This window comes from Sceloporus occidentalis, unplaced genomic scaffold (assembly GCF_023333645.1).
Source record: "Sceloporus occidentalis isolate IW3139 unplaced genomic scaffold, rSceOcc1.0.p SCAF_5, whole genome shotgun sequence".
In the NCBI taxonomy this organism is placed as follows: Eukaryota; Metazoa; Chordata; class Lepidosauria; order Squamata; family Phrynosomatidae; genus Sceloporus; species Sceloporus occidentalis.
In genome coordinates this window covers 39,912,230-40,034,125 of record NW_028316985.1, presented here as the reverse complement: position 1 = coordinate 40,034,125, position 121,896 = coordinate 39,912,230, and the positions used below count along the sequence as shown (strand labels likewise).

General features: G+C 41.3%; 1 protein-coding gene and 1 long non-coding RNA gene across 5 annotated transcripts; one reads left to right on the top strand and one right to left on the bottom strand.

Annotated features, from left to right (window-relative positions):
• The first annotated feature begins 11,853 nt into the window (after nucleotides 1–11,853).
• Nucleotides 11,854–56,678, top strand: EMP1 (epithelial membrane protein 1). 4 transcript variants are annotated; one of them, XM_089523789.1, is made up of 5 exons: nucleotides 11,854–12,070; nucleotides 40,869–40,987; nucleotides 50,929–51,037; nucleotides 51,165–51,305; nucleotides 54,184–56,678. In XM_089523789.1, exons 2-5 carry the CDS (start codon nucleotides 40,910–40,912, stop codon nucleotides 54,342–54,344), a joined length of 489 nt encoding a protein of 162 aa, XP_089379915.1. In that variant the 5' UTR covers nucleotides 11,854–12,070; nucleotides 40,869–40,909; the 3' UTR covers nucleotides 54,345–56,678. The 4 variants fall into 4 exon arrangements, with proteins under 4 accessions (XP_089379915.1, XP_089379918.1, XP_089379919.1 ...); XM_089523792.1 differs by lacking the exon at nucleotides 11,854–12,070 and adding an exon at nucleotides 12,592–12,688; XM_089523793.1 differs by lacking the exon at nucleotides 11,854–12,070 and adding an exon at nucleotides 12,702–12,790.
• On the bottom strand, nucleotides 18,160–105,482 carry LOC149312019 (uncharacterized). The gene is made up of 4 exons (XR_016281222.1): nucleotides 105,338–105,482; nucleotides 105,110–105,225; nucleotides 50,331–51,251; nucleotides 18,160–18,889 (listed from the first exon to the last, which is right to left on the bottom strand). It is a non-coding gene; the product is annotated as an uncharacterized LOC149312019 (long non-coding RNA).
• Between the last annotated feature and the right edge of the window lie 16,414 nt (nucleotides 105,483–121,896).

The window sequence follows — 121,896 nt, the reverse complement described above, 5'->3', positions numbered from 1 at the left end:
GTTCTTATGAACAACTCTATATGTACTTGTAAAGATAGTGAGATAGAAATGTGAAGCATACATTCTGTGACAGCAGCTTTGAGTACATGTCTACAGAACACTACTGTCACCCCTACCCCAAGCCTCACTTATTTGATAACAACAACAATGATGATGACGACTACGACATTTATTTGCTATCCACTTCTCCCCATGGATCGGGAACAACAACTGATCAAGAAATACACAACATCAGTTAAAATCACAACATCAGTTACAAGAACACACTAGATGCATACATATTAAAACAATCTTCATTAAAAATTCATCATTTAAAACCTACATTTAAAATTAGTAGAATCAGCAGACATTCTTTTCAATAGTTACACTTGACATCTCAGTGGTAGAGGCAAGAGGTACAGTAGTATAATGGCTGAACTCTGCACTGTTACTGTCATGGACCTCAGCTCCCAGACTTTGATTTACCATACTGGCTAAGAGATTCTGGAAATTGTGGTTGTAGAGTTGCGGGGGGGGGGGGGGGGTTCCATGACTGGATTTGAACCTGGTCTCCCAGAGTGAGAGCCAATATGATACACTGGTTTGGGTATTGACCTAGGACTCTATGTGAAGACCAGGGTTCAAACCTGCTTGGCTGTTGAAACCCACTGGGTGACCTTGGGCAAGTTACACTCTCTCAGCCTCAGAGAAAGTCAATGGCAAACCTGAATAAATCTTGCCAAGAAACCCCTGTGATAGGCTTGCCTTAGGGTTGCCATGTCAGAAATGACTCAAAGGCAAACAACAACTCCCAATCTAACATTCAGACTGCTATGTACTTCTGCTGCATTGACACTTTTTGCACACAGACACACTTTTGGGAAATTTAAGACCTCATTCTGCCAAAAGTGTGTTGTCATATATGTTTTGTATTGATACTAAGACATATCTGACAGCAGCACATAAAACATTCCACCAATTTATTTTGGCCATTTCTTCAAATTCTCTACTGAGATTTCAATTGTTATATTTCTCATAGCATATGGAAATCTAGGATGAATACTCATTTTAAAAAAATTGCCACTCTTCCTAGCTAATATGTTGGTAAGCATATCCATGCTTTAAAATATTTTTCTTTTCTTTTCTTTTCCTTTCCCCCTCTCCCTCCCCCATGTTATCATGGATAGGTTGTTATACAGAATAAAATTTATACTGTATTACTTTCATGGAAATCATCTGTGGTCTTAGTCAAAAAAATTCCCAAATATTCAATTGGTTGTTCAGCCCAGTTATAATGGTTCAGTGAATATATAAAAAATTATGTCAGGGAACAGCCAGTCTTGTCATGTACCAACCTGTAGATCAGTGATGAGGAACATGTGGCCCACAGGATGCATGGAGTTGCCACCTCATCTCCCACCATATACTCCATGATATTGCAGGGGTTTTCAGCTTCCTTTTTCTTTCCTGCTGCATCCAGAAGGGGAATAGACAGTCTTGCTGTCTTTGCAGGAGTCTGTGGTGCAGGGATGTTATGCTAGCACCTTTCTGTACCAAGAACTTGTTTTCCTCTAAGTCTTACCATCACCCTTCATCTGCTGTATAGGGGTAAAACTAACTCTTGCTGTACAATTTGATATTGTTGTGAGGATTGTTGTTGTTGTGTGCCTTCAAGTTGTTTCTCAGTTATAACAACTCTAAGGTGAACCTATATCTGGGTTTTCTGGAACTGAGAGTGTGTGACTTACCCAGGATCACTCAGTGGGTTGTCATGTCCAAGCAGGGAATTGATCCCTGGTCTCCACAATAATAGTACAGCGCTCAGATTACAACACACTGGCTCACATGTGAGGATTTCCACAACTAAATTATGTGTGAAGTTCTCTAGATATGCTCAAGCATTGTGTGTGTGTGTGTGTGTGTGTGTGTGTGTGTGGTTATGATAATTTATTTTTCCTCTTTGAAGTAAGGAAGATATTTTAAAAAAATGTTTTTAAGCACCCATTTGTGGCTGAATTATTTTCATTATAGTTAATATACTTCTTCTTGGCTTTACTTCGCAAACGAAGATTCAGGAAGGACTCATCCGTGCTTTCTACAAGCGCGTTGCTGACGTTGGATGTATCCTTCGAGCCTGTGCAATGGATTTTTCTGGTGGAGTGCAGTGTGCACAGAACTGGCCTCACCCTTTAAACCAGAAGTTCGACTGCTGAGGCCTTGACAAGCATGGACAGTGGCAGCGAGGTCCTCGGGTCGTAGGTTTGATTAGAGTTTCCTTCTCTTAGATGGTTGACCTTACAGGGTTAGACAAGCACCATCTGCCCAGGTTTGGGATTAGAGTTTTCCTTCTCCTAGGATGGTTGCCATAAGGCTAGAGAGCCCATCTGCCCTTTGGCACTCTTGGTCAGACCCTTCGGTTGTGACCTGTCTGGCATGGGAGGCCCTACTGGTGGCTATTATACCAACGCCAACATAACTCACAACTTCATTGGGGTATGCAAGCCTCTCCCCCAAATAGTCAGAGCATAGCTGGAGGGGAATAGGAGGCCGGAGGATGACAGTTAAGGAGGGAGGAGCCTCTTTCTTCAGGCTATCCCTGATGGAGCTGGGTCTGCCTGATCACTCCCTCTCAGGCTGGACGATGACAGTTAAGTTAATATACTAGTATATAGTTAAGGCTGATTACTTCCCATATCATATGACATCACATTTTCATTTTCTTTAAAAGATGGCATTTGTTTCTTTCAAAAGTATCTACCTATAGGAAATATTATAGATACTGAAATGTTTTTTTAGTTTGTCATAAGAGCTGGACTTAGTGACAATCTCAGCATCCTTATCAAGTGCTGGTTCTGGACTACAGTTGGCAGATGTCTGCCCAGTCAATATGACTACTGATCATGCTGGCTAGATGATTCTGAGTGCTAGAGCAAAAAGAAAAAAGAAAAAGAAAACAACTTTACAAGTTATGCATTTCTGGTAAAATGCTGAGATCTTGCATTCTTTTTACAGTGTCACAGAGATGTTGTGGGTATAAAATAAGAGGGGTGTCCACATCCTGCATACTCCTGTTATAATTCACCCAGTTTCATTGACTTACAGCTATCTGTAGCTAACTAGTGTCCATTCCAGGGTTTGTGCTTGGTATATTTCTCTGGTTTGTTAGATGGGGACACCCAGATAAAGGAAGCTGCCTTTTGCCAGAAGATATGATAAGCCAGCCATAGAGAGAAGCTCTATGGTTTGTTTAGCCACTCCTGCTTCAAATAGAGACATCAAGGAGAGTGTGCTGTCATGCTGTTTGTTCACAACAAACTAGGGTTCAAGTGGATTCCTGGCTTGTTGTGTTGTGAGAACACACCCACTGAGTCATCTTCCTCTGGAGAAGAGGCTTCATGAAGCTATGAAGGGCTGTGTAGATCAGCCCAGAAACTGCCCCATCCAACATTCTGCTTCCCACAATGAACATACTGTGGACTGTTTTAGAAAAAGAAAGTGTAAAGAACCTTCCGACTCATTCACTTGCAGGCACATCTCATGACTTGAAATGAACTGAGTCTTGTGGTCTATTGCTCTAAAGTCTTTTTGATGCAGATACACAGACTAACAGTGGCTCTTTCAAGTTTCACATAAGTGGTCCCCTTCCACCCACCAGTACTGCCTGAAGATGCCAGGGAATGAACCGGTGTCCTTTTGGATACAAATCATATGCTCTACGCTTTCTTTTAGAGCCAGCATGGTGTACTGGTATGATTGTTGGACTATGACTTTGGCGACCAGAGTTTGAATCCCAGCTCAGCCACTGGGTGACCCTGGGCAAATCATACTCTCTCAGCCTCAGAAGATGGCAATGGCAAACTCCTTCTGGAGACTTGGCAGGAAAACCCCATGATAACTTCACCTTAGGTTCACCATAAGTCAGAAACAACGTGAAAGCACACAACAACATCAACATTTTATTTAAGGTTAAATACAAACTTCTGCTGTTCTCTCTTGATTGCTATTATCCCATTCCCTGCTGTCTGTGTAAAAGACTGAAAGATTACCCAGTCTTACCAGCAATGAAACACATCAATTCCCATGTCATGTGCTTGTTTTGCTGAATGAAACCTCACACAGACTCATGAACTACAGATGAATATGCTAAAATTCAGAACTTAAAACACTGAAGTATTATAATGTGAAGTCGAAGGCTTTCATGGCCGGCATCCATAGTTTTTTTTTGTGGGTTTTTCGGGTTATGTGACCATGTTCTAGAAGAGTTTCTTCCTAACGTTTCGCCAGCATCTGAAGATGCCAGCCACAGATGCTGGTGAAACGTCAGGAAGAAACTCTTATAGAACATGGCCACATAGCCCAAAAAACCCACAAAAAACTAAAGTATTATAGCTTTGCATTCCATATTACTAAAGTAATTTTAATTATCTGTCCAAAAAAGACATGTGATGATTGACATCCCATTTTTTTCAAAACACATGAGTTAGATTCCTAAGATCATGAGATGAAAGGATCACATCTGAGGTTCTTCTTAGCTGTGTCCTAGATTCTCAATGTTATTATTTTCACACCACATTCTAGCCATGAGGACTAGAATCTTTTCTTCAGGAAAATGGAAGAACCTTCAAACAGAGAGATCACAACCTTAAAACTGCCTCAGCCTCCAAGCATCAAGATTCCTGAATTATTGCCTGAGGCTGCTAATTGAACTGCTTGGTTTTCCCAGCTATTAAATCACAGGGCATGATGATGCAGCCAGAGTTAAGCAATTATGGGTTTCATTGGGTTAGTGAAAGAGGGAAGTATGCGGAATAGACCTGTGTATCAGTTACTTTTAATTAAGTGTTTAGACATCTCTTTATAAGGGATTAACACTGCAGTACTCTTAAGACATAGTGCTGGGAAAAGATGATGTGTTACCCTGTATCTGTTTTTCCTGCATAGGTGGGAGAGTACCTTTGAAAAACTGCCAAAAAACATGGGAGGTTCTGAGTACAACTGGAACTGTCCAGTTGTGCACCTGCAGGAAGGCGTTTGGCATGTGTTTCTAAAACAGAACATTGAATATAAGTGCAGCAGCAGCAACAGAAGTAACATGTCATAGGAAACAAGACAGGGAGGCTGATTTCAAGGCAGGTCTCATCTTGCAGGATCACCCTGCTCAAGTGGCATCCTAATCCTTTAAAAAGCATTTAAAAAAAACCCAGGTGCCACCTGTCCAGATGCCTTCAAGAGTTTAAGGAAAGACTTAGCAAGGTCTTCCTTTACCATTTCTATTCTTACTTCTTTCCATTGTTCAAGGTGGTGGCAGGCCACACACCAAGATGGATTACAAACAGAAACTGTGTCCAGGCCAGAACTTGGAGAAGATTTTTCTTTGCACTACAACAGCCAGTATGGTGGAACCCATTCTAGGATGTGTAGCCCCAAAAGGTAACTTCCCCAATCTTTGCTGCAGGGCAAACCTCTGGAAATAGAAATCAGATCAGAATAAATTGACCATGTATATGCACTGCACATGGTGTGTGTCTGTGTATTGTATTTTTATCTTTATTGTAGTATTTTAAAAATATATTTTACATTTTTAAAATTGATTGAGTTTTAATATGAGGGCCAGTATGATGTGATAATTTGAGCATTGGACTATGACTCTAGAGAACAGGGTTCGAATCCTCCTTCAGCCATGGAAACCCACAGGGTGACCTTGGGCAAATCACAGTATCTCAGCCTCAAAATAATGTAAAGTCAAGTGTTCTTTGAACAGATCTTGCCAAGAAAGCCCTGTGATACATTTGCCTTGTGTACAAACTACTTCTGCACTTTGAACTCAATTTGCAGCAACTAAAGTAAGCTGAGGACAATGGGAGAAAGCGGGAGGAGGACAGGGAAATGGGAACATTTAAAAAGCATCTGAAAGGTATGACGACAGAGGATTAATCAGGACTATTCTTGCCAGATCATATGTGATGCTAAACCTCTTTAAAACCAGGGAGCACTGTAATCCAACCTACACTGTAGTTATTATTTACCATCAGGTTGGCACTGGTCTATGTTGATCCTATACATGAGAGATCTCCAACTACCCAGCCAGGTCTTTCAAACTTGAGGCTTCCATTACCAAGTCAATCCCAACACCATTGGGCCTATCCTTAAGAAGAAGAGTCCTCCCTTCATGGCATCTGACTCCATCCGGCCTGGGAGGGAGTGGAAAGACAGGTCCAACGCCATCAGGCCTATCCTTAAGAAGAAGAGCCCTCCCTCCAGTCCATCTGCTTTGGTCCAGGCCTCAGAGGGAGAGAAGAACTGTTGGACCTGATCCCCTTCCCCACCACCTTTCCCTTCTCCTTTTGTGTCATGTCTTTTTGTATTGTAAGCCTGAGGTCAGGGAACTGTCTAATTAAAAATAATAATTGTAAGCCACTCTGATAGCCTTTAGGGCTGAAGAGCAGGGTATAAATACCATACTCAATCAATCAATCAATCAATACATGGCCTCCTTTACTGATTCAATCCACCTTTAGTGCATGCTCTTTTTTTCTTATTGCCTATACTTTAATAAGCATTATGTCCTTTCCAGTGAGCCATGTTGTCAAGCATTCTGTAACTGAGTTATGATTGCATAAGTAATAATGCCCTCAGAAACCTTTTAAGGACCCTGAAGATGTCTGTCACTGTGCATCCAGCTAAAGGAAAATTGCTTTATGATCCTATGCTGCTGCTCCTCCTCTCCACTGACACGGAATGGCCATGGTGGGCGATGACAGCTCACTGAAAATGTGGATGGGATCTGCATTGGGAGATGTCTCATTATGCCTCATGATGCAGGATGTCAGCCATCATCTGTCCAAGCTACAATAACTTCAGTTTAGCCACTTTTGCATCTAGTGAGAATTCAGATTTTCACTACTATTTCATTACTTTTGTGTTGTGGAGGGACTGTGTGCGTTCCCAGGAGACAAGAGGCTATGCTGACTGTAGCATTGTTACTAATAGGTTCTCCCAGACTACTGTTGAGGAGCCAGATTAAATGTGCTAAATACCTTAATGTGCCGAGGGTAAGCTACTGGTCAGCAGCAATAGGGAGATGAGAGACTGGCAGAGGATATCTCAGAGGCAATGGCAATGGCATTCCAGGTAACTGTTGTTAATACTGCACAGAAATAGGTAATGATAAACCACTTCTAAATGTTTTTTACCTTGAAGACACTATGATGGGACTATCCAAAATGAAGAGAGATTGTGCCAGATGAGACCTGCAAATATGAAGGGACTCAACCAATAACTGGGAAAGAGCAAAGGATATTTTTTACCTTGAAATCACTAGGATGAGACAATCCAAAATGAAGCATCTCACATTACAAAATGAAAATTCTGTCTTTTTCATCCTGTGACATCAATGGAAGCTCCTATATCTAGCCCTGAAGGGTCATGCATGACAAATTCAATTCATCACAATGTTCCAAAGGACATCACATGTTTGTACAAAATATCAGATCACATGGATATCTTCAGACATTGCACACACTTTGTGCACAGTAATGCACATTCTTCCATAAAATATTTGCATCTCATGCTTCCTTCTGGGTTCTTGGTAAACTATGTCAGACTGTTTTCAACAGTTCAGAAGAATTACTATGCTTAGGTAGATTAAGGCTTTCTGTCATTTCCTTTCCCCTTCAGCTGCCACTTCTCTGCAAAGAAGAGGCAGGTGAAGTGGGGAGTAGGGAGGCATGATTTCCATCAAAGAAAAATGGAAGGATGGAAGGAAATTTGACCTTTCCTTTGACCCTTGTTTTTCCCCTAAATCCCCCATCCCAAGCTTACTTTTCTCCAGACTAAGTTCACAAGCTTTTGTTAAGGACAGAGCTGCTGGTCTGCAACTCCTTGCTGAAGGAAAAGTTGCTGAAGGAACAGAATTGTGGGGTGGAGGTGGTTTGTGGGAACAAATAAAGATCCCCCAACTACCAATTCGCAGGAAACATTGACCTTCACAACCTGTTTTAAGGTGGGGGGGGGGGAATGCTGTGGCCAGGCCTTTGAAGACATGCTGAAGTAGAATATGTAGTTTTGTTTTGAGAGGAAACTCAAGCTCTTCTCCCACCAACCATCCCCATTTACCTAGCCATGAGAAGCGGAGGTGTAATGCATCAAATGGATGTATATTGTTAGAACAACAAACTGTTGTTGATGTAGCTAGTTCACTACTTGTCTTGAGAGCACACAGTTTTGTACTTTCAACTAATTTACTGACCTTCCTATGCTTTTCATGCCAAAAAATTTGCATTCTTCTATTCTTGCTGCTATTCATTGCATCCTGTGTCTCAGAGTCAAATGAGGGCAGACTGCATTAATCAAGCATTCTCATGATCTGAGTGTATTTACACTGTATCTGAGGGGAGAATTGTAAAACTAACCTCAAATTGTGGTATTGCTGTTCCTTCTAAAGAAAGAAACCAACATAATTGCATTTGTATACATATTTAAAGCTTAGATGAGTTTCAGAGACAATGGTTGTCATTTACACAGCCACTTCTGATATCTTTGCATTAACACATTGTCACAAATCAGATTTGCCAATACTTTTCTTTAAAGGAAGAAATGCTGTACTTTAAGGCTCATCTCCTGACTTTGCCATTGTCCTACTAAATGTCATCTTCCCCTTTCCAAGTGTGGATTGCATCTGAACAGATTGTCTCACATACAGTTTATCCATCCATTCATTCTCAATGACCTCCTTACCCTCCCATTGACAAGTGAACTGCATCCCAAGGCAGCTGCAATAATTCTCCATGATCTGAAAAGAAAACTCAGAAAGAATTTATGGATCTGTTCTGAGAGGATAAACTTACATCAGTCAATAAATTATCTCTTTTTTTTTTACCAGTCAATAAATTCTTACCGCTTCCAATCCTTCTCTTGTATTCACATGATAAAGGGATTTCTAGTAGTTTGAACACTTAACTCATCCCACATGTAAGTAGCTATTACCTAGCATTGGAAAGGGAACAAGAGAGGCTGCACTTCCATATATGTCTTTATCTGGGGTGGAGACTAGGACTAGGTAATTTATGGTTCCTTGGCCACCAGTGGCTTCAACCTTCAGAGGTCCTCATCAGTAGAAAAAAGTGACATAAAAATGAAATGCCAGTGCATTAGCAGAGATGGATTCTTGGCAGGCTAAATATATTAATGCAAGACAAGGTTTTGACTCCAAGGATTATGACTTTTGGTAAGTAAATTGATTACTTTCATTTGCCAATGCTAATAGATTTGCTACTTGGAAGACACATATCATATTAGGTTACTCTTTGAAGATTTTATGTCCAGTGTTCAATTCGTACCTTTCTATATCCTGGTACTCACCATGTGGTGATAAGATTGTGTGCTACTTGCTGAAAGTATCAGTGCTGCTTGTAGGGTCCTCTATGTCAGACAGACCTTTGCTGAGGAACCAGACTAAATGTGCCAAATAGCTTTGTTGTTGTTGCTAACCACCCTCAAGTTGATTTCAACCCATGGAGACCCTGTGGATGAGACATCTCCAAGAATCCCTGTCCTCCACTGCTCTGCTTAGTTTCTGTAAACTTTTACCTGTGACCTTCTTAATAGAGTCCATCCATCTAGAAAGCGGCCTTCCTCTCATTCTACCTCCCTCCACCTTTCCTAGCATTTTTGTTTTTTCCAGTAAGTCATGCCTTCTCATTCCAAACTACAAGAGCCTCAGTTTAGTCTTCTTGGCTTCCATGGATATTTCTGGCTTGATCTGCTCTAGAATCCAAGAGACTTCTTCCATAAGAGACGTCTTTCACAAGATCTAAGAAATCAAAGGGAAATTTAAACCTAGAGCGGGGATACTCTATGGACAGCAGGGGAACACATTACACGACCAAGTAGAAATTAAAAAAAGCCAAAAGAAACAATCAGTGGCATAACTACTGGTATGTGTGTGTCTGTGGGGGGTGGGGGGTACAGACTGCACTGGGTAATGCCCCAGAACAGGCGTGACAGATGGTCAAACACCCACCCCACCTTTCTGCTGTATGCTGTGCTGAGGAAGTGGGCCAGCACTGTTTCACACATGAGTAAAAAGGCACCAGGCAGAGAGAAAAGGGCCCAGTGCACTCCCACCTCCCTGCCATTTTACTTATGAGTGTAGGCACTGGGCAGGGAGGAAGAGGGTATAGCCTTTTGGCCCTGCCTTCTGGAGCCCCACTGAAAAAGCTTTGCCATCCCTGCACCATGTGTCACCCCCACCTGGAATTCCACTGGAAACAATAGAACTATATAAAAAGGCTGAAAGGATGACAGATTCATTCAAGGAAGAACCATTTGAAGATGAACCTGCAACCTTTTACAACGTGAAATGGAAGCTGCTCTTGGAAGAAATAAATCACCAGGAGCAAATGGCAAACTAATAGAGCTGGTTCAGGCTACAGAGACAGAATCTACTCTAGTTCTAACTAAAAATCTATTGACAAATATGGAAAACAAAAGAGTGGGCTACAGACTGGAAAAACTGAATATACATTCCACTCCCAAGAAAGGAGACAAGAGGGATTGCAGTAACCACCAGACCATTGTATTAATTTCCCATGCAACCAAAATGATGTTCAAACGTCTACAACATAGACTTTTACCAAAATGGAGCAAGAAATGTCAGATGTCCTGGGTTCAGAAAACCTAGGTAACTAGGGATCATATTGCAAAGATCTGTTGCAAAAAGCGTCTCCTTTCTGCACTGTAGAAAGGGAGGCATAGCTGCCAGCGCTGCAGCTTTTTTGTGCTCCTTTGGCGCTGCGTCATCTGGATGCAGTGCCAGAGGAGCGCCATGACACTGCCCGCCATGTGGTGAGGCATGCAGCATCACACGAGCATGGGGCGGAGTCAGGGTGTGTGTTGTGCAGATGCCATGCCCCCAGTCCACCCCCATGCCAGTCTTTCTCGCCGGTCTATCAGCCCCAAAGTTGTTCATAGATTTTCTTCTCCACCAATAATTTCAAGGAAGCTATTTTGCTGAGATCTTATCTGTAAGAAGCTCCACACTCACAGAAGACCATCCACTAGAGTCTCTTGCTGATCCTCCACCTTCCTGTTTGTTTTCTGTTCACCTGCTCTGTTTGAAAATATAAGCAGTGACAAGAGTGGAAAGATGAAGCATCATCATCTTCCACTTGCTTTGTACTTCCCTCCAAGCAGTTCTATGGATTGTGTCCAGAGGAACTTGGCAAATAAACAGGGAGCTGGTGACAATGATGAGCAAGCAGTAGAGTTATTAAGGGGCTAAGTGAGGAATCATGTTGCGAGTTGTGTGGATATAACACACGAGCCAACAGTATGTATGCCTTGTGTGCCCATGCATCTTCAGAAGATGGACATGTGAGATGGTCTCCCAGTGTGTCATGCAGAGTTCCCTGATGGACACACCCTGCCATTGGGCAACTTGACATTCCAATGAGCCAAAGTTCATTGTTCCCCCAAGGTTCCTCCCCCCGTGAGGAGCCCACATTCTCTCTGCATTGTGGCTAAGGAGGGTAGTGTGGATGAATGACTCATGGCAGAGATTCATCACCACCTTCTGTACCCAAGCAGTTGTTTGTCTGTTTGTGTGCACTGTATCACTTTTGCATTGTTACCACATTTGTAACTATGCATTTTTTTTCTTTTATGGTTGGCAACCAGAACTCCAGTTTGTCTAAACAGATCCAGCCTGGGTGTCTTCCCTCTTGTCTTCTTACTCATCAGCCTGGAGGTCACCGATTCTTAAACAGGCTCCTCTGGCGGCTACACTCCTTGCACTGAGTCACAGAGAAAAGGAGACTGTGCAATTGCTGGTTCCCACCCAGCCACTTCTGGCTTGCAGCCAAGAAAGCTGGGCGTAACGTATTATTCCTCTCCCCCTCTTTAAAGCCAGACTGATTCATAGAAACTCTTTTAAAACATAGTCAAAAGACACCACCCCATTGGACATCCCAATACACCAGCAGGGGAAAACTTATAACCCTGCCAGCCTGGGTGTTGCCTTCACTGAATTTCTGGGTTTGAAGGCAGCAGGAGTACAAGAAAGCTCCTTCCACAAAAGACCTCTTTCTCAAAGGTAAGAATGCTTTTCTGGCATACCTGACTGCACACGTCTATGAACTTGTGATTCTTTACTTTTAAACCAGGGGTAGCTGTCTTTTCCTTTCCTCCACATTCATGCCAGGAAACTTTTTTGATCTCCATTTTAACACACTCAGGCTGCAGTCTTATCTACACCAGGAGTAAGCCACACCAAATTCAATAGGCTTAACTACTGAGTAAGCATGCCTGAGTTTGTGCAATGTGATTTGTCTTAGGAAGTCCCTTCAGCCATGTTTCTTGCAGGAGCCCCAGAGAAAAGTGCCACCACTTAAGAGCTTCTTTACTGAGTGGCAACAAATAAAGGAGGAATGTTTACTTTGGAGATCAAAGGGGGTGGCACAGCCTCATCTGTGCATGCTGCAGAGCAAGAGAGGGGAATTGCCACATTCTTTTATGATGACACTCTTGCATTTTTGAACTTCACTAGTGGTTAAACCCCTTTTCTAAAAAAAACAACCCCAACACAACCAAAACTAATGAAACTTCAACTGAAGTTTCTGATGTCGTTTTGAACTGCCACAGCTAAGACCACAGCACACACCCTCTGGAACAGTCAGACTTCATTTCTTCAGAGAAATTCTGGATGAAGCAGGTTGTCAGTTTGCTGCACAAATTTGTACTGGGCACAGAATATTGTCCTCAACCTGATCTCTGTGACCTATTGGTCTAGCAGCGGAACATCATCCCAGCCCCTGTAAATAAGATGATTAAGCTTTGGGGTTTTTTTTTAAAGGAGGGGGGGGAGAAGATATTTTAAGTATGATAAAGTCACCCAGATTTGAGCGATTTATCTGGTTGCAAGCTGGCTTTGGGGAAGGTGGCGTAGCCCAAGGACTCTCACTTCAGAGACAGTCTTAAAAGAACGTAGCCAGTTGCACTTGCAGAAAAATTGGCCAACCATTTTACCATGGTGAGAAGAGAAATAAAGGAGGACAGCTTTGTTGCAGCTTGAGACTGGTTTTTAATGGTGTGTTCAAGAATAGTGAATATGTACACTCTTACCTCGGGTTACGAAATTAATCCGTTCCGCCGCCATTTTCGTAACCCGGAAGTCTTCGTAAGCCGAGAAAGCCATAGGCGCTAATGGAGAGAAGCCGCGATTTGGTGCGAAATAGCGCCGAAAAGCACCAAAAGGTTATTCGTAACCCGGAATAACCTTCGTAACCCGGAAATATTTTTTTTTTTTCGTAACCCGAAAATTTCGTATCCCGGCGCATTCGTATCCCGAGGTAAGAGTGTACTTCCAATCAATCAAATAGATTTTTGGTAGAACAGATATTAATATATTATAGAACCAGAGCAAGTAATAATAAATATAACATATGGGTGGAAGGATGCATACATCTATAGATATATTTTTGAGGTTATTGGATTTGATGAAAGACAATAGATTAATCTGTCTGACATATTGTTGAAATTATATTCTGAATCGGTTGGTACAAATTAAGTGCAGACAAAGTCATAGCTTGGCACACTCACTTCTCCCTCTAGCAGTTTCTCTTGATTCTTCAAAGAGTGACTAATATATGTATATTGTGTATATACTATTGGAGCTGCTAATTAGTTAATTGGTATATTAGTTCCTTATTTGAATATGGATTGTGCAAAGCAAATGGTGGTATTTCAGTGAAGCTGGTATTATTGGTGTTAATTAGTTAATGTCATTAATTGTATGGCATCCTGTGTCACTTCAGTTAACTCTGTTAGGCAGTTAAGTAACTAGATGGGGAGGGGTGGGGGAATGATGACTCCTTGGACTAGCCTGTGACTTTGACTATTGCTGTGCTTTCCAACTTGTAAATAGTCACATTCCAGTGGTAGGGGAAAAAGAAGAAAACATTTCTATAATTTTATTACTGCTGGATCTTCTCAGAAACAAGTCTCTCACTCCTGCATTCAATGGACATTCCCAGAGCTTGAAAAGATTACCTTTTGGGGCCAGAACTCCCAGGATCCTACAGCCAACATGTTCAGTAGTCATACTGGTGGAATCTCGAGTGTTGCAGTCTAAAAAAGTAACCTTTACAAGCTCTGAACATTTGTCCCAGAGAAGCATACATAGATTTGCAAGCTTAAATCTGGTTGCATGAAAGGTCCTCGGTTAGTAGCACATTATTGCTTCTTAAAAAGATATTGTTCAAACCACTTGTTATCAAAGTGGGAAGAGTTTGTTTGAATAGACATGATGTCTCAAGGAATACAGTTTCTCTTAGGTGTGGGTCATTTTGGTGGTTCCATTAAGCAGAGAGTTCTTTCAGTGCACCTACTATAAAGAGAATGAAAGATACTGAAGACAAAGCCCAGTTTTCTCTTAACTGGTGTAACCCAGTTGCTTCTCTAGAGTAGTCCCTTTGGTAATCCCATCAAAATAACCTGATTCTAAAGCATCTACATCTATATCAGTTATATTTGCATGAGTGCCTTTCAAATGTGCTGGACTACAACTTACATCACCTCCAGCTAGCTGTGTGGGGGTGATAGTAGGAAGACGGCAGATTGGCTGAACAAGGTTGATCTAGACTTTGCATTTGGATTCTAATCCTAGTGTGGGTAAAGATGTCTGGGAGAATGTGAAATTGATATGATCCAAAATTACTGACTTTGGCTTTCAATGCAGACTATTTCCAGCTGAGATGGCAGAGCAGAACTACTGTGCTATATGGGCAATGATTTAGACCTCTCTAATAGTAGTCCTTAATCTCCATCCTCTGCAATATCCTTATCACATGCTTATTGTTTAGAGCAATATTAATAATGTTGGAAGAACATTTGCTAAAGTTTGGGGTCCCACTGGGCTGGTTATGTTAAGAGGTGCAATCCAGATATTCATTATGGGAGTGGTGGTAGTCATATTTCAAATGTCTATATGAGAACAGTTTTGTGCCTAATTTTGCTACTTTCTAGTATATATTGTAACGTAAATTTGCTAATGAGCTATTAAAGTGAATGTGCATTATAGCCGATGAAAGTAATGTGTCTGTGTTACTGGTGTGAAGGACATATAATACCGTTTTAGGCAAACACTAGAAAAGTTTGGGGGGGTACTATCCTACGTTTTGAATAATGCAAAATCACTTACCCTAGTTACCCTAGCCCAAGGATAGAAATTACTTAGGGGCTGTACAAATGGCCTGTTCTGGGGTGGCTCTGTGTCACCCCTAGAAGCTCCAAAATGTGGCTCCTATTTGCGCCCTAGAAGGGGCACCATAAAGGCCATGGTATAGTCGTATGATGCCCCTTGTGCACAGCGCCATGGGGATGCTGCACATGATGGCATGCATCATCTGGACGGGCGTGTGCCAAGATGGCGCCCGGGGTGCGTGGTAGGGTTTGGGATCATGTGAATGCTCTTGCCCTACCGCAGTCCTAGTTTGCGGTCCGGCTGGTACAAAGTCCCCATTAGTCGGCCAGATGTTATTTGACTGCAAGTCGCAGTTCCCTAGCCCACATAGCCAAGGGAAATGAATACTGGGAGCTACAGTCCACGACATCTGGAGAACTTTACTCTTCTCATCTTTGCTCTAGTGTCTTGTTATTTCACATTGGTATTTCTTTCTGGTCTCTAATCTCATCTTCCCTTCCATGTTTTAAAACGGAAGCAAATCTGGATGACTTCTAGGTGGATTTAAAGGGCAATAGGAATAACTCTTTAGCACAAGGATGTTTTTATCCCAATCTGTAGATCACGTTGGAGCTCTTGTGTTAAATCCATCATGTGGAGTTCACTCATGATGACTGGGGTGGTGGTGTGTTACACGTGCAATGGCACATGATAAGAGGAATTCCTATATGAATGCAAAGAGTATGGCTGGAATGATGGTCGTGCCAGAATGTTTCAACTGACTCCGCCTTGGGTGTGTAGGAGCGGGGGGGAGAAGCTGAAACTTGCTCAAGGAACATCACATGGCAGCAAGTGGGGCCCACCTATTTGCTGTCTTTATCTGCTGCTTAATAACTGTCTTGCTGGATCAGGCAAAGCAACCATTTAATCCAGAGCTTTTGTCAGAACTACAGCTCCTAGAATCCCACATACAACATGATCATTGGCTTGGAAATCCTGGCAAGAATGTCTGGCTCAGGGATTGTGGGAGCTGTAGTATTAAGAAAGGAGATTTTTCAAGTTCTGATCTAGTTCAGTATGCTGTTTCCAACCATCACCAGTTATACTCCATTGGGAAGTTACAATGTTCTCTTTCTGTTTCATCCCAGCTTCTTATTTCCAGAGGTGCAATCCCTCTGAACACAGAAGCTCCATTTTGCTGCTATGGCTGAAAGCCATTGATTTGAACCAGTAGCCAGTAGCATCAGCTCCCACAAGCTTTCCAAAGATGCCATCAGTTAATTTGGCCTATGAAGGATGATATCTTTACACATTAACTTGTCCCACTCATCATCATCATCAGCAGCCTGTCTCATGATCTTCGCCTTGTCCGAAGGGAGCATCTTCTCTATGGTGGTCCTGCAGTTCCGAAACACTGTTCTCAGGGCTGTACATCTTGTACAATCATCTAATGAGTTTCAGACACTACATGGGACCAAGATCTGGTTCCCCCCCCCCCCCCACCACTAAGGCTAACATTTCCATCATCTTCCTATAAAAAAAACCCAAACAATAAAATAGTTGTATTTTGTCTTTGATATTTTTACTGTGAGCCTGCATTCTTCTCCTTTATACAGATGACATTTCTTTTATCTATATTTTAATTGATTCTTTATGTAAACCACCTCAACATTTATTCATGTAAAGGTGGGATATAACTATTTAAACACAGACATACAGAAATATACAACCACACTTTTTAAAACAGATTATCTATATTAGTTATCTACAGTTTATTTCTAGTAGAATTTGATTGTTCATGTTTCAACTCCTGACTTTTCAAAAATGTAAGGATGAGGCCTAGGCCTTCCACAACATTAACAGGCTTGAAACATTAACAAATCTAGACCTACGTCTCTGAGCATTGAGGTCTGTGTGATTCTGATGTATATAGAAGATGGAGATGTTTGTATGAAATGGGACATAGGTTGCATTTGAAACATAAACTCTCTAAAATTTATTTGGGTGCTTTGAGAAGAGATGCACTGAATACAAAACTTGATTAAACTGACAATGCAGAGCACAGCAGAACTATGACAGTCCCTAAGTGTGTAAATAAAAAAAAATCACAGAATCATAGAATCATCAAGTTGGAAGAGACCACAAGGGACATCCAGCCCATGCAGGAACTTACAATCAAAGCACCCCTGACAGATGGCCATCCAGCCTATTTAAAGACCTCCAAAGTAGGAGACTCCATCACTCTCTGAAGGAGTGTCTTCCACTGTTGAACAGTTTTTACTGGCAGGAAGTTCCTCCTAATGTTTAGGTGGAATCTCTTTTCCTGTAAGGAAGGGATACTTGTGTTCTGAATGAATTATCCAGTGACACTCAGCAAGCTCAAGCCTTTGGCAATTTTTGCCCTTGCGTCTTCCTAGAACAAGGGTAAGTTTGGTTACAGCTATTCTGTATGATAGCAATGCTTTCAAAGTCTTTTTGAAATATCTCCAGATTCCTGCACTGTGATTTGTTTTGTCATATTAGCCTGTACAAGTACATGAGAAATTAATGGGGGCTGATTATATATATACCTGTAGTTATACAACTGCAGCTCTCTTCCCAAATGGGCTACTATTTAGAAAAACTATCTGCCTTTTTGCAGTAAAACACAATCCAAAATCCACAAATGAGTGATGCTTTTATTGGCTAGTCAAAAAACACAAAACATATAATGCAAGCTTTTGAAGCTCCATTGGCATCTTCATCAGGCAAAATATGTTTAAAAATCATAGAAGAGGAAGAAAAAGTGATGGTCTTGGAGTCACAGGCCTACATTTTATATAGATATTATCTCTGCTGTAGTTCATCTGATCTGGAGGGATCTCAATTACAGTGAAGCTGATGACCATTCTGCACTTCTTTTCTTCTTTCTTATGTGCCAGGTGGAGCTACACTAGTGTGTGTGTGTGTGTGTGTGTGTGTGAGAGAGAGAGAGAGAGAGAGAGAGAGCGCAAGGGAGGGAGGCAGACAGACAGACTGACAGACCAGCCTTCTGGGCTAAACAACTCCTACGACTCATGTGCAGATGATGGGAATTGTAGTCTAGCACATCTGGAGGGCACTAGATTGCAGAAGACTCATGTAGAATGTGATAATAGAGAATCCAGATATAACTGTCTGAGATGGAGAAGTGCATTTCTCTGCTAAGCTTATGAGCCAGAGATCCTGGCAACATCTCATTTTCTTTTCTAGAGATAACTGCCAGACAAGGATAGGCAAACAATTGGAGAGAGTTATGCAGTGTTGTAGTGGGGTCAAGTTTCATCCAGTTGAATAGTGTGCAACCCCACTTCCACTTTCCTGTTCTTCCTCAGCTTAGCTCACAAGTAATTTGAGGAAAAATAATTTAAATAATTTTCTCGATATGAACATATTATTGTAATCTAACATAACAACAACAACAATTTCTTACCTGCTTCTCCCCATGGATCAAGGTGGGGAACAACAACAGACCAAAAATACATAAAATCATTTTAAAATATCAGTTAAAAACACAAATCACTTTAAAAGAACAGAGAAGAAACATACGTATTAAAAGAATCCAAATTTAAAATGTCATCATTTACAATTTACAATTTAAACATTATCTGGCTAGGCCTGCTGAAAGAGACTGATCTTTAATGCTATCAAATGCCGACAGTGCATTCAGCTGTCGAAGCTCTTCTGGCAGGTCATTCCACCGTCTAGGAGTGTCTGAAAGGGAAAAAAAAATATTTTGTAAGTAAATGCCAAATATTTTGGGGTGGCTTGGCTTTGAATGGAACATCATGATCCAAATGTACAAATGTTACAAAAGCTCCTAGTAGAAATAAAATAACTTTGAGAACTAGTTTGTTTATATGAATCAACATATTTTTGGATTCTCTTTGGAAATCTTCACAGTTCAAGATTTATTCTGTGTTGAAAAATTAATATTTTTGTGCAATGTTTTCCACAAAGAAAATAAAATTTCTATGCAGAAAATAATGCACACAAATGTTTTCTGTGCCACATATACAGTTTTCTGCATGAAAAGTACATTTTAGGCCCAAAATAACTTCTTGTTTTCAATGACTCACTACACTGAGAAGAAAAAAAAAAGGTAGAAAGTATTTGTTGTTGCTTGTGAGAACAAAAATTACAATTTTTTTTTGTGGTTAATGGCTGTGAAGTTCACTTTGACATATGGCATCCCTATGAATGATAGCCCTCCAAATCACCCAATGTCCAACAGCCCTGCTCAGGTCTTGTGGATTCAGGACTGTGGCTTCCTTGATTGAGTCTAGCCATCTGGAATGTGGTTTTCCTCTTTTCCTAGTGTCTTCCACCTTACTAAGCATTATTGTCTTTTCTATTGAGTCGTGTCTTTTCATGATATGTCCAGTGTACAACAGTCTCAGTTTAGTCACCTTGGCTTCTAGAGAGAGTTCAGACTTGACTTGCTCTAGGACATATTTATTTGTTTTTTTAGTAGTACATGATATCTTTAGAATTCCTCTCCAGCTTCACATTTCAAATGAATTGATTTTCTTCCTATCATCTTTTTTCATGGCCCAGCTTTCACAACCATCTTTTACAAAGGAGTTTATCAGACAAGAGGAATTGGAAGTATAATCCGATGGCAATCTGAATGCAATCATGGAATTTATTGTTATTGCGTGATAACCTACTACACGCAAATATGGGCAATGGGAAGTCAGTCCGAATGCAATCGTGTGGTTTCACAATATTGCGTGATAGATTGCCACATGCAAATTCGGGCAATGGGGAGCCAGTTCGAATGCAATGCGTATTCACATAATTGTGCAAAACTAGTGACTTTAAGTGAATGCCTTTTGGCCCCACTTTCTTTTCGTTTGAATTTAAGAGAAATTCCTTCTGTTTGATAAATGCCAAAGATTTACATCTGGATAATAAATGCTGAAACTTGCAGTGCTATCAACATAGCACTGATGGTGTGTCACTTGGTAAGATGATTTTTCAACACCCATTCTATGGCTGTGTTTGGCATGCAGTTTGTTTGTTTTAGTGATCATAGGTTATAAAGCATAGCATACCCACAAGAAAACAGATATCCCAGGGTAATTTTGTCCAGAGCCATGCAAATTTCTTGTCATAAAAAGCCAAATATCTCAGTCCTTTAACATTATTCCTAATATTTAGCATTATTCTTAATATAAATGGCTACATATTTCTTGACACAAAGGTTTATTAAGCCTTTTGTGTTCATATTCAAGCAGATGTTATCAGCATGTAGAAAAAGAAATTTAGGTTGGTCTGTGTTCCCTGCATGGACATAACTGTGTTGCTCCTAAATAAAACTTCTGTCTCTTCTTCTCAATTTTCTTTCAGTCATCAAAATTCTAGTATTGCATTAACTTAAAAGCTCAATTGAGCATTTAGAAATACAATTCAGACATCCAAGGAAAAGAGGCAGGCAAACCTATTAAGGAAATGCAAACACAGCAAATATAGGAATTCTAGATGTGAACAATTTTCAGTGTCTCACTCTCTGCCATGCTAGAAATTTGAGGAATGTCGGAAATTGTCATTAGTGGGGTGGAATTCTTCTTTGGTGGGGCAGTGTCTTCCTTTTGCTTCCTCTGATAGCTGAACCCTTGGGTTTTCCCTTCTGATATCCATACTTTGATCACTTACTTTTCATAGGGTTTATGCATGTACAGGGCATGGTCTATCTTTTCAATAGACTACCCTGCATCATACAACACATCATATTGTCCTTTGAAAGCTTACCTGAGTATAGGTTGTTTGCATGTAGGAGCTGATCACTGGGTGGAGAATGGATAAGGGTCTGTACATGTAATCCTGCTTCTTCCTCCATGTTCTGAGTACTTCCAGATAGTTCTACATCTTGGAATGCCTTTGGAACCACACACCATGAAGTGCTGTTGTGTCTCTCCTACACTTGTAGGAAGTTTAGCTAGTGAGATTGTATTTAACTCATTCCTTTCTTCCTTTGGAAAAAGCAGACTAAGAAAGTCTAATGTTCTAGGAAGAAGACTTGCAGTTATATGATGGTTGCTTGAAAGAAGCATGTACAGGTATAGCTCACCATGCCAGTGAGCTATAGATCTGCTTTTTTATGAAAGAGTATAGATCTGCTTGTTCAACTTTTTCAAAATGTGTTGTGCATTATAAGTTAGGAAAGAGGACTACAAAAAAAAATCTTCCCAGTTCTGTTTAGTTTTCATCATAGCTTCATGCTGGAAGGGAAAGGTTTCCAGCAAATCAAAAACATTTCCATCGTGGCCACATTTTGTTCTGATGAAAAAGAAATCATCTGACAGTTGACATTTGGGATAAAGCCTCTCCTCCTCCCCCCCCCTTTTTTTTTTTGCTCACCAAGGGCTTTTACATAGTGAAAATGAAAAATGGAAGGAACATTTTGTACCTTGGGGTAGAGCTACAAGTAGGTGTTTTGGGAATCCAACAATCTCATCTGATTGTTCTTAATTTCCCACCTCCTCTGTTAGTACACCTGGAAGTCCCTTTTGGTAGTCACATGGGCTTTGTTGACATATGTCTTGATAAAAGAGAGCAGAGGGCACGTACATTCCATCTTGCAGATTCAGGTCAGAGTCTGAGAATTGTTGGAGGAGTCCAATGTCCATGTGTATGATGTCAATGGGTGAGGGTATAGCCCTCCTAAAATGGGAGGAACCTAATCAAAGTTAGGCAGAATTACAACTGAAAATAAGACCAAAGAGCAAAGAAAGCACCCAGGGCAGGAAAAGGAAGAGAATTTCAGCAACTACAGAACCAGAGGTAGATTATTTGGAATTACATACAATATGGCATTAGGTCATTTTTCCTATTGCCAGGTACATATGGAAGATTATCTCATGTGCATTAACTAACACTGTACCAAAATCTAGATAGTTACTTTTAAACGTTAGTTATTCCGCAATGCATTACAACCCCAAGAGTTGCTGCTTATTTTTTAAAAGCCACTCATTATACTACTTGTACTCCATGTATCTGAGGAAGCAGACCAAGCTTTCAAAAGCTTATGCTACAACATATTTTACTCAAATAGTCACACAGGTACTACAAGATCTTTTTGCATACTGATATTGCAGGATAATAGAGCTATGTCCCTGAATACTTATGTTTAATTCATTTTAACAAGAAAAAATCAGTTTGAATAGAGTTCCTTAAAGTTCCTGCCAGGTGTATTTTAAACCTCCAAACAGTAGCAAAATATTAGCTAGTAGATATTACTTTGAGAGCCGGTGTGGTGTAGTGGTATGAGCATTGGACTACAACTCTGGAAACCAGGGTTCAAATATCCATTCAGCTATGGAAGTCCAATGAAGCCCTGAGCAGACAGGCCATGATAGCATGGCCCAAGCCCATGCTATCCTGGCCCAGGCCTCAGCTCCAATCAGTTCCCAGGCAGGCACAGGGATGGGCAGGTGTTTATACATCCACGCCACAGACCTGCTACCGCTGCATGCCCCTTACATTTCTCCAGCATTGCCTCTAGTGAGAAGACCCCCACTGCAACATCTGACATAGAAACAGGACACCTGAAAGTAACTACATGGCCAGGTGCCCCATTTCAACATCGGACATAGCGACATGGGTCTTCTCACTAAGGGGTTGTCTGATCGGCCAAGATTTGCTACAGAATTTGCAAAAAAGTACCTGGCAAATGGTGGTTTATTTTTAATGGTGTTAAGGCCCATTTGACATGGGATTGGGCCTGATCCACCAGATCCACATACAGTCTGCTGGATCCTGGCCTGATCCTGACCTGGGGCTAACAGTCTGCATGGTCCAAACAGGAGGATGTGAGTCTGGAGGGAACATGGCCCTTTTGGCCCATGTGGACAGCTCCTGAGTGACCCTGGACAAGTCACACTCTCACTGTCTCAGAAAAATGGAAAGGCAACTCCCCCCCTGAACAAACTTTACCAAGAAAACTCCATTATTGCCTTAGGATCACCATAAGTCAAACAAGACCTGAAGGCACACAACAACAACAAAATATTACTTGTTACACAAAATATCCCATAGTGTTGCTGGTCATTACATTTTTTGTGTGCAGAAAAGAACACTATTGCTTGTAAAATGTTACTTCCAAGCTCTACTTTAAACATTCTCATAACATTTCCTACTCAGAAACCAGTCTCTTTCATTCAGAGTTTGCCCCATATTATCACTAGAGATTTAGGGTAGAATCAGGATTATAAACATATTTTGGAAATGGCACCTAAAGGTGATAGCCATCCACAGTTAGCTCAGTATTATACTGACTGGCAGCTACTCCTCAGGGCTTTTGTCAGGAGTCTTCCCTGTTCATTCTAAAGAAGCCAAGGACTGAATCTTGAATCTTCTGCATGCAAATACATATGTTCTACTACTGAACTACAGCTCCTCTCTAAGGATGCAGTGTAAATGCTTGCTGAGTTCATTCTTGTCATTTTCTGTACACAAAGCTGACTGAAATGCCCAAGAGAAAAATGTTGGGCAACTCAAACTAGGACATCTCTCACTCCAGTTTGATCCTTGTAACAGTATGGTTTCTAAGTTTTCAACTGGCAACTTCAACATAGAAGCTTGTTAATGGCAAGGCTAGAAATACTGTCAACACCTGTTAATTGCTATAGATCAAATAACTTTTAAAATAGGCATGGGAGCAGGCAGTGAGGATGATATACTTCAAGGCAAGGTGGTTTTTGTGGAGGAGATTGGAAGAGAGCTAAGTCTTATTTTTCTGTATGGCTATAGGCCATATACAGGGAAAATTTCTGTCAGCTGGTAACTTTTGAAGACTTGTTTGCAAGGCTGTCTTAAAGACAGAATGGCAGGAGCTGGTTTAAAATTGGCAAATGTGAGTAGTAGCTCATTTTAAACTGGAGGGTAGTTACTTGTCCCCTTTCAAAAACTTTATAATTTATGGCATGCGATGTGTTTTTCCTGCATAAATATTTTTGGTAGTCTATTTTTTTTTTTTTTGGGGGGGGGGCAACAAGCCAGTCCCAGTTATAAAAACATACATGTTTTTATTGCTATAGCCAAGTCAGAGGTGGAGCATGTACATGTAACTACTTGTTTTGAAATTACAGCCAAAAGCCACATTGAATGATTTCAGTATGAACTTTGTTTTAACAGTGTTAGACTGGTTCCACTGCTCAGTTCTAATCTGAACAAATCATTTTTTTCTCCTCACCTTCTTACTATTGTAAAGATCATGTAAGAGGAATCTGAAGCAGGCAGAAATCCTTGCTCTGTGGAAGTACTCAAAAACTAAAGTGGACCCAAACGACAAAATTATGTGCTTTGCTTATGGTATTGCATTAAGCTTGACAGCAGTTCTGTATAGCAGGGCAAGCTCATAAATGTTGTATTACACATATGAGCAATGGGAGGTACCGGAAAGAGAATATAGCTTGCCAGAGACCACCCAGACGAGTTTGTGGATGAAGTAAAATTTGAAACCACAATTTCCAGTTCAAATAAATGTACTGTTCTACTTCTTGAATTCTTTGTATCCTTGCTTACTTTCTATATCTCAAAGAAAAATAGAATTTCCACTTTTTTTTTTAATGAAGAAGGTATACCAAGTGGCCGTTCTGAACATTTCCTTCAGTTACATACAGCCTTAAGGTTAGGTAGCAGCAGATACTGGCGGCAGCACTTCTTCTTGGAGGGAAGAGTGCTTGTGTGTCACACAGCCTACCGTGAGCTCCAGTGCTAGCCTGCTTCCCTTGACCATGGTGGAGGATGTTATCTTGTCACCTATATTAAAATAACGTTCAGTTGTCAGTCTAGTTGACTTATGTTCCTGAAGTGAGAGAAACCCCTTTTGCCCTTCATCTCAGGCAACAAAAGGTCTTGGAGTGGCCTAGCTATATACAACAAATGCATACAGATACTGTAATACAACAAATACAACATACTATGCAGATACTTCCCTTCTAGGAAACCTCTCATATTGTGTTCTTGTGTTCTCTCCCCATGAGAATGGAGAAAATCAACACATCTTGATAAGGTGAAATGAAAGGACCCAATCCACAACAGATTCCCTTGGACCAACAACAGTTACTGCTTAGTGATGAAACTTTGGACTTTATCACATGGGGAAAATTGAGGGTTTAACCAGTGATTAACCCGTGAAAATTGTGTGATTAAGATTTTCACACGATGTTGACATTAAAGTGCCATTATCTCAGGAATAAACTGGCAATAAACAGCAACAAATCATTCATGGGGAAATCCCATGAATGATTTGTTGCTGTTTCTTGCCTGGTTATTCCTTTGTTATTTCCAGGATAATGGCTCTTTAAGCACAATGTGTGCGAAAATCTTTAATTGCAATCGCGCAATTTTCACAGGTTACTCGCTGGTTAACCCCCCCCGATTTTCTCCATGTGATAAAGTCTTTTGGCAACCTTAGGCAAGGAATACTGAGGTGGTTTTGCCAGTTCTTTCCTCTGAAACATAGCAAACAGCACTTACTATTCATTGGCAGTCTACCATCTAAGTACTAACCAGGTTTGATCCTGCTTAGCTACCAAGATGAGACAATGCTTCATCCATAAAGGACACAAGGACTGAGTGAAAACATAGGCTCTATTCATGTGCTATAGAGGCGTTGTACTACCATCAAGAGCAGGGGAAGGAGGACCAGATTCTGAGGGCAGGTCTACCCCTGCTAGAATATGCTCGGCTGCTCCTGGACTATTCTGGCCCTGAATTCCCCTGGGTGGCTGCCTTCCAATGCAACCCTTGTTTATCATCCAGCACCCCTACTGAGGTCAGAACAAGGTGCCCAGCCATATTATTGATACTGAGTGCCTCATTCTGACCTCAGAGTGACTTGTGCTCACAGCATCAGCACCAGACAACTTGCAGGGACTATGAGGGAAGGCAGCCACTACCACCATTGCAAAGAAACCTGAAACCTGTAGCAAAAGATGAGTTATTTAAATGTGGATTGGGGGAGTTGAATGAATTGAATGCACGTGTCATGAAGAGAGTCCAGATCTAATTTGGGATTTTGGCCCTGCATCTTTTAAACAGGATGCTGTGAGCCCAGGAGGAATTTGGGGTAAACCACTCATGTAGGCAAGCCCTGAGACCCAGGGCCAGGTTCTGATATCTGGCAACCCTAAATGCAACCAGTGGGAGTGGCATACAAACCCAGGCCCTTCCAGAAGTGCAAGGGTGTTTGCAGGGAGACAAGTTGTATTCTTAAAGCAGGGCTCAGGCAAGGGGCTGTTTTGGATTACAAGTCCATGCTAGCTGAGGGAGTCTGGGTGTGTTGTGTCTAAAGCACGCTAGCTGGGTTGAGGCAAGAGCTCAGTGTGGCCTCTATCGATTCCAGCTCCCCGCTTCCTTTGTTCTTACTTTCTGCCCCCCTTCTTTGCACTTCTGGACAGAGAAGTGGAAGAGTGCAGAGGTACCATATTTTCCTCCAGTGATTGCTCTTGGCTGCCTTCCAAGCCCCAGGCAGCTGCCTGCCTCTGCCCCTCCCTTCTGCCAAGAGAGAGAACAAGAAAGAGAGCAACTGAGATTGTGTGTGTATGTGTGTGTGAGGGAGAGAACTCTGGAGTTTCTGTTGAACCTCTCACATGGCTCAGTGCTCCCGGGCTGCCTCTATCTTTTTTTGAATAAGTGCCAGCTGCTTGGCATGTCTTCCCTTTGCAGTCGAAACAAGAGTCACCCATTCTTTGGATGAATCATGGCAATCATTGGAACTGGGAACCCGAGACATAGCTCATGTTTTCCATTGCTCCCCTCAACCGCTAGCTAGAGCAAAGCTATTCCCTCCAGTCAGCTATTTAGAGAAATTGCTCATTCCACTCAGAAGTGAGGGCAGATGAGCCAGAGGGGGGTTTCCACTCTTTCCCTTGAGAGAATGTGCCATTTCTTCATGGGCTTCCCTTCTAGGAAACCTCTTACATTAACCAGGCAAAACATGTTCTGTCAGCTTAGTGGCCCATCCAGTTCCTGTTTGCCTTGGGCCCCTTCTAAATCGCCAATGTCTACATACTCCTGGGCAGTTTAGCTTTCTCCGCCCCAAGCCATTGTATGTACACAGAGAGTACATACTTGAATCCTCCTAATTACTCCTCATAAATCAAAAAAGTCCTAAAGCTCCCAGGGGTTCAGTCTTGCTCTTGGAAGAACTGACTTGCCAAGTCATGTTAAAGTATCAAGGGCAAAGTGTACAAGCTGTCTGTAGCAGGACATCTTTGCCATTGCTGAAGGTGGGCACAGAGCATTAAGAGGACAGGAGGGAAACTGCCACATGCAGATGAGCTTTGTTGTACTCTGTCTTTTGCACTAAATGGACATTATTGTATTCTCATAGAATCATAGAGTTGGAAGAGACCACAAGGGCCATCCAGTCCAACCCCCTGCCATGCAAGAACTCTCAGTTCTGTCTTTTGGATCAACCTCTTACTAAGGCTGACTCAGAGGGGAGGAAAGCATGCATGCTCAAAATCCTCATCATCTCTGCATCCTTCATGATAAATGAGTCAGTAGATGGTGAGATCCTTGTCTCAGATCAGCAGCTGTTTCAGAGTCATACATCCTAAATAGGACTTAAAATAAAACTCAGTTACTTCCTGCAGAAAGAAAGAAGCACAGAATGTGACTTTACTTTCCTATCATAGGAAGCTGCCTAGTATAAGGTCTTGCCCCCAAGATGGAGCCCTCTCTATGTGTTGGTCAGTAACTACCATCATCCCCAACCATCTAGACCAGCATGATCAATATGATGGAAGTTGTAGTTAATTTTGTGAAGAGCTCTTCTCAAGGTTGTTTATTCTAACCATTTGTGCCTCTTGGGAACTGCTAACTGAACTCTCTAACTGGACATGGTAGGATTGAATTTCGGATCTTGAGCCACCATTTCCTGCCTCTTCTGTCATACCCAGCAAATATATTAATGTGAATGTTTCCCCTAGGAACAAAAGAATAAATGCAGGCATGATTTCTGCAGCTCCAATGTTGATTTATTGGAACCTGGTGTGGCACCAAAGAAACACATGCTCAAATTTTTGCTTCCCTGGGAGATTGTGAAAATAAATAAATAAGGACATACATTTACCTTTTCTTCTTTCAGCAGATGGTTGGTGGCAGTGTGGGCTTAAATGATCCAAGAATCCCAAATGCAATTGTACTGATTTTGAGATGAATGGCATATTTTACTGGCGACACACCGAGTACTTGCCATCTCACAAATCTCACCATGTATTTGCTCTCACTTTTTGATTCATCACTTTAATTTCCAAATGTCTTTGTTTGATTTAAACTACTCTTTGCTCTATTACTCATTCTTTTAAATAGAAGATAGTGTTTTGTTGCTAGTTGTCAGTTTTGTGACACAGAATAAAGCTACTCCCTAGTGCTCTTCCTCCATGTGCAGGGCTGAGAAGGAAGGAAATAAGGTACAGTAATTATGTGCTTTTAAGTAATCTGTTGATTTAGGGCAATTCCATAAGGATTTCGCAGATGATTACTCAGAAGTGTATTGCTATTGCCTTCCTCTGAAATATAGCCTACAGCACTGGTATTCTTTGGTGCTAACTACTTTAGTTTTTATGGGTTTTTCAGGCTATGAGGCCGTGTTCTAGAAGAGTTTTTTCCTGATGTTTTGCCAGCAGCTGTGGCTGGCATCTTCAGAGAACATTCTCTGAAGATGCCAGCCATAGCTGTTGGCAAAACATCAAGAAAAAACTCTTCTAAATCATGGCCTTGTAGCCTGAAAAACCCGCAAAAAACTATGGATGCTGGCCATGAAAGCCTTCAACTTCACTAATTACTTTCTGTCAACCTTATTTAGCTTCTGAGATCTGGTGTTTTCAGGGTATTTAAGTGGGAAGACAGGAAGGAGATAGTGGGGTAAAATCCCTGGTGCCAGAATTTCTAGAGGTTTTGAGCTTCTAGGAGCCTGAAAAATGAAAAAGCAAACAATCACTTACAAAGTAAATGCTGGTATTTAAAAAGACCAGAGAGTGGCTTTTTTGTCTATGGCTAAATCTCAGCATATCAAAGTCGTCTATAAATGCCAAATGCATATTAAGCATCCCATACTGATAAATACCTTTTGTTTATTTACAGCCTTTCTCCCACTAAGCTGGAGCCCAAGTCACTTAAAAACATATTCAAAACAGCAGTAACATTTGGTTTGTAGAAAGATTTGGGGAGAGGGCGATCATGCATTTTGACCTGGGTTCCGCGCCAGCTGTCACTAGCTGGGCCAATATGTGTCCATTATCCATTAGCTCTAGCCTATATATGAGGGAAACGCAGGGGTGAGAAGCTGCTAACATGCTGCGACACACATACACACCTGTCCCCCCCTCCCTGCCTCTCTGTCCCTCTTTCTTCTCTCCCCATTGCCCACAAGTCTTTCTGTCACTCCACCTTCTCCTCCATCTGTCTTCCATGCTCTGTGACCCCTCTCTTCTCTCTGTCTGCCTCTCTCTTTTCTCCTATTTCTTTCTCTATAAGGGCAGTGTAGGAGAAGCATACACAGAAGCTGGCTGACAGATGGCTCTGGAGACCAGGTTGCAGATTAAGATGTTTCAAGGCCCAACGCCAGCCAAGAGAATGAGTTGCTTCTCCATAGGTTGTTGGACTGCAGATCCCAGCAGCCCTAGCCAACATAGCCAATGATGGAGACAGATAAGAGCTCAAGTTCAACAACATTGAGAATGCTCTATGATTTCCACCCCTGCCATATGTCATGTTTATGAGGTCCACTAGTATTACCCCCATCCCTCAATTGTTCTGTTTTTTTAAAAATGGAGTCCCCACTTAATCTGAGGCCTAAACTGCAGTTTACTTTGTTTTGTGTGGCTCTGGTTCTGAGGAACACTTCCAAAGCTGCAAGTGGCAGTTGAGTGGAGGGAATCATCTCAGTTGACCTGGACACCAGGATACATTTCTGTGCCACTAAAATATTTTGGTATCTCCTTCTCTCAGTGTAGTTTCATATTTTTCTCTGGCCTCACATGTGTCCTGCTCATGATGGAACATATCCAGAAAAGAATTACCAAGATGATCACATCACAACTTAAGGGGTGGGTATGTTTCACTAGAGAAGGCTGAGAGATGACATGATAGCCATTTCTAAATATATGAAGAGCTGCCATGTAGAACATGGAGCAATCTTGTTTTCTGCTGCTCCAGAGACTACGACATGAACCAAGGGATTCAAATTACAAGAAAAGAGATTCCATCTAACCCTTAGGAAGAACATTTCTACTGTAAGAGTTGTTTAACAAGGGAGTAAGTTATCTCAGAGTGTAGTGGATTCTCCTTGTTTGGAGGTCTTTAAGCAGAAGCTGGGTGGGCTTCTTTCAGGAGTGCTTTAGCTGCATATTCCTGCATGGCAGGGGTTGGATTAGATGGCCCTTGTGGTCCCTTCCAGCACTAAGATCCTATGATTCTATGTTGAGGATTTACTCTCACACTCACCAAAAAATGTTGATTGTAAATCAAGGTAGAAAACAATTTGGGGACAGAGCATTGGATTATTTCCCTGCATGAATCAGATGTCTAGGAAGGGGTAATCAGACCACACCTAAGGGCTTGGTGGAGAAGTGCTCAGCCAAACTGATAGGTTCACAGACCTGTTCACAGACCTGTTTTATGTGCTGGAAACCAGTGAGAGCTTCTTTGCATCTCTCTGTGTGTAGATATCTGTTTCCCCAGGACATAGTGTTATGGTTTTAGTGCCTATGGTCCTGTTCACACATACTTCACATTATAACTGGTTAGAAACAAGAATTAATAATTGCTTGTCTTTACAGCTGTTTCATCTGCTAGGCCAGCATTTGATAATTATATCTGATAATCCTGATCTATAAGGAGTTCATAATGATGAACTACCTCCAAATTGAAGGCTGCTTGAGAAGTTACATCCTGCTACAATTACTCCCTTCCCTTTCACAGCCACATGCCAGGTACAATTCCTTGCATATTCCATTATTTTCCCAATTTCAAACACACATATATCTATAGAACTTGCTCACTTTCTCTCACTCTAATCTTGGAAGGCTCAGTGATTACTAGCAAACTGTTATGCCAACTCTATCCTCTGTGATACATATTATTCACCTTGGTAGAGCCAGTATTGTGTGGTGGTTTGAGTGTTGGACTATGGAGATTATCAGATGGGGAAAGTTCAAGGAAGAAAAAGGCATACTCCTAGCAAAGTTGTGTGATCATGCTGAAGTTTTTCAAACAACATTGTGCTTATCCAGGAATTAACCAATGAAGATCCAAGAATGCTCTAGCAACAAACCATTCCTGGGACTTCCCCGTGAATGGTTGGTTGTTGAAGCATTCCTAGATCTTCATGGGTTAAGTCCTGGATAAGTGCAGTGAGTCTGAAAATCTTCAGCACAGTCATACAACTTTGCCAGGAGTATGCCTTTTACTCCCCTCCCCCCCACTGTCTGATAATCTCCTAGGTCTCTGGGAGACTAGTGTCTGAATCCCTGCTTAGACATGGAAACCCAGTGGATGAGCTTGGGCAAATCATACTCTCTCGGCCTTAGGGGAAAGCAAAGACAAACCTCTTATGAATGAAGCTTGTCCAGAAAATCCTATGATAGGGTCACTGTAAGTCAGAGTCAGACTGAAGGCACATAACAACACCAGAAATCCAAACAATCTCCTATATGAGCAGAGTAGCCACAACTTAGTCTTAGAGACTATGCTTTTTATGTACAGGATTTTAAGTTCATTCTTTGCTGCACTTAGTTACAGGTGCCAGTAGCAGATGGTAGAAAACACCTCTGCCACAAATGACGTGGAGCTACTTCCACAAGATCAAATGGAGAGTTAAGAACTTGGAAGGGACTACTTACAAAGTATTAGTTGTAATTCATTCCCCTTTCTAAAATGACGTGTATAACTAGGCTACACTAAGCCTGTAACTCACTGAGAAATAACTTTTCCCCTTTGATGGTGTAAATGTAAGTTTTTAGTTATTTTTTCTAGTTACAGGGATATGGTCTTATGCAATAATGAAATAGGAAAATCAAAAGGTTCAGTACAGCTTGTCATTGCTTTGTGCTCTATTGTAGGTGTTGATACAAGAAGGTAGATAGGAGGAAAGTCTCACAGATCAGTTTGTATAACATGCACAGTTTTAATGTAACTGAAATGAGGCAGTACAGCCCAATACTTTGTGCCTGCCTGACTGCGTACTGGGGTGAAGAAAGGCTGAGCATTCACATGCTCCAAGTCCTTCTTCCTCCGCCAGAGTGCCATCTTGTCACGCACCCATTTACACGGGGCATGCCATGATGATGTCCTTTGTGTGCAGTGCCCAAACAGCACTGTGCACAAGAGACATCATAGCTCTGCACCACGGCGGTTATGGTGCCCCTTCTATGGTGCAAAAAGAAGCTCCTTTTCAGGGCTTCTTTTTGCTCCATGTACAGACTGTGGCATGTGGTTGACATGGCCTGCTTCCGGGGCTGAAAGGGGCGATGTTGAGCCGCCTGTCTGTTGAGCACCTGAATGTTTATTTCCTTTTGAGAAATGGAAAAGCAGAGTTACATTTTTTTGCCAGTCATAACTATAACATTAACTATTATTTGGACTGTAGAACTATAATCATAATTAAAAGTAACTTTGCAAGTTCTGGGACAACTTGTGTGACCTGGTATCCAGCAGATTCCTAGCGTAGTTCTAGATGAATCAAATCATGTGAGTTAGGGTCTGCCCCCCCCCTCTTTTTGAGCCTTTGCATTTCTATTTTGTTGTCCTTCACCAGATAGCTAAAATTCCTTAATGCATGTGTTTCCCCGACCCACAAGATTGAGTGCAATCCTCTCTAGCTTGTCATTCTGCTTAACATGAAAGATTTCATTGTCTCCAGGTGAAACTGTGACAGCACCTCACCTCTTCTGCATGCCAGACCAGCAGTATAGACTCTGATCTTCTTCTCACTTGACACTACAGAATAAACAGGGTTTCTTTTTGTTCAAGGGTATGGAATTTATCTGTATCTTGCAGAGGGGTGAGACCACATGAAAACCCTCCAGGTATGGGTCAAGTGGAATGGGTGCATACTTTTCATACTCTTGTCTTGGTGCAGGTGGGGGTGTAAATTGCTTTATTTGATTGCAACACTCTTCTGACATTTCTAGGCTCCCTATCCTCACTACCTTTACAACATTACAGCACAAGTGAACCATCAGACATTTTCCTTTTAGTAAACACAACCATTTTTAACAGTTTTTGGCTTGGATGTTATACCAAGGAAATGTGAGGTATCTTTCATTCAGAAACATCTCACAGGGCCTTAGTGTAGTTGATAGAAAGAGTGTTAACAAAGTGCAGATGAACAGATATGGAAAATGTGTACAACTGCTATTGTCATGGTGGATTCTGGGAGCTGTAGTGTGAAAGTGTGAACACTTTCAAGTATTGGTTTTAGTGCCACCAAAAGTGTATATACTGTATACTAGAAGTGGATGAATTTGGAACCAGAATAGGCTCACCAGGAAGGAATATGGCATCATAGCATGTCCATATCCACAACGCACCTTACTGCAGAATGAGAATGAGATGCTATTGGGCAGCAGAACATACAACCAGCACAAGAAGCAAAGGGACTGCTTTAATGGCAGTGAGACCCTTGCTTATGGATGCCCAATTGAAAAATAGGTACACTTAGAATGCAGCTTCACAGGCAGGAAGATTTGTATTGCTGTCATTGCAAAACTCTTTTTCCTTTGAACAAAGTCATGTAGATTGGATAGAGGTTTCATTTGGAGCACTTTGCAACAGAAGTAAGAAAAGTCGTGTGAAATAAGGCCAAATCACACAGTAGCGAGCCAAATTGGACCATTTCTATGTAGTTGAGCCTCTCAGGAATTGTCAGTCAAAAAGATACTAAATGAACATTATTTTGCATTGCTTTCTTGGTACAGTACTTAGATTGTTACCTTCTTCAATTGGATGATAACAATGATTGTCTAAATGCAATCTTTACTGTGTATTCATTGTTTCATAAAAACATACCTTGAAGTAGTCAAAATTAATAACAACCTGCTGGTGAATGTTGAGCCCCCCTTTAAAACAGTTCTGGGGTCTCTGGGAGTGACTGGTACTCAGCCATGACTGGTGCATTCTGGGAAGTGCTTTATGGCTTTGAGGAAGAATTCAAAGTAGAAAAAGCACAGCCCTGCCTCGGTCATAGTCATTTTCAACTCCAATTTATGTAATTCTGAACACTCTTGCTAGTTATTGGCTGATCCTAGTAGAAGATATGTGGCAAGGGAATACTAATGGCTGACAAATCCAGTAAAAATGGGGAAAGTTGTATCATCCTGTTCCAAAAAAGACATAATAATTTTTAAAAGTGGCTCTCTCATGCTCACAGGGTGTAATTAAATGGAGTGGAGGGAGGGGGAAAGGTAGAATAAATGAGTAACATATGTGACTCCGCAAAGCCCTGTGGTTAAAGATTTCCATGACATGCATCATTAAAGGAAAGCTATTATATATTTCATCATTACCATGCCTCTATTTCTACTTTTCATTGTATTTTCTCCTGATCACTCCCATATGGATTTTTAGACAGTGTCTCTTTAATAAACTATTGTTGTGTTGTTGTTTTTGTTATTTTTCCTTATGTAATAAACAACTGTGCTTGGACTGTAAAGATGGGGAGAAAGCAGAATGTATATTAGCATCTACTTGTTGATATCTGGGTGAATTGCAGGAGGAAGATGCCATAGATATGTCCAGTCAAACTGTTGGTCCTTCTGATTTAGTATTGTCTGCAGCATCTGGCAATGGCTCTCAAAGATTTTGGACAGGAGTTCCAAGGACTGAATTAGAGACCTTTGAAGTGCAGAAGATGCATTTTGTCATTGAGTAGATCAGCAAGACCTTGTGATTTTCAATGGTTTAACAAAAGGTCTAACAAAAAGACTCTAGCCTTATTCATGCTTGCTTGCCTCGTTCACAAACAGTCTGGCTCTCATTGTTTCTGAGCTGTAAAATAGGACTTGATGCTTAAAAGTACTGACACAACTTACTAACATTTACTAACATTGCAAATTAAAACAAAAACAAAACAGCATAACTATGCCTGACTTCTTGATAATTGCTTATTTCCTACCTCAGCTTTTCTCTCCTGTAAAATATTTTAATTACAGACATACCTCACTTATAAGAGCCAGTGTGATGTAGAGTGGTTTGAGTGTTGGACTACAGCTCTGGAGACCAGGGTTCAATTTCCCTCTCAGCCATTAAATCCACTGGCTGACCTTCAGCAAGTCACATTGTCTGAGCCTCAGGGGAAAGCAATGACAAAATTTACATAGATAAGTCCAAGTCTATTTTAGGGAGATTTGCAAACTGCAAGTCTGCAGATTGCAAATTTCAGAAATAATGCAGTTTGACATCATTTTAATTGTCATGACTCAGTGCTATGGAATTCTGAGATTTGTAGTTTGTTGTGGTACCAGAGCTGTCTGACAGAGAAGGCTAAATATCTCACAAAACTATAAATCCCAGAATCCCATAGCATTTAGCTATGGCAGTTAAAGCAATATCAAAGTGCATTATTTCTGCAGTGTAGATTAGACCTAAGATAGACTTGGATTTATCTATATAAATTTTGTGGATAGGATGTAGTTAGTAACTGGCACCATCAAATGTGCTGCCATTTTGCCTTTCACTCTACCAACTCAGTGGAGGAATTCTGGAAGTTGTAGTTCAAAAAACTAAGTTTTCCAAGGTCTGGAATTGAAATGCCCACCACTTATGGTGATATTCTGTCAGGTGATGTGATGTAAACAGAAGAGCTCACATCATCTGGCTTGGGATCAACATGATATACTTTTTGGCACTCTCTTTCAAACTCTTCTTTCAATCCAGAGCAACACCATATCTCAGGAACAGGCAGCAAAGAGAGCTGAAGGACACCCTTAGTTTAAAAGGAATTCTGAGAATGGAGATAGGAGATTCCCTACAATACCACAAAGATCCCAGCAATGGCTTCTGTTTCATAGCAGCAGCAACAGTGACCAAATGTCAAGTTCTGTTTTCCAGGGCTAAATGGAAATAGGGAGTATGCTTGGGAAAGCCTAAAGTTAATCAGAACTTGTTACATAGATGGGAAAGAATGAGGAAGCAAATCAACTAATTGCAAATAAATGGTGGCTTTCTGTGGAAATGTACTGAGGCAAGATGATTGTAATAAAAATTATGGGGTGGGTTGCCTGTTTCAAAGCCTGGTTTGTTCTTGTGCAGGAACCGCTACATTTACATCACTGATCCATCTTGTCCAACAATGGGCTTTCCGAAATGTTTTTGTGGGGAGCCTGACAGTAAACTAGCACATAGTCCATGAGGATGCTAGCCGTGACTCTGGTAACTGAGGGCTAGTTTTGTACAAACGATGCAATCAAGTGGTATAGCTTATCTCAGAGTAGAGAATGGAATAGAATCACAGAACTGTTATTTTTTCACAGATATTCACTAGTCACAGTTTGGAACTGTGACTGGCTTGAAGACTAAACTGTGATTTTCAGTGACTGTGATTCATTCTGTTACTGAGCTCCAAACTGTGATATTCACAGAACTGCTACTTTTTCTGTGACTGTGATTCATTCTGCTACTGAGCCTCCAAACTGTGAACTGCTACTTTTTCTGTGACTGTGATTTCATTCTGCTACTGAGCTCCAAACTGTGAACTGCTACTTTTTCTGTGACTGTGATTCATTCTGCTACTGAGCCTCCAAACTGTGAACTGCTACTTTTTCTGTGACTGTGATTTCATTCTGTTACTGAGCTCCAAACTGTGATTTTCACAGAACTGCTACTTTTTCAGTGACTGTGGCTGCATCCACACTGCAGAAATAATCCAGTTTGGCACCACTTTAAATGCCATGGCTCAGTGCTATCTATGGAATTCTGGAAACTTTAGTTTTATGAGTGAGACATTTAGTCTTCCCTTTCAACAAGCTCTGGTGCCACAACAAACTACAAATCCCATGGCACTGAAAGTGATTGAAACTGGATTATTTCTGCAGTGTGGATGCAGCCACACATTCTGCTCTTGAGCTCCAAACTGTGATTTTCACAGAACTGCTACTTTTTCAGTGACTGTGATTCATTCTGCTACTGAGCCTCCAAACTGTGAACTGCTACTTTTTCTGTGACTGTGATTCATTCTGTTACTGAGCTCCAAACTGTGATTTTCACAGAACTGCTACTTTTTCAGTGACTGTGATTCATTCTGCTACTGAGCCTCCAAACTGTGAACTGCTACTTTTTCTGTGACTGTGATTCATTCTGTTACTGAGCTCCAAACTGATTTTCACAGAACTGGCTGCTACTTTTTCACAGATCACTCAGGAAGCACTGAAATAACAGAAAATCACTGATTCAGTCCTTTGTAGGTAAGGTGCTTCCACCTTCCAGTCACAAGACAGAGTAACTACTACAAACAATTCTGTGATTCTGGATCAGTAGCAGCAGTATCACTCTAGTGTACAGATCACAGAAATCACAGAAAATCACGGAAATCACAGAAAATCACAGTTTTGAATCACAGATATTTTAAAATCACAGTAACAGTTTTCACTGATATCTGTAAATCACAGTTATTCCATTCACTATCTCAGAGTGTATCTATTTAGGCGAGTGGGGAAAATGTATGTTTAGATGCCCTCAAACCAGCATTTTGACTTCTTTTTTTTTTTAAAAAAAATGGTAACTCCCAGTATCTCTAAACCACCCAGAGGGGATTCTGAAAATAACAATCCTAAAAGTATTTTTTCCAAAAGCGCTGGTGACTACCTTTAAGACTTTAATGCTTCTAGGTAAGGATATCCAAAGGGACTATCTTGTGCCACATTAACTTGCCTACTCACAATGGAAACACCCTTGTCCATATGCTTTGGATGATAGCAGGACATCAAATAGGGCCTTCCTCTGTGTGTGTCTGTATTCATATGACTTCTCCCTGTCTTTAAGTGTATGGCAAGCCACTCCAAGGGTGTGGCTACACTGTAGAAATAATGCGGTTTGACACCACTTTAACTGCCATGTCTCCATCCCACAGAATTATAGGATCTGTAGTTCTGTGAGGCACCAGCACTCTTTGGCAGAAAAAGCTAAAGACTTTGTTAAAGTGCAAATCTCAGGATTCCATAGGATGGCTAAAGCACGTAAAAGTGGTGTCATACTGCATTATTTCTACTGTGTGCTTACACCCTGAGTGAAAATAAGGAACAGGTCTACCACATTTGTTGGCCCAGAGGAACTGGTACAATCCACCCTCTGCTCGATTGGGTTGTACTCTTTTTGAAAACTCAAGTTCATGTTTTGGGTGTACTCCCAAGTTCAGCCCTGAAACTGAATAGCTAGATTTAAGATGTGGCCAGGAAGGTTTTCATTTCTATTTATTGTATTAATCACCTTGCTGGTCTTTTTCATTTAGAAATGCCTTTAGCCTCAAAAGATTACTTGTCATGGTAAATGTGCTGCAATTGCTTCAACCTGAATATTTACCGATGTATCACCATTCACCTTGTTTTTATACCATCGAATACTACTTCTGCTTTTAATTTGTGAATTATTTTTATTTAAATGTAGAAAGTTTAAATGATAAAACACTTGTATGTTTTTCCTTCCATGGAGACTAGCAAAAACATCCCCAAAACTTCTGGATGGGAGTGCTATGATACAAGGGTACCAGGGAAGAAAGGACTAGACATCTCCTATGCTGTAATCCTGATTCAAAGGGCTCCTTGCACATTCTTATGCTTTGATAATAAGAAAATTATATAATTTTATAATATAATTTTATATTTTATCCAGTTGGATCCCAAGCTAAAGAATGTTGCATGAGTAGAATAAGGGATAAGGAAAGCAAAGCATCACTTTTTACTCTGATATACTGTAGCTAGACTCGGATATTGCCAGTACTGGCCTGAGTGGTGGTGTGCATCTACACTGTAGAAATAATGCAGTTTGACACTACTTTAACTGCTATAGTTCTGTTCTGGGATCCTGGATTTGCAGCTTTGTGAGGCACCAGCACTCTTTAGCAGAGAAGGCTAAAGACTTTGTAAAACTACTAATCCTAGGATTCAATAGGCTGGAGCTACTACATTTAAAGTGGTGTCAAATTACATTGGAGTTTATCACACAGGAGGAATTTCTCTTAATTTTGAATGAAAAGAAAGTGGGGCCAGAACGCATTCACGTGAATTTGCTAGTTCAGAGAATTTACGTGAATTCGAATTGCATTCGAACTGACTTGTCATTGCCCGAAAATAGGTTGCCATTGCCCGAAATTGTGTGTGATCACCTCTCACGCAATAATGTGAAACTCCATGATTGCGTTCGGACTGACTTTCCATTGCCCGAAATTGTGTGTGGTAGTTTATCATGCAATAAAGTTAAACCCCATGATTGCATTCGGATTGCCATTGGATTATACTTTCAATTTCGCTTGTCTGATAACGTCCATTGTTTCCACAGTGTAGATACATCCTAGAACTCTAGGAGACCTTGGGTTGAATCCCTACTCATGACTGGGTAGGGATTCAACCCAAGGTCTCCTAGAGTCATGACTGAGTAGGGATTCAACCCAAGGTCTCCTAGAGTCATGACTGAGTAGGGATTCAACCCAAGGTCTCCTAGAGTCCTAGGATGTATCTACACGGTGGAAACAATGTAATGAACTTTGTCAACTCACACTTTCAGGTTGAGAGAAAAGCAATGGCAAACCTCCTCTGAACAAATCTTGTCTAGAAAACCCCAGGATAGGGTCGCCTTAAATTGGCATTAGCGTGAAAGCACATAACAACAGCAAATGCAGCCCAAAAGGAAATTTGTCCAGAATTGTCTGGACTGTTCCTGCAGATTTTTTTTTTTAATTTGAAAGATAAATGAGCTTTCAAACTCAGCCAAGGTCCTCATAAAATTAGGCTCCAGTGTGCATATAAACATCAGGCCATAGGTTTATTATGGTAGGACAGGATGAAATAAATATGTCTCACTTTTTTTTTAACCCATACTTAAAATTTAATTTATGGAATGGCCTGTCGGAAGAGATCTGTCATATTACCAGCTTGGACAACTCCAAAAGGGCTATCAAGATGGATTTCTTCTGGCAGGCCTTTCCTGAATTGCAAACTCGGCCACCCATTGTATTGACCATCACACTGAATACCCTGTAACCCCATTGCCCATCTCTCTTTATTTTAATTGATTGTTTTAATGTTTAATATGTTTAATTTATGTTTTAGGAAAGAGATGGAATAATTGGAATTATTGTTTAATGTATGGATTTTTATTGTAAATTGCCCTGATCCTGAATGGAGAGGTGAGGTAAAAATAAAGTTGTTGTTGTTGTTCTAGATTATAAATTTATTGCACTTGCTTTTCCAAAAGCACCCCTAATTTTTTCTGTAATCTTTTTTTAAAAAAAATTCCTGAAAAACTAGTCATGGGACTTAAGAGTACTTCCTTAACATCTCTGAATAATTAAGCTGAGGATTTACTAGGATTTGCAGACCCACCTTGTAGCATTGTAACTATTATGCCACAAGTACAAGTTTAAGTCAAGTGTCTCATTTCCTGCATGTAGTCAGTTATTCTTACATAACATCTGTAGATCCAACACCACATTTAATGTTCTCCTATGTTTGTTTTTCTCCAACAGACTTCTCTTCCTTTGAGGCACCCCTATAGTGAAGAACCAAGATGTTGGTACTACTAGCTGGTATTTTTGTGGTCCACATTGCCACTGTGATCATGCTGTTTGTCTCCACCATTGCTAATGTAAGTACCAAGGCCTTTCCTTGATATTTGTTGATTTGATTTTTCAGTCATCTCCAGTTTGGTATAGAACAGGTGTGTAGGAGACCATTTTGTTTTCATTAGAAAGCAGTAGTTTGTCAGGGAAAATAAAATGCTGGAGGCCACATGCTGGCAGGGCTGAAGCCAATGGTAGACAGAACCAAGGTCAACAGTAAGTAAAGTTTTTGAGTTTTTTTCTGCCATTTTCTTTGCTTTTTACCTTCACCATGCCTTCCATTTCCCATCCAGTGGACTGCTGAGAAAGAGATAGATCACCCTCATAAGTCCTGCACTGATTTGCTTACAAATGGCTTCTGAAATTCATTTGAGGGCCATTTGAGATTGCCTCAACCCCATTTTTAGCCTGAGAATCAAATACATTATTTGGACTCACATAAGCATGGTGTAATGGTTTGAGCATTGAACTACGACTCTGGAGAGCAGGATTTGAATCTCCTTTCAGCTGTAAAAACCCACTGGGTGACTATGGGCAAGTCACAGTCTCTCAGCCTCAGAGGATGGCACCTCTGACAAAATTTGCCAAGGTTTTAATAATAAAATATAATTGGGGAGAGGGGAATTTGCCAAGAAAACTCTGTATAGGGTCGCCATAAGTTGGTAACCACACACACACACACACACACACAAATCAATACCAGTGATGTTTTTACATTGGTCTTGTCCAGACAACAGCTCACCACCAGGGAGGAAAAAAGTAAGAAGACTTTTCAGGTTCATTTATATGGCTTAAGGTGCTGTTGGTTTGCATACCTGGTGGCTGTTGAAACCTATAAGAGCAGCCACACCCTGGGAACTGGAACACACCCTATTTATTAACTGAAACAAAGCAGCAATTCAAGGCAACCTAAAGGTTTGAAATGGTGGCATTGCCCTTCTCCTATCTTGGAAGAGAAAACACCCAGGCACGTCTCACTCTGGAACCAGTTGAGTGAGTGGAATTAGTACATAATCAGTTTGAGGTACTCTATCATTATACCTGCCAGGCAGTCTGCTACATAATTATAAGTCCTTTCTCTCCTTGTCTGTTCCTGGGATCATAAAATATTATCTGATTATATCCAAACAGAATAAGAAGATAGGGGCATTATTTAACCAGGAGGGCATCTAAGCTACACATATAGCAGGTTGATCCCACTTTAATGGTTGTGGCTTCATCCTATGCAATCCTAGGATTTGTAGTTTGGAGAGGGAACTGAAATCCTCTCTGAGACAGCCTGCGCACTATAGTCTAGGGAAGTGTAGTCCAACAAGCTACCAGGAAATTCTGAGTCCCTGACCAAACTACAAATTCCAGTATTTCATTGAATGGAACCATGGCAGTTCAAGTTCAAGAAGGATAGAATCAAACTGCTGTAACTGTGGATAACTTTTCCAGGCTCTGCTAACACTGGGGAGTATCAAAAGGGATGGGAGGCTCTCAATTTCGAAAGAGAAGATAGCGAGGTCAATTTGAAAAATCACGCAATTACATTATTACTTATCTTGGCTTAAATTCGTTGTAATGGCCTCTCCGAACACGACCCAGATTCTGTGCAAAGTAACCCATCACATCAGTGGGTTCTTAATTGCAAATTGGCACCTTTGCGCATGCTCAGTGAGGGCAGAATCGGATCGTGACCTTTTTACACTTCCGATGGGGCTTGCCTCTGGTTCCCGTGGTTTTGCGTTGTTTCATGTTATTTGTTCATTCATTACCCTTTATTTCACGTTATTATACAATTCACATTACTTGTTCATTCATTACCCCTTATTTCACGTTATTTAGGGAATTCACATTATTTGTTCATTCAATACCCTTTATTTGTGGTTATTTAGGCAATGCACTTTATTTTTGCATTTGTTACTCCTTAAAGGATGAAAGGAAAGAAGAAGAGAGGCCCAGGCAAGAGAGGAAGAGGAGGAGAGGAGGAACATGGGCGGGGGGAGAACCTTGGTGCCCTTCGTGTGGGGGACAGGAGGTGGAGGAGCCCCCCTTTGAATCCCAGTTGGGGGTCTGAGAGGGGTCTCAGTTCAAACCAGCCTACTTGGGATGAAGGGAGCCTGCCTCTGTCTCCTTCCCTCCCCAACTCCCCAGACTCTCCCTCTGACAGCAACCCCTCTCCTGAATTGTGGGAGGGAGGGTGAATTGAGCCACCGGCTGAAGTAGGGCAGAGGGAAGCCCTGCTTTTGGGGATTGGGGTGGGTAGAGGGAGAATGGGGAACAGCCCCCATTTGCCAAGGAGGGGGACCAAAATGGTGAAGGGTCTGTGCGGGAACCAGAGCTGGTGACTAAGGCTGCATCCACACTGGAGAAATAACCCAGTTTGGCACTGCTTTAACTCTTCGTGGTTCAAGGCTATGGAATTCTGGGAGTTGGAGTTTGTTGTGAGCACAGAGCAATGCCCCCATTCCCCAGGCTGCCCCACTCCATCCTCCCCCAAATAGGAGGAATGAGGTAAGAAGAAGAAGAATTCTTTCTCTCTTTTAGAAGCCCCCTGACCCTGGAGAGAGGGAGGAAGGAAGGAAGGAAGGAAGGAAGGAAGGAAGGAAGGAAGGAGGGAAGGAAGGAAGGCAAAAAAGGGGCACAAGGGAGCAAGGCAAGACCCAAGCCTATGGTTTTGGCCAGAGAGAGAGCTTGCAGGGCGCCTAAAGGAGAGCCACTCTTTCCTCTGTCAAAAACAGCTGTTTTTCCTCCCAGCTGCCGGGGAAGACCCAGGAGTCCCGGAAGCCAAAACAAAATGGAGGATCATAGGAATTGATGCGGGGGAACACCAGGGCCACACCAGACATGCATATCACACCAAACAACACCAAATTTAATGGGAAATTGCCTGGGGATAGGATTTCTGAATTTCCTAGTTCACCGTATTTGCTTATGTGTGAATTGATGCGTGATTGCATTTGGAGTGCATTCGGAATGCCAGCGTATGCGTGTGTGTGGTAACCTTTCGCACAATAATGTGAATACACATGAATGTGTTCAGGATGCCACTGGATTATACTTCCAATTTCAGTCATGTGATATCGTCCCTATACTCTCTTTCCAGACCAAGGTCACAGGGAATCCCTGGATCACTTTAATGATTCTACTAACTTTTTGGATCAGCCCCTTGACTGTCCTTTTATCTCCCTCTAAGAACTTCTTACCACTGCCCCTGGCTGCATCTACACTGCATATCACACCAAACAACACCAAATTTAATGGGAAACTGCCTGGGGATAGGATTTCTGAATTTCCTAGTTCACCGTATTTGCTTATGTGTGAATTGATGCGTGATTGCATTTGGAGTGCATTCGGAATGCCAGCGTATGCGTGTGGTAACCTTTCGCACAATAATGTGAATACACATGAATGTGTTCAGGATGCCACTGGATTATACTTCCAATTTCAGTCATGTGATATCGTCCCTATACTCTCTTTCCAGACCAAGGTCACAGGGAATCCCTGGATCACTTTAATGATTCTACTAACTTTTTGGATCAGCCCTTGACTGTCCTTTTATCTCCCTCTAAGAACTTCTTACCACTGCCCCTGGCTGCATCTACACTGCAGAATTAATACAGTCGACATCACTTTAACTGCCATGGCTCAATGCTGTGGAACTCTGGGATTTCTAGTTTGGTGAGATATTTAGCCTCGATGTCAGATAACTCTAGTGCCACAACCAACTACAAATCCCAAGATTCCATAGGGTGGAGCCATGATAGTTAAAGCAGTATCAAACTGCTTTGAATTTGCAGGGTGGCAGCAGTTCCCCTTTCTCTCCAAAATGCTGTCCTTAATTGTTTACAAACACTTCTTTTCCCCATTTAAAAAAATAAGGGTGCAAATCATTCCAGAGGGTCCTCCCCTCAAGTGCTCTTCCTTCTTAGCAGTTCAAGATTACACTGCTCCCTAGTGAGCACTGACCAACAGAGACATCAAGATTTTACTACCAATATCTGTGGGCAAAATAAGGCCAGTGGGCGGCAGGTGGCCTAAAGGTTATTTTTGGCTGTCTCACATCTCATCTAGCATTCTTCTTTTTAAGGCCTTCAAAGTGGAGTTTGGGAGAAAAGGAGGGCACCCCAATCCCTCCTAAAACCTTTCCTGGACCTTGAAGTGTAACTGGAGATAGACTTCTGTTCATATCTCGTTGTGAGTTTCTACACATAGCGTAGCCTCTGGCAGGTTCTTGGAAGTGAAAATTGGCTTTCACACCCTTCAAAATTATCTGCTTTGGGGAAATGCTTTTGGGCAAAGCATACCACATACTTTCCACCAGACTCTCAAAGAACAATAGCTTGAATCCTGTAGGGATGTTGTGTCTTCATGAGTAGACTTATGTCTGCAGGAATTGCAAAGTTGCAAAACATCTATATACAGTAGAAGGCTGCTGTTACATCAATACATTAGTATGTAGTGTAGCCAAGGGTCTGTTTAGGGGAATTTTATTAGCTGTTATTAGCTCAAATATTGCAAGAGGAGGGCCTGCTACGACGGCCCTTGCAGAATCGTCTCCCGATATGTATACGGAGTAGACCAGGGGATCCCAATAAATGGAGCTGAGACAGACTTCTAGAATTAATAACCAATTTACAGTGGACCCTTGTTATACGCTGGGGTTTGGTTCCAAGATCCCCCGTGTATAACAAAATCCGTGTATGCTCAAGTCCCATTACATATAATGACATAGCAAAATGGTGTCCCTTATAAAAAATGGAAAATCAAGGTAAATTTATACTTTTTTGGAACATTTTCAAACCATGTATACTTAAATCCGTGTATAAAAAATCTGTGTATAAGAAGGGCCGACTGTACTTATAAGGGGAAAAACACATACGATTCACTAGCATACACACACACATACAAGGCCCAGGAAAAGCATAGGTTAGCATGGAATAGGATTTTAGGCATCACTGGGGTGATACGTACCAGAATGTAGACTCCCTCCAGGAATCCAAATAGAATATGATGAGGATGGCATGAGGCTCAGCCATGGAATGACTGGCCAGGAGCCAGGTCAGGGCTCAAGGGGACAGAAATCCAGACTGGCCCAATGAACAAGCAAATCTGGGAGTATTTATAGGCAAAATCTTGATTCTGGCAAAGGTGCTTGATGGTGAGAACAAATGTGTTTAATTACTTTCTTTTCACCTGGATGTCCCTGTCTGATTGTCTTAGTGGTCTTAAGCTGCTCGGACAACAGACCCTGGGAGGGGGCAAGAGCCTCAGGCAAGGCAAACATTTGCTCTTCCTGGTCCTATGATAATCCTCTTATGCAACTCTCTAGATATGATGATGTGGGTGCCCCTCAGGGGTGTGTGTATATGTCCTCATGCCTTGCTGGCAATGGTGGACAGGCTATTAGAGTTCATCTAGGGGTCATTAAGGGTTATCATTTATACCAAAATTTATATGGAGCAGCATGGGTAACAGTAGCACAGCTGACAAAGTGCCAGATGTGCATTGGTGCCCGATGAACTACAGGATGATGGGGTCAATGTGCATCACATTGGTCCCAATAAGCATCAAGCATCAATGTACATTGGCACTCTTGCCAGTATCCCAATTCACATCTTTGCAATTAAATTACAAGCTTTCTTAGTCCCTCTGCTACTTAGCTAGGTATAGATTATGCTATGTTATGTAAAGGTTCATATAGGATTCTGGCGAACATACTGTAGCTGCATCCATGTCAGAAATTATTACAGAATGGGACATATCATTTTATTTCTTTGTTTTAAACAGAGGCATGGCCAGTTAATTGACTGGGCTGATTAACTGAACCACTTTAGATGCTTGTTCATGATTGATTAGCCCTTGCCTGCATCCAAGGCACACACACCGTAATATATAGTTGGTACTGTATAAGTCATATATCATCCATTTGATTCTGTTATGCTCCAGTTTCTGTTGGTCTGTGTGATGATTAAAACAAATAAGTGTAGGGAATAGCTGATGCCTATGTGTGTACCTGCTCACTCCATCCAGCCATTGATGTTTTAAGATTAAGACCTTGCTGTGTCACAGCTGGGAATTGCCTGCAAATCCAGTAGAACAGATTGTAAAATACATCCACAGGTCTATTACTTGCACACAGCCAGGCATCAAAAGCTTTAAAAGAAGTTTGCAAGCAAAGCTTTGCTTGATTCCGATTTCCATGGGCTTTTGGCTGCTCAAGATCCAGTAGCAAATGCAAGAGGAAAGGCTGAGTATTTCAGGGGAACCTCTTAGCAGAAACCCACAACAGCCTCAAGCAGACTTCTCTGACCTGGCACCCTCTGGATGTGCTGAATTACAACCCCCATCATTCACAACCATTATGGCAATTGGTGAGGGATAATGGAAGTCATAATGTAACATTTCCAGAGAGCTCAGGTTGGACAGGGGAATGTGAAGAATGGAGAATTTCATCTTCATAGAATCAGAAGGCCACATGTGCGCACACAGAGAAAGACCCATCAGACTGTGTAATATTAAGCCCAAAACAAGTTAAATTTGCATAGGATAATGACTAAACTTGAAATATATTGTCACATTCAATGCACAGGTCAGTGTTTGGTTTTTTTAATGCAAGCATCAGTTGTAAAGACTGATTATGACTGCAATGGGTGTGGGGGACAAAAATCTCCTGATGGCTGGAAAAGTCTAGTTTGGCCCTAAGGAGTCATATTCATTCAGGGACACAGTTGAGGAAGGAACCTCTGCTCCCTGCTGCAGTCTTGCCCAGATTTCCTCAATGCAACCTGGGGAAACAATCCAACTAATCCAGACTCTAGACCTGAGTGTAACCACCCATCAAGCTCCAAACCCCACTAAAAGGGACAGACCAAATGGATATCACTCAACACCCTGGTCCTCACTGTGGCAGTTCTTATAAAGAAACAACTTGGTGTCCTTTTCATGATTTTGCTTCATAGCCATTTACTCCTATTTTTAAACAGACAGATGAATAAGGGAAGTACCAGTAAGAGATAGCAAGAAAAATTATGATTACATCAAAAATGCTGTTTCCTGTGAAGACTTAATCACATAATTTTTAGTCACAAGATCCTCTTTCATAGGTGGAGCATGAATCTGCAATAGTGTGGTTAGCCTTGGGTCCAATGACAGTATATTTACATTTGGAGGAGAGTGACAGCAGCTAGCTGAAGAGCTGCATGAGAAAGGTTTCCTGACTTTTCCCACCACCAGTCACTGACAGTGCCATCTGGCTGCCATCTGCATAGCCAGGAGGGAGGGAGGAACTGTGCAACACCTCCTTGCTGCACATCTTCTGTGCAATGGCTGAAGAGACTTATGCTTGTCTAAGCCATGGTTTGTTGTTGTGTGCCTTCAAGTCATTTCTGACTTATGGATATCTACGGTGAATCTATAATGGAGTTTTCTTGGCAAGATTTGTTCAGAGGAGGCTTGCCATTGCCTTCCCCTGAGGCTGAGAGCATGTGACTTGCCCAAGGTCACCCAATGAGTTTCATGACTGAGCTGGGAATCTAACCCTGGTCTCCAGTGTCATAGTCCAAAATGCAGACCTCTACGCCACACTGGCTCCCATGATTAGCCATGATTACCCAAGTACAGTCGGCCCTTCTTATATAAGGATTTTTTTATACACAGATTCAAGCACCCACAGTTTGAAAATGTTAAAAAAAGTATAAATTTCAAATATCAAATCTTGATTTTCCAGTTTTTATAAGGGACACCATTTTGCTATGTCATTATATTTAATGGGACTTGAGCATCTATGGATTTTGTTATCCATGGGGGATCTTGGAACCAAACCCCAGCATATAGCAAGGGTCCACTGTATAAATCACCAAGAGAATTCCAACCATGGTGCCTGCAAACCAGGCTTCCCCAACCTGTTGTCTGACTGTATATGAGGCTGTTGGGAATAGAGATAAGGGAGCTGTAGCACCTCTGCAGGGCCATACTGTGGAGGCTGGCATGGGGAATAGAGCAGTAAAGCTAAGAGTTCTGCTCCTCCCCATGGAAAGGAAAAGTCCCATTGGATTTACTTGGACTCATTTTAGAGTCAGTTTGGTTAGGGTTGGGCTACATGGTACACCTGATCAGTAACAGCTGAAAAGGGGAAAAGGTACACCGATGTGTTTACATAATCCCAGAGAAGCTCCTTTACTTTAGTTTCTGATGACCCCTGCTGGATGCTCCTGTTTGAAAACAGCCAAGGGTTTACTTTTTCTTTTTAATCATCATCATCATCATCATAAACAACAACAACAACAAGCAAGCAAGCATAACAGTGAACAACAGGAAGGACAATCTGAAGCCAAAAAGCTCAGGAAGCAACAGCAAGATCTTTATTTTATCAGTGCTCTGTTGTTCCAGGGTTTGGCACAGGCCCTGCCTGAGCAAAGATCCAAGGGAGCAGCCATCTGTGGTCTGCAGTACCACCCAGGGAGAAGCTTGGGAAGAGCATAGCCATTCCTCCAATGTCCAGGAATTGCTTCCTGAATTTGGCATTGAATGCACAACACAGGAAGTGTGCTGGAATCTGGCCAACTGGGCTATCCTTTCCCCTGTGGTGTGTCGTCGTGTGTGTTTAAGTCATTTCTGACTTATGGCAACCCTATCATGGGGTATTTTTGACAGAATTTGTTCAGTGAAGGTTTGTCTTTGCCTTGCTCTAGGCTGAGAAAGTGGGACTTGCACAAGGTCACCCAGTGGGTTTTGATGGCTGAGTGAGGATTCAAACCTTGGTCTCTCAGTGTCCCAACACTACATCATGCTGTCTCTCCTTCCCCTGTGGATTTCCCCCTATATTTATTTATTTACTTAAGATCCTGACTTTCTCCACTATGGGACAAAAGCCAACTCACAACATGTATTAAAACATAAAAGGTGTAATCAAAATGAGTAATGAAATTAAAAAAAAAAACAATTAAATAAGCTATCATATCAAATCCTTTAAATACTTTAAATACTTTAAAACAATATAAAGTCATTTAAATCCATATACATCCCAAGTAACCAGTAGGGATGAAATAAAATATGCCCCCTAGAACTGTTAAAATTCAAGGTCCACCTGTTATTTTCTAAGAGAGGCTTTAAAAATTCTTATTTCTTAGTTGGTTTATTTTATTTAGGGGCTCCCCATAATCTGAGGGGTAGTTTACTTGGTTTGTTGTGTAATCCCAACCCTGGTAACTAGCTACACTGTGACAGTGCAAAGTGCATTGTGATAAAAGGTTGAAACACACTAATCTGTCAAAACTGTGTGTACACACAAACATGTACACACACCCTAAAGAGCAACACATTAGCACAATATCTATTTTATGAACAACTGCATGATTACAATCCTGTGCCTAGTTACATTACCTGGGAGTGATCCTTGTTGAACCCAGTGGTGGTGTGCTATTGTTTCTGACCATTCTGATTGCATAGGTTCATGGTGCAAAACACATTGAGCTTTAACAAAGGCCTTTCTTCATCCAGCTGAAATGGAGCATTTAATTACAGTACAAACTATCTCACAAAGAAGTGAGCAGAGGAACTTTCCCACATCTGCATATATTACAGTATATGTTTGTATGTGCATCTCTTTGTGGGATATAAATAATTTTGTGATAAACCTCACCACTTCAGTTGCCTCTGCACTCGAGTTTTTGCTGTCCCAAATTTGCAAATAAGAGTGAAGAAAAGGATCCCCTAATTACACACTGATGTTCTGTCTTTGACAGCATGATTTGGATGTCCTGGTGTAACAGTGTCAGCCTTTCCAAGACAGTTATCAGAAACCCAATAATGGGTGATCCCATGTCTCAAAGATCCCATCTCTCAAAGTAATGGGTAATCCCATGTCTCAAAATATGTCTGAAGCTAGGCTCTTCATGGCTATTACAACTTAAGCTTGGTTAATTCATTTTCTCCAACAATGGGCAACACATATATTCATGTCTCTTCTGTTTTGTTTTAGGTCTGGATGGCAGGCAAGATTAGCAGTGGAATAACAAACTCATCTGGGCTGTGGCTTCAGTGCGCAAATGGGCATTGCAGGGATCTTCAGTTTGTAGATGATGACCTTTGTAAGAGACCATTTACCACCATCTGTCTAATATATGCTATTTGAAACACCGTGGCATATTTTGGTATTGCTAGTATCTTCCTTCAAAATAACACCCTTTTTCTTCTCTGTCTTCCACATATCATTAGCTGCCCTCAAGGCTGTGCAGGCCTTTATGATCCTGGCCATTATCTTCTCCTTTGTTTCTCTGGTCATGTTTGTGGTCCAGCTCTTCACTATGGAGAAAGGAAAACGGTTTTACATTACTGGAGCCATAATGCTGGTTTGCTGTAAGTAATACACAAATGCAACACATGAACACTTTTATGTATGGTTATATTAAATATCACAAAACTGATAACCAGATTGGCTTGGAGGCCAACCTATGGCTGAGAACACAATGATAAGAAGCTAGGTTTCTACCCCATACTTGCATTTTTCTTGCATATTTATACAGTAGTCCCTTTTTATCTGTGGGGGATCCGTTCCAGAACCCATCCACCGCACATATAGCAAAAAATGTGGTACCTCAAGTCCCGTTCTTTCCTATGGCCACACAATGTGCACATGGTGGCTGGCACAGTTACGTGCACTCATGCCTATTTAAAACAACAAGGCTTGCCATTTGCAGAAGCGTAAATCTGCAGATGGAAAGCACACAGATAAGAAGATCCCACTGTAATTGGCCAAAAATATCAACTCTTGTTGCTCCTGAAAGGTGAAGGCTTAAGATGAGGAAGGAAATATGTGAGGAATTTTCTGTGTTGCCATCAGTTTCATATTGCCCAACATTTCAAAGATGAAAAATGGGACCAAATGATACTGATGCAGTATCTGCTCTCAAAGAGCTGCCAGCACTATCTTTGGGGTGGTCTGCAGCCACCTCTTTTACCTCTGGGTTGGGGGCAGGGCAGCCTCACTGGCAGTCCTGAGCCCCCAATCCAGAGTTTTTTGGGACCATGGAGAAGTGGCAAAATGCTGTGGTGTGGGAAAGCGGTGTCCTTAGGGCTTCATGCCCCTGGACACCTTGAGAGCCAGAGCCATGGGAGAAAGGGGCCGCCTGGCCCCTTTTCCCCTGGCATCGTTCCCCCAGCTGTTTGGTTGCTGTGGGAACGCTGTAGCTCCCAAAAGGAGCTCCATTTCGGAGCTCCATCCCACGCCATGCCCAGGCCATCATAAGCAGCTCAGAGGCAGCGCGCAGACATCATGCACATGCCACACCATTTGGATATGGCATGTGTGTGACATCATCATAGTGGCCCCGTGTAGATGGGAGGCCGCCATGATACCGCCGCCACATGCTAGGGTTGCAGGGTGTGTGGATGCTCCACCCCCGAGCAACCCTAGTACGTGGCCAGGCCTGGATCGGGCCATTCTTTCTGTCATGGGCCCAGATCTGCTGCTTCATTTCCTTCCCTCCAAGCTGTGCTAAAGCACTGGTTGTTCCTCCACCACTGAACTGGGGGAGCATCTTGGGGCTGGGTTGGGTGATTCCTTGGGTGATTCCTCCTAAGTTGATGGTAAGGTGTTGCCACTTAGCATATGGGTGAAGGCTCAACTAGGCTGGATAGGTGATGTGGTGGCAAAGGTGGTGAAGATAAGGAGGAGGGGGCAATTTGGCCCTTCACCCACTTTTGCTGAGCCTTCACTGACATGCCAAGTAGTCACACCATGACAAGTGATGGAGGCAGTACCTTGTCAGGTGGAGAACCAGTGGCCACAAAGATGAGGAGGAGGGTGATTATTTCACCTAAGTACTGAGTCTCTGCCCCCTCTGTATTTTTGCCACTGCTTCCTCACCCTGACCATGTTGTACAGCAGCACCTCACCAGCTGAAGTAATTGGTGGTGGCAGCTCCACCAGGTTTAGCCAGGTCTTCAGTGAGATACACCAAACATTTTAGAAGCAGCTTGAAAATTTGAATGATGCAAATTGGCTACTCTACCTAAAGTGGTACAGTTGTTGGGTATGCTGTTTTTTCATCCCTCTTGAAGCCAACCTTGAAAAGTCTATCTGACATCAAAAAAACTCTTTCTAGATATTTAGCCCAAAATTTGTTTTGAGTTAATCCTAGGATTTTAAAGTTTGAGTATTTTAAAAAATAGTTTAAGGGTTTTAGAAAATTAATTCATTCTTTGTTCTTTCCTTCCATTTTATAAACCACTCTATAACAAGTTCTCTGGGTGGCTTACAGAATAAAAATCAGAACCTGGAAAAACTACATGGTATCTAAGTAATTCTGGGAGTTGTAGAGCCCACAGCACTCAACCACCCTCCAAAATTAAAATAGTCCTAATTATAAGAACATCCCATAAAACTCAGTAGATGAAACAAAGGCAGCAAATAAAATACAAGTACTTAAGAACATCTGAGGGATGTGCAAATGTGCAGCACTTAATAAATAAAAAAAAGGATTATAATTCACAGCCAAAAGAGTAGAAACATACCAAATATGCTAAAAAAATCTTTGGAATTAATATTTTATAAGGCTTCACTTAGCACTAGACAGACAATAGGTACCACATTTTGACTAGGGAGAGGAGCCAGGGGACTCCACAAGTGAAAGCCACTGCTGTTCAGGTATGGTCACATGTCATACATCATTTGGTAAAAGCATGCCCATAATAGCCTTGGATGATAATTTCAGAGGAATAAGGTAGAGTTGGAAGAGACCACAAGGGCCATCCAGTCCAACCTCCTACCATGCAGGAACTCTCAATCAAAGCATCCCTGACAGCCTCCGCTTAAAGACCTCCAAAGAAGGAGACTCCACCACACTCCGAGGGAGTGTGCTCCACTGTCGAACATAGGTAACATAGGAAGAGCTGATCCTTCATCTCTAAGTAGTTCCTATGAACAGTGTTTGGAAAGGTTATTCTTTAGAGAAAAGGAATCCCCTGATCAGTGATATTAAAAGAGTGTTAGCCCTAGAAAGTAATGTTTCCAATCTTTACTTAGGACTCTGAAAACAACTGTTTTTATACTGTATTTATCTACATGTTTTAAATTGTTTTAAAATTTCTATTGTAATGACTTCTAAAATGTTTTGATCTTGTGAGCCACTTAGGGTCTATTTCTGGGAGAAAGACAGCATAGAAATGAAAATAACAATGACTGCATTAGGGAGCATTAATTACTTTTCCCCATTTTCTCTTTCTCCCTTTGCAGGGCTCTTCATTCTGATTGCGGCCTCAATTTATACTGCTCGATTTCCACAGTATTTCAAAGCAGAGGAAGACCACCATGGCTACTCCTTTATCCTTGCTTGGATCTGTTTTTGCTTCAGCTTCATCATTGGGGTTCTGTATCTTGTACTCAGAAAAAAATGAGGGTCACAGGGTGAGATTGGGAGGGAGGACTGGAAAATTGGGAGGGCTTGTGGGAGGGATATGAAGTCACTTTTTTTTAATGAGAACTGTTTGGCAAAAGAAATGAATCCACACACTGCTCACCTAACACTCCCAGCCACAGAGTGGAATCCACCAGAGAGAAAGAAAAGATGCTGAAAACACCATCACAGACCTCTGGGACCATGAAGATGCTTGAAGAACGTTCTAAGCAACCAGAGACCATCTCCTTTCTTATACCATGACAGAAGTATCCCCTCGTAAAAGACATTGAACCTCTGCCTCCTTGACTGCAGAAAAGCTAGAAATGACATCAGAGCTCCTGGCTTTCCTTTCCTAAACCTTCTGCATTTGTGATACATCTGCTGCCTGTGTGCTTTCTACTATTCGTTCCCACTCATTTATGAAAAGTGTTGTGAGAGGAGGCATGAGAGTGCCAGGTCCTCTAAATTAAATGACAGCACAGATCCTTAGTTATATGTTCTTGAAAAATGAAAGTCATGAAAATGTGAAACCAGCCTCACTGAAGTGAGGCCAAATTCCAGCATTCATTCAAAGCACAAATGAAAGCTTTTATAGTTCTGTCACTGCCTTAAGTTCCTTTTTTAGTTTTTTGGTTTAATACAAAAAGGGGACAAACCTCCTGCTGTGGAAGACTTCAGAAGGAAAACAGCCTTTTGGGTGTGAAAAGGGAAAGTGAACAGGGAAAGTGGCAAACGATGGAAGATAAGGGAGGCAGTCCAGCAATGAGCTAAACTATCAAGAACAGAGTCCTTAGTGGTTGGCAGAATGTCATCAAGGTGTGTGACATTCATTAGAGCTCATTGTACCCATTTGAAACAACTGCACTAAAAAGAGCTTATTGAGTTCCCCATGATGACACTGAATTATTAGAATTCAAAGGTATAGATGTGTTAGTCTGGAAAATCAATATACAAAGGGATCTTGTAGCACCTTTGAGACTAACTGAAAGACAGATGTTGGTAGCATCTGAATTGTTAGGTCAGTGATGTCTGCATTTTACAAACCATAGACTGAAAGGGCTATTTCTAAAATCACTGTGTCAGATCAGCCTTGGCTTATGGGATCTTCCTTCTCACCACCAAATTAAGGTTTTCCCAACTATCGCTGGAAAGATATCAAAGTCAGAATCATCCACGCTATACTATTTTTGATTTCTATGTATGTTTGTAAGCTGGACAATGAAAAATGGGAGACGGAAAAAATAACTAATTTGAAGGGTGGCGCTGGAAAAGAGTTCCTTGGACACTCTTCCAGAAACAGAAATGAATAGGCCTTGAGCAGAACAAGTCTGAACTCTCACCACAAGCCAAGATAACTAAAGTAAGATTGTCCATACTTTGGACATATTATGAGACAATATAGCTCATTGGAAAAAAGGATAATGGTTGCTAAAGTGGAAAGTTGCAGGAAAAAGGAAAAACTGAATTACAAGTGCATTGATTCAATCAGTGAAATCACGGTCCCAAGTTTGCAAGACCTGAGCAGGGCAGTTGGTGAATGAGGTTCTTGGAGGTGTCTCATTCATAGAATTGCTATAAGTCTAAGTTGACTTGAAGACAAATAACAAAAAATTGATGGGTAATAGACACCATCACATTGTTGCAAAGGATACATTTGGATGTTTAGATTTTTGTGGTGTATTTGTGTAAAATACCAGATCTCGCATTGACAATGTAGTATCTCCTTTATATCTTCCCCCCAAAATGCCTTAAAATCTAAGAAAATTTAAGAAACTATATTGGAAGAGCAGGGCTCCTGAGGCAGAATTATACTTGGCTAGGCAATCCCAAGCAGGAACCTTTAGCTTGTGATGCTTTTTCTTCATTTCCCCCCATTCCTTCAGTTCATATAGCACATCTCTCATGGGACTAGAAGCCGCGTTAACTCAATTTTACAGACAGAGGGCCAAGCAGGAAGTGACTGTATGGAGATGGAAAGAATTATTATGTCATGGGTATTGTCTGAACTGGGATTTTTCAGTCCATGTATTCCTGCCATTTAGATCAGTTACAATAATGAATGGAATCTATGAATGGTAAGAGACAAATGCTTTTTCTGCTTTGCTCAACTCATGCAAAAGGGGAGATAAATTCAGGGCTGTATGTTTAGTATAAACAGTATTCTCTTTCTTTCTTTCCTTGTTACATTCTTTTTTCCCTTGTACACTTTTGTAACTGGATGGATATGTTCTGCTATTATGCTTGCTGTTTCTCTATGTTTACTTCATGTGCAGTCATTGTAAATATTTTGATACAAGTGTTCTTATAAGTAGGGATATAAAAATAAAATCCAGTTCCCTTTATCATACACAAAGAGTCTTGCTTGAATTTATGGTTTTAAGCATTAGCCAGGGTTACTTCTTTCCTCTCTATTAAGTATGGTTGTTAACACCAGATAAAACCTACTATGTGATGGTTGGATAATCTAGAATGGAAAACTAGCCTGGGCAGAAAGTAGATCTCTGGCTGATAGCAGTAGGTCACCTGTGGTTTCATTTATTTGTTTATATGCCAACTATTGCCAGTTCAGCACTTAAGGTGAATTACAACAGTCAAAATATAGGCCCGGTACAGACTGCTGGAAAGTGGTGGTCTGGGGCTGATTTTAGGGCTCGGGAATGTGGAGCGTCCGCATGCTCCTGAGGCCTACCATGCACCTTTGGCACAATCATGGTGCGGCCCCATCCACATGGGGGCTGCCATGATGATGCAGGTGTGGTGCAGCATCCAAATGTTGCTGCACTGTGCGTGCATCATCAGTGTGCATGAGTGCGCCAATGGTGCACCAATGGCACCCGGTGCATGGACTAAAAAGAACCCACTTTCAGCAGGTTCTTTTTAGTCCTGACAGAGGCTGCACTATTTGGATGGTGTGGCCTCCTTGCACCATAAAAATGGGCGGCTATCAAAGCGATCCAAACTTTAAAGTCAGCTACAAACATAAACCATTTAAAAAACATAGGAAATAAAAATTCATCACATTATACAAGGTATGTGTTCCTAAAAAAAAAAAAAAAAATCTGTTCTCAAAGGCCAGCAGGAGGGTGTTTTCTTTAAAGGTCTTCATTTGTCTGTGGAAAGATGGCAAGGAGGGTGCCAGTCTAACCTCTCTGGGAAGGGAGTCTGAAAGCCTGGAGCAGCCACTGAGAAAGCCTTTTCCCTTGTGGCCACCAGGTGTACTGTGAGGTTGGTGAGACAGAGAAAAGTCCTCAGAGAGGAGACCCCAGAAGATCTCAAGACACAAACCGACCCATATAGGGAGAAAGGGTCTTCCAGACAATCTGGGCCTGAGATACACAGGGCTTTGTAGGTCATAACCAGCACTTTGAACTGTGCTTGGAAACAGTCTGGCAGCCAATGAAGCTGTTGCGAAGAGGGAATTTTGTGTTCCCTGTAGCCAGCCCCAGTTTACAGTCTTCATACAACTGTTTGGATCAGTTTGAGTTTCTGAATGCAACACCATACAGAGAACATTACAGTATTGCAAATGAAATGTAACTAAGGCATGTGTCATCATGGCCATCTCAAGGAATAGGTGCAGCTGGCACATAGGCCTTAACTGTGCAAATGCACTCTTGGCTAGTTATCTAATAACAGAATAATTAGCCTACCCCCACAATGAGGTTATTGAAAAATAATGTTGCAAGGTGTAGAAACCAGAAATGGATTGTTGTGTGAAAGGACTTGCCAAATAGCTTCTAAAATTGATCACAAATCCTTGAATCGAGCATGTTGCTCTGAAACACCTTGCTCCTTATATCTTAGTGCATGTCCACCTGCCTGATCCATTATTTTGCACTTTGCTACAGCAGGTGGTTTCCATGTCAGTGCATTTATGCCACTTGGTGCTTTCTGCTTTGTCACATTAAAGGAAGGTATCACATAGATTCATGGAGGATATTCAATTAACTGTGGTAAATATCCCAGGGTCTTGTCACTCTTGGAGATGGAGGGTTGAATAGAAAGAGCCCCTTGCATGAGCAGAAGAAACATTTATTTACACAAAAGCACTGATTCCTCATCTCATACAGCCATAGAAGCCAGTGCTGCATCATGCAGCATATCAGGGGACCATTTGATTCTCAGGTTGGAAAAGAAAGGATTACTGTGGAAAGGAGGTAAGGAAAGCTTTGTATTGAGACAGCACATTTTGGCACACTGCGCCCAATGTCTCTCCTGTGCTCCCCTTTTGCCAGCACATTTTGGCACATTGGAAGCATTAAGGCTGCCAATTTGGTCACGTTTCAGCTGGTTTTTGCAGGGGCTGGGGATGCAGCATTTGGTGGGAGTTAATTTTTTTTTGGGGGGGTGGGGTTGAAAAGAGTACATCACTGCATTGTTTTAATCTCATCTGGCCAATTTTCATTTGAAACATTACCTGAAAGTTATTTTTTATGGGTTGATGAACTTTGGGATGAGTCACCAGCAGGTTTCAGCAGTTAGAAATTGGGTCCTAGACCTAGGGGCTTCCTGTAGCCCATAAGTAGCATTCCCCCCCCCCCCCCCCTGTATATATTGTAATCCTGGCTGTTTGGATCCAAACCAGTAGCTGAGGTCCTGCATTATTAGCCATAACTACAGGGCTTAGTTGTAGTTATGTTTGATAATGTCACCACCCTTTCCAGCCTGACAGCACTCCATCTAAAGGGTTTCTGAGGTACTGCATTCCAGATTGGGGCTCTGGAAAATGATTCCTGTGGTAGTCATGGCGCATATGGAAAACAAACAGCTGAAGAGACCTCCTGGGATCTTGCTGCAACTGCTTGTCTCAATGCACCCTGTGATTGGGAGAGCACTGCAGATGTCATTCCACAGTGCCTTGATGTGCAGTGTCTTGGAAATCCATCAGTGGGGCACTGCTGGGCTAAAAGTGTAGTGTTTGTGGATCATTTTAAATAATAACTGTAAACATGAATACCCCAGCATTTACAAGATCATAAATCTAGCCACTTTGATAGCCTTGGCTGAAGAGCGGGGTATAAATAAGTATTTTATTATTATTATATTATGATCTCCTAACTATTAAACAGGATGCCAGCCTATATATTCAACAAGATGGTTGATCCAGGAAGGCAACATTTGCATTTATTTATCAGCTGAGCCACTTGAGATCAGGGCAGGCAACTATATTGCAAACCACAGATATATCACTGTGGACTACTATGTAGAAACGAGTCTGGTAGGTTTTTGCTTCTCATGGTTATGGAGAAGGACTAATATATTCTGCCTTGTTTGCTGCAACTGCTGAGACAAAAAGCAAATAAAATAAGTTGAGTTTTTAAATCATTTATTTCAAAGCCCACATTTTAATTGTAGAGACAATAGGCTGAGCCCTTCTTGAGGTAACCTGGATGAGTAATATTATACCTTTAGTCATTTTTGTTGTTGTTGTGTGCCTTCAAGTAATTTCTGAGTTATGGCAACCCTAAGGCAAATGAGGTTTTCTTGGCAAGATTGCCTTCCTCTGAGGCTGAGAAAGTATGACTTGCCAAAGTCATCTAATGGGTTTCCATAGCTGAGTGGGCATTCAAATACTGGTCTTCAGACCTCTAGTCTAATACTGAAACTACTATGCCATTCTGGGTCTCTCAGTCACTTCAGGGGGTGGAAAAATACATTCATCTTGTAGGGCAAAACATAATTCATGCCAGTCTGGGAACTAAGGACTGCAGCTCTGTAGTATACCAGATGTGGCTTAGTAGAGCATCAGCCTTTCATATATGCCAAGGTGCATCTAGCTTGCCAATTAGAGTGAACAATAAGCCATAATTTCACATTGGAATAAATACAATTGCATCACAGAAAGAGGATATGAAATGTCTCATCTGTGGCCTGGCATCTAACTGCACAATTTTCAGATGATGCTAAAGTTAATTATATATACGCAATTAAACTGCTATAATTATAATGCTAAATACTTTGACAAAACGGACTGCGGGTCTCCATGGTAATTCATTGTGGAAAGAAAGGTTGAAAAATGCATGTATATATTCTGAAGTATTTCAAAATCTCAGCAACAAGATTCAGGGGCAGTTGTTGACAGCAGCATGACAAAGATGCCTGTTTGAAGGTCAAAATATAAATAACAGAAAGGTAGGTTATATTCTGTGAAAGAAAAAACTTAGAAAGCTGTAGCAGGTAATGATGGCTTGTCTTCAGAATTCATTTTGATGCTGGAATGTTAAAAGGAGTACAACCCAGACATTTCAGAAGTCACAGGAAACAGCGTTCTGATGCTGAACTTTGAAGATGCTATTAGCAATAGATCCACATGCCTGCCTGCCTGCCTGATGGTGCTACAGATGGTAACAGCAGAGCTCCTCTCTCAGCAGTCCTGCTGCCACTATGTTTCTCCCAGAATGTCCTGAATCCAGCATCATTTCAGAGCATTCTGGGCCATAGATGGCATTCATCACAATCATTCCCCTCACTCCATTACATGACCTGGAATGAAGGTGCAGCCAGGTCATGGGGGGGGGGGGGTAAACTATGCTGTATAGAGAGAAGTTGTTGTCAGTGATCTTTAAAAAAGAAGGAAGGAAGGAAGGAAGGGAGGAAGGGAGGAAGGAAGGAAGACACTCTCATTGCTTAATCTGCAAGTGAATTTTGCTGTACCTCCCACTATCTCCAAAATAGCCTTCCTGTTTTGGGAGAGCCTTCATGCAACCTCTTCCTGCTCCTGCCCCTGCTCCCAATTTGATCCAATGAAGTTAAAGGAATTATGCAGTTGTTAAATAAGCAGTTTGGTAGTCACATACTTGAGGAAAGGCACCTTAGAGCTAACCTATTCCAATACATGGATCTTCACACTGTGGTAGTTTGCAGTGGTAACCAAAAGTAGTTAGTGCCTAGCCTTAGAGCCTTCAGCTTAGGTGCTCACCTGAGACATTTTGTTGTCTGAGGCACAGCAGCAAAAACATCCTCTAGAAGACATCAAACAATAACAGATTTTGAGTCAGGGGAACCATGTGCAACCCCACTGCTGCCCACTTATCCACTGCTACTGACAGTATTTTCAAAACAACAGTAGAGCTTATAGTTTCTTCCCGCCTTGGCAAGGAGCTTAGTGACATTCACAACTGATTAAGAAACAGAGGCAAAATAGCAGGATTATGGGACTATTCAGTGAGGAACAAGTTTTGACCGCTGTCTTTGCAAGGTGGAGAATAAATTCAGCTGGGGGGACCCTCTGAAAATTATCACCAAAAAAAAAAAAAAAATGCTGAATGAAGTGTGCAAGACTGATGGTACTAAAGAAACATTTCAAAGGAAGGAACTGACAAATCCACCCTTGAATATTCCTTGCCTAAATCTATGTGATTGCCATAGGCTGACAGGTTAGACTTGAAGACACATACATACACATTGACCATTACAGAAGTCTGAGTAACAGGTTGAAGGGTGGGACAATGTCTAAATAGGGGGTAAAAATATTTTTGTCAATATAAAACACTGTTGAGGCTTCTAGATTTTATATTTGAAAACTTATGTGTCACGGTTCTTATACTTTCACTAATGTAGCCAATGGCCATGGTAGGTGGGAACGTCAAGAGATGTAGTCCAATATATCTGGAGGATACCAAGTTGGGAAAAGCGCTTCTAAAATGCCACCAGAGTTTTGGTCTTTACACATCTTTGTACTAGTCTGTGATGGTTCATTCACTACAGCAATAGTATGGTGAGACAGGAATATTAGAGATCTAACATATTTCTGATTTCTCAAGTTGAATGTCAGCATACTCCTCTTATGCATAACCCAGCAGGATTTGTGCTCTGTTGTTTTTACACAATGCCACTAGAGGTCAGGGAAAGATTAACAATAGTTTTCCCACTGATCAGTAACATTTTGCATTGCAATTGGCTGATGGAAGCCAGTGAGATCTTGTCTTTGACTGCCAATTATGGCAGAAACCGGCAATCAGTATTCCCAGCTGTAGTCATGTCCAATATTACACAGGCTTTTCTAGTGACCGTGAAAATGAAGGAACCTGTGGCAGATGCACCTGAGACATACAATGTTACTGCTTTCTGGGAGGCAAAATACAGTGGGCAGCTGTCTTGAGTATTTCCAGCACAGCACCCAAAGCCCGCCAGAAGTCTTCAGAGCAACTTTCTAGATTTTGTGGACAAGCACGGCAGCATGACATCTTCAGATGAAAGACAAGCACATCAAATATCACAGAACCACACAAGAGTAAAGGAAGATGATCCAGTGAATGCTATTAACATTCCCTTGTATCTAACCAGATGAAATGTGGAGCGGCTGAGTCCCATAGTGCTCCTTTAGACATAATAATGAATTATGAATTAAGTTTACTTTGACTGGTGGTCAGATACCTTGTTTGATGTGGACAGAATTATTTCTCCTGCCATAATAGAGTCTTGTTTAAGTAGCATATCTTGTGTCTTTTATTCCAGAAATCAAAGGAGCCCTCATACATGTCTATCAACATAAAATTCCTTTTTTTTTACTATTACTGTAAAGGTGATATTCTAATTTTGTAAGAAAAAGGCAGCATGTACATCTTACCACGCCAAAAATCTTGTAGGTTATAATTCCTAAATGCAGATGGTGTCTATATAGAACCTCCAGTGACCAGATACTTAAGCTTAACTGTCCTCCTGTCATCAGGCTTTAGAATATGAAAAATATGCCTTTAGAATAGGGAGCCACAGAGGTGTAGTGGTTAAAACAACAGGCTACAATGAGAGAGAAGCAGGTTTAAATCTAGTTAGGTACAATGTTTACTGGGTGATAGTGACCTGATCAATTTATTTCAACAAAAACCTTTCAAGTTATTGGGAAACTAAAATAGGGTTGTGGGGAGGGTAAGAGTGAGGGAGAACCAGGTCCTTGTGGGTAAATAGGATATAAATTTATTTTATCATATTTTATTTTAGACAGCCCACCAGGTCCCTGAGTTGATGCCCAGGGCCAAAAGCATTTAAAACAATATATAAAATCTGTTACAGACAAAAAAAAAAAAATACTCCTTAACAATAATTTAAAACCAAACAGTTGAAACAGTCCAAGGACCAAAAGTGATGAGGAACAACAGTATATTAGCTACCCACCAGAGACACAAAAGATATGGAGCCAGCTCAATATCCCTAGGCAGGGAATTCCACAGATGGAAAAATCCCATCACAGGTACAGACCAGCTTAGTTTCGTGAGGTGTTGAGACATGCTATAGGACCATGACTGAGGATTTCAAAGAGTGCTAGCCCTCATACAAAGACCCACTACCCTATTCTTTCTGACTTCTTTATCCTTTCTAGGGAAAGTGGCTCCTTCTGCATTTGCCTCCTGCTTGAAGGGGGGAAGGGGTTAAAAATAGCAGCAACCTCCTGCCTCCTCTCATTCTAGGAAAAAATAGGGTGAATGTTATGAAGCATTCTTTGAATGCTGCTCCATCCTCTGGTGAAAGAAATATAATGACTCACCTAGCCCCTAACCAGTAACATTATTTTCTATGCATACACCCCACTGCTATCTCCTACTGTCATCACTTTTATTCTTTCACACAAACCCTTCAGCACATTCTACTGTTGACTATAAAAGCTTGCACCTATGATTAGACTATCTAAATAAGCTACTCTGTAGTCCATTCAGCTGACAATTACATGCCCTTAAATCCCACTCATTCCAATGGGAGTTGTTGGAATGTGAATAGCTGTGGGCTGGATTACAGGCCTCCTTTTCATAAACATGATGAGCAAGCCTTGAAGCCAATGGCAGCTTTGGGTACACGCTGTATCCAACCATCCAGACTGATGGTTGAAGTGCTACAACTCAAGTACCCACAGGTGACAAATAAAAGCATCCCAAAATGAAACCCTTTAAAGAATGCAGTGTTTTTCCCTGCCCCATACTTATGGTCATGAAAAAAAAAAAAAAAAGCATTTTTGGTAGTCATACATGTAGGATATTTACAGAGTGGTGACAGTCCTAAAGAAAAACAGCATTTGAAAATCTCTAATGGAAAACAGCATTTTGAAACATTCATTACTTCTTCGTGACCCATTTGCTACTGAAGGAAACAAAGCATCCAAAAAGTTGTTATTTTTAGTGTTCCTTAAGGGTCTCAATGAATGTTTCACAGACAGCCAATTCATGGGAGCTCCTGAACTGGCAGCACACTAGTTGCCAATGGAAACCTTTGGTATATCTACAGTACCTAGAACTTTTTTCTAAGGTTAGGAAAGTGGATTTTTTTTTTTTTTACTGAACTGTAAACTGCATTTCTGCAATTTTATTTTAAAAGCTTGTAAAACAGCAGCAGGGATTAAAATTGTATGCAAGATGCAATGGTCAAAAGGAGCAACAAAGTGCCCTTTCATGACCTTCTGACAGTGACACTGGCTTCTTCTGCCCCTCAGTGACCCTGGTGAGTAGCCCACTGCCAGACAAATAGGTTGGTGAGGGAAGCCCCCCTCTTTATTTCTTCTGAAATCTCCACTCTGTTATCTGCTGCTTCTGAAGTTATCTCAGTGGGTTGGTTTTATCCTCACATCTTCACATCAATTGGATTTATCTTCATCACTGGGAAGCTGAGATATCACTATTGCAGTTTGACAGATTAAGAGCTGAAGCTCAGAGAGACTAGAGATCTGTAAGAGTTTATACCTGATTCCGCCTCCATCAGCCATTGTGCAGGAGAAAAAAGAACAAGGTTAGTTAACTCTGGCCACGTGGTATGAAATACCAATTGGCCCCATGTCATCCAGAGTAACCTACTAGCGCAAAGACAGGACTTGAAAAGGTAACTTTTTGGACTGCTGTTCCTAGGATCTGTCAGTCAGTATGGCCATTGGGAGTTAAAACCTAAAAAAGTAATTTTTACAGGTTCTGGACACCCCCACCCCACTGATACTGAAAACAATGAAACACAAAAATACTTTGCTCAAAATTTTCCCATGTACCAAAATGCAAAGTTTCTCATCAGTTCAGGCTTTTCCTGACCCTTGTAAAACTTTTTTTAAAAACAGCACACCATATTTTTTTAATATGGCCCCAGTTTGGGGTTAGGTTAGCCAGTGAAGCTGTAAAGAAGATGCCCTTGTATAATGCCACTCATATAGCCACTACATGTGATAGAGCTTTCTGGGTTATATTGTATAATGATTTTTTCTGGAGATCCAATGTTTCTCATTTTTTTCCTTCAAGACTTCAGTTAAAAATATTCACAGATTTGATTCTTTGCAGCTTACTATATTTGCTGCCACAAAGTTAGATGTAACTTTAAAAAGTATGTCATCACTAGGCATTTCTTGTTTCTCCAGTACGTTCCCATAGTGAACTCAGAAGTTAATCATAGAATTATGCTGGGCAACCTAAAATGCCTAGAAAATGTTCTCTCTGATAAAAAATTATAGCCTATATTTGCCTTTTCCCCACTTTTGTGGGTATCCTGCACCCCTTCCCTGCAAAACCTGGCTGTATACTTTTGGTGACCTCAGAATGATAGTTTTGCTTTATAATATCATTCCATTTTAAATGTATTTTCTACTGCCATTCATTTTTTCAGCCTTTCAGCAGCTTCATATTACCTTGCTCCAGTTGCCAAGAAAAAAATACTGAGTCCTGTCACCCATTTTTAATTGGATGACATTTGACATGATCCTTGATGAGTTGGGCAATGAACAATCCAGTATGGGATTTGTTTTTGGTTTCTGCACTGTATTTAATGGGTTTTGGCACCTTAGTTTGGCCCTGCAGCAAAAGCCTGTCTGAACTGGGAAAGCCCCCTGTAACAGTCTACTATTTGCATACCATCAGGCAGAAACTAAAAACAAAACCCATACTAGATTGGTTCTTGCCAAAAACAAATCCCATACCAGTTCAGTTGTTACCGAGGTCAACAAGGGCCATGTAAGATGTTGTAGTTCCTGGACATCAAGTGCAAATAATCCCACCACAAAGGAAAGATAGTGTTAATGGATGGGCTTGATACCTCCCTGATTCCTAGATTCTTGGTTAGAACCCAGTCACAGATAGTCAAGAACTCCGGTCAGTAATACCTGGTAGACTGTGAAACCAATCATGAAATCAATCTAATAATAATAATATAACAACTCTACCAATGAAATCTAAATGCAAACAGTGAAACAAAACACAAGTTTGGTTGGAGGTGATTGGCTGTAAGAAAAGACTCCTTGATAGCAGAGACTTCTATTTGTGAGTGTAGAGAAATGTTACGTGAAGAACTGTCTGTTCATATTGTGTATTGTTATCACGTTGCAAGGCTGTGTGGTGATAGCTGCGTGGTGACAGATTATGAAAAGAGAGAGAGAGGAAGAAAGAGACAGATATGATCACTTTTAATATTTATAGACAGTGCATGGATTAGATAAATTCATTTGATTGGTCAAAGATGCATAAAAAAACTGCCTATCCGACGTGACAGTTGGAGAGTTCATTTGAGGAGTCAGAGTAGGGTGGGTTGTACATAGATGTGTGAGGCAAGGATAGATGAAGAGCTTTGGGGGAAGCACATGTGATAATTAAAATCTACTGAGTTGCAAGGAAATCTGAATTTGACTGGAGTGAATTTAGGGAATTTGACTGAAATAAAACAGCTTTCAGGAGCTGGTGACACAACAGCTATCATCAAGCCTTCTTTTAAAAATTCCCAAAGAGTAAACAATATTTCCTTCAGTAAAATATAATCCATTTAATGAATGCTTGTAGTTCAGACTGTCTCATGAGATTGTGTTTTATCACATGGCTAAGTTTAGAGTGCCAGACTACCAAGAAACTTTAAAAATTAATGGCAGCAGGAATGAGTCACGAGAGAAATTTCCAAAGACTCGGTGGGGTGGTAATGACAACGATGATGAGGATGACGTATCTAAAAAGGGTGGAACTGAGGGAAGCAATTAAATGAGGGAATATACATATGAACAGACATTTTCCTCGGCATTACTTCTTTGGCAGAAAAATTTAGAAATAGCATGGAAAGAATAGGGATAGGTTTCTATACCACAAAAAAGAAAAGCAATTCAATGTGTCTCTGCAACCTTTTAATTCAAAACTAACAACTATGTCAGGTAAGGCTTGCATAAATTTAAAAAAGCATACACCATTTTGAATGACATAGAGACCGCTTGAAGGCTCCTTCCAAAATGCATTCAAGAATTACCTTTTCTTTCACTAGCCTCAACTTATGATTTCTGTTTGATGACCAAACTTAAAATGATGCTTCTATAACATGCTGAGGATAGCTGATGAAGCAGACTTATCTGATCTCTCATTTTTCCTCTGATTTGCTGCTCATACATGCATCATACAGGATTCAGTAAACTCAGTACAGTGGAGCCTTTCCTTACATGGGGATCCATTCCGGACCCCCCGTGTAAGGCAAATACCGCGGAAGCTCAAGCCCCGTTCAATAGAATGGGGCTCATGCTCACAGTGGTGTGTGTGTGCCATGGGCGCACGTGCCATTCAATTGATTGCAGTGCAGCTTCCGCATAAACTGGAAGCTGTCTATGGCGCACCTGCATATGCAGCGGGCGCACTGTATACTGCTGTTTCCCTTGCCTGTTTTAGCTAGGCACACACAATTGAATCCCATTCTTTCCCAGGTCAAGCTGTATTGCATTGTTTACTGAAGACATGATACTGCAATCCCAACACCAAACTTTTGTGTTTCTCTAGCTCTCAGCATCATATGTTTCACCATCCTTCCAATGCTGATATTGTTAGAAATAGGCCTAAAAAGAGCTTTACTGTGAGGGGCGTTTGTTAACTGAGACATGTCTGTATTTTACACAAGCAGACGTGTGCATAAATGGGATGCTGTACTTCACTAGCATTTTAAAACTGTTGGACTATTCTCTGTATGGCTGTTATGTAAGGAGATAAAGGAAGGAAGGAAGGAAGGAAGGAAGGAAGGAAGGAAGGAAGGAAGGAAGGATTTTATAGGCAGCTATGATTCTACATAGCTATATAACCAGCAATTTAAATGCGCGTGCGTGCGTGCACACACACACTTGCCCTTTAAAAGCATAAATTAATTATTTCTAACCCCAAGTGTCTTAAATTATCATTTGTTCCACAAATGATAGAGTAATTCCTAATTAAGATATGCTAATGAGACTGACCATATACCATTCCATACCGCAAAGTCTGATAAGAAGCTTATTTGCTGTTTCCTAGTTATCTTATTCTCCATTCCTAAGGTTGGTATTGCAATCTTTCTTTCCCTCCCCCCAGTATTCAATAACATTGCTGTGGGTTCACTAATAATGAATTTATCATAATGATTTCTCATCTCTGTTGATATCAGAGTGAACCTTTCTTCTTACTGACGAGTACAATATAAAGTCCTCTTTCCCTCTAGTAGAGTTTGCAGAAGATGGAAACTATACCATTTCCCAAAGCTTATCCTCACCATACTTAATTTTACAGATCTTGGGTGTTTTTTTGTACCCCTATTGCCATGGAAAGCAAACACTCTGAAATTTGAACTCTATGAACACTGGTGATTTGGAGAAGAGAATGGAAAGTATAAGCACAGATAGTACTTTTTTTGAAATTCTAGAATAAAGAAATTTGAGTTTGAGCACTTAATAGAGAAAGATTTTTATGCTGTTGCCACCATCATGAGATGCTCTTTTTAAAAATCACTGACTGACTCTGTCTTTTGTCTATGTCAAGTTCTCATTATTCTGAGCAACTTGGGCTGAGACGATGTATCAGAAAAAGAAGGTCAGTTTTGTCTATGGTTGAAGCCTATAATCTCTAGAGCCATCAAAGTATGCCTGAAAAAATATTTAAAGGTCTAGAATCTAATTGGTTTTATAAATCTCTAGGGTCAAGCTCTAAAAGAAGAGTGGGTGGGCACAGGACAGCTGAGAAGTTTGTCATCTGAAGAACATGACCCTCCAATGAGCACAGTGTCATTTTCACATTGTCAACACCTGGAACAAGCCTTTAAAGGAAGATGAGTTCTGCCTAGTGTTTAATTCTTAAATGAAGACATAACTGTACTTTTTTCTATTAAAATATAGCAATCCTTTCAAAAACAATTACAATTATTTTTTTTTAAAAAATAAAAGTAGTTTCTATGCTACTTTTCTCTGCCACTACTTCTGATATTTGAGAACAGAACAGAATTTTCCACTAAAACATCTTGCTTTGGCAAGCACTACATTCACGTTGATAAGAAAGTTCAACATTTGTGTCCACAGATTGGATGTGCTGTGGCAAATTATATGGAGTGAACAATTTAATCAATTTTCTCTCAGCTGTCAGACATCTTTGAAAACTAGGTGGGATCCCTCTAGCGCAGTTGCATGTTCCATGGAGGGGCGAGGACTGAGAGACTATAACTTTCAAGAATCCTTGCCTAGTTCCACCCCACCTGCTGCTGCTCAAGATTGGGAGTATGAGGGAGAAATCAGATAAGAATCAGGAGGTTGTAGCTTTACATGATCCTCTCTTGACTTCTTCCTGATCCAACTGCACACAACATTGGAGCAGTGGTGGTAGGGAATCTGTAACCTTGCCACCTGTGTTCTGTTATCTGGTTCATGATGATGCAGATGTCAGTACAGTATGCCAGCCTTTGTGCTGGACCAACATCCTCCTCCCCGGCAACCGCACCATTGGTGGAGACAGGAAATAAGTGAGTCTGGGTTGGGAAAGGGCCTATTTGAGGATGGGACAAAAATGAGAAAGGGGCTTTAAGAGGATTCTCTTCATTAGGATTTTTGAACACTCGAAAAGCCCCTTTCTCATTTTTTATTTTGATTTTTTTTAATGTAAGCATTTGACTATTCTTTTCATCCCTAGTCCAGAGCCAGGAGATAAAGGTGAAAATAAGTCTGGAAACCAAGCCTATGAGAAACAGCTGAAGGAATGTATTTAGCCTGACGAAAGGCTGAATGAGAGTTGATGCGACAGCCATCTTTAAACATATGAAAGGCTGTCATGTTGAAGATGGAGCAAGCTTGTTTTCTGCTGCTCCAGAGACTGAGAAAAAAAGCACACTAATGCACATCTATCGAGCCAGGAAAAATGAAGAGAGACTGCCTTCCCAGCTGCAAAAGTGCAGCCAGATGGTGCCCAGGAGCCTCCCCCACCTCCTGGCCTCTGGCTCACTGGGAATTGGTAGGCCTCAATACCTTAAACTGAGGTTGGTCAGTGGAAGGAGATTTATTATCAAGCAGATACTAGATAACTCCTTCCAACACAATAAAAAAAATTTGTATGCTGGTGTGACTTGAAGTACTTTGTTTCTGCTTATCCATCCACATCAGTCTCAGTCCTGCTCTCCAGATTCAACTCTGGTGTCTTCAGTTAAAATGAGGATGGGCAACTGCTGCAGAGCTGGGTTGTTTGTTTGTTTAAAGTTTACCTCCCCTTCCTCTCAACAAGGGGCCCAAAAACAGGCTGCAACAAAGAAAAAGACAGAACTAAAATGTGATGATACAAAAGTTCAAAAAAATTAAATTAGCCATCACAAAAGAACACTAGTAATTTAAAACAGTATAAACTCATTTAAAAGACAGAAGAAGAAAGATAAAAATGCCTCAGTGCCTCCTCCTATTAAAACCCTTTTTCACAACCTGTTTATTTTGGCCCTTTGTAAATTTCAGAGAAACAGAGACAATTGCTTTCTGATTTGCATAGCACAGTAGGATAGGAAGTATTGGGTTCATATTAAAAGGCAGACCAAACAAACCTCATTCTCAAGTCAAAAGCCCAGTGGATTAGACGGACCAATACTCTTCACATCAGATAAGATAATTTCATGCTGTTCTTATGTGGCAGGAAGCAGCCAAAAGGAACTCCTGCCATAGCTACATTTCAGGGATGGGGCACTCACAGGTTGCATGTGCCCCCAACCCCTCTTTTCAGGCTTCCCAAGACACCTAGAAGACTGTTTGAACCCACAACAGGGCACATTCATCTCAAAATGGCCCCAAACAGTGAAAACTAACTTCAAAATACAGTGTTGTATATACAGTGGGCCTTGGTATTTGCTTGCTTTTGGTTCCAGAAGACCCCGTGGATACCAAAATCTGTGGATGCTCAAGTCCCATTAAATACAATGGCAAGGAAAATGGTGTCCCTTGTATAAAATGGCAAAATCAAGAATTTTTAGAATTTATATATTTTTTGAATATTTTTAAATCGTGGATGCTTGAATCCATGGATAAAAAGAATCTGTGGATAAGGAAGGCCGACTGAACTTGACTATAAATTGAAAAATTTCTGGCCTAAAATCCTGGGTCAAAACAATAATACTGCTTAGAAAGGTCCTGAAACAAGCACCGCTTGATGCCCCACTCTTCATGCCTTGAGGCAGGTGTTTGTGTGTCAAAGAGGTTCCCAGTCTGAGTTGAAAGCCTTCTCTTCCCATCAAAGAAACACCCCCTTTAACTCCACTTCCTTTCCTCCCCAACCAGATGTTAAACCCTCTCCTCCAGTATCAGGGAAGTGGTGTTAGGTGGTCAGGAAAGGGCCAGTGAAGGAGAAGGTGGGAAGGAAGTGGTGTTTTCCCCTTTACATCCTTTGTTATAGTCCCCTAGGTTTTACCCTCAACTTATCCACAGGTCATATCAAAAGCCCTGATTTTGACCCTGAAACCTTCCCTGGACTTATACATGAGGTCGATTTGTACACACGTATACGGTAGTTTTGTGTACGCTGGCCTCCACAACCATCCCTACCTCCACTGGTCCAAAATATTCTAGAGCTAGAAGGATAAATGAAGTGATATCTCCTCTAGTTTGGCCCACTGACTGGGGCATGGGGTCCAAAATAGCAGGTAAAGGAATAAGGACAAGATACCTAGGAGTGGAGAGCTCTAAATGAATCTCAAAGGCAACACTTCACTGATTTTTTCCTTCTGCTATGCAAGATGCCATCAGTGACAGCTTCTTCCCACCCTGATGATTCATAAACTTGGAATTGTTGCAAATCTCCCAGCACAGAAATAACCCTTGCCTCTTTTGAGAGTTTCCTTTTTCTTCATTAAATGTCAAATTGATTGGATACTGATTTTTTTAAGACCAACCTATTCGTGATTCCTAGTGCTTAAATCCAAATTTTCCCATTGGTATTGTAGAAAATATAGTTCAGTTTTTTAAAAGGAAGCACATCTTGGGGAAATCCAGCCATCCTCCATCTCATAGTTCACTTCCCATTGGAATTTTTCTTGCTTTGTGTGTTAGAGCCTAGTTGGGAGGAAAAAGATTTGGGGTGTAGAGTGATGGGGAGATAAGCTTGCAGGGATCTTGTTGAGGCCATGAACAGGTCTCATACAATCTTATGCTAGAGTGAAAAACCCCAGGGGTTTGGTAACCCTGGTAATTACATAATTAGCTACATAGGAAGTGGATTTTAAGATTATTGGTCCATCTAACCCAGTATCATCTACTCTGAATGGCAGCAGCTGTCCATGATCACAGGACTGAACTGAAGATGCTGGAGACTGAAGCTAAGATGATCTGTATCTAAAGCTTGTTGCATTACAGCTAAGCTAGAGTGAGGAAATGGAACTCCCACTAAAAAGCAAAGCTACTGAAAAATACTAATACTTGTTGATTTCGTAACTGTTGCATGACTATACTTACTAATTGCTAGTTTGCATTATGGTGACGTCTCATTTGCTTGTGTTACTACATCTTCTCTCTTCATGCATTATTCTAGCCTGAAATAATTTTCTTATTCCTTCTTTCTCCTCCATGAGACAATATATTTGATTACCAACAAGCAATTTATTTATAAGCAATTTAGTGATAAACTAAAAGTGTGTGAAACAGAACACTAAGCTGCTAAAAAATAAAACATATTTCCTTGATGCATAGGACTCATGTTGTTGTTTTGTTTCTTCAAGTAGTTTCTGAATCCTGCCAACTCTTAAGATGACCCTATCATGACATTTTCTTAGCAAGATTTGTTCAAAGAGGGTTTGCAATTGCCTTCCTCTGTGCCGTCTCAGCAGTTAGCCAAGGCAAGGAATCCACTAGGATCTTAAAGCTGCTTTACCAGAGCTTCCAGTCCAGCATTTAGAGTTCTCAGTTCCAAAGCCAGCCCAGGTCAGCTGGGAAAGACAATCAATCGAGGTGTCAAATCCAAAGGTATATTGGCACCAAGGTCAGTCTACGAAACAAGGTTCAAAAGTTTTGGAATCACAAGAGCTGAGATTCAAGAACTAAGGGGGTGTTCCCATTTGGCAGATAAAACGGATTATATTGGTGCGATTCTGATTCGGATTATGTTCCGGGAATAATTCGAATTTTTTCCATCGTTTCCATTATGAAAAGGGGCAAATTACCTTGATTAATTTTGACCCTGTTTTCGTTCCCATTTATTTTAAATAGCTTTATTTTAAAGCGGATTAATTTGCTCCCCATTCCCATTTGTGTCTGCAAACTGTCAATCAAGCGCGTAGGCTGCAGACATGACAAGTCTTGGTTTTTTTTTTGGGGGGGGGCAGCCAATGAAAATTGGCTGCATCCAAGATTCTTCTGTTGTGTCTCCCCAGACTAGAAGGAGCCTCTATTCGTCCTAAACCCCTTGCTCTTCTGTATCTCCCCATATTAACTGCCATAACTCAGTGCTAGGGAATCCTGGGAATGGTAGTTTATTATGGCACCAGCACTCTCTGGCAGAAGAGGATAAATGTCTCACAAACACAACAGTTCCCATAATTCCTTAGTACTGGGCCAGGGCAGGTTAAGTGGTCTCAAACTGTATTATTTCTACAGTGGGTTTTGAACTACAGATGAGTTTTTTTCATAAATTAAAAAGTTGTTACTTTATAATTTACTACACACACACACAGACATACAGAGTCGGCCCTCCTTATACGCAGATTTGCTATGCGCGGATTTGAGCATATGCACATGGCAATTCTGGGGAAATTGTCCCCAACGGCAGCACACGTGCACGCGCACTGCCATTGGGGACAAAAGGTCCCTCTCCTCCCCCCCTCTTTCCCTCCCTCCTACCTATCTACCTACCCTCCTTCCCTCCCCCTTCCCCTCCCTGCTTACCTGCTCTGTCGCCGGGCCGCTGCCTCCTCCTCCGCTGCTGCAGTTCAAGGGCTGGGTGCTGCTCATGGAGGCCAAGAGGCCTCCAGGCTGCACCCAGCTCTTTCGCGGTGGCGGCGGCGAGGAGGACGAAGCTTGGCCTCGTCCTCCTTGCCACCGCAGCCGTACAAGGGCCTCCAAGCTGCCCCTGGCCCTTGAGCTGCGGCAGCGGAGGAGGACGACGAAGCTAGGCCCTCCAAGCTGCCCCTGGCCCTTGAACCGCAGTGGTGGCGAGGAGGACGAGCCTTGGCCCCATCCTCCTCCCCGCCACTGCGGAAGAAGGGCCAGGGGCAGCCTGGAGGCCTCTGGGCCTCCAAGCTGCTCCCGGCCCTTGAACTGCGACGGCGGCGACGAGGAGGACAAGCCTTGGCCCCATCCTCCTCCCTGCCGCCACGGAAGAAGGGCCGGGGGCAGCGTGGAGGCCTCTGGGCCTCCAAGCTGCCCCCGGCCCTTAAACCATGGCAGTGGCAAGGATGCGGGAGGCGGTGGCGTGGTGATGGAGCAGGTAAGCAGGAAGGGGGAGGAGGGAGGGAGGGAGGGAGGGAAAGAGAAGGGGAGGAGAGGGACAAATGAGACTTGAGCATACGTGGATTTTGGCATATGCGGGGGGGGGGGGTGTCCGGAACGGATCCCCCACGTATACCAAGGGCCCACTGTATGTGTGTGTGTGTGTGTGTACACACACACACACACACACACACACACACATCTAAAACCTACTGTTTCAGTGGAGAGAGACTCTGCATACAAAGCCCAGGGTTGGAATACACACACACACACACAAACACAAACACAAACACAAATATAAAACCTACTGTTTCAGTGGAGAGAGACTCTGCATCCAAAGCCAAGGCTTGGCAAATTGGATCAAGGGGGAAAGCCAGCGGGCTTCAGTGGGGAGAGACTCTTTGGGGAAGAGAGAAGAGAAGGCTCGATCCCCCCCCCCTCAGATCCCTGGGTGTCCAGGCTCTCATGTGTCTTCCCATAGTTCCTCTGGGAAAGAGAGAAGGAGCCTCCATTACCCCAAATCCCTTTGCCTGCCCCATTGCTCCCTGGGCTGTCTGGGGGGCGATCAAGCAGGCATGTACTGCAAAGCCCATCTGCTCAGGGGTTCAGGCAGAGGCAAAAAAAGAAAAAAATAGTTAAAAATGGTGTTCAATGGCTCTCCTCACACCGGTCTATGAATGTGGAGCAGAGGGGAGGTTGCAATCCACCGGGGTAAGGCTATGTGAATGGAAGAAAATGGCACTGGCGATGCAGAAAGAGAACAAAGAGGGTAACACCCCCAGGCCCACCCCTTGAGCGCTGCTCCTCCCATCTCCAGGTTCCCGCATCAGACACCCTTGTTGTTCCCATTCGGATACCGCGAATCGGACCCCGGGAGCAAAAATAATCCACGTTAAAACCTACTGTTTTTTAAAACCAGTTTATAGGCATATAATCCGGATTATACAATAAAACCCGAATCAGATTCGAAACTGAATGGGAACGATTCTGGGGCAATGTGGATCGGATTCGGGCTTAAATGGGAACAATGCCTCCTTAATTCACATCCTAATTGGCATTTTAGGCCAGTGGGAACGCCACCAAAGTGGGTTGCAGCAATGACCTTCCAGAGCTGAGGCTGGGATCTTTATTTTCTAGTTGATGCCCATAGCTGTTGCCTGATTTCAGCACATTTTCTATCAATACTCTCTGACTGACATAAACCGTCCCTTTCTTGTCTGCGTTTACTTGTGGTAGGTATTGTTGGGTTTGTATCTGTGTCTTGTGGCTGTTGGGGAGTAACTCTGGCCCTGTTCAGACTGGCTTGAAAGGCCGGCCTGGGGGCAAAGTTGGGGCATCGCATCCACATGACACATGCCCTCACTCTGCCCCAGGGCACCATGATGCTGCGCACCACTCCACAGAGCGTGTGACATCATGGTGCTCCTCCAGTGCTGCATATGATACAGCATTGAAGGACCACCATATAGCCACGGCAACGTAGCTATGGTGCCCTTTCGAGGGCACAAAAAGGAGCCACTTTTTGTGGCTCCTTTTTGCTCCTTTGAAAGGTTGAATTGGGGCTGCAATGTAAGGTTGCAGCGGCCCCAATCTGGCTAGGAAAGGGGCGGCTTCCTGTCGCTCCTTAGTGGCTGTATATACAGCCCCTGTGTCTTCTGCATGGGCATGTCTCTCTGCTCTGCCCCTGGTGTCTGAGAGCTAGGTCTGCCAACCTCTTAATATGCCTTGCTGTTTGTGTTGAACTCTAGACCAGGGGTCTGGGAAGGAGGCATGTTACTTTGAAGATGAGAGAAAGGAAACTCAGGAGACTTCCATGGCTGAATAGGGATTTGAACCATGGTCTCCTGAAGCCGTAGTCTAACATTCGAGCTACCACACCTACATATTTGTTAAGATTGAGACTTCTATATTATTCATCATTAATTCCCAGGAATCTATAGAAATTCTAAGCAGTTTGTTCTATTTACAATTTCTCTAGATCCTTGCTAGTTCTACTCAGTCTAGACTGACTTTTTGTGATCTGGTTGAGTATTGCTTTATCTTGGAGGAAATTGTGCATTTGTTGATTTTTGATGTACTGCTCACAATTAGAGATGCAAAATTTCTGGAAATTTTGAAGCCATGGAAAAAACTGTTTATCCCCCCCAGAAAAAATGGGGAATTTTCAGAAAAATTGAAAAAATGCAACATTAGCACTTTTTACAGATTGAAAGTCACTCTGGCCGGTTACAGACCGGCACTTTAGTGCGTGACGAGCACGCACTAGGGTTACAAAAGGGCAGTGCTTCCGCACCGCCCTAACCCTAGTGCGTGCTCGTCACGCACTAAACGGCGGCGGCCCTTCCATACGGCCACTGCCATGAGGACGTCACGGCCGCACCGCCTCTAGACGGGGCGGTGTAGACGTGACGTCCTTGCTCCGCGCCAGGGCGCTTAGTGTGCCCTGAACACGGAGCAGGAAGGAGCTCCGTTTCGGAGCTCCTTCCTGGTTTAGTCCACTGGGCGCAGCCTTCAGACAGCTGCGCCCAGCGGACTAAAAGAGAAAGGGGCCAAGCGGCCCCTTTCTCTTCTCCCCGCCGCCGTGGGGTGTCCTTGGGGCTTGAAGCCCCAGGGACACCCCTTTTCAGGCTGCGGGGAAGTGGCGTTTTGCTGCTTCCCCGCAGCCTGAAAAGCGGCAGATCGGGGCCTCAGTGGCTGCCATTCTGGCCGCTAAGTCCCTGATACTCCGGGGAAAGGGGCGGGTCCAGACCGCCCCAAATGGGCGGTCTATAACCCGCCTCTGTTACTTTAGGAACATAAAATAGGACTATCTACAATTTGATTTGGTATAATATTATCACAACTGGTATTTTAAAAATACAATGTATTCAAACAATTATTATAAACAGAATTTACTTTTATTTATTTTTTAAAATTTTACTTGTTACAATGGAGTAATAATCTCCTGGACTTTGGTTTTGCTAGTTTATGTGGAGGAGGCAAAAACAAACAAACAAACAAAAACCCAGAAGAAATAATCAACAATAGCAACAAAAATATTTATATTTCCTGTCCACAGCATCAAATAGACATAAAGCACCCATTCCCATAAAAATAATTGGGGAGAGGGGTCTGTGGAAGGAAGAGGAGGGACTAAAATGTAATAAATAGCCATGAAATTTAATCAGACTCATTTTCTGATCTATAGTTATCGGCATCAGTTACATTCTCTGCTTCTGCTTCGTTACATTGGTCATCATCATAGTCATCATAGATTTCTGAAAACTGAAAGTTTGCCCAGATTGAAATAAATTTCTTTACTCTTTCACATGCCACTTTATTTCTTGATTTAGTGTGAGTGTTCCAAACATAGACCAGATTCTTTCACATGCTGCAGAAGATGTGGGAATCTGAAGAAGACGAGAAGCAAGAGGAGTCAGAGGCTGCATTTTGCAAAGAACTTGCCACCATGGTGCAGAAGGGATATGTTTGACAGAATCCCAAATTGCACTCCTGGACCAAATCTCTGAAAATGCTCTATATTCTGCAACATTTGCAAGTACCTTCCCAACATCAAGTCCTAAGTGTGATGCTTGTTTGTAACCCAGTCAAATGCAGTAGCAGTGCTACCATCACTTATATTACCACCTCTGAATCTTGAATCTAACAGATTTGCAGCAGTATGAATAGGATGGCAACAAAATTATTATCTTTTTTAATTAAAATCATTCATTTAAATTTTTTCTACAGTTGTATGTGGAGATAAACTGAGATTCTCAAAAACAGCTATTTTTATCTTGGCCATTTGATAAGGAATTTCTGACAGAAGTGCACTGTCTGATTCAGATGCAGTGAATGTTGCAGAAATTGGCTTTAGAATCTTCAGGGAATTCTGCAGCTGAACCCAAAAGACAACCTCATCAAAAACAGTGTTTCTTGCACTCCTGTGTACTTTCAGATCTTCAACTATTATTGTTTCTTGAAGGGCTTCTTTATTTTTTAGTAAAATTTCAAAGGAGACCACAACTCCACCGCTCTGAGTTTTACTAGTTTCAGTGTCACTATTTTATTCTTTGCAATTTTTCTACTTGCTTCTTGAAAACTGCAGCTACAATATGAGTAGCTTTTACATGTTTTATAACATCTTTTCCTTGTCTATAGATTATTTGAAGGATGTCCAGTTTCATAATATCATTAAGAAGCAAGTTTTGCCCATGAGATGTACATGCTGTTGCAGTAATATGTGGATACTTATCCATTATGATCTCCCATGCTGCTTTCATATTGCTGGCATTGTCAGTTTGCAAAGCAAATGCTTTAATGCTTCCAATTTTCTGTAGTACAACTGATATACGCTGATATACAACTGATATACTCAGCAGTATGTCTGTTGTCTCCTGTTTCAATGTTTCTGTAAAATACTGGTTGAGATGTTATCACAAAATTTGTAATTCCTCTCCTCTCACATGTGTCCATCCATCTGTAAGTAGTGCAAGACACAGACAGTGCTTCATTGATTTTTTCTTGCACAGATTCCATTACACATTCATATTCTAACTACAAAAGAGGTTTGCTCAAAGAATGTCAGCTGGGCAAATGGTATGATAGTCTTAATAATTTCAAAGTTTCCTGCCAGTATGTATTTTCAGATATTGAAAATGGTGTTCCAGAAGAATATATTGCTCTTGCAAGAGCTTGATCAATTTTTTCCCCTGATCTTCAGGTGTAATCTTGTCTACAAAGTGCATCGTGCTTTTGCATTGGATAGTTCATTTTGTAATCTAGGTTTGTCTTCACTCAGTGCACAGAAATGCAATCAGTGGTTCTTCTCACTCAGTGCACAAAAATTAGAATAATCTGATACTGTATTTTAGAAATTATTTGGAGAAGATATGAACACCTTGTCTTAAAGATATTATTCATCATGCTAAAATAAAACATTCCATAATTGATTTTCTTCCTTTTTTCAATTTTTCCATTTTTTGGGGGGGAGGGAACCAAAAGAATCTTCAGGAAAAACAGGAATAAACCAATTTCCCCCAAATTTTCCCAGCCCCCCCCCCCACGTTTTCCCATCTGAACTGTATACCATGTTCTGGATCCAGAGTCTAAGGGCCTGAACAGACAGGCCAAAATAAAGCTGCTTCGGTCACTTTAGAGGTATGCTATTTAAATGATGCGTGCATCCTAAGAGTCTGGAAGCCATGGCAAAGCCATGGGAGATTGTGGAAGCCGTAGTCCAAAATATTAACTTTCCCAAGCTTTCCCTTTGGCTGACAATCGCTTGTACATTTTCCACCATGCTTCTGACTGGGTGGTAGAAATTATCTGATGTCAGCACACATACATGACTGATGGTGTTGTCTATAGTAGTGCAGCTGAAAGTCAGCAGAGGATGAATGACAAGTCAGCTGGTATTGGGTGAAATACAGGGATATGAATCAGCTATGAGGATCTTTTAAAAAAAAAAAACTTCAGTCAATATTTACAAAATCATTAACTTCACCTAAGGTTATGTTGTCCAGAATTAAATAATCAAACTGATTTGGAGATCATATTTAGATCAGATAAATGTAGATATTGGCTGGAATTCACTAAGGAAGTTAAAAATGCATAACCATACATTTATGACTGAATCATATGCACGATCTCTATGTAATCACTAGTTTAGGAGATACATCGGGACCATGAAAGCCCTCCCAGTTCCCAGCCACTGCAATCAATGGAAGCCTATTCCCTTTTACATTGGGAAACAGCTGATTGATGCTCCCATCCAGCAAGCCCATTGTGTGAGCAATCTCCAGTGTGAGGGGGAATTGTGACAGGGACCCTGCTTCTCACTGTCACACCAGAGATCACTCACAGGGATGGGAGTGGGAATGTCAGTCAACTGCTTCCTGATTAGCAGAGGAACAGACCTTCCTCTCAATTGTAGTGGGGATGAGGGGGTTGGTTAGGTTGGGTTGGGAGATACTACATAGCTATGTATAGGCATGTCCATTTCAAATCATAGAATCATCTAGACTGATTTAAAAAAAACCCAGAAGGTCCCAGATTTTGTTCCTATTCTTTTCAATTTTATTTTGGAGTGCCAAACACATTTTGATTGTTCCAGAATATTTTTGTCAGCTCCCGATATGATCAAAGACTTTTAAAACTCTTTCTCCACGTTGGTGTATTTTAACCCAGTATAAAATCAGAAAGAACAGGAACAAAATCTGGGAGTATTCAGTCAGTCTGGATGCAACCTAAGATGGTTACACATTAGTACCTGCCCCAGTGAATGCCCCAACCATCATTCTGATAATTAGTGGCCCCAGTGATACTGGCATGAACTTCCACTGAAGAGTCGTAAAGTCTGCCTCTATTGCTTGGCTGATCTAGGTGCAGAATCTATGTCTCCCCAAATGTTGTTGGACTAATTCCCATCAGATCCATTCAGCCTGACCACAGGTTTTGGATTATGAAAGGAGTCAGTCCTTAATCTCTGGACTACCACAGGTTCCCATGTTTTGTTATGCTCTAGATGAAATCTTAGTATTGCAATTTCTTGATGTTTACTTCTGATACTTTACTATTAGTTTCTTTGTACTGTTGCTCTTTTTCAGTGATGCATAGTTTTATATTACATTTTATTTTCATTATAAGCTACTTATAGGTAATTGTTTTAACAGGAAAGTGGGTGCTATGAAGAATAAACAAACTGAACATTGCTCTGTCAAAATAATACTGAAAATGGCAGAAAATCAACTTCCTTATGAGAAAGTGAAAATACCAGTAAAATGAAAAAGAGCATTCAGCATGTAACCCCTATACACACACAGAGAGAGAGAATTAATTCAGAATTAAATATTAGCATATCAGGGAAAAGGAGCAACAAATAAAACTTGGAGGAAATTGTATTATTTGATGGAGGATTTTCTCATATCTCCTCTAGAACATTCCAGAATATTTTTAAGGGCCAATGTGAAGATTACTCTCTTGAAGGGTGATTAAGGAAATTGAAATAAAAGCCTTTCACTTGATCTCCTGAGAACACTAGATTCTTTGTACTATACTGACACTATTTGCTGTCTTGGAAACGTAAATGACTGTTGTTTTATAACAATGATGGATTACAGTGATATGAAATTCTAGGCTGTATGCTAACAGGATTCATTCGGATGATCTAATGAAATTTCAGACATCAATGGGTTAGAGGTGTTTCTTTGTTGATTGGTGGTCAGATCACTTTTGTAAAGAGGATGGGGTCATAATTAATTGGTGGAATTCACTGCTATAATATGTGGTGATAGCTGTTGTCCTAGGGAATTCTGCAAGATTAGACCAGTTTACAGAAGATAATGGGGACTAATCACAATGATTATATATACTACATCTAGGTTTAGAGCCATGCTGGGAAAAAGTAGAGAAAGGGGTATTGCTGTCTGCCTGACCTTGAGGCTTCATCACTTAGGGTACCACCAAATGGATTAAGAGATTAACAGAAAGAAACAAAGCCATTCGTATGAAAGAACAGCACAACACATATTCAACAGAGTGATAGAAAATAGAGGCAAAAGACAAATAATGTCAAATAAAGGGAAACATAAATGTATCTCTGTTTCATAAGGGCTCCCACAGTGCAAGAAATTATTGTTCCATGGCCAGAAATGTCTCAAACACTGGTGTCCTCATCCTGAGATGGATGAGAAACAGAACTAGCTCAACATGGATTTTATATGTTTCACTTACTATTTCACTTACAGGAGAGGGGAAAGTTGCAAAAGGAAAATTCACTAGGAGGGAATTTGAGAAACCTAGTTTTCAAGGAGAAGAGTAAACATTCTTATTAAAAATATGAAGGAACAGAAAGGAGGCATTCACAGCATTTGGTACCTGTATATTCTTTGAGGTGGGTATGTCTGTTACTAGCTGTGCAGTATACAGTAATGTAATCTGTTTATGGCTTTAGAATAACAGTCAGTAGCAGGACACTGGTTAATAGTTCATGTTATCTCTTTATCACAAAACCTTCTGGTATTGATCCAAATACAATGCCCTAATATCCTGGTAATGGGATTTCCAGAAGTACCTTGTTTAGCCACTGTGGGAAATGGGATGCTGGACTAGATAGGCCATGCTTTTGTGTCAGCAGTGCTATTTTTGTAACCCCCCCCCCCCTCCCCATTCACTCACAAGAAATGGTATGAAGCATCTCTGGGCAATAGCAACCAAGTTCTTGTTGCTGAATCCAAAATCCTTCAACAGCAGGTAGTGCTGCAATGAGATTAAGTTATACTCCTCTTCACACACTTCTTGTGTGAAAGGTGTCCATGCACTGAAAGGGGCAACAGAGCCATCCTGCATGCTTTGCCTAAAGTTGTGCAGTAGGTCTGCCACCAGACTCATAAAGCAAACATACATGGGCTATGGAAGTCAAAATGCATAAAAAGCTCTGTGTAAGTTTGTCAGTGTTCTGGAACTCTTTGTGATCAGCATCCAAAACATGGGGAAGGCTCCTACATAGAGGCTTTCCTGCTGCAAATGTCTACAGATCTTGGCTGGCATCATGTTAATGACATACACTGGCATAAATGTACCTTATACCCACATATGCTGCCCCAACTCACCACTGTGCTACAATAGCCCCTCCTCCCATGGCCATTCCCTCTGAGACTTCCAGGGGACCTTGGTGAATCTCACAGGAATATGTCCTTGGTCTGCCTCTGAGTATTGGAATCATCATCACTAACAATGGAATATGGGAGTGTGGCTCTCACAATGTAAAGTTGAGTGACAGGGGAGCCACAGCAGAGTTCTGCATATAGGACTCATATATTACACTCAGCCATGTAGGATCTTGTGCAACTAGTGCATGTGGGGAAGGAAAACAACCTCATATCAGAAGCAGGGTCAACATTGTAGCCCCACTCTTACTTTCAGTGTGTAGAGTGATGCATGAAGGAGTCTGTAAAAGGCCTATTCATCCTTCTCATTCAGATTCACGAGACATCCAAATTCTCCTTCAGACTGATAGTATGAGAAATGTCACATTATTCCAATGTGTAAGCATAATTAAAATTGAACAGAACAATCTGCAATTTAGTCATAAAATATGCAGTGTGAGTATGCCCTGCAAAAGTAGCTAGCAAATTTGCACAACTAATGAGGTCTAAGCTGATTGAAAGACCCACTGAGCTGAGCTTACTAAAACTTTTTGAAAGACTGGGGTGGGGAGGAGGGTTGTGGGATGTCTTTAGCTTTCATTGGCATTACTGTTTGGGTCAGAAAGAATGTAGGCATCTTATATTGCCTTGATCTGGCTGGACCCCATGTGAAGCAAGAACATAATAATAATAATAATAATAATAATAATAATAATTTGTTTTATTTATATACCGCTATTCCAAAGATCATAGCGGTGAACAGCAAGTAAGCTAATTAGCAAGTAAGCTAATTTGCCCCCAACAGTCTGGGTACTCATTTTAGCGACCTCGGAAGGATGCAAGCCTGAGTCAAGCTTGGGCCCTTTTGCTGGTCTTGAACTCGCAACCTTGTGGTTTCGAGTGAATGGCTGCAGTACAGGCATTTAACCACTGCGCCAACATGCCTCAGACTGGTCTGTAAGAACTCATCACACATCTAACAGGTCATAAGCAGTGTAGTGAACATTACTTATTTCTTACATAGGAGATTTTCACACGACATCATTATATCATTATATCGTTATATTATCCCAAAGTGTAGTGGAATCGCCATAACAGATAGACAATTCCAAAAGATTTTCACATGAGGCTGTTAGTGTTCTTAAAACATTGATATATCAGAATTCAGCAATTCAACTGTTTTGAAATCATTTTGTAATCATTTATTGCTGAATTCTGATATATCAACGTTTTAAAAACACTAACAGCCTCATGTGAAAATCTTTTGGAATCATCTATCTGTTATGATGATTCCACTACACTTTGGGACGATTAAGGAACAATATAACGATGTCGTGTGAAAATCTTCATAAAGTGGTCTTTCTGTAAAGTCATAATATACACATTCCCATTGTATGCTGACCTATCCCTTCACATAGAAAATGAAGCCATCATGACCACATTATAGGGCTGGGTCACAGGTGGTTACAAGACATTGAATAGAGGAATATGTGCAATTGGAACCCACTGTGGAAGCAGCTGCAATTCTGCTGTGTGGAATATAGCTGCAATCAGCTCCAGGTCACCCTTTCAAGAGCACTATCATCTGTGGGGACAAGTCCTCCAAACACACACTTCTGTTAAATGCATGAAGCCTGTGACTCAGCTCTCATAGAGGTTTGCAGATGTTCATCCTCCTTAATATTCATAAAGCTGGCTAAAGCATTTGTTTAAAATTCCTCTTATTCCTAATCAATTACAGCCGACCAAATCACTTTTATGTTGCTATCAGACTCGTTAACTTTGTATGCTGAATAGTTTCAATGTGAATATGCATTGGATTTTATTCTCATTAACTGCTTTAATGGATAAATAAATAAATCTGCAGGCACAATTGGAACCTATTGGCTAGCATCTGTGAATGATGATGAGCAGCATAATTCCACTGATCCACACAATTTGGAATTGTGCTTTTAAAGTTATTTTAACAATTATGTGCTGTTGAAAGAAAGGAACTCTCATGGAGCACTCCCACTCTATAAATGAGATTAGCATAAATGAGTTTATCATTTTCTATCCCAACAATACTCCCTAACATTTTGCCTATTATGGTTATTTGTTTTATTAATATATCATGACATTGCCTTTTTAGAGGAAGCCACCTCCCCCATGGTTCACAATGTAAGAACGGTATTGAACTTTTTGACAAGCAGAGGTCTCACTAGGGGAGTGAGGGATGTGTGGACCACACCAGGTAACACCCTAAAAGGTGGGAGGGGTGACACCACTGTTCCCCAGAGTCTGCCTACTGGTAGAAATGGGTTGTGAAATTCATCTGCATCCTTATAAACCCTGGAGCTCAGAGAAAGAGAAAGCATGAGTGGGGCAAGACTCAAATGGATGAACAAAGGAGAGCCCTCAGTTTTTCAATAATTATTTTATAATTTTCTATTTAAAAATCACCTCTTACAAAAATTTCACTGTAATCACATGAAACCATATATAAATCTAAATACATTTAGGTTGTACTTATGATATTTTAATTTAAGAGTATAATTTTTATTTTGCTAGTTATTTACGTACCAACTGTTGCCATTGTTTTCATTGGTATATGGAAATTACAGTTGACAAGTGACATTAGTACAAAAACATTGCTAAGGATTCTGTATGGTGTGATATAGGAGAAGATCAATGGCATGTGTGACACCATGCTTTGCCTTACTGGGTGACACCAACCTTAGTGTTGCCTCTGTAGTCAGAGAGTGTAATTACCGGTGAGGGGGCAAAATGAGAGCATTGCTCTCTTAAATAAGAATGTTGCCCTTGATGAAATTTTCTTCCAGCCTCAAAATTCATTGACAATAACATAAAGCGTTAGCGGTACATTTAGAAATACAGGTGAGGCATCCAAAGTAAAGGGACAGGCAAAGTAACCAATGGAATGCAAACACAGCAAATATAAGAGTTTTAGGTATGAATATTTTTCTGTGTCTCACTCTCTGCAATGCTAGAAATTTGAAGATTGAAGGAAAATTTCATGTGAGGGGAGGAAAAATATGGGGGTGGGTGGGTAATGCCTTCATTTTGCCACCCCTATAGCCATAACCTTGACTTAGCTGCTGAACAGAGGGAATCCTACACTTGAGGACTTGTTTTCCTGGAGGTCTCTCACCCCCCCCCCCCCCATGACACAAAGTAAAGCAACCTCATTTGGCTCCAGTTGACATGCTTTGCCTCTTCCAATGCCTAAATATGTCTCTAGACTGTACTCTTCAGACATAGGAGCTAAAGCCTCATCCTGGATGGTATAAACACAGTTCTGAGAGACAGTGGCATCACTAAGGGGATGGGGGGGGGGGAATGAAGAACACACCAGGTAACACCTTAAGGAGAGGTGACACCACTGCTCCTCAAATATTCATCTGTTTCCTTTAAAACACTTTAAGAAATGGTGGGAGTGCGGTGAAGCTCAGTGGGAGGAGAACTGAGAAGCCTCAGAATGTTTTAAAATTAAAATTTCAAAATTTAAATTCTTTTAAAAAGAATTAAAATTAAATTTTATTTTTTTTATTCTTTTAAAATTTTCTTTAAAAAACATCACATTTTAACCAAACCTTCACTAAGTATATGTGAATACATTTAGGTTGTGCCTATGATACTGTAATTTGAAGGTATGGTTTTAATTTTGCTAGTTGTTTATATCACAACTATCAACATTTCATTCAATGGAATATGGAAATTTCAATTTGTGAGCAACCTTAGTGCAAAAAAGCATTACTAAGGATTCAGTATGGTGTGAAATGGGAAGAGGTCAATGGCGGGGGGGTGACACCATGAGTTACCGCACCAAGTGACATTAACCGTAGTGCTGAGAGAGGGACGCTTTGTAACTTCAAGTGGAGAAGCCAAAGTACTGCTTCTGTTTTACTCCAACAAGTCAGCTTTGTCTTCAGTTAGCCTGGTGTGTTGGTGTGTGTGTGTGTGTGTGTGTGTGTGTAGGGGGGGTACTTCTTACTTTTCCAGACATTTCCTATACGATAACCAAAAGCAAAAATGTAGCCACTGTGACTGCAGCACCATCATGGTCATTCCTCTGCCTTCTCTTTTATCATCTGTGCCTAATGAAGGAGGCTCTGAGTTTCAAAAGTTAATGCAATGCATTTGTGAAGTTTTTCATTGGCCTAATAAACATATTACCACAAGACAGATTTGGGAGTTTTTGTTAACTGAATTTTGTCTTAAAAATCAGTTACAACAATTAAAAAATAGGTCATTCAATTAAAAGCAGCCTGTAACAATCTAGGGCCCAATCACACTACATGAATCATAGAGCTGTTATTCTACTTTAACTGCCATGGCTCCAGCCTATGGAATCCTGGGATTGGCAGTTTATGGAGAGACATTTGGATATCTCTATCAGAGAGCTCTGCTATGTTTTATTGTTGTTATTATTCAACTTGAAGTCATTTCCACCTCATGCCAATCCTAAAGTGGAACTATCATGGTGTTTTCTTGGCAAGATTTGTTCAGAGGGTGGTTTGTCATTGCCTCTGTCTGAGGCTGAAAGAATGTAACTTGTCCAGGATCACCCAGGTGGTTTCCATGGTTGGATGGGGATTTAAACCCTGGTATCTTGGAGGCTTAGTCCAGCACTCAAACCTCTGTTTCACCAAGCTGCCAATCCCAGGATCCCATAGGACAGAACCATGGCATTTAATCTGGAATAATTGTGGTATAACAGTGTAGTGTGAATGGGCTCCAGGTAATTAAGACCTGTTCTTACTCCAAAATCAGGGAAAGAGCTAGATGTATATCGATAAGGATGAGGCCACTCTAGAAAGTGCACCAGCTCTTTTAACTGCTATAGATTCAAGGGTGGTTTAAAAACAGCTTGGCCAGGATCCTGCATCTATTTCTTTAATTTGGGGCAGTTAATAATCAAATGAACATTTGCAGAAGGCAAAAGGATAATTTGGCTAGTATGCAGGGCAACTGGTCCCAAGGCACAGTCAAAGGCATGGGCAGTTCTTAGGCAGCGGACAGGTTGTTCTTGCCCTGCTCTGTAGGTAAGCTTCAAAGTATTTAAAGAGATGGTGTTGTGGCTTACAGCCATGACTTCAGCTACTGCTAATGGATATTAAGAGGTAATTAAAGATTTTAAATGAAGTTAGACAATGGTCAACAAGTCAAATCACACGGGGGGGAATAAGAACCCACACACCCCATTATACAAGAAAGGTTGCTTAGCTTTCTGTATAGTAAAATGACTTACTGACCAATATTTTTGCCAGAAATAGGGCTTTGTAATGGCAGCAATTTTCCTCAATCTTAAGAAAACTGTCTTAAGCTAATCATATTAGCATACCTCTATTTAATGTTTAAAAGATTAATCCCCTGAATGCTATAATTCAATTTTAGTTTCATAAATTGAAAATTTGCTAGTATTATCCTGGGCACCTGTGGGTCAGATCTACATTGTTTGCAGTAATGCTCAAATGAAGTGTTTGCCTTAATTCACAGCCAGACCTCTGAGCATGTTAGTCATGATGTAAATCAGGCAGCCATAACTATGTCCCTTCCTTTCTCATATAGAGAACATTTTCTTCAGATGCCTGCAGTAAATTGGACACCCTCTTATTATGTACACTGTTACTTCAATTAGAAGGCAGTATAGAAATGCCTGACACTTGGCAAAAATACATACATACATACATACATACATACTATAATGAGAAATGACAAAGTGGCCATTGTGAAGAACAGCAAAGAACAGGAGAAACTATAGAAAATTACAGAAGTAACTTTGTTACTTAACATGAGCAGAGATTATCATTTACTGTGCTCAGTATTCCAGTCTAGAAGTGGGCATATTTACCCACAACCTAACATTCGGAAAATACAATACAGCCTTATATGCGAAAATGGCCTATAGACAGGTGGAACATGGGGGAACCATATCCTGAAGTGAATCATATATTTGGATGAGACATTACTGGAGAATATATTTTACTGAATCATCTATCCAGTTATGTTTTTGCGGTTGTGTGTGTGTGTGTGTGTGTGTGTGTGTGTGTAGGGGACTGAAATGTTTGGATACAGAAGGACTTTCTTAACTTTCATGGGGTTATAGCAAGAGGAATGTATACTGACTACAATAATTTCAAATACTGATTATTCAAAAAGAAATTAAATTTCCTTGCTACTAGCTGGGGTGGGTGCAGTAGGAAGGGGGGATATCTCGGCAGATTACCTGTTTTGCATTCCTGTTAAATCCCTGGCACTTCTATGTAAAGCTGTAGAAAAATCCTGCTGAAATTCCAGAGACCAAGCATCAAAAAACCAACTCTGCAAGCCAGTGTTGACAATAACAGGCGAGTTTGCTTGACAGTCAGACTCAGGATGTGTCCCATCAATTTCATTCACAAATGGACTTCTATTAATAATAGAAGAAAATCTGCTGGTATTTTATTAATATTATAACTATTCCCAGTTATTTTCTCTTTTTCAATTTTTTAGGGGGGGGGGGGACGGAAGCTTTTCAGTTATTCAGGCATTGTATTTTGTACAATTTGAAACACTAGTGTGTTTCTGTGTGTGTGTGCATGTGCGTGTATACACATACGTATGTATGCACACGCATGTGCACACACACACCTCTGTTTTTTAACAGGCTGCAGCTGTGGTAAAAATCAATGAAAGAGGGTAGTACTACAGTACTTCCATTTTTTCAAATCAAGCTACTGTAGTTTCTCCTGTAAGTCAGAAGTAACCTCTTCCTTTCAAGGTCAGTAAGGCATTAATCACAATTCTTTTGAACATGCTTCAAATATAGCAGGTGAGAGCTCTTCCCAGAGCTGCCATTTTCATTTGTGAAAGATGAGCTGGCTGCAAGTAAAGTCAAATCATCACAAAAGGCCCAACACTGTCTGATGTTTTTGACTATGCACTTGAGAGTTTTTCACACAGCTAAAAAATGTGACTTAACTTGCCCGGTTTGAATCCTCTTCTGAGATGCAGCCAGATATTGTTGCTCACATTTTGCTGCTGATCCACCCCCCACCTACAACCTGGCTAGAAGCCACACTCAACTGGCCAATTTGCAAAGTTAGTCGCTTCCTGGCATTGCAAATCATCCAGCTGAGCTTGTATTCTAGCTGAGTTCTAGCCTGTTGTTGTTGTTGTTGTTTTTGCAGGAGGCAGCATTGGTAGCAAAACGCAAGTGATAATATCAGGCTGCTTCCTGGAAGAGGATTCAAACCAGGCAAGGTATGTTGCATTTTTTAGCTGTGTGAAAAAGTCCTTTGTCAGTGAGACAGACAGGTGGAATGGGCCCCAAACATGGCTAGCTTAGACTGACAAAAGCAACCAGAGACAGGACTAGATTTTGAGGTGGCAGAGGCATTTAAAACGGTGCTTGGTGTATTTTAAAAACTAGGGCAAATTTAATCTTAACGAAACCTTGGATGAAACCTAGAGTAAATTCTAGTGATACCTGTTTTGGAAGTTTGCATTAAGGAGAGGCTAAGCTGTTTGCTTTTTCTTGTTTGATTTCCTTTGCTTTCAAAGGTTGCAATGTATTCCCAGTAGCCAACCCCAAAGAGCAGAAAATAATTAGTTTTTAGAAGTAGGGAAGTGCTTCTATATCTGTTCTGATACAAAGCTTTCCAAGTACTCAGCTCCCAGTGTCCCTTCACTTCTATCTGCCTATATGTGCTTGATTCTGAAATGAACCTACCATTGTAATCAGATACGTTTCTATGCAAAGTATAATTCCTCCAGTTGCTCACAAGGAGTTAGTCATCCACATATTTCAACCTGCTGATTACAATGGTTTATTTGGGCTGGCAAGAGATTGCTGAAGTGGTAACATCAACCCACAAATAGTTTTTCATTCTTTCCACTAAAAAAATGTTTGGATTCTAAGCAGGCCCAAAGTTTGAAACTTGCAGAATAAAAGTTTATGTCACCTGAATGACATTTTATAATGTAAAACTTTCCCACATCACTTCGAGATGAGACTACCTAATAGAAGGTTGTTACAAATGAGGCACACGATGTTACGTGCATTGCCAGCTGAACAGAAGCAGATTGTGAGAGAGCCATATGTCCGCACTGGTACTGGCCTAGAACAGCCAAGTACACTCCTCCACAGGGTACCCAGCATTTTATGCAATACTTTGAAATATGACAGCCATGCTTCACATTTATTAAGGTGAAGAGGGGCCCAGAGGGAGGGAACAGTCATCTGATCATGTTATTGACTTAATGAAAGAGAAATCTGCTAGGTGGTTAGAAAATATCAAAATATTCATTTTCATACGGGAGGGGTGCTTTCTGTTAAGAAAGGTTTTATCTTCTGTAGAGGAGAATTATTTTTAAGTTGGTTCATGGACAATCCATAAACTTTCATTCTCCTCTTGAGCATGATGAGATGCTATTTTTTGTCATGAACAGGAAAAGGTCTGGTTCACATGTCGTGTGTCTGAATCCTTTCCCTCTCCCTCTTGCTGTTCCAAAAAGAGAAATAAAGGTCAAAATTAAGAAAAGGGGAGATGAAAAATTAAAAAGGGACACTCCATGTTTTGAAACCACTTGCAAAATGAGGCTCTGCTTATAAAATAAAAAAACTGCTTATAAAATCAAATAACACTTTTAGGAAATATATTTTGAGACCAGGTTTAATTAGAACCCAAATTAAGTCAAGATTGGATGGGGATAGAACATACCAGGCCATGAAGTAAAATAAATAAAAGAGAAATAAAATTGAGCTTATCCCATGGCTTAATAAATCAATTTTCCTCTACCCAGTTTAAATCTTAATTCAGGTGGCATCCTGATATTATCACAAGGTTTTTGCTGCCTAACTTGCCACCCGAATACAGCGCGTGTCCATTCCCACTTCTAAGAGCGCTTCTCCCAGCTCTTTTCAGATCTAGGAGTTTTCTGAGTTAAGAAAATGGCCTCCGGAGCTCTTCTGGAAGCATGGATGGATCCGGGCTGTATTCAAAGGTGCAAATTAGGCGGCAAAAACTTTGCGATAATATCAGTTTGCCACCTGAATTAAGATTTAAGCTGGGTAGAGGTAAATTGATTTATTAAGCCATGGGATAAGCTCCAATATTGCTTGCTTGTTTGCATTTTCACTTTTTCATTCTTTCTTTGTCTAAGAAGTCTCAAAAGAATTTCATACAGCTCAGACTATGGCTGAATCTATGGCTGTATCCCAGCTCCACCGAGTAGCATTCTGCTCTGGTCTGACCCCTTTCCTACCATATACACCTGTATTAATCCGAACTGACAACAGTGTGGAAAACCACATGATATTCACATCATATAGTCACATCAATTCAGGGGGGTATTTGTACAGTGTTCATATGTTCCCTGTATTGCTTTATGTGCAGTCACACAACCGCACCGGAGTTTTCTTTTGTTTGTTTCTGCCATGCATGCACATATTCTCACAATCAAATAACCCTTTTCTGTTTTCCATTGTTTAGTCCACTCTCCTATACTCTCAATGGATTGAGTACATGCCTGGGTGGTTACCTCAGCCTTCACACCTGTTGTTTCTGTCCCTCTAATTTGCTGCTGCATTTTCTAAAATTAATTCCCAGGAAAGTGGATGTAGATTGATGGTATATGATGTAATCTTCTATGTAAGTCCTATTGAATCCAATAGTGCTTACTCCCAAGAAAGTGTTTTGTATTGCTTGCCCCATGAGACTCTTGTCACTTTACTCAAAAGAACATTTGAAAGGAGACAAATATTCAAAGATCAAAGATTGCAAGGTAGAGGGGAGGGATAAAAATGTGCTGCCCTTTCTTGTTTTTCTCAGGTGAGCTGGAGCCCAGGAAATACATCTCCAATGATTTCCTGCTGTCCACCCACCAGTTGATGACCACTTACCAACCTGGCTCCCTTCTTACCCCTCTATTTGCTGACCTGCAAATCTGTGCAGTGATGCTGGTAGAGAAGGGGTGTGTGCGTGAAATATTGACCTGTGAATGTGTACAAACACCAGATCCCTCCCCCCTGACAAAGCAACACCACTTTTTCCAGATGCGGATACAAACAAGGGACCTACCCTTCTGTGACCTAGGTGATCACTCACCAGTTTGGCCCCACACTCCTCCACCTCAATTCCACTGCAATCCCAATTTAGGGATCAAACCATATGTTCTAAAAACCCAATATTTCCCCAAAACAGTGGGCTAAACTGTGGCTTTGGAGTCTTTTTTATTGTCCTAAAGCCCTCAGGCATCAAAAAGAAGTGTTTTCACTTGGAAGGAGAAGAACATTGTGTTCCAACAGGACTGATATCAAGGTAAGGATGCATTATTTAGCCTCTGTAGATTCAGACAAGGTTTCTTGAACTATGGCCTCCTGTTTCAGTTTAAAAAATAATAGTGGGCTAATCAGAAACAAATTTGCCATGTTCTTGAACCCAGCAGTCCCTGTGCATTTTGCTCGTCTATGGAATTAAATCACATAGAAAGGGAAAAGCAGATTATTGGCATTGTTCTCCCCTGTTAGATTATGTTTCAGTAGCATTTGTTACCATCAGGGAGAGAATTCCTAAAGGAAAAGAAGATCCCAGTTTACACGGCTGATGACTCTCACCTCAGCAAGTGACAGAAAATCAAACATGGTGTCTTATGGGGAAAAAAAACCAGGAGGATTACACTTCACAAAACAAATTTAACAAACAATAGAAAAGCTAGGTGATTGCCACTGAGAGGACTACGAACACAGACAATAGCCTGAGAATACAGTTGCACAAATATGAACTCCCTTGTAGTCAGTTATGTAGTGTTTTTGTAAATCTTGATGTGATAAAAATAAAATTCTCACCTAAGAAGTCAATCATATAGGTCATAGGAGGAATGGAGAACAGGGAAATTGCATGCTTGAACTTCTCAAAGTTAATGTAAACCATATTTCCCAGAGGCAACAGCAGTGTTATTTATGTGTGTTGGATGTCAACATCTAGCAACTCCTGGAATGTATTTTTCTAAATAGCTAGAGTGCATCTGTACCGTGAAGCCAAAGATAGCTCTCCAGGCTTAAATATCATCTAGACTATATGTACCCAATAGGTATCCCATAGTTGGTAGACTACAATTCCCTTCTTCCCTATCCATCAGTTAAGATGGCTGTAGAAAAAAGATTTGTAGTACATGTAAGAACATATGGGGCATATAGATGATACTGGGAGGTGGGGACTCTCTCCTGTCCCTTGAACACCCAGCCACTCCACTTAGCCAATGTTTGAGCACAAGCATGTTCTTCTCCTGCTAGATCACCAGGGTATTCTAAGGGTTAGTGGTAGTAAAACAAGGGTGGGCAGACTTTCAGCTGTGTTTTTTCATTAGGAACCCAAAGTTCATCAATTGCACCCAAGAATCAAAATGGTGGTTCAAGAAAGCTAATAGAGAACTGCTGAACAAGTTGCCTCTGATCACAAGCTTAGTCCTGAAATTTGCTTTTAGTAGCAGAACTGGAAAGCAGCAGATTAGAGCAGGCATAGTGTAGTGGATGAGTGCTGACTAGGACATTAGGAGGCCAGGGTTCACACTGTCTCAGGATTACAATAACTCAATGGTAAGCCACCTTTGAACAAATCTTGTCAAGAAAATCCCAAAATTTTAGAAACACCCTAAATCAGAGTCAACCTGAAGGCATATAACAGCTATAAACAACAAATCAGAACTGGAGATTGCATACAAATCCTTTTTACACACAAATCAATTCCTATTACCACTTCTTCATTTCCTTGATTTAATTGGTGTAATCTAAGATGGAAGAAATGCTTTTTGTTTTTTGACTCTCACCTTTCTCTCTGCAACCTGGTACCTCCATCCCATGTTGAACTAAAACTCACTCTTTACCCTCATGCTGCATTTAATTTGCATGGGATGGCTATAATTTTGCTATGTTAACAAATTTTACAGACACTGATGTAAACATCAAATCACTATAGAGTTTTTACTTCTACAGTGGAAAGATAACCAGAAGTGTGTGTAAGAAAATTGGATGTGTGAGTAATAGATGTTCTGTGCAATGACGAGTGATGGGACTTTGTTCTGAAAGGTTTCAAGGCCAAACTTGCCAAGCTCTCAATGATCACAGCTTTGAACTGAATGGGCTGTGTTTACCCAGTGTGCTTTCCTGGTGTTTCCTTTCCTAGCTTTCTTCTTATAATTATTAGTTCCATTTGATATATCTGATTTCTAGTGTCCAGTGAAGTGACATCTGAATGGTGGTGAAGATGAAGAATATTGAATAGTCCCATCTCTAAATTATTTTCACGTTTAATTTCCTTTTCTGAGAATTAGTGTAACTCCATTTCTCTGTCCAAGGACCAATTGTCTATAGTCATGATGACTTCACACAAACGACCTTTACATTGGCTTTGTATTTCCCATACCATCAGTTTGAAAAGAAAAAAATACCATTGGCTAGAAATCCAAAAGCACGACATATTACATATATTTTTCCTGGATTGTGATATTTCATACTATTGAATGTTCCCATAAGATAAAAACTCCCTGCATATTAGGAAGAAAGAGTCTAGCATGACAAAAATGTAGTTGTTTTGGAGGAGAAGGAGAAGGAGGATACAGGAACTTCAGGGCAGAAATATTAGGAAAAGAGAGGATGGTTCAGGTCCTCTAACATAAGTGTGTATACAAACCGGGGGGGGGGGGGAGATTACATGGTCCTCCATATACTGCTTGAGTGCAACTCCCAACTTTCCTCACCATTGGTTATGCTGCTTAAGATTGATGGTTCATCAGCATCTGAAAGACTGCCCAATTCCCATCCCTGATGTAGGCCATGGAAGGGCAATTTGTGATCTTCCAGGTGCTGTTGGATTGCAACTCTCATTAGTCCTAACTAGCATAGCAAATGGGATCATGGGAGCTGCAGTCCATTAAGAGTTGGAGAGCTACATGTTGCCAACCTCAGATACAGGCAATTATCAGATCCTATCCAAACAGAAATCTAAGGAGGTTTTCTTTAAGGAGGAGATAAGATGCTCTGCTATAGAAAATCAGAGTACAACTGGAGTCTATACAAACCTATTACAGATCTGAGGCAACCTGGAGTAACTAGCGTAGTGTAACTTCAGGTTGTGATGTTAACTTAGATGTGTCCCATTAACAGGATGACAACCTCTCTCTGATAGTAGAGAAACTGCTGACATTGAGAAATCTCCTAAACAGAGCTCAAAATTAACTAATTAATTAACTAATGAAAGCATTGCTCTTCCTAGATTTTTCAAGTGATTTCATCTGACTTTCTGGATCTCTCAATTAATGCCAGATTCTTAAGGTTTTTTTTTTAAAAAAAGGGTTTTAGTGAATTAGGATGCTATAATTTATTAGAATATTTGGAGGAGGTGTTAGGAGCCCCTCTGTCACAATGGAAAAACAGGGAACTCACCAAAGAGGAATTCAAATAGCCAGCATGTGTAGGGGTAAAATCAGAAAAGCTAAAGCGCAGAATGAACTCAGGCTTGCTAGAGAGGTTAAAAACAATAAAAAGGGTTTTTTGGACATGTCTGTAGCAAAAGGAAGAAAAAGGAAATGGTAGGGCCACTGCGTGGAGAAGATGGCAAAATGCTAACAGAAGACAGAAAAAAGGCAGAATTACTCAACACCTTCTTTGAGCCTTATCACATATGGGGGGTTTGCAGCTCAGATCCGCAGTCACTCCTGTTCTAGCAACGCAAAACATTACAATGTGAATTTGCATTGTTGGGCCCGCAGTCACCCCGGATCTGAGCTGCAAAAAGCTCCAAAAAGCTCCGTGTGATAAACCTCTTTGCCTCAGTGTTCTCAGAAAAAGAAAAGGGTGCTCAACCTGAGGATAACGGATCTGAGGACAGAATAGGGGGATTTCAGCACAGAATAAGTAAAGAGATAGTACAGGAATATCTTGTTAATCTAAATTAATTTAAGTCTCCTGGACCAGATGAACTACAGCCAAGGGTATTAAAAGAACTGGCTAATGTAATATCGGAGCCATTGGCAATAATCTTTGAAAACTCCTGCAGAACAGGAGAAGTCCCAGCAGACTGGAGGAGGGCAACTGTTGTCCCCATCTTCAAGAAGGGGGAAAAAGAGGATCCCAACAATTATCATCCAGTTAGTTTGATATCAATACCAGGAAAGATTCTAGATCAGATCATTAAACAGAGAGTCTGTAAACATGTAGATGGAAATTCCATAATCACAAAAAGTCAACATGGGTTTCAGAGAAACAAGTCATGCCAGACAAATCTGATCTCTTTCTTTGATAAAATTACCAGCTTGGTAGATGAAGGGAATGCTGTGGACATAGTATATCTTGATTTTTATAAGGCCTTTGACAAGGTTTCCCATGACATTCTTGCCAACAAGCCAGTGAAATGTGGGCTAGACAAGGCAACTGTTACATGGATATGTAATTGGTTGACTGGTCAAAGCCAAAGGGTGCTCAACAATGGCTCCTTTTCATCCTGGAGAGAAGTGACCAGTGGGGTCCCACAGGGCTCTGTCCTGGGGCCAATGTTATTCAACATCTTTATCAATGACTTGGATGACAGGATTGGGGGCATACTCATCAAATCTGCAGATGACACAAAATTAGGAGGAGTAGGTAACACCCCAGAGGACAGGATCAAAATTCAAAATGGCCTGAATAGACTAGAAAGCTGGGCTAAAGCTAACAAAATGAAATTCAACACGGAGAAATGTAAGGTACTGCACTTAGGGCGGAAAAATAAAATGCACAGATATAGGATGGGGGACACCTGGCTGAATGAGACTACATGTGAAAGGGATGTGGGAGTCCAAGTAGACCACAAGTTAAACATGAGTCAACAGTGTGATGCAGCAGCTAAAAAGGCCAATGCAATTTTAGGCTGCATCAATAAAAGTATAGTGTCTAGATCAAGAGAAGTAACAGGGCCACTGTATTCTGCTTTGGTCAGGCCCCACCTGGAATATTGTGTCCAGTTCTGGGCGCCACAATTCAGAAAGGACATTGAGAAACTGGAGCATGTCCAAAGGAGGGCGACTAAAATGGTGAAGGGTCTGGAAACCATGTCCTATGAGGAACCACTTAGGGAGCTGGGATGGTTAGCCTGGAGAAAAGAAGGTTGAGAGGTGATATGAGAGCCCTGTTTAAATATTTGAAAGGCTGTCATATTGAGGAGGGAGCAAGCATGTTTTCTGCTGCTCCAGAGAACAGGACCCGGAACAATGGATGCAAGCTACAGGAAAAGAGATTCCACCTCAGCATTAGGAGGAACCTCCTGACAGTAAGGGCTGTTTGACAGTGGAACACACTCCCTCGGAGTGTGGTGGAGTCTCCTTCTTTGGAGGTCTTTAAGCAGAGGCTGTTAGGGATGCTTTGATTGAGATTTCCTGCATGGCAGGGGGGTTGGACTCGATGGCCCTTGTGGTCTCTTCCAACTCTACGATTCTATGATGTTTATCACACTATGCTCTTAAAGAGCTACTATTCCAGTGTGACTCCTCTAGCAGCCTCCTGTTGCATGCTGGGATTGGCAGTTTTAAGGAGCTGAACTTCTCTGCCTGAGAATTCTAAATACCCCTCCTTAAAACTGCCAATCCCAGCATGCAACAGGAGGCAGCTAGAGGAGTCACACTGGAATAGTACCTCTTTAAGAGCATAGTGTGATAAACATCTATGATTCTATGAATCAGTGAAACAGGAAGGCTTGCTGCCTCAGGGGAAGGAGTACAGTATTAGGCATAGAACAATAGCATCAGATGGTTCTATTGTTAAGGCTGCCTAGGAAGAGAGAAGGGTTGTTGCCACTCTGCAGAAATAAAGCAGTTTGACATCACTTTAACTGCCATGACTCAATGCTATAGAATTCTGGGCTTTTCTAGTCTGGTTGGGCACCAGAAATATATCAATGCCAGAATTCTATGGCCTTGAGGTTTGGCAGTTAAACCAGTGTTAAAATGCAAGCAAATTCTATTACTTCTGCAGTGTGGCAGCTGAACTTTCAGGAGCCCATCTCAAAGCAACAGAAGAAGCAACAAAAAATGGATAAGAAGTTTTAAAATGTGAGTCATGGAATTGAATCAATTGGGGATGGAGTGATTATATTGATTGTATTTTGGTCTGGTTTCTATTATATACTCTTGCATAATATATAACAGAAACAATCTTGTACATACAGTTGGTCCTCGGTATCCAAATTAGATCCATTCTGGACCCCTGTGGATACCAAAATCTGTGTCCACATTGCCCTCAATGGTGGCACATGCATGCAGCCATGCCACCATTACGGACAGCCCCCATTGTCCTGTGGCAGTGTGTGCATGCAGCCACTCTGCTAATGGGGTCAACAGAACTAATTATGGTGCAGCCATGTGTACACGCTGCCACGGAACAAGGGGGGCTGTCCCTAAGGCCATGTGCACACACCATCTTTGGGGACAATGTGGGATTGCTGTCTGTGGATGCTTGGAACTGCAGGTGGCATGTCCAAAGACACCAAGGGCCAACTGTATAACCTTGTATAATATTATTGTGGTGAGCTGCAATGGATCACTTCGTAACCTTGCTTGCAGAGCACTATGCACTTGGATAATTAAGGTGCGTTACAGATGCGCCGAAGGGGCGTGCTAGGGTTAGGAAGGGGCGTGTTAGGGTTGAGAAGGGGAGTCCTTTCCGGATGCCCCTCAACCCTAATACGGACCGAGTCCGTACAAAATGGCGGCGCCCATCCACACGGGGGCCGCCATTTTGATGTCACGGATGCATAGCGTCCAGAGGTCATGCGGTGGAAGTGACACAGTGAGTGCGCGACTAGTGACACAGTGAGTGCGCGATCAGCGCCTCACGGCGCCACTTCCGGGTTGCAGAAAGAAGCACCATTTCAGTGCCTATTTCTTGCTGCGCCCGGGAAACACGCTGTTTGGCCACTGCGGTTCCTGGACGTAGCAAACGGCGGTGGCACAGCGTCCTTCTTGGGTGCTCTGTAATGCACCTAAGTGAAAGGTTGTCCTCAAACCCATCCATCCCTCTTGACTTCTCCCCATGTCCCTATACCTTTCATTCTGCTTCTTTCCCCCTCCCATGTGCTGCTCTAAAGTCAACAGGACAACCTTTTAGCCAACCTGCATGCCATTCTCAGTAAATGCCAAGGTGTGCCAATTTAACATTTTAATCAAGTTAATTAACAACAGCCCAGCTCATTATTTAGTTATGTTCACTGGAATGAATTATTTCCCCAAGTTCTAACATTTAGAGCTTTTGTTGCTGTTGCCTTCAATTTCTGACTTATGGTGCCACCAAGACAAAATTCTCATGGAATTTTCTTGGCAGAATTTATTCAGAAAGGGTTTGCTCTTCCATCTCTGAAGCTGAGAGAGTGTGACTTGCTTAAGGTTACCCAATAGGTATCCATGGCTGAGAGGGGATTTAAACCCTGGTCTCCTAATGTTGTAGTCCAATACCCAAATCACTATACCATGCTGGCTCTGCTCTAATTATTTTTCAGATCTCACATTCCAAGCTCTGCTCCTAAATTACTTGGTCCAATCTATGAGACCACGGCGGGGGGGGGGGGGGGATTCTTGCTTCTAAATGTGTAACTACATGTGTGGAAATATTATATGAGAACTCTCTTGAATGACTCCAAATCTATGAAAAAAATCTTTTATAGAAATATGCAGCTTTTCAATCAAGAGCAGGTCTTTTGTGATCAGTAAATTGCAGCAGATTAGCACTGTTTTAAATAAACTATATTTGCATACCCTCAAAAAGGGCAGTCCATTTTGAAAAATGACTGTCCTAAATAGTTATTCAGAACCTCCAGTTTTGTTAAGATGTTTTTACTGAATAGAATTTGTATTCTTTGATTAGTTTTCTGCTAGCGTGGAGCAAATTAAAAAAAATGCAAAAGCAAGTCTTATGAAGCCTAACCAATTTCTTGTCATTTTCTCCTGTGAAAGTAGCATTTCTAAATTTGAATTTCTCCCGTAAAGGAAGAAAACTCATGCTAATATAAAAAAAAAAATATTCAAGGCACTCTACATTATGGCATTTTCACCCATTACATATTCCGAGCTTTCTCCAGACCCTGCGTGCACATCTTTCTGTGAACTGAAGGAACACCAGTAGATGGAGCTCAAGAATATCATGAGTAACTCTTGCATTTTGTATAATGATGGAAACCTGTTGGATTCTAGTAATGGGTTTTTGTGCAGTGCAATATTTAATGATTGTCAGTAGCGAACCAGCATAAGGTCAACTGGATGTACATACTAATGTACACCCCAGGCTGATTCTTCTTCTTTTCCTGGATAGCTTTTTCTTAGATATACATCCCATAGTGGATTCTTTTCCGTGCTGAATTTCACATTATTTCTTAGGGCTTGGAAAAGTTACTTTTGTGGACTATAATACCCAGAATCCCCTCACCAACATAGCTTTATTCTGGGGATTTAGTTCAAAAATGTAACTTTCCCAAGCTGTATTAAGGCTGTATCTCAAAACTGATAATACAATGGCAAGGTATAATTCAGAGAGCTTTAAAGCAAATAGACAATAAACAGCAGAGGCATGCAAGAAAAATGCCTTCATGAGTATCTGGCATGCCAGAGCTATGAACCTTTTATTTCCTGCACATTTGCCTCAATCTTATACTAAAATCCGACTGTAAGCCTGTTAATCCACCTTCCTTTACCTATGTCTTTTCTGTTTAATGGAGGAAAATTCCATAATGAAAGATGTAAATCATCTACAGGACCATATTAAGTGGGCATGGTATCCAGACGTCAGCTATGTTCTAACATAGGATTGTCTTTCTATACGCTTCAGTATTTGATCAGGACACTAGATCCGTCCTTGTCATCTCTTTTTGGCTGACATGCCCAAAATCATGAGGAGCACTATGCCTCCCCTCTAGTCCTCTGAAAACAGACCTGGGACATCCTAGGAGAAGCCCCATCTGCTCCCAGTTCTGGACCATGTCATGTCATAATTATTCTTAAGCATGCCTCATTTAGTTTGATACACACCAGATTGAGAAAGATCCCTTGATGATAGCAAACATCTTGGACTGCTGGAATGTATGGACAAGGTGAACGGATGTGTGAAATGGACGTTAATAGGACAACGCACCGGTTGCCAGACAGGTGTGCTGCAGGATTGGCATGACTGAGTGTCAGATGAAGCTGCAGTTGGGAAAAAAAGGAGGGCCTGGCTGATCCAAGCAGTACAGTTTTATTCGGCCCAGATGCCTGACAGGTCTGAGAAGAACTCAAGTTTTGGGGGCTTTGGGGTGCCAGAAAGCTGTGCTCATTCAGCAGTGCTCACAAGGTCTGCAGCATTTGAAGAAAGACTGCAAAGTGGCCGATACAGCTGCTGTGGCTTCCACAGTAAATGCTGACACAGTTGCTCTGATCAGGGGCTGTTTCTCTTCATCGGCAAAAAAAGCATCACACAAAACTTAACAGCCCCAGTTTCTGATTGACTGGGGGGAAAGGATAATCTAACACTACTACTACTACTACTACTACTAATAACAATAATAATAATAATAATAATAATAAATTTTATTTCTACCCCGCCCTTCCATAGGTATGATCAGGGCGGCTTACAAAATTTTTAAAACATTCCAATACATGATAAAAATACAGTACAACAGTTAAAAACATTACTGCAAAAACGGGAACAGGAAAACAATAAAATATACATGTCAAGGGCAAGGAAAAGAGAGAAGGAGTTTACAACGGTCCGGGGTCGAAAGGGAAAAGGAGGGCAGGAAAATAAACAGACAATCTAAGGTGGGAAGGCCAGCCGGAATAGATATGTTTTCAGCTGTTTCTTAAAGACAGCTAATGAGGCGGCGGAGCGAAGCTCTGCAGGGAGTTTATTCCAGAGAGAAGGGGCAGCAGTAGTAAAAGCCCTCTGTGAGGTCCGTATCAAGTTGGACCTAGGGACCTCCAACAATTTGGTCCCGGAAGTTCTGAGTGTGCGAGGCGGATTATATGGGGAGAGGCGGTCCTCCAAGTACCCTGGACCCAAGCCATTTAGGGCTTTATAGGTCAAAACCAACAATAACAATAATGTATTTATTGCAGAAATGAAATAAGATGAAATCCAGGATGCGTACAGGGAGAAAATGTTAAGTGAGATGAGTATTGTAAGGAAACAGCTGAAGGAGAAAATAAATGTTGTTGTTCCATCTGCATCTTAGGGAGTAATGCAGGGGGAGTAGTATTGACAGAATCAGAAGATAAAGCAGAATGGGCACATGTAGGAACTGTGTTTATGCATGTGTTTTTGTCTTGGGAAAAATGTAAGAAGGGATCAGCAACTGAGATGGCAACAGAATATTAGCAAGGGAAGATAAGAAGTTCAAACCAGATAAAGAAGGAATGATGCCACACAAAGAAGGAATGAGAAGTGTGGAATAATTGAAAGGCACAACTGTCTTGGAAGTAATATGTGCATTTCGAATATTTTAAAGCCTTAGGAAGAACAGAGAGGAGGAGGGAAATCAGAAAAGACAATTAAGGACTGAACTAGAGATTAAAACTGACAAGAAGACCAGAGAACCAATATTGCTCACTAGGATGGATTTGCCAGAGCTTAGAAAATTACCCTTTTTGAACTACAATCCCAGAATCCTCTCCATCCAATGAGAATTGTAAATAATAAAAAAGATATTTTCAAAGCTCTGGGACTTCTTTTACTGGAGATGCAGGTGACCTCATCCTGAACTTATGGGGGAAAACTTGCAAGGTTCTGTGTTCATAATGGACACCATTGTTCCTCATAAGTGTGCATGTGAGGAAAGGCTGTAAGATGGAGAAATGCTCAGACGGCCAGAGAGCTACCGCAGTGGCCACCATGAGCCCGGCAATTGCTAGCCCCATGAGCCATCTGCCTTTTCCCTATGTTCTGAAAACATGCATTCATTTCAAGATGGAGGAGAATGTATAAAGATGTCTCTGAGGGCTATTATCCCAGGAGTATCAGTATATGGGTGGGTGGGAAAGGAGCACGAGGGGAATGAGCACCAGCAACCTAGACAGTTACTACCACCAATGTAGGTCCCAGCTAGAGAGTTTGGCCCAGCATGATGGGGTGAAGCCTGAGCATTGCATTTTCTTGCCCTCTGGCTCTGCACAGCTGGCCCAGCAGTTTCCAGCTCAGCTCACTCTCTGGCATCACTTACTAATCTGTGACAAGTTCAGTATGTGCCCAGTGCCACAGAGTGAAGGAACTGACATTGACTCACCCAGGGCAGCTAGCGCTTCTTCCCAGTTCTACATTTCTACATCTAGGCAGTAGATGGCTCTCCAGGCAACTCAATGAAACCAGGCTGCACACATTTTCATTTTCTTCAGCTGCAGCCTGCATGGCATTCTGATTCCCATCCCCCTGCTTGCTTTCGCTTTCTCCCCCTTCACCCTTTGGATCTGTGATCCCCTCTACACACACACACACACACACACACACACACACACACACACACACACACACCATTCCTATCTTTCCTGTGAGCCCCCTTCACCACTTACCATTTGCAGTCCTTTGATTTTTCTCTCCTCTCACCCGTCCTGCATTTCCTTCCTTGCTTCGTTCCATCTCCTGGTCCCCTCTTGTGCTTTCAAAATGCATTTGAAGACACATTCTTCTAGTGAAAGATAACAAGAATGAATTCTTAGGTGGCATAATTCTTCAACTTGCAGTCTTGAAAGTAAAAAAAAACCTTTTAAAAAAATCTCCCTGCCCATTCTTATACTCACATTCTTCTACACCACAAGTGAGCCTTGCTGTTCCTGTGCCATGTTCTGCTTTCAAATCTGTTCCATGCTCTTCAGCTTCCTGTATCTTTCAATGACCACCTTAAATTCTCCTTCTTTCACACACTCAGTGGTGTTAAGCTGCACTTTATAGCCTCTTTTCAAACCATTTAGACTTCCTTTCCAACACTGTGAGATGGAAAGAAGCAGTTTCTTAGGTATTTGTAGATAGTAATTTAATTTTCCAGTAAATATAGACACAGGAATTCATATATTACAGAAGAATTGGCTTGGATATTCTGGTGCCCTCAGTTGGAATGGCTCATTTTCAGTCCTAAAATGAGAGTCTACAACAGGAGATGACTTGGATCCTTGTGGGAAATAAAATGTCTTCCTTCATTTCCCATGGATTTTGGTGATGTTGGAACTCCATTGTCAGTTTGCCTATCAAGGCATCAGATCAAGAATCAGTCAGTTATAGATGGGCAGGGGTCACACAAATCTAACAGTGTGAGCAAGATTCTAGTTCAGTGGACTGCCTGTGCAGGAATTTTCTAGGTGTGATCTGACAGAGAAACAGAAGTGAGACAAGATGGGAGCATTGTGGGTCTGAGAATGCCCAGTTTATGTGCTGGTAGCACTATCCATCTGTAAAACCATACCATATTCTTCCCCTGAACATCCAAGTACAGAGGAGTTGGACAAAGCAATACAGTAAAGAAAGCTGATAGGAAGAAATTAATCTCATTTGAAATGTGGTGTTGGAGAAGAGTTCTATGGCTTTTATGGACTGCTAAAAAGACAAATAAATGAGCCCTAGGAGAAATGAAGTCTGAACTCTCCGTAGAAGCCAAGATGACTAATCTGAGACTGTTATACTTTGGCCATATCACGAGAAAATGTGAGTTACTAGAAAAGACAATAATGCTTGGTAAGGTGGAAGATAGTAGGAAAAGAGGAAGATGACATTCCAGATGGATCTCAATCAAGGAAGACTCAATGAAGGAAGCCATGGTCCTGAGTTTGCAAGACCTGAGCCGGGCTGTTGATGATAGGGTGACTTGGAGGTCTCTCGTTCATGGGGTTGTCATAAATTGAAGATGATTTGACAGCAGTAAACAACACAGAGGATTTGTGCACCTTCACAATGACAGACACTGGAAGCTGATGGAAGGCTTCTCCAAATAGGGGAATGTGCTGGGAGGCTATGGTGTTTGTTGCTGTAATTCCTGTTTACTTCTGCTTTTAAATATCCAAATTACATTTCTGTTGTCCTGGATTATTTTCTGTTAATTCACAGCCGCAACATTCCCCCTGCCCATGCACATCTGAGAAATGGCTACAAATAGCTCTGAGAAGGAATGGATGTGGAGGCAAGAAAACTCAGAGAGCTATACTGTGAGAACTTACACTCCTTTAGACCAGATTGGATGAGTCTCAAATGTATCTTCCTCAAGGGGAAGAAGAGAAAAGAAAAATGGTATGAATGGTGCAGTACAGACCGCCCCTTTGGGGAAGTCTGCAGCCACCCCTTTTATCTCCAGGTTGGGGGCAGGGCAGCCTCACTGGCAGTCCTACGGCTCCAATCCGGAGCTTTTCCGGACCACAGAGAAGTGGCAAAATGCCGCTTCTTCGTGGCGTGGAAATGGTGTGTCCTTGGGGCTTCATACCCCTCGACACCCCAGGAGCCAGAGCCATGGGAGAAAGGGGCTGCAGGAGATCCTTCCTGCACCCCACCCAGGGCACCGTAAGTGGCCTGGGGTGGCGTGGAGATGTCACACACCTGCCACGCCATTTAGACATGGTGTGTGTGTGATGTCATGGCAGCCCCCGTGTAGATGGGCTGCTATGATGATGCTGCCACCACATACTAGGGTTGCGGGGTGCGCGGATATTCCACCCCCGGGCAACACTAGTACGTGGCCAGGCCAGCACAAAGTGCCAGTCTGGATTGGGCCAATGAGACCTCCACAGATTTGGGTACTGTTGTGAGGGGAACCTAGCTCTGTCTTTGAGACGCATGGTGAAGGAAAGAGTTGCCACTTGCTCTCCAATAAAGATGGCTGTTGCTAAAGTCATGTGTATAAACCTCAGCAGTAATTAAAAAGAAGAAGATAGGAAAAGGGAGAAGAGAATGAAAGCATGCTAGAGAAAAACTGGGAAAGAGAGAGAACACAAGGGGAAGAAGACATATGAAAGATGGAATGAAAGACAGATTGTCCCACAGCTTGTTGATTTGGTGCAGTAAGTGTGTTAAAACTTAACAGATCAAATACTGGCTGTAGATCTCTATAGTGTATTTATTTATTTATTTGGGAGGAGTGGTCTGACAATTATTCAGAATCTTGGCTGTTTTATGATTTCATCATCAGGTGTCCACTTCCTACTTTGAAAGGCTTGATGATTTCATGATTTGATACAAATAAAGTTTGCATAAAATTTTGGGCATATTCTGAATTGTTCTAAAATGAGATATATTTAATGGGAACAGTAACAATTCTTACAAGAGAAAGCAAAATACACTTCACAAATATTAGTACTAGGCAATGGAAGGTAGACTGAAATGAAATGAAATTTGGTGGGGGCCATATATCAATTCTAGGTTCACTCACCAATATCTTTAGGCAAAAGACTCTCAAGTAGTGGGTGATGCAAAAGACCTCCTTATCTCTGAGACCCTGGAGAACTGTTGTTTCTACTAGTCAGTATCGACATTACTAGATGAGACAGACAACTTCCAGTATAAATGCTACAACCCATATACCTATAGAGTGGAAACCTCAAAGACTGATCTAGTAAGATCTACCAAAGCAACACAACAAAAATTTAAACCACTTCACCAAGTGGCTCTGTATATGCGCCACCAGCTGTGAAACTACTGGAATACATTTATTTATTTCTGGATTCCATGTCTCACATGGCTATATCTTTGAATTCTACCACTATGAATTCTAGCAAATGTTGTATGTCTACACTATGGCACTGGGGACAGAGAAAGGAAGTCATATGAACTGGGGGATAGTTATAGATGAAAATGCACTGAGATTATGAGACAATCTACCATGTCCAGCAACCAATGTGATCACTGGATGCGTGATAGTTGTGCAACCCTGTGAGCTTGTTGATAAAAGACTTCAGTGTGCCTTCATTTCTAGTGATGTCAAAGTTACACAATTACACATGCACAGCTTTTTAAAAATAAAAGTTGCAATCTCAAGAATGCAGTCAGTTCCTGCCGCTCTTATTGTGACTACATCCTGTTTTCAGAAAAAAGTGCAATCTAACGCATGACTGCAACACTAAGGTAGTGGTTTCATTTATGTTGGGTTGCCAATGGGTTAACATCATGGTGTCCCACCACCATCATAGGCACATTTGATGAGGACACAGGAAAGATCCTTCTTGATGGTTGTTCTCAGGTTGTGGAAGTCCCTGGCATGAAAGGTTCCAGTTGGCCCCCTCCCTCCTCACCTATCATCAGCAGGCAAAAAACCTTTAAATTCAGTCAACCTTTATAATTAATGTGTCAGAAAGGGCTCTTAATTTGGGGGGGGGGGGGGGAGGATGCCTTTAACGTTTTTTTTACTATTTCAGTTGTGTCTTATATTATTTTAATTTTGTGTTTTTAACTAAATTGTTGTTTAATTGTTGTTTTTTGCACCAATAATTTTTAGTTGTACCCTGTTTTTAATTCCTTGTAAGCCACCTTAGATCCTTTGCATGGAGAAAGGTGGAATATTAAATAAATAAATAAATAAATAAATAAATAAATAAATAAATAAATGCTCAGAGGCATAGCCATGTTTGTCTGGAATGTTAGTATGCAAAGGGATCATGCAGCACCTTTGAGACTGTGTGAAAGAAGTGGTAGCATGAGCTTTCATAGACATGGTCAACGTCCCCAGATGCAGTAGTAGACCAAGTCCATGGAAGCTCATGCCACAACAGCCTCTTTCATACAGTCTCAAAAATGCTGCATGATTTCCTTGCATACTAAATACATTAAGTGCTCAATATAGGGATGCTATTATCCTCTTTTACAGATGGAAAAATAAGTCACAGCAATAAGAAGTCTAAACCAAGATCGCATAGGAAATGGGTCGCACAACCAATGTTGTTAGGAAATATCCTAACTGTAAAACCAGTCATTCAGACCCAATTACACTTCTTTTTCACCAGTGCAAAATATTGCTAAAATACTGAAGGGGTTATACTAATAAAAAGTTGAAATGGTCACTCCTTTTAAACAAATCTCTTTCCTACATATCTTCTCCCCCCCCCCCCAAAAAAAAAGACTAATTTCACATTCCAAGGGACCACCCTCTTAAGCAACAAACCCCTGATCTGAAGAAGGCTTATCACAGCACTGCCTTCTACTTGGCTGAATAATGAATGTTAGAGTTATTTCAAGTGCAAAATATCTTCCACAATAAAACCCTCTATCCTCTTCTTCTTACTGTGAGACCAGTCCCTCCTGCCTTCCTACCTGAGTGCCTAAGGAGCTTTGGCAAGAGCTATTGGAATTTGGAATCCAACAGTGATATATTAGCCATTTACAGACCAACAAATTTGGTCTGGAAACCAGCGCTTGCGAGGAAAATGTTTCTTTCTTTTCTTATCTTATTTTTTCTTCCCTTCATTACTTCCTTCTTTTTTTCTTTTTTGGCTACAGGTAAAGCATGATGGTGGGAGAATGCTGGATATCGTAGTCCAAAAAAAGGAGCTATTTCCAGGCTTAGTTGCAAATGAGATACTTCATCCCCAGTGAAATGGGCATAATAGATCATAAAATGTTCAGGCAGCAATCTCACATACTGGGAGTAAGCCTCACAAACTCAGTAGGGCTTACATTTTAGTAATGTATGGGATTGCACTGTTAGAATTTCAATATTCTTTGTATTTTGTATTTGTATTTTCACATTAAAAACTATGAACTGTTTTAAAAGTGCAGCCCATTCTGTAAATTTATTATCTAACAAACTAAATAATTCTGTACCAGCCTTTAGAGAGCCATTGTGGTGAAGTGGTTTAAGTGTTGCACTAGGAGTATGGGAGACCATAGTTCAAATCTCTGCTCAGCCATGAAAACACACTGGGTGACCTTGGGCAAACCACACTCTCTCAACCTGAGAGGATTTCAGGACTTCAAGGGGCCCTTGATTTGTTAAATTTATATAACCCTCCTGGAGACCGCATAAAATAACAAAAAGACCACTGAAATGTTTTCAGTGCTTCTTAGCACTTCTGCCTCACCTGCACATTTCTGATAATGAGGGCTAGGAAAGGAGATTATTCTAGATGTGTTCCAGGTGTAGGACAGGGCAACAGCATTTCATCTATAGCTGTTAGATCAGCCCCACTTGAGTTTAAAGATTGGGATTATATGCTCAATTAGTGAATATGGAATTCTGGGGTTTGTTGTTTGGTGATGCATTAGAATGCTCTGGCTGGGAATGCTAGATGCCCCTCCAATCCTGCCAATCCCAGAATTCCAGGGATGTAAACATGACAGATAGAGAGGGAAAATAGCACCATAATTGTGTAGTATGAATGGGCTCCTGTTCTCATCTTGCCCCTTCGAACCACTCCCACTTGTTTGTTTCTATTTTCTACTTTTGAGGATATCTTTTAAAAATGTAGCTCCTTTTGCTAGGACAAGCTATTGAAAAGTATAAATGGGCAACAACTTAAATTAATTGAATGAAATCTCCAATGACCATCACAAATACAGTAGTAGAAAGAATTTCTAGTGTAGGTTTATGAGCCTGAGGTGACAGCTGGAGTGATTCTGAGCCCTCCTATCAGTCTGCTAACTGATTTGCTTGATTTGTCCTTCACACCTTAAATATGTGCTGAGTAGGCACTGGATCATCCTATGCTACTATGACTGGACTTGATAAGTAGAGTGGTAGCTTCCCTTCTACAGCATCTCTCTTCATTTAGCTCTGATGAGCACTTCTTAAACAGAAAAGAAAGGTTAAGTTAAAATTTGGTTAATGTAAGTTGCTAGGAGGGATCATTCTTCAGGATCTAACTCTCTCCCCAGGGTCATTAGAAATGAAATCCCCAAAAGGAGATCAGACGTTTCATGTGTGTTTCTAATGGGAATGCAAGTCCACTCTCACACATGGACACAAGAAGCTGTTAGGCTGACTGTGGCAGCTGTGTCTGATAGTGGATGCTGGTGTGTGTGAAAAGGAAGCAGTAACTGTATTCCCAAGCAGAGGATAGTAGTGCACACACACCCATTTTGTGTTCCTAAGGGATCCTGTTGCTTATGTCCAGTGCAGGATTCTGTCCTGTTGCTACTGTTGAAATGAAATTGAACTACAAGTGTAGTCGGTTGCGTACAGAAGGGAAGGGCACTATCCTGGCCTTTGCTTTAGGCGATAATTATCTTGGAGCTACCTTGCATAGAGCACATGCATACTGAACATCAGTGAAATGGAGATATATGTCTTACAGCAGGAGACTCATGCAGTTTTCAAAATATCTAACTGGAATTGAACAGTAGATTCCAGCATTCTTCATCATTATCTGTGCTGGCTAGGCCTGCTGCTGGGACTTGCCATCCAACAACATCTGAAAAACCATATGATTCACACCCCTGGCCTATTTTGTTACTGAATATGAACAACAGATTGGGTTAGGGCAGTGCTTCTCAATTATTTTCTGTCATGCCCCCCTAGGAAGAAGAAAACATTTCGCGCCCCCCACGCGACTGTAAATAGTATCATTTGTCTATAAAATTGTTATAAGTACACCTCTGCATAACAGAGCCTTGCACCCCCCTTTACGGAGCCTCGCGCCCCCCCTGGGGGGCCCACCCCACTATTTGAGAAGTACTGGGTTAGAGGAACAAAATGAATGCTATATCTCTATTCTAAGAATACATGTGATTCATTTCAAAACCTTCAGAAATACACGACCCCTTCCCAAATGAGCAAGGATGAAGGATTTACAACTGTTCTGATGTTACTAAAAGACAGAGAAATCAACAACGATGATAATGACTTGCCCTCATTTTGTGTAGTATGATTTCCATCTCCCCTGGGAGTAAAGAAAGCAGTGTGTTTTAAAATCTTTCTGATAATGTATTTTGATCGACACTAAAAACTTCTCTGTCCTTTTCTGTATGGACATTATATCACTCTGAGGTGTAGGATTTAGCATGCACTTTGTGTCTGAATAGACAGCTCAGCATCTATTGCCAAAGTCACTTGGTCACATTGCCTCAGAGAGAGTAGCAGCAAGATTGTTGTTTGTTGTTGTTAATTGTGCTTGAGTCAACCCCAACTCATGGCAACTCAGTGGATGAGAGACATCTCTCATTCCTAATCCTCTTCTGATTTCTTCGGTGCAGTCTCCTTTCTGATCAAGATATGGGAATTCTTTATTTTAATTTCTTCATTGTCTAGGCTGAATTTATGTAGATTGTCCTTGGTATTTTGTATAACAAAGTTTACCAGATTCTTTAAAAAATCTCTTGGTGAAAAGGCATGGAAGGCTACCAAAAACAAAATCAGAAAATTAATAAATGGATATTGTGAAACCATGAAACAGCAGTTGCAATCCAAGCAAGGGCCAACTCTAGCTTTTTAAATCAACATCAGAATTGTTTGCTTTTAAAAATTACTTAACTGTTTTTGACAATTCCCACAGACCAGAAATAACTGGACAAATGTTAATATAGGTCCCTGAAGAATTTTTCCTCCTACAGAGCACCAGAATTGCACACAATATAGTGGATTATACCTCTTTTGTCAAACACTCAGGAGATTCTCACAATATGAGACATTGCCTTAGTGTTGTGTCCCACAGAAATCTGCTTCTTTGAACAAAATTGCATTTTACATAAATAGTGATTGGAGGTGGTGTTGATCATGTCAGACTAGAATGAAGACTGATGGATTCAAAGTTCCATCTAGCCTTGAATTTAATTGGGTGACCTGAGTCAGGTCCCTATCTTTCAAAATAACCTACTTCATGTATGTCATTTCCAACTTATGGTCACCCTACAGCAAACCTATCATGGGGTTTTCTTGGCAAGTTTTGTTCAGAGGAGATTTGCCATTGCCTTCCTCTGAGACTGAGAGTGTGTGACTTGCCCAAAGTCACCCAGTGGATTTCATAACCAAGAGGGAATTAAACCCTGGTCTCCAGAGTCATATTCCAACACTCAGTTGTTATGGGGATAAGATGGCAGGAAGAGCCATTGGAGACTGCTTGTAGGAATGGCAGTGTATAGATGAATAGAAGAAGAGGAAAGGAAAAACTTCCTGAGAGCTTAATCTCAACTAAAGCAGACCCATAAAATCAATGAGATTTACCTATTATTATTATTATTATTATTATTATTATTATTATTATTGATTTTTTATATAGTGCCATAAGTTTTCATGGCACTTTACAGGCATCATCAAAACAGCATATAACCTGCCAATGGCGTACCTGTGGGTTGAGAGTGAACTAACTCCTCTTCAACAAACATTTTGAAGTCTTTGCAGACTATCCCTAACATCCATTTGAAATCCAAAATTGAGGCTAAAGGCCAAAAACCTTTCCCCCCAGCATGTTTTGTCTTAATAGTGGTGCCCAAGAATTTGGGGTAGTTAAGGATATCCATTACTCATACCTTCTGCTACACAGATCTCTAAAATATGGGGCAACATATCTCATTTAAAAAAATTGTGATCTGGCAATCCTAAGGAATGCACGTAACCATGCTAACATAAAGCCTTGGTGCATCCAGACAGATGATCTACTGTTCAGCACTGTGTGAATGTGTTTTAGCATATGCATTTAGGTGGTGTGTCTAATTGCTGTCCTCTCCATTCTCCTTCTGCACACATGCACATTAGTTTCAAGGAGTTCTATAATTCCACACACGGATAGCTTCTTTTACCGAAAAGCTATTTCCTACTATTCCAGGAGCATAATTGTTATTATTAGTTTTGTGCAAGGAGGAAAATCTGTGCCATACAAAGTCTTCTTCTTAGCAGAACAGTAGCAAAACTGTCAGCATCATCAGATAGGGCAGGTGATGAGGAGGTGGCAGCTATTGGTCTATAAGAGAAGAGGAGTTTCATTCTTTACATGCACACACACATACACACTCACACAACAGAATAAAATGCTGTGTTTTGAGCACTGACGTAGGGTGAATGCTGAAAGAGTCCAGCAGAGGCAAAAGGGTGGGATCAAGTCTCAAAATCTTCAGCATACAATTAGAGGGAGGGGGAAAAGGGATAGTTTCCATGGTAACTGGGCCTATGATGCCTCCTTTTGAAAAATCTAGAAGAGGAGGACTTTTCCCCCCACTAGCAAAGCCAATGAATTGGAAAATAATTATGCAGCTTTCCGCCCTTCCTCCCCTCAGTTGGGTGCATTCATAAATATAAGTCGGAATTTGCTTTAGTTTTCTTTTTTAAAAGAAGGGACTCATAGTTCATAAAGGCTCCCTAAGAGAAGTGCTCCAGAATAAAGGAGGACTGGCAGTCCTTAGTTGCCATCAACCCTACCTGGATCTCAGGCAGTGTTGCCAAAAGGTAGTGACTCCATGGGAAGGCATCAATCAGTTGGGAGGTTGTTCTACAAGAATGAAGGAGCAATGTGGCTCATGGCTCCAAACAAGCCAGTCTCCCATCCTAAAAAAAAAAAAAAAAAAAAAAAAAATCAGCTGTGGAGGGGGGGAATATAAAATGTCCCTTATGAATAAGACTTAAATACTCACTGATTCAAGGGGGCAGCAAAGATGGGAGCATGAGGGAAGGAGGTGAAAGAACAGCAATGGCATTAGCAAGTGACCTACAAATACTGACTGCTATATGTTTGTTGCTGTTAATTGCCCCTAAATTGTGGCTAAGACATCTCCAAGACCCTCCTGTTCTCAACTGATCTGCTTAGGTCCTACAGACTCATGACCTCCATGACCTCCGTGACTGAGTCTATCCATCTGGCATGGGGTCTTCCTCTTTTTCTGCTAAGCTCTACTTTTCCTAGCATTGTAATAATAATAATAATAATAATAATAATAATAATAATAATAATAATAATGATTTATTTCTAGCCCGCCCAATCACAAAGAATCCGGGCGGGTTACAACAATAAAATACATCAAATTACAATAGAGTTAAAAAAATTGAACCCTAGACCTACCCCCCCAAAGATTCATTATCTTTTCTAATGAACTGTACCTTCTTGTTATGTGACCGAAGCATGACAGCCTCAGTTTGATCATCTTGACTTCCAAGAAAAGTTGGACTTTATCTGCTCTAGGATCCATTTGTTTGTATTTTTGGCTGTCCGTGGTATCCTCAGCTGTCTTCTCCAGCACCACATCTCAAATGAGTTGATTTTCTTCTTATCCAGTTTCTTCATTATCCATCTTTAAGATCCATACATGGTGATGGGGAATACAATGGCTTGGACAAATCAAACTTTAGTGGTCACTTGTATACCTTTACACTTTAGAATCTTGTCTAGTTTTTTAATAGCTGCCCTTCTCATTCCTAGTCTTCTTCTGATTTCTTGACTGATGGTCCTGATGAGAAATCTGTACTCAAGACAAGAGGCTACTGTTAAAACAGAATATAGAGAAATGGAATGGTTCCCAATTGGCAAAGGGGTCAGGCAAGGAGGCTTTCTGTCATCCTGTTTGTTCAACTTGTATGCAGAAAATATAATACAAAGAGCAAGCCTAGACTCAAAAGAAGGAAGAGTGAAGATAGGAGGAGGGAACATCAACAATCTAAGACTTGTGGATGAATGCCATAATGAGAGAAAGGCAGGCAATAGATTAAATAAATGAATAATAAAAATAAAAATTTGAAGTTAATTAAAGTAGGGATATTGATCCTAAAACAGGATGCCCAGGGAGACCAGAATGGCCCCTTGTAAGAACGCATGGTTGGTTCTGCCAGGATGGCATACGTATGATGGGTTATAGATATATATGGTGGGACAGTTTGACATTTCTTTGTTTGAGCAGGAGTGTTAACTAAGGAGCTTATCGCGCAAACTTTTGTCTCCATTCTGGGCACAAGCAGGAGATGCACGTGGTCAAGTGAAAATGGATTCTATTACACAGTAAACTGTCGGCAAGGCGACTCCATGCCATCACCAATCCTAACTTGTCCTCAAGATGGGCTCAGGCACATGAATTTTTCCCAGCCAGAAAGCTTCTGGATGTGTAAAAAAGCTTTGCAGCTGAGCAAAATTCGTATTCCTGAGCCCTACTCAGGGATGGGTTAGGGTCAGCAATGGCATGGGGATGCCTTGCCAACAGTTCAGCATGCAATAAAATCCATTTTCACTCAGCCATGCGCATCCCCTGCCCATGCCCAGAAGGGAGACAAAAGTGCATGCGCAATAAACTCCTTTAGACACTCAGGCCTGATAGCTTTCCCCTGGCCTTGAGTGTCTGGTTGGCTTCAGACTCTGCAGTCTGGAATGTGATTTTTCTTTGTAGCCTTTGTATGCTTCTAGCCTGGTAGTGCTTTTGGAATGTCAAGAAGCAGGGCAGGTGAAAGGATGTGTAATCTTTAGAGCTGTGGGAATGTAGTTTTGTTCGCCCATTTAAGGGGAGGGATTTTTAGCTTTGGGGGTTTGTATATTGTATTGGGGTGGGGAGTGGTCAGTTTCAGCTTAAATGCTGACTTGGAAACTTCTATTTTTGCATATTCAATAAAGTTCTTTGATTTTGATTCATCTTCAAAGACCGGTTGTTTACATTGAGGGTTGAGTTCCAAAGTTATGACACCCCTTCCTTGATGGCCTTCCACCGGCAGGCCAAAACCTTCTTATGCAGGCAGGTTTAAAACAGAATGTTCTCAAAGGATCAGGTTAGAGTGTTTTAATATTTTATCCTTTTAATTGTATTTTTGTTCTTTTAATAAGTAATCTATTTTGATAGTGTAACGATTTAATTCTGTTTTAACCTATCGCTTTTCTATGTTTTTAACTGTGTTGTCCTTTTCATGTTGTGAGCTGCTCTGGGTCCCAGGTCTGAGAAAAGAGCAGGATATAAATAAATAATAATAATAATAATAATAATAATAATAATAATACATTTCATCCTCATGTATGCAGAGGAATAATTATGGTATTTTTCTCCCCACTGAGGAGTGGACAAAATGTGGGTCCCAAGGCCAGTTTTTGGCTGCCAGGGAACATGACATTTCCCCCCCTGCTTCTCCTGCGTTTCCAGATTTTTTCCAAATATTTTTTTCCTCCAAAATGTCCCAAAATTATCTCCAGGGGGTGTGGAGAGTATTTCCCCAACATTTAGATCCCCCTTGGAGTCCCCAGGAGTTAAAGCATTTTTTTGCCAAAGTTTTCAAAATAAGGTTTTGCCTTAAAATGACCCAGAATACCCTTCAAGAGCTCAGAAACGCCTCACAGCATTTTGATAATGCCTCTATATCCCCTAGACCAGTGATGGCAAACCTTTTAGGGACCAAGTGCCCAAACTAAAAGGCATCCCGGCACTGGGTGTTACCTGGCAGGGGTGGGACTTCCGAGGGAAGGGATGTCCAGGGCAGGACTTCTGCTCTCCAGGAGCAGGACTTCTTCCCACCATCCTCCTGGGCCTTCAGCTGCCTCTCCAAAAGGCACGTGCCTGTTCCTCCTCTTTCCCGCCCTCTATGTGCTGTGAAATATGGCTTCACATGCCATCACTGGCATGCGTGCCATAGGTTTGCTACCACGGCCCTAGACAAAGGACATTTGAGGACAATGTCCACTCCTCATCCCCCCAGGAATGGGTTTGGTGTTGGGGAGAGCAGTCCTCCAAGTTCTCCTGGGAGGCTAATGTGATCCCCTAGTCTTCCATAGTTGCCTACACCACTCTGCAGTATTCTTCCTGTAATTAAATATGCCCAAGTATTGTGGAGGAATTATTCTGTGTAGAAAACATGCTTTTTGTGCAAAAAGGTTTCCTGTGCTCTGTCTTTGCACAAAAAGTGGGTTTCATGCAGGAAACCTGTTTTCAATCCAGAAAAGACACACACACACCCCCGCCGCAATGCCCCCATGTTTTTGTATATGGAATATTTCTTCTGCAACACCTAAGGATATTTAAATAATGTGTATGTGTTTTGTGTGCCTTCAAGTTGTTTTTGACTTATGGCAATCCAAAGGTGAACCTGTGTGGTTTTCTTGGTAAGATCTGTTCAGAGGAGGTTGGTCCAGATTCATGCTGGCCTATAATTCTTCCCAATGGGTGCTCAAATTGTTGGAAACCATGTTTTTCAACCTGGGAATGATTGCTAACAATGCTGTAATATGGAAGCTTGATACAAAGTTGATCCAGACTTCTGTGTGAGTGTTGAACTGGGAATCTGAGAGAACAGGGTTCAAATCCCAACTTGATCAGAGAAACCATTTGTGTGACCTTGGCCAAGTAATATTCTCTCTCATCCTTACAGGAAGGCAATGGTAAAACTTCTCTGAATAAATTTTCCTATGAAAATCCTATGATAAGGTCTCCATAAGGAAGATTTTTTTAAATATTAGTTTTTTATTTCTTTTATACTAATTTAACATCAATATCACATTTCAAATAAAAAAATTAAACTAAACAACAAAGGCAGAAACAAAAACCAAAGACAAAAAGCACAACAAGCAAAAACATTGTGATGTTACTTCTCTATATTAAATCTATATCAAATGTTCTTTTCATTATAATTTACCAATTTATTACTTTTCCAAATATTATTTCTTCACTAGATCTCATTCTCATTACAACTGTATCTATTTATCATGCCAAAGATGAGCGAGTTGACTTTGTGTTCTATTGTTTCTAGGTTTGAATTTACATGCTGAATAAATGGATACCCCACAGTCCAGAATTTATCATTCCTCCTATTTGCTCTTATTGATTTAACTGTACATGTTAACTTTTCCATTAAGGCAAAGTGCCAAACTTGACTTAACCATTTAGTAACTCATAAATCTTTTGTAGTTTTCCAACACTGTGTGATTTCTTGTTTCGCTGTTATCAATATTATGTTTATAAGGTATTTATTTTTAAGTGTTCATTATCCTTTGTGAAGACTGAAAATGGTAAATGCTTTTCACACAAAAAACACTTTGTGTCCTTAGTCACATAATAAAATTAATTATGTTGTTCCAAAACTGCTTGACTTTTCTTTTTCTTTTTTTACATGAAACCCATATATGATTTAGAGTACTAATGCATTACAACCTTTCCAACAGAATAGTGCCATATTTAAATAATTTTTACTCATTCTTCTCGGGATGTAATAGCAATAGCAATAGCATGTACATTTCTATATCGCTTGTCAGCACTCTCTAAGCAGTTTACAATCGGTAATCGAATTGCCCCCAAGAAGTTGGGTACTCATTTTACTGACCTACGAAAGGATGGAAAGCTGAGTCAACCTTGGAGCCCTCTGGGATCGAACTTACAACCTTGTGGCTACAGTACAGGCATTAACCACTGTGCCACCAGGGCACAGTGATTATGTTTTGTTATTTGTAATAGGTTGGTTAATGAATTGTTCAGGGGTAGGCAAATATTTCTGGGGGCTGACATGCAATTCCAAGAACTCATACCCAGTCTAGAAACAAAGCCAGAAGTGGCTATTTTGGAGGAGGGGGAGGGTTGGGGGACAAAACAAGATGCAGGATTAGTCCTACACCGTGTTTTAGTTCAAAATTGGAGCTACAGTAGGAGTTTCTCTTTCCTTATTTCACTTACACAAAAATGCAAAATCTGAGAATCTGAACAAAATTTTCTTGACTGTGCTTTGGATTTTAGTCCAGACTTTAAATGAGATATTCATGGTGCTGAACTCTATCCTCTAAATAGGTTAAGCTTCTTGGAGAGCTCTTTCAATGGCACCCGCCCTTTTTAGTGCTGGATTGGGGCCAGGGCAGCCTCACTGGCAGCCCTGCGGCCCCAATCTCTTGTTTTTTCCAGGCCTGGAAAAGGGGTACCCTGGCACCTTAGGCGCTAACAGAACCCTGGTACTAAAAAGGAAAAAGGGTGGCTACCATGGCCCCTTTCTCTTCTGCATCATTGGTGCAGCCGTTTGGTTGCCACGCCAGGGGCCCAAAAGGAGCTGCATTTCGGAGCTTCTTTCTGTGCCTCCACCAGGCTGCCATAAGTGGCCTGGGGTGGCACAGACATGTAATGATGGTGCCCTCCACATATACTAGGGTTAGGGAGCGTGCGGTTGGTGCACACTCCCTAACCCTAGTATCGCCAGGAACACGCTGCTTTATGGCAGTGTGTACCGGCACAATGTTCAATCTGAAGTCCAGAACAGATTTGCTGCCCTACAGATATGGAAGCAGCCAGCTGCCATGATAATCTGAAATGTGTCATACAAACCCATCCCTTTCCCTTGCTTTCGTATTCTCCCTACACTGGCAGCTGAGAGGCAGAGAGCCACCACAGCCTGCTGTCATTGCCGTGAAGATATAGAAGTAAAAATCAGAGGGAGAACTAGTGTTGAATAATGATTTTCTGGAAGAGCTCTCTGCCCCTTCATTTATGAAAGGAAAGAGGCCCACACCCCATCCAGTATGCCAAGATAAAGAGCCAACAAATTATTGAGGTGATGCATGGAATTGTTCCCACAGTTCCTTTTGCAGTATATAATTTACTACATCTGCTTCTCTGTTCTAACAAAAGCAAAGCTTTCAAGCATTCATCTCACTGCTACAACACAGAAATGCAACCAGTTTCTCATTTAAGAGGCTGGTAAGCTGAAAGAGGAGAGCAAGTGGAAGAGAACTTTGCCCCATTGCCAATATTTGGTCCAAATATCTGCCACCACAAAAGCCAAATGCACTGCTGCATATCTTGGGCCCATTTGAGTCAGCATGGTCATGGTGTCATAACCAGAATGTCAGTCTCAGACCTGAGGTCATGTCCTTCTTTAGCCACAAAGCTCACTGGCTGACCTTGAGCCACTCTCTCTCTCAGTCTGACGAATTTCACAGGGTTATTGTGTGAATACAGTTGCGGTAAATAAATGTGTATGTTACTTAAAAGCTCCTTGAAGGAACAGTGGGCCATAAATGTAAAAACAGATTAATAAATAAAGCTCACAGCAGAATGACGTGATACAATCATAGTGGAAACTTGTCATCACACAGAAAATTGTGCAAGCAGCTAATAACACGCTGGGACCTTCTTCTGATCTGCCCAACTCTGCAGTCTTCTGCAATAGCCAAAAACTAAGGGGCTTGGCAGACCACTGTTAAGAGGCACTGCTGCCCTGCCCCTGGGTTGGGAACATGGCAACCACACACCACACCCCCAACCCGACAGAAAAAGAAGCTGCAAAAAAGGCTTATTTTTGCAGCACACAGATGGCACCCTTTCCAGTGCCGCCATGGCTTTTCCATGGCTCTTTGGCGCAGCATGTCTACATGCTGTACCAGACGCAGCGTGACATCACCCACCATGTGGTTGCTTGGGCAATGTGATGCCAGCATGACACTGGCATGGGAGTGGGTGGTGTGCACTCACCCCACCCCCATTCTGCCCATTCCACCAGCGGTTTTTGTCGGTCTGTTGAGGGCCTTAC

Coding starts and splice junctions, on each gene's coding strand:
- EMP1 (XM_089523789.1), top strand. CDS start 40,910: ATGTTGGTACTACTAGCTGGTATTTTTGTGGTCCACATTGCCACTGTG. Junction 51,038..51,164: donor GTTTGTAGATGATGACCTTT/GTAAGAGACCAT, acceptor ACATATCATTAG/CTGCCCTCAAGGCTGTGCAG. Junction 51,306..54,183: donor AGCCATAATGCTGGTTTGCT/GTAAGTAATACA, acceptor CTCCCTTTGCAG/GGCTCTTCATTCTGATTGCG.